Source organism: Leguminivora glycinivorella, chromosome 11, assembly GCF_023078275.1.
Source record: "Leguminivora glycinivorella isolate SPB_JAAS2020 chromosome 11, LegGlyc_1.1, whole genome shotgun sequence".
NCBI classification, from domain to species: domain Eukaryota; kingdom Metazoa; phylum Arthropoda; class Insecta; order Lepidoptera; family Tortricidae; genus Leguminivora; species Leguminivora glycinivorella.
The window spans coordinates 13,547,673-13,672,954 of NC_062981.1; the positions used below are offsets into that span (position 1 = coordinate 13,547,673).

Here is a 125,282-nt window from a genome sequence, read left to right on the forward strand (position 1 = left end):
GGCTGAGATAGATGAGCGCCATAATGTGAAATTTACCTACATATTTTATTTATTTTTTGCGTAAATCAGCAAACTGTAGAAATTAAAACACACCTAGCTCTCTATCTTTAGTTCTATGACTAGAATCTTGCAATCAGATAGTGAGCTGTTGATATAAGACAGTTAGTAGTAGTGATTAGTTAGCTGTTAGGCATAAGGAGAAGTTTTTCTGACAACACCTTTACCTTGGAAATGGATGGTAAAGAGGATGGCTTGTGTAGAGTGGAACGTGAGACAACATCATTGGATATGATGACGGTTATAGGGCCATACAGCGTTGTCATATTATCCGATCCGATATCGGATGTAGGAAGGATGTCAAAGGCAAAAATCAAAGATGGCGCCTTGAATGATTTCGAGAATGTATAGGAGTCGGTCCTTCGCTCGATCGGATCGGATACTCATCTTATCTTAAATCTGCGGGGTACCTTCCGGATACACTTCGACCCATCGGGATCTTTTGTGCAATTACCCCCTTCGATCTTAAGATCCTTCAGCTATTCAGGAGCTTCTCGACCATCTCCACGTATCGGATGATGAGGCTCATGGGTAGCTCTCTGATGTCCTTTGGTACTAGGTAGCCTGCTCCAAAGTTCTTCATTCTTTGTCTGGCGAGGGCGTGACATTCACACATTAGATGTCTGACGGTCTCTTCCTCTTCGCCGCACATGCGACAGTCAGTGTAGTCAGCGTGTCCCATCTTGGCCAAAATGCCTTTGATCCCGTAATGGCCTGTGAACACCCCCGTTATAATTTGGAGTTATCTTTTGCCTAGCTTTCCTAGCTTTTTGCTCCATCCAGATTCTACCCTCCGCATAAAGAGCTTTGAATGCTTCAGACCTACCAGGGCATCCCACTCTTTTTGTTGATTAGCCTTTGTTTGGTCTTTCATAGCCGTTTTAATGGTTCCTTGTGAAAGGCCCACAAAAGGTCCGGTGCAACCTATGAAGTTGTCTTCAGATCTGGCCTTGGCAAGTTCATCAGCATTTTCATTGCCAATGAAGCCTTCGTGCCCCGGTATCCATACCAGTTGCACCTTGTTTTGCCTTCCAAGCTTGTTAAGAGCTTGGATGCCGTTTAATACCAGTCTAGAGTCAACTCTGGGCGATGTGAAGGCTTTCTTTCCTTGGGTTTGTCTAACTATATTCTTATGTACACAGCTAATTATTGCGTATGTCTCGGCTTGGAAGACAGTGCCATAATTGCCCATGCTGATACTACCACTGTAGTCACTAGTCATTTGCATAAATGCCTACGCCCGTACCAGATGCCATCTTGGACCGGATCGGATACTTAATATAAAAAGTTGAAAACTCTTTTCGTAGGATCTAAACAAATGCGTCCTGGTTAGGGTCTTAGAACAGGAATGAGCAACGATATAGGTTCAAAACAGAATAACCAAAAAATGAGAAGACCAATTAGTCGAAGACACTTCCTATCCAGGTGTGGATCATTTTAGACCTTAGTTGCACAGTGGCTGGTACCAAAGTACCAATGGAAGGGGAGAGGTGATAAATAAGTAAGTAAGTAAATTCTTTATTGTACCACCAACATAAAATATACAAGACATAAAATTTAAAAGAATGAAGAAGGAGGAGGTACAAAGGCGAACTTATTTAAATATTCAAATCCAAAACGCCTCAAATTGCTCGGCAGCGATTTGATGGGTTTTAGTTTCCAAGCTGATCAGTAGATCGACTAAGATTTCAAAGTATAAGTAGTAATTAGACCTATTTTAGTGTATGCATGTAACTGAGGACTTAAAAGGAAAATGCCCTATATTTCTTAGTGAAGTGGGGGGAATTCTGGCGTACTAAATTGCCATGGAACTGATAACAACTAAATTCGGAGTGAGGCGCTAAATTTCAATTTCAAAAAAACAAGGAACTAGGAAATCTAGGTATAAATCTCCCTTATTAAGTATGGTTTTACAGATAACTTCACGTTAGCTATTAGCAGTAATGAAAGTAGTAACGTTTTCATATAAAAAAATAATACTTGAACGTTTTTCTGTTTTTTTTTAATCATCCAATTAATCGAATATTTGATAAGAACTGAGTGCGTGGGGTGAGGCATTCTGCTTACTTCTTTGTCCACGAATGCTTTTTTTGTTTTGTAAATATGTATTAGTTTGATTTTTAAGATAAATAGGTGTTAACTTGTTAGCAATAACATTATCCGCATTAAGAATTGATCGAAGTTGGTTTCAGTGACGTCTATCTATTAAATATATTACTTATAAATAAAAAATAATGTTTATAGAAATTATCCGTTTATCCGGATAGTTTCACTTGGATTATTCGAATATTTTCGGATAAAAATATTGGCGGATATTCGAATAATTCGGATATTCGAATATCCGGATTGCAAACCCTAATTACGGTGCGCGAGCCCGACTCGCACTTGGCCGGTTTTTTCCTTATGCACTTACGAGTACCTTCACTGGTTAGTCAGAGTCTATGCTCGTTTATATAGTTTGCAGTAGGAATACACGTCTAGAATAAATAAGACAGATAACGCGGCCAGTGGTGAAGGTACTTTGGCTGATTCGATCGCTGTTCTCGAAAACAGAACACAAATATAATTAAGAAGTGTTTAAATTTTAATTGCGTGTAGTGTGATTGATAAGTGAGTTAGCAACACGACAATATCTTAAAGTTCTTAGACCTAATTTAGGTATGTTACCTACAGTCAGTGCCGGCCCGTGCACTCGATCAGGGTAGAGCGAGTTTGAGTTTGGGCGCCCTTGAGAGGAAGTTTTACTACGTAGAAATAAAAATCGCGAGCGTAGCGAGCGCGAAATTTTTTTTATAGTAATGCCATAATGTGAAGATTAGCGCAATGCAAAATTTATGGATTTCATCATACAGAGTAGGAAAGGGACAAAGGGTTGAACAGTCTCAGCCACACCCTAGTATAATTGCGTGGGGCTGAATGTGGATATCATGTACATTAAATAACAAATAAAATGGAGTACTATAGTGACCAAGTCGGGAAAGCAGACTTGAAATGAAAACGCGAGCGCCGCGAGCGGGCAATTTTTCCTAAGTAGATACCTAGAAGATAACTGATATAAATAGCAAGTGCGAGCGAAGCGAGCGCGAAATTTTATCTTATTGACGAAATTTATTAAGACTCAACCCGCTAGCGGGGAAGGAGCGACTTTTGATCTCCTGCAGAGCTGCGGTCTTTGGTATTTTGACTTCACAGGGCGCCTATGTTCCCGACGTTTAGGCCTTATATTTCGCCATCAGTTATAGTTTAATTTATTAGTTCATACTACGAGATAATTAAGATACTTAGTACTTACTGCGGACTCGATCGTCACCATCGGGATGCCCATTTCGGTATTTTGCCACTAAGTGCCCTTCGGGATCCTGGTGCTTTAAAGTTCGCTCATCATCTCCTGTGACTCGTACAAAATTGCGCCTATCTGAGACGTTTTGCGCCTTTGGCTTTATGAGGAACTCCGCTTTGGACTGTCAGATAGACTCATATTTTTGCATTTGGATATTTAACGGCGTAACTCTGTCGTTCGGGCGTGAAGTGGTTCCTCCTTTTACGGCGCCCTAGCAATAGCGCCCTTATGAATTTTGGTATATTATGTTGGCATTGTGGTGCAATTTTCCAATTAATCTAAATTACAAAGCTAGATTTTCAATAGGTAGTTGAATTCATTCAAGACCTTTCTCCTCTCGCCATTTTGTGATATTATGTGCGCGGCTGCGCGCCCACGCAATGTATATTTTTTTTGTAAGTATGGATTTTTCCACATTCTCGATTTTGGCGCCCCCCTACCATGTGGCGCCTAGAGCGGTCGCTCCACTCGCTCTACCCTTAATCCGGCCCTGCCTACAGTCAAAGAGGATCGAGTATTATAGAGAGTTACTGTCGAAGTAAAATGTGTACCTAATCAGAATCACAGTGCATAGACTGCCATCTCTTGACACAGGCTTAAAACTTTTGAACCTCAGTTTTGACAATTTGGCCCATATTCTTAGCTTGATATGTGTTAAAACGTCAAATATTAATATTAGCGCCATCTAGCTGAGCGTACCCCAAAGGTGTAATGCCACCGTAATTACCTTTCTCTGTATGGTACTGAGGTACGTTTTTTTCTTAGACTTTATCTGTCTATACGGGGTTATATATGTCTTTGCCTACAGTGAAATAGATTTTGTAGTTCATTCAACTAATTTATCTACAGGTAGGCCAAATTCATATATTCAGTGATGTACGGTCGTGTTATAGAAGAAACAAATTCATATATTTGTATAGGGGCCGAGCGTGTCAAATTTTGTACTGAAGTTGATTCTTGCCTGTAATTTTAAATATGTCTCAGGCTCTTGATTGTTCATAATTTTTGTGTTGTTGCAATTGAATATCACGTAACGAGGCATTTTTTATGTTTTGGTTGACTTCAACTTACAAAAATTGACGCCCGAAAGCTGCAAGCTGCGAGTAAAGACGGACAACTCAGTGGATTTCACTGAGTTCATTTGACACGCTAAGTAGATACGTTTGCTTGATCTATGGTATATATGACATCTGTGGTCGTGTTCATAAACATCTTCAAAAGCCAACGTGGCAAAAATAAATATACGTGTCTAAGACAATGCAAATAAGGTCGTGTATACTGTATACATATATTTAGAATGTTTGTGAACTCGACTGTAACCTACCTAGTACGTAACAATTCAAATTAGAGTGCGATAACGATAACGTATATCAAGCAAAAGTTCAGACCTATTAGTTGTAGATACTTGCTAGGTATTTGATAGTACAGTCAACAGCACAGCTGTGGATACAGACAAAGTGTTAAAACTATGTATACACATTACACACACCTTAGTGTACGGGCACACCTTGGACACTGGCAATCAAATATATATGAAAAAAATACGCGTTCCTAGCACACAGTTTAAGCTCGTGTATGTGAACGCGTACTATGCTTGTATGAGTGAAATATGGTCGACTGTTCGCGTTTTTGACAGGCGGTAACTGTGAGGTAGCCGAGAGGGAGTGAGCGGCTCAGCGGGGAGCGGGAGTGGCCATACTGTACGATAGTATTACTCTTTATTAATATACTGTGGTACGGGCAATAAAGTTCTGTACTTACATCACTCTAAGACCAAATTTAATTATTTCATAGGAAATATTTTAATTTGTGTTTTTTAGTAGACATACTACTATTATTTTAACTATAAACTGAAATAAAAATTTCAGTTTCTGTATACACATTTTTGGCACTATGTCTGCATTCACAGCTGTGTTGTTGACTGTACGTCATTATTCCCTTACTAGTAGATATTTATTAGTATTAACCTCGGTTTTCTTCCACGCTAAGGCTGCATCGCCTGACGTCAATGATGTGAAATTGAGCAAAATAAGCGTCGCAAATTGACCTACTTTAGAAATTACGCTGATCTTATATTTCTATCTACTTGCGTCGGTAAGTTATTAGATAGGCCTGCTCATGTTCATGGGAACTTTATTTGGAAGAGGTCAACAAAATTCGTTTTTCCTCTATAACATTTCTTTATCCTTAAATATTACTATTAGGTAGGTATAGGTACATACTTGCATAGGAAACTAGTGGTAGCTACGGTTACGCTCGGAAGGAAATTCTAGGTGTCGTTTGTCCTCCGGAGTCATGTCATGGAATTCAAAAATTCTGTACCTATTCTGATTTTACTTATGATATAATTTGGTAAATCGAGTAGAATAGAATATCGGCGATGACTAGCGTGAAAGGGCATACACCTATATTAAATTTTAGAGGACGGATTTCAAAGCATGTTTTTTACGTATGTTTATCTTGGTCCGATTTGGCTGGCTTTAGTTTAATTAACAGAATATATAATAGTTTAGCTTTGAAATTCACCATACTTTTGGTCATGGTTACTTTCGCTATTCCTAACGGGTAAGTATTGTGAGTAACTAAGTCATAACGAGTAGGTATAATTTGCGTTACAAAGAAACGACAAAGATTTTCGCGCATGTAAAACTAAAATACACATTAGAATAATAATGCTCGTTCCTCTTTCTCAAAGAGTATAATAGCAATACAGGGCAAAGGCCGGGCCTGTACGCTTCACTGGATCGATAAGTTTAAGGCAAAGAGGATCGAGTATTATAGAGTTACTGTCGAAGTAAACTGTGTAATCACAGTGCATAGACTGCCATCTCTTGACACAGGCTTAAAACTTTTGAACCTCAGTTTTGACAATTTGGCCCATATTCTTAGCTTGATATGTGTTAAAACGTCAAATATTAATATTAGCGCTATCTAGCTGAGCGTACCCCAAAGGTGTAATGTTATCTAGGCCACCATGTACCTTTCTCTGTATGGTACTGAGGTACGTTTTTTTCTTAGACTATATCTGAGTTATATATGTCTTTACGGAGTTATATGTCTTTGGTTTAAGGTGACTACTCGTCTAACCCCAGATTCGTAGTTATACTTGGAAAGTATTCAGGGTGGCTAGCCGAATGGCACAATCGCTCAAGAAACGCTCACGAAACGAAGCGCTAGTAGATATCTATCTCTATCGCGCTTGCGTATTGGCGCGACAGAGCCAGCGGCGTATCGCTTTCGTTTGGCGTCGGAGAAATGCCATTCGGCTACGGGGCCAGTTGTTCGTTTTCCTCTAGTTTTACATTGTTGCGCGGATTTTATCTCTGCACGTAACAGAAAATCACGAGTTCGCAATAATAATTACAGATATAGTGCGAAAAGGGTTTCCTTCGGAAACGTTCGTACTTGTCATGCTAGTTCAGTCAATGTCAGTACATCTTGTACTGACGCTGACTAAATAGCATGACACGTTCGTACGTTTCCGTAACAATACGAAGGCAAATCTTTTCGCACTACATCTTGTACTGACCTTTTATGTGTCCGTTTTACGTATAGTTGTCATTGTCATTTGAAATAGGCATTGGTTCTCTGGAGCCTATATCTATAATTATAAAGCTTTGTGTTGGCATTCCTTTAAAGTATAGCAGGATGCATGTAAAGAGCAGGTTAGGTGTACACTTATATCAATTTCTCCAGACAAAAAAGCATACCACTACCAGTTTAACCCCCTTATTCATAGACGTACATTAAACTTATCAAGCCGATAAAGTTCGTTTGCCCCTTTCCGACGCATTGGTGTGATAGAAAGGGATAAACGAACTTTATCGGCTTAATAACTTTAGTGGTTTACGAATAAGGGGGTTAGCCTTTAGTCGGAGTACTGCGAAATTTTCATCTCTAAGGAAAAACATACCTACAGCTCCGACTGAACTCGAACCTATGGAACATCGGTCTGCCAACTGAGCCACGGCGGCCTGCCACATGTGTGCGAGTTTATCCAATGGATACTTCACTTAAAACACCATAAAATCGCTCAGTAGTTTCTGCTTGATAAACTAACCCAACCACAAAATTAAAATTTTGAAAAAAACGTCCGACATATTGGACCGATTATCATGAAACATGGCTAAGAACACTCCCGTCTAATTCAAACTAATAAAACTAATTCGACTAATTCAGCTTTCAAACAACCTAAATCTAAATCGGTTCATCCGTTCGGGAGCTACGATGCCACAGACAGACACACACACAGACAGACACGTCAAACTTATAACACCCCGTCGTTTTTGCGTCGGGGGTTAAAAATACTTCCATAAACCAAATGGTACCAACATAGATTAGTGAAGACGGAGCAGGGATCCTGTACTAAACAAGGATTCCAAAGAAACGGCAACTACACCCGCAAGAACTGTTTCGTGATTTTAATATATGTATTTTATGTTATCATTATCAGCACATATTTACAATAAATGATTTTGGTACGATCACATAGATTAGTAGGTGGGTAACTTTTGAATAACTTATATAAACTTATATAAATGAAAATCAGTACTGCAAGGTGTATCATTTCATAAACATATATTTATTTGTACACTTAAATTCTAAACATCATCATTTGATTGGGTGTCATTCTCGTCACCTTCAATAATTACAATAGAATAAATTTCATGAGGTATAGACAAATGGTACGGGTAAAAGTTCGGTACTTAAAAGCAACACTAAAATATCGCTTATCACATTTATCATATTAAGTACCTGGTGCTGCTGAGTCCATTATCAAAACAGCGAAAAAATAAATGCTGAACTATAAAAAATATACAATAAGTTGCTGGCTTGAGAGAGGCAAATACGTATTTGGTAATAAACTTTCTGGCACTGTTTTGTACGCTGAATTAAGATTAGTTGAAGTTAGTACTATTTTACGGAGTATTCTCGTTGAAACGTTATTACTTAACCAGTCTACACTAAAATAAATAACGATATAAATAATGGTTGAAATGAACACTACTACGCGCGGCGGTCAATGAATACTGTTTTTTCTCAGTCAGCACCCGTGAGGAGATAACCTGCAACACAAACAAAAACTTTATAAATGAGTGCAAAATTAGCATGGTTACATCAGAGAGGCGTTTATAAATCCCCTGGCTTGCCTAATACGTAAACATTCAAATTAGGTCGCTAACACACAATACGCTACTAGGAGAAACGTATTTTTACTGAACGTATCGGTAAAACAAAAAAAAAACGTGAGATTGGCTGCAGTTCTTTGAAATTTCTTTGGGAACCTAAAACCATGTATGTAGGTTTTTGCCCAAAATTAATTACAATTCGTTTCATTCTATAAAGTATCTATCATCTCTATAAAGTAGGTAACATACCTATATAGTCTGTTAACATTATTTCATAAATACTTTTGTAATTTAAATTGTATTTTCTTATTTAATGCATATTCATTTGAAAACAAGTCGCTCGCATATACCCTTCAGTTGAAGGATCAACTGAAGGGGGACTTAAATCGTCTCGAGATTGAGACATAGGCTTAGAACGCCGCATACATATGTATACGTAGAATCTTATTCCTTCATGAATATGGGGGCATCAGAAATTTAGGAAAATAGTATCATATAGTATAGTATATAGTATCATATAGTATATGTTTACTATTCGGTTACTTGCCAAACAATAACATAATTGTTTACATATAACATAATATATAATAAAATAATAAATATAATATAATAAAATTTTAGACGTAAACTCAATGTATCAATTGTATGTCTCGGTGAGAACTGATGTGGAGGTAAATGCATGTTTACCATATAATTTAGTTTTTATACAAAAGTATGTACATTTAACTCTGTTTGTTCTCCTAATAAATAAATAAATAAATATCATTTTGCAATGAAGTTTAAAGATAGTTCTCCTTGTCTTACGATACCTATTGTTTGTCAGTCTAAACAAACAAACAAAATTTTACATGAATGTTATTGTTTTAATATTCGGTCAGATAAGGCGACGTAAAATCATGATTTAACATATAATTGAGTTTAGAATATTTTATTGCTGCACGTCAGACAGTTGATTAAATTAACTCGAAAAATCATGGAAATGAATTAGGTTAGGTTGGATAGTTTAGATACCTAGTCAAATAATGTTTTAAAAAAATAGTTTGTAAAACCAAAGACATATATAACTCCGTATAGACAGATAAAGTCTAGGAAAAAAACGTACCTCAGTACCATACAGAGAAGGTACGGTGGCCTAGATGGCATTACACCTTAATTTGGGGTACGCTCAGCTAGATGGCACTAATATCAATATTTGACATTTTAAAACATATCAAGCTAAGAATATGGGCCAAATTGTTAAAACTGAGGTTCAAAAGTTTTAAGCCTGTGTCAAGAGATGGCAGTCTATGCACTGTGATTACACATTTTACTTCGACAGTAACTCTCTGTAATACTCGATCCTCTTTGTTGAAACGAAAACTGCCGGCGTATCATGCTTCCAATTTTATCACTTATCCACGTGGATAAGACAACGGTCACTCTCACACTGACATACTTGCCAAAGCGTGACAGATGCTTTATCCACGTGGACAAGTGATAAAATTTGAAGCATAATACGCCGGATGAATTAATTTTGTGTCTCCGCCTTCGTCTTTACCATCAGATTAGCTGTTTCATGTTCTGTATCATTATATTGTCGCCCAAATTACATCGCCAAATATTCAAATCCAGCACATTTAAGAAACGAGTTAATCATTTTAAAAGGCTTCTTAAAGAGCCTACAGGGTACCAATACCAGTTCGTCTGACTATATACTAGTGATGCACCGAATATACGGTTAGTATTCGGTATCCGGCCTATTCGGCCCTTATTTTAATATTCAGCCGGATACCGGATAGTGACGTACTATCCGGCCGGACCCCGGATGTGTTATTTTTGATTGAAATATTTTGGAGTAAACAAATTAAATGTGAAAAAAAAAACAGTTACGGTTATAATACTTATAATCATAGCCCTTTATTATTAAAAAAAAATAAACATTTAAACAAAAACGGACTCCGCGCGAAGTTCACTACGAAACAAGTCAAAACCTGCACGACGCGCCCGCTCCCTGCTTAAATTGTAGGTATTGTAGGTAAAATTCTGCTGTCCGAATATTTGGCGGCCGGATACCGAATATTCGGCCGATGGTTAGGCCGAATATTCGGTATCCAGTATCCGGCCAAACAACTATTCGTTGCATCTCTACTATATACTATATCGTCCTGTCACAGTAATTCACAAAAAGTGACAGTTCTTAAAAACTGTCAGGCCGTTATCGTCGGGCGAACGTGTAATATGTGGGGCCTATACACATAAGTATATCAGCAATTTAAATGCTCCAAACACGAGGTTATCAAAATCTCTATAGTAGTCAATTTATTTGTTATAACAACAATTACCGTTGTCTGGGTACATGTTCCGGCTACCTTACTTTTGTAAACATTTTTATCATTTTAAATGATAATAGTGAAATCTTTGTTACGCATGTCAGTAGTAGGGATCGTTGGCACAAATTTCTATGAAACTTGTAAACATATGTCTGACACACAAATATTTCTTGGAATAAATGTTATTGATTAAAAAGTTGTTTGTTTTTGGTGACAAACATCATAATTTGCGTCACAGTCAAACCACTCTCATATTTACTGATTTAACAACACAAGTAATGAAAGGTGTGAACACGTGTACAAAAAAGCAAAATCAATATTAATTGCTTTGTAGAGATAGCGATAATCTTATTTCATGACTTCTATATTAAAGCTGGTTTTTAATTTCACAAATACCTGCATATTTTATGTTTAGATTAGACAAGAGTCAGATATCGCTCTAAGAAAAACAACTCATTTATGTGGTACCGATTATCTGTGTTTTTTTAGTTATACACGTATAACGGAATTGACAACGTTTCAAAATTTTCAATGTCCCTAAATCGAAAACCATTTCGAGATATACGCTTGTAGATCACATAAATCATTTTTTTAATTTTTTTTCCGCATTTTTAGCATAAAAAATCTTAAAAATAGTTTAAGGGGAAGTGACGTCAAATAGCTGATTTACAGCTGCCACTATATCAAAAAAATCTTCCAGTTGGGATGTCACTTGAGTTTGACAGTGAAATTTATCACAGTTTGTAGCAAAGATATTTAAAAAAATCATGGCTTAGTCTATGATTCGTAGTCATTCACTAGTGGTTGACAGTGACACTTGACAGTCAGACATACCGGACTGTACTGTAAAAACTTTTTTTTAGGAATGATTTTGTCGTTTCCTTAGGTGTATGAAACAACACATGTGACGTCACGAAGCTGTGTCTTGACATTTGTAACTTAGTAACTTACGCTCTTTCTGCTCGAAGCAGTAATAAAAAGGGAATTTCTCATTAAAATAGCAGTTTTTGGAAAAATAAAAAAATACGTGTATCTTTTAGTATTGAGTTCTTTCAAACCAAACAATAAAAAGTAGTACTCAAAAATATGAAATGTTGTCAATTGACAACTATTAACGTAATTTTTTTTTCATGACACAGATTTTTTTTGTGGATTTAGTTATTTCATCAGTGATGAACACATTATCCACTTACTCCTTACCTGTTACACAAAATAAAGCAATGGCGGGCCAGCCGTAACTCGATTTGACGAATCGATGTTGCGACGAATGCTGGATGGCTGCGTATACGTAGGTATACACATCTATAGCATTGTCTCGTTCGCACTAAGATAGAGTGCAGATGCGTATCAGTGCGATAACCGCGATAGTCAAACAAACGGAACTCCTACGCCGAAATTAAGCTAGTAGACCTAATCAACGGCGGTCGCCGCGTCTGTTTTTGCTAGTGTGTGCTTGCGCCAGTGCTGTTCGACTGGAAGCTTCGTCTGTTAGGGATCGAACTCACCTAATATTAACCTAGTAGGTCCTAATGACCGGCGGCACGGTCTTGCACTCGCCCTGGTCGAGCGTTTTGTCGATGACGGGCCGGTACGACAGTTTGGTCGCGCCGGTCGCCGCGTCTGTTTCTGCTAGTGTGTGCTTGCGCCAGTGCTGTTCGAATGGTAGCTTCGTCTGTTAAGGAAAATAATACAGGTGAATTAATGTTGGCATAAATATTTCTCTTGCCCACAGAAAACCGCCCAATACGCTTTTTACATGTTGCTATATTTTTGATCAGTAGTTTGAAATGGATATGTAATTTACTAATTAGACTCAATGAAATGTGAAGAATAGATACTCCAACAAAGTTGTTTAGATTTATTCTAGATAGAAATCGTCAGGTGACAAATAAAACTCACTACACAAACGGGGTTAAATTGGCAGGCTGTGCAGCGGTCTCTGTTATATTATAGGTCAGAAGGAGGCTAGGAGCGCACCTTCTGATCTGCAGGGAGTTGAGCAGGTTCTGCAGTGCCAGAGTCTATACCATGTAGCTGAGACACTCACCTGTCCCTCCAGAGGCTTGGAGTAGTCGTACTCGTCACGCCTGGTCTTGAAGTCCTCACGCGCGTGTGCCCCACGAGACTCCTCCCTCACTAGCGCCCCCTCCACGATTTGCACGGAGTTGATGAGCAGGTTCTGCAGCTCCAGGGTCTCGATCAGGTCGCTGTTCCAGATCAGCGAGCGGTCAGAGACTTTGACGTCCTTGATCTGCTTGTAGATCTCGTGGATTTGCTTGTGGCCTGAAACAATAGGTGGGTTGAGTGGAACGTCTTTATGTTAGTAAAACATGGGCAGCTTGTACGCTTGTACGTTTGATAAAGTTGCATTTGAAAAAGAATCTGTAGTCCTCCATTTTACCTTTATGTATACCTTTGCTAGGTTAGGTAAACCCTTCCTTAAAAAGGTTCTTATTATTCGGATTTGTAAGTCTTAGAAAACTATGTTTCAGTTACATCCTAATCAGGCATTCTAGTGCTTTCGAAACGCCATTATAATTTGAAACCCCAGATTACTTTTTCCTCCAGAGAAACAAAAATGTAATTTATGTAAATTTGTAATACCTACCTAAAATCAAATGTACCTATGTATTATATTGCACAGCTTGCTTACATAAATCAATGCTATCAGCTTATGCAATATTTTACGGTCGACATTGGAATGCCTGTAAAAAATCATATAAAACACACATAAATATTGCACTTGCGACACGTTTCTATCGATGACGTTTGTCGTTTTATGTTTATTATCAATAAAGAAAATTTTATATTTGTGCATTGAAATTGTAGATTCCGTGCACAGACCATAGAATTTGATGACTTCACTTTAGAGCTGTTTATTTATGATATGCTTAGGATAGAATTTACTTCTTCATGATGTCTCCTGCCGATCGAAAGTGCAATATTACATCAAGATTTCATCAATTCTAAAATGTGAACACGACATAGACTTGTCATTGTTTATTTGTGTATGTTATTATCAATTTTAATTAAAATATTTAAGATAAGATAATCAAATCCTAAAGCAGCAAAAAAAGCAAACAAACATTTGATTTACCTACCTATATAGATAATCATTCCATTATGAAGAGTTTTTAAAATACCTGCGATGCGTCAACATTTTCTGCATTTAAAAACGTCTTATCTCTATGAATTTAAATTACACGTGTAAAGTATGCAAACAATATTGTTGTAACAGACGCCAGCTACTTTAACCGTGAAACTCTATATTTAACTTTAAACAACGTAGTTGAGCATTGATGCCCTTAATTTAGGACGCGACCTTCATCGAAATTGAATACGCTTACGCATACACGCACTTTGATATGAACCATATTTTATAATAGAATACACGTTTTCCCACATGTGTTTATGTACAGACCGAAGAAAAACAACTTTTTTTGTTATTAGTGCGTATTATTTATGTAGATAATATTTATTTACAAAAAGATAGTTACAAATATTACAAATACGTATCAAAGCATCAACAAAACAGGGAAAATTATGAAGTGGAGGAAGGATTGGGTAGGGCTGCGCCATCATTTAAGCCAAAGAAGTTTTTGAACGTGTTAAATTTGTATCGCGTACCCCGGATACACATGCTTGTAGCACGGATTATTAAAATTAGTGCGTATTATGAATGTACTTAGTACTTACATTCATTATTTTTATTTTATTATAATAATATCAAAGGCATAATATCACTACATAGTATAAAACAAAGTCGCTTTCTCTGTCCCTATGTCCCTATGTATGCTTAAATCTTTAAAACTACGCAACGGATTTTGATGCGTTTTTTTTAATAGATAGAGTGATTCTAGAGGAAGGTTTACATGTAGGTATAGTACCCGTGCGAAGCCGGGGCGGGTCGCTAGTTAGTCATAAAATACGTACCACATAAATAGTATGTGTCATAAGAAATTTATGTATAAAAAAAAAATCTGTCGAATTGAGAACCTCCTCCTTTTTTTGAAGTCGGTTAAAAAATACACACGTGTAGAATAATTTACCAAGAACCGAACCGCAAATGAGCAAAATTTGCAAGACGAAATCTTTACATAAAATTGTACAACAGGTTCAAGCAAGTAACAGCGCATTCCAAAGCCTTACTTTGGCACAATGGGACTCATTGTTCCAAGGGATCATCATAAAAAAAAGGTTAAACCATTTATGTCAGAAACAATTGAAACATTTAAGTTCGTCTCTGGCCACACGCTGCCGACCAAAAAACTCGTTCTTTTCTGTCATGTGTTTTTTGTGGATAACTACCAGATTTTGTAGCAAAAAATTCAAGGGTACCAACGGACGGTCTAATTTTTATGCACATGTTTTAGCTATAACCTTTCTATAGTGGTAGTTTGAATAATGCATCGATTTTTAAAACACAACTTGCGACTGTTAGGATTTTGACAGAGAGTCTACTTTCGATTGAATATTTGGGGCGCGTGGTATTTCTATACATGGAGGATCCCCGGGTGTATTCACTGTTTCACATGTGCGTGTTCTTGATTTATGACAAGTAGCCATTATTAGGGCGCCTTTGGATATAAATTCCAATGGGCATTGGCCGTTGTCTTTAGTTAGGCCGTCAAATTGAAAGATATTTAAAGAATACGCTTTCGATTTTCTTGTGGTCTGTATGTATATGTATACATACAGACCACAAGAAAATCGAAAGCGTATTCTTACGAATTCTTACTTAGAGACCTTTAAAACTACGCAACGGATTCTAATGCTATTTTTTTTTTGTAGTAGATAGAGTGTTTTTTTTATGTATAATAGAGCAATAAGAAGAAGAAGCAAGAGGAAAATTATTATGTATAATACTCATGCGAAGCCGAGGGTCGCTAGTACTTTAATAAGCACCGTGTGCTAAAATGCAACAACTTTTTATTTACATTAGTACATCGTTGTTTTGAGTGCGGGAATGATTTTATGTACTTATTTATAACTTTGTTGATAGTAATTTACCATCATTATCCTCCTTGCGTTATCCCGGCATTTGCCACGGCTCATGAGAGCCTGGGGTCCGCTTTGACAACTAATCCCAAGATTTGGCGTAGGCACAAGTTTTATAGTAACTTATTTACCAAATTATGAATTTAAAATATGTAATTGGCTCCATATGTATATTACTTGCTTAGAAATATCGCCACGACTCATCGGAGCCTGGGGTACACTTTGACAAAGGAAATATTAAAATAATGTGTGTATTTACCATGTTACACAGTTAGTGACAGTTTTAACGTATTTTTTGCTTAGTGTAGACTAATTATCCCGCACCAAAACTTTGATGTATGTTCATTTGACATTCAAGAGCCATACATTGAGGAAAACTTTTCCCGCACAATTTGTATGAAAATTAAAACGTTTTTTATCACGTGCAATCTTATCCTTTATCAATAGTTTTTAGGGCTCAACTTACAGTGACGTACGAAAACTCCACGAATCAATGAAAGCATCCATACTTATATTATAAATGGGAAAGTGTGTGTGTCTGTTTGTTTGTCCGTCTTTCACGGCAAAACGGAGCGACAAATTGACGTGATTTTTTAAGTGGAGATAGTTGAAGGGATGGAGAGTGACATAGGCTACTTTTTGTCTCTTTCTAACGCGAGCGAAGCCGCGGGCAAACGCTAGTTTTCTATAAAATCATGTTTCTTAGCATTCTAGCATTACCTGCTAATGTAACAACTTAACACTTCATATATGTGACGTTATCTGAGTAAAGGGACCTTATTGTCGGTGGCGCTTACGTCCCGCGGCGTCGTATTTGTACACGAACATCGCCCATAACGCCGTAAGCGCCATCGAGAATAAGGTACCGATAGAAATAAAGTCTCTTTCATCCATTAAATTCTTCAATCGTAAAAAAAAATATCTTATCGAGCTGTGTACATAGTCTTAAAGAGTACTTTCAGATTGTAAAATAAAATAAAATGTATTGCATGCTAGTTTTACTTTTGTAAACATTGTTTAAATAAGAGTTTTGAATGATTCACGGTTATTTTCATTAGACTTATATTGAAGGTTGGAGCCGAGGGCATGCTGGGACACTCTGTCTATAGGAAACCGACGCATACAGATCGTTACTTGCATGCGAGCTCACACCATCATCCCAGACAGTTAAACTCGGTCGTAACATCATTAACCAATCGAGCACACGCTTTGTGTGACTCCTCTCATCTTGTACAGGAGTTGAACCATGTTCAGAGAGTCCTGAGGAGAAATGGTTACCGAGTTAACGTTAATAAACGGGATGCAAAACCCAAGCACCTCACTCATCGCGTAGAGAGACAACCAGCGTTTATGCCGTACGTAAAGGGAGTGACAGATAAGATCTCTAAAATACTAAACAATTACTCTGTAAAAACTATCTTCACCCCACACAGGAAAATTGCACAGTTCTTGCGGTCACCTAAGGACAATTTTCCTCTGGAAAAACCTGGTGTGTACAAAGTTGAGTGCAGTTGTGGCAGTTCTTACATAGGGCAGACCAAGCGCACTATTGCCTGCAGAATTAAAGAACACATTGCTGCAGTCAAAAAGAACGATACTCGCAAGTCTGCTATTGCTCAACATCTCATTGAGTCGGGTGCAAATCATTGGATCGAGTTGCATAGTCCTAAGGTAATTTCGACGGAACGCCACTACATACCGAGATTGGTAAGAGAAGCCATTGAGATTCACAAATATAAAAATTTCAATCGTGAGGATGGCTTCAAACTATCTAATGTATGGAATCCAGTGATTTGTTTGTGTAAAAAACCGGTGAAGTCAGAATTGAACAAACGTAGTGACACTGTGAGTGTAGTGTGTTTGGACAGACCATCGAGTGTGAACGCGACCAGTGGTAACGCTGAAAGTGAACGCAGCCGACGCGCGCGAAGGAGGGTAGATCGCGCGCTGTCTATACAACTTTAACATCCACCCGCCTTCGTCAGTTTTCCGTGATCATGATGCATGCAACTGCGTCGAAATATCGGGAGCTCGACAAAAATCAAAAAGGTAATCACGGTCTATATCCCGGTCAATATAAGTCTAATTGTTTAAATAATGCTACTTATCTGGTAAAATTGTATTGAAACTTATTAAACATGTACCATCTTATGTAAACATACAATTTAAGGCAAATAAATTAATTGAAATGAGGTCCCTTTACCCAGATAATGCCACATATACGCGATTCATGTCATCACCCCTATTGATCGACTAACTAACGTCACTCAGCACTTCATCAGTGTTATATTCATCTCCTCCAGAACTAGATGGTGTACAATTTAAAAGTGGAAAAATTACTGCCTTGGGTTAGACTTGAATTCACGTTATCTGGATCGATAACGCTCTGCCAAATGAGAAACGAAAGCCTCATCCTTTACCAGCAAATATTTCCACCATTTGGGACCCCTAGCGACATCTACCGCAAGAGCATTGCACTTCCTAAATAGCTACCGGAGTTCACTAGAAAATTTGCCGGACGACGACAGCATTCTTTTGCATTCTCAAGAGATGCTGCCGTCTGGTCTACGTAAAGTATTTCGTTCTGTCAGCATTGAATATACTGTGCCAGCGCAGGGTTCAAATACATATAAAGACGTGTCCAATATAGTTGGCGCTTTATCATATGCGTAGCATAGTATGTTCGATGCTGACTGTCCAAGTTACCGCATCACTAGTCTGTAGTTGTAGTCGGTACTCACCCTCCTCGAGAGTGCTCTTCTGTCTGAAGACAGCCGCGTTCTTCTGCATACACTTCTGCATCCTCAGGCGCAGGTCTGCGGTGGAAATGCTGCCGTCTGCGTAGCGAATCTTGTCCAAGTTGGCGACGCTGGCTTCACCAGTTGTCTGTAAAACATGTGCGTTGTAATACTTGTTTCGATAAGCGGCATCTTTTATCTTTGAGCTTTTGACTAAAGTCCTGCTGTTCCACTATAGGTAAAAAAATGACTATTGAGTCTACTCATTTTACAATTGAAATCAGTAATTTTAACAAATATTTTTGCAAAAACGCAACTGGTGCGTGTTGGAAACCACTTTAGTTACACATCACAACGTTTATCTGTGCAATCCGTTCTATAATTTTCCTATTTTTACTGAGCACGGGACGCTCGGCTAGATAGCGCTAATGTTAATATTTGACATTTTTACACATATCGAGCTAAGAATAACGACCAAATTGTCAAAATTGAGGTTCAAAAGTTTTAAGCCTGTGTCGAGATATGGCAGTCTATGCACTGTGATTACACATATAATACTCGATCATCTTTGTGTTTACTTACGTCTTTGAGCACCATGCCGCAAGGACATGAGATCTCGGTGATATGCCCTGCACATCACAAAATCGACCTGCGAGTTGGCGCCGTGAACTGCCTCTCACGACTTTTCTCAAGTCTCCTACAGACCGGACACTATCTGGTTGTGTCAAATATGTATCGCTCACGTCTTTAAGCGGCGCTTGTGTGGCGCCAGAACAGGAAGTCTCAGAGATGGTGACAGCGCAAGCCCAACTGAACACCACGATATCTAGCACAGAGTTGTCGCCGCAATACTTCCACTGCTCTTCTCCGGTCGCCTACAGACCGGGCACTATCTGGTATTGCCAAATATGTATATCTTAGTTACTTACGTCTTTGAGCGGCGCCTGCGTGTCACCAGGGCGAGAGGTCTCTGAGATGATGATAGCACAATGATAGGACAAGCCCAGTCGAACACCACGATATCTAGCAGAGTTAGCGCCGAGATACGCCTCGCACTGCTCTTCTTTGGTCGCCTACACACCGGTCACTAACTTATCTTGCCCTAAGAGTACGTGTTAGTTACTCACGTCTTTAAGCGGCGCCCGCGTGTCGCCAGGGCGCGAGGTCTCAGAGATGGTAATAGCGCAAGCTCGGTCGAATGCCACGATGAGTTGAAAGTGAGTCTGCACTAGGGTTGCCAACCGTACTATATAATATAGTACTGTACTATATTTTGGCCCAGCGTACTATATTCTAAATGAAACATATATAGTACGCAAAAGTACTATATTTTTGGGGTCCATGCCAGTGGCGAATTTACACTAGGGTCAAACCGCCAGGAGCGGCGTTATGATAATGAAAAAAATTTCGCGCTCGCTCCGCTCGCGCTTTTATTCATACTTAACTTTCACTGTACATTTAATTATTTCGTTCTGACCTGCAAATATTGCAGTTACGTAGGTATAAAGCCACTGTTGTTTGAAAACATTTGTATTTTTTCCATGATATATTAAATAACGACATTTCTTATGGGGATTCTCTACTCCGATGAGCTTCGATTTGAATCCATTGGTATTATGAATATTACGATAGTTTCTAAAGCATATCATATTAAGAGGATACGGTAGCGAAAATGCTAAAATGGAAAGGAGCCCCCCTTTCAACTTTTTAATTTTAGTTAAATATACAAGTGTTATTAACTAGATTTATCGAAAAATAATTGTCCATTAAGAACAACTCAGTCAAAAGATATTTCAAAAAAAAATTTTAAATCGAGGTTCCGCTCTCGACTCTTTCCTCCTTCAAAACTTAATCAATCGGAACGAAATTTGAGAATCTGAATAACAATGAAATAATCTATGTCGGACCGTTTAGCTTTTTTGGTTAATTGTTACCAATCTTGAGTATCACACCTTTTTTTGCGCCACAATGAAAAAGGCCGTTTTTGGAGATTTTTGATTGGCTCTAGAATCTTTAAAAAGCAGAATATCAAAAAAATCAAAATGGTCCGACACAGATAAAAATAATAACAATCTGTGTTGAAAAAATCATTGCTCTATCTTCAAAAACCAGGGAGGAAATAGTCGAGAGCGTTTGTATGGAGAATTGACCCCTACCGTATCGTCTTAAAAGCATCGTCTTTAAACAAACTAGCATCCCATAATTAGGTACCTACTTCACAGCTCATTGATTCTGTGATATTTAGCATCAAAGTTGAACTATTTTAGAACCGAAACTGGTTCTTTGGTTATAATTTTTGCCTTAATTAGTTTAAAATTAAAATCGCTTTTGCATTTTTATAAAAGTCTAGATTTCATTTAAATAAAATGTTTTTAAAACAATGTCAAATTACATAAAAAATATAAGTACTTATAATATGGGTATTCTTTTTTTTTATATGAGTCTTGTAAAAAAGTAAGTAGGTAACTATTGAAATTAAAAGAATATTAATAGGTACGTAAGTAAAAATTGCATACCTGTCAATAAATTTACAAAGTGATAGAAGACTCATTATTGCATATTTTTCGAAATACGCCATATATATTGTTGGTGTTCAATAAAACATTTGGGAAATTACATACAATAAACAACTAGTTACATATTACGCTAAGTAAAACATTAAACAACATGAAAGTTTGCTTTTTAAAAAAAGGCCAAATGTGAGCTTGGCAAATAAAACAATAAGTTGGGAAATGAACATTCGGCGGAATAAAATTCCCTGAAACGTGAGTTGGGAAGTGATATTCGGCCATACAACTTTCGACGATACTTAAATAAGAGAACCAATGCAACACAAAACTTGTTAAAAATCGATGAAAACCGAATGGAGCCACTTTGAGTGGACAGAAAGAACGATCTCTACGACTTGGTTATCGATTATGTGTACCGTACTATATTTTATTTCGGTGTACTATATTTTTTAGATGGAATTTTCGAAAATACTATATTTCCCTAAAAAAAAGTTGGCAACCCTAGTCTGCACCGAGGCAGTTGGCACAGTCCATGGACTTGTTACTCACGTCTTTAAGCGGCGCCTGCGTGTCGCCAGGGCGCGAGGTCTCGGAGATGGTGAGGGCGCAGGCGCGGCCGAACACCACGATGTCGAGCAGCGAGTTGGCGCCGAGGCGGTTGGCGCCGTGCACGGACGCGCACGACGCCTCGCCCGCCGCGAACAGCCCGGGGACCACCTTGTCTTGCCCGTTGTAGTGGGTGATCACCTGGAGAACAAATTTATGTAAGGAATAACATCGACAGCCAAAAACAGGTGCCCCGTTAACTGGCTCGTTTTTGGAGTTAACACTGAAGGGGAGTCGCACCCTCAGTTGAAAGATGAAAAATAAAATATGCAATTGACTTCAACGTTTTAACCGTGGCTTTATGATTTGACGTAGCCCGCTTCAGAACTAACAGACCACCGACCAAATTTAACATTACACAAAATAACGAGCTAGCGAAAATCAAAGAGGTACCTACCAGTGGCGGCTGGTGAAAATTTCTGCTAGGCAACACTGAGCAAAAAGAAACCTACCTTAACATTAGGTACTTTACTAGTAATCAATTTCAGGCAAATCGGCCGGTGGGAATCGATTTATATGGACGAGCCGCTGCTAGTACCTACTATTTATATCTCTACGCTCTTATAAACGTCGATAAATGCTACAGAAAGTCACTAAAATTATGCGTAACGGCTCAGCCACGACATTGGGCTAAGCGCGACAGCGGTGAGCGGCGGCCATACATTGGAGCGAGACACAGCGATGGGAATTTTCATTCGCACGTATGGCTGCCGCTCACCGCTGTCGCGCTTAGACCAATGTCGTGGCTGGGCCGTAAGCTACGCACGTCGGTAGACAGGACAGGTATGAGTGTCGTAGATTTGAGCGTTTCAGGGATAGGTGTGATGGCTTACCTCTCCGCGGAAGTTGGTAGGCGTGCCTCCCATGTTGTAGTGCACGGTGGGCAGCACGGGGATGGGCTCCTTGGTGACGTCGACTCCCGCGAAGATCATGGCAGTCTCAGAGGCCTGCAGACGCTACAGTTGGTTAGCAGATGTGACGACAGAGTACAGACCTCTCCCCGGAAGTTGGTAGGCGTGCCTCCCATGTTGTAGTGGACCGTGGGCAGCACGGGGATGGGCTCCTTGGTGACGTCGACTCCCGCGAAGATCATGGCAGTCTCAGAGGCCTGCAGACGCTACAGTTGGTTAGCAGATGTGACGACAGAGTACAGACCTCTCCCCGGAAGTTGGTAGGCGTGCCTCCCATGTTGTAGTGGACCGTGGGCAGCACGGGGATGGGCTCCTTGGTGACGTCGACTCCCGCGAAGATCATGGCGGTCTCGGAGATGCCGGGCAGGCGCTGCTTGAGCTGGTCGGGCGGCAGGTGGTGCAGCTGCAAGTGCACGTGATCCTTCTCCGGCCCGCAGCCGCGACCTGAACACATTATAGGAAGTATGACAGAAAAGCCAACAATAGGCTACTTGACCCTTTTTTAAAGTCTATCTTATATTATTAATTACTGTCCAATTAACCGAAAAAAATACTACCATATTTTATTACGACTTGAAAATCGCAAAAAAAACATAAACTACACTTTCACTTAATCAGACAAAAGCATCATTAGCCATGTTAATCTATAGATTGTCTGCGCATGACGTAAATCGAATTGAGCACAAAATTTTCTGACATTTAAGTTATGAGGCATAAAGTTCATCATGTCAGTGATTGACTCGTCATGAAGTTAAGTTAGGCTCTATGACGTCACTACACGCTGGCGTCTGACAGCGTTTTCGGTGGCCAAAGTTAAAAAAAATATTACACACATTTTTAATCGAAAATACGTAGCCACCATACACTTTTAATACCCAAAATCTATAGACATTGGTTTCTTATGTCATTTACTACAGGAAACAATCATTTCTTGTGCCAAATTCGATAAGAGTCTAGTAGCCTAATATTGCCTATGTAGCGCCGGTTTAAACCGATTATATTCAGAGAGGATTTCTTAAGCATCGCTCGCGGGTTACGCATAGGTCATGCGGACGCGGTAGGCCTGAGAAGCGCTGGCTGGACGTCGTGACGGCGGATATGGAAAAGAACAATCACACCTCAAGATGCCGAAGACCGCGCAAAGTGGAGAAGACTGAGCGAGAAAGCGGACCCTGGCGCTTAGGCCGTGAAAACGCTAAGTTGAAAAAGACGGATTGCTCCTTTCAGAGTCAGATTTGATCATTTCGTGTGATACTGGTGTCCCAAAGCTTGCAGCTTACAGCTTAGTTTATTGGTCAATCAGTGATGTGCACATCGGATATTCTGCAATCTAATGTCCTGAATTAAAAAAATTAGGGGCCCACGAATGACCAGTTCGTCGGACGATATCCGCCGGTCAGGTTTTCGTAAAATATGACACGATTAGCCACTTGTCTTGACAATCTTGACATAATGAACTGGATCTTACCTTCCATGATCTCAACAGTCATGGCACGAGACACGACGTCGCGACTGGCCAGGTCCTTGGCGACGGGCGCGTAACGCTCCATGAAGCGCTCGCCCTTGGCGTTCACGAGGAAACCTCCCTCACCGCGGCAACCCTCGGTCATCAAGCAGCCGGCGCCGTAGATTCCTGCAAATTGAAAGCGGTCCTATTTACTTACAAATTTCTACTTTTAAAAATAATACACCAATGGATATTTTGACTCATATCTCTTTATAATCAATTGTTAAAAACTTTTTCAGTACAGATGGTGTTTTTTTTACGCACTAGTGCGAAAAGTGGTTCATTATATGCTAGGTCGAAACTTTGGAGGCTCATCTGTACTGAAAAACGTCGTTCGATACACGTGCGAAAAGGGAATTCGTAACTCGTGTCGATTTAAATTTATTGCCACTCGTTTCGAACTTCCTCTTTTTCGCACTTGTATCGAGATGTACTATTTCAGTACAGATGGTGTTTTTTTTACGCACTAGTGCGACAAGTGGTTCATTATATGCCAGGTCGAAATTTCGGAGGGCCATCTGTACTCCAAAAATAAGATTTGCAATGCATAAGGAACAGCAGTGCAATTTCAACTGGGGGGCAAATGCAACTGATCCATTTTCTTCCATGTTTTACAATGTTTGCATTATTATTAATTAGAGTGTCCACTGGTTAATATATGGCACGCGTGTTCAGTGGTAATGGAAAAAATGGATGGTTACTCAAAAGTTACATTCACAAACGTACGGTCTTACGCTTAGTACAAAAATCTTACGCTTAGCGTCTGGCACTGTAATTAGTGTAAGTCAGACCTACTGACCTGATACCTGTGTGGTGACGGGTTAAGAATTTCACCACCCCCTTTCTTCCCGTGGGTGTCGTAGAAGGCGACTATGGGATATGGGTTAAATTGTGGCGTAGGCGAGAGGCTGGCAACCTGTCACTGCAATGCCACAGTTTCGTTTTCTTTCAACCCCTTATTTGCCAAGAGTGGCACTGAAGCTGTAGTAGTTTCATGTGTTCTGCCTACCCCTTTATGAGATACAGGCGTGATTGTATGTATGTATGTCAGACCTACTATGCCGCCACAGTAGAGGTACAGTCACCATCAGATATAGGAGCGGTCAAGATATCACAGATATCTGAACTGAGCATGCCTCTGTTGTCAAGGTGTTAGGGCGCGTTCAGATATTTTTGAACGTCCCAGCCGCTCCGATATGTCTGATGGTGACTGTACTTGAAAGTGATGGTATTAACTGTGGGGTGGAACTGCACGAACTTAATGTCCTCGTTCTGTAGTCCAGCTCGGGCCGCTATGGCGGTGCCGTCGCCGGTGCAATGTGCAGCTGTATAAATACACACTGCACCTGTAGGGAGCTGTGTGCGAGGGGCTATATACACACGACACCTGTAGGGAGCTGTGTGCGAGGGGCTATATACACACGGCACCTGTAGGGAGCTGTGTGCGAGGGGTTGTATACAAACGGTACCTGTGGGGTGGAACTGCACGAACTCCATGTCCTCGTTCTGTATACCGGCTCGGGCCGCCATGGCGGTGCCGTCGTCGGTGCAGGTGTGCGCAGCTGTATATATGGGTGAATCAACTTTTTCTTGTTTGTTATTGCCATGGTTACGGTCCCCTGGGTCACCCTGGTTATATGCAAAATAATGCTATTTAAACTATGCAAACATGCAGTTTTCTGGTGCCACCAACCCCTTTATTTAAATTGCCACTACTCTACATGCAGGATTGCATAGTTTAAGTACCATAATTTTGCATAAAACCAGGGTGACCCAGGGGACCGTAACCATGGCAATAACAAACAAGAAAAAGTTGATTCACCCATATACACACGACACCTGCAGGGAGCTGTGTGCAAGGGGTTGTATACACACGGTACATGTGGGGTGGAACTGCACGAACTCCATGTCCTCGTTATGTAGACCGGCTCGGGCCGCCATGGCGGTGCCGTCGCCGGTGCAGTGTGTGCAGCTGTATAAATACACACTGCACCTATAGGGAGCTGAGTGCGAGGGGCTATATACACACGACACCTGTAGGGAGCTGTGTGCGAGGGGCTGTATACACACGGTACCTGTGGGGTGGAACTGCACGAACTCCATGTCCTCGTTCTGTATACCGGCTCGGGCCGCCATGGCGGTGCCGTCGCCGGTGCAGGTGTGCGCGGACGTGCAGCTGAAGTACGAGCGGCCCGTGCCGCCGGTCGCCAGGATCGTGTTCTTGGCTTGAAACCTGAAACACATGTGAAACATACTCGTAGTAATAATTATTCCCATTTTTAACCCCGACGCAAAAACGACGGGATGTTATAAGTTTGACGTGTCTGTCTGTGTGTGTGTCTGTCTGTGGCATCGTAGCTCCCGAACGGATGAACCGATTTAGATTTAGTTTTTTTGTCTGAAAGCTGAGTTAGTCGGGAGTGTTCTTAGCCATGTTTCATGTAAATCGGTCTGCTAAACCGCGGTCGGGGGTTTTTCAAAATTTTAATTTTGTGGTTAGTTTATTTTTTCACTTTTTAAATTGAAAACACCTGACGTCACGGCTTCTGGATCACTATTCCAGTGCTTTGCCATCTGAGTTACCAAGTTTTCATCCATAACTAGCGAAACTTTCTATTATAAAGGGCCTGTCCTATAGGTAGGCTCTAGCGACATCTACTGTAAATGTTATAAAGCTTGCTAGGCCTTAAGCCCCCTCCCATTCACGGTACGATATATCTATCCGTCGCAACAGATTAATCGAAACGACCGATCGACAGTGTATGTCAACATCGTTAACGATTTACCTGATCGCATACGATATCGCAAATCGCAACAAAATCCCGTGCGATCGAAAGGTGTGGCCCCTTGCGACCATCGATACTATTTTTATCTCATACTTAACTACTTATTTTATTATTCCGTCTCGTGCGAGTAACGGGGGCGGGGGGGATCGTTTACGATATCGTAAACGATCGATCGTCTCGTGTGTGGCTGGCGCTTTCAATGCGACCGATCGTCACGATATCTGTCCAATCGATCGAAGCGATGAATCGTACCGTGAGTGGGGCTTTATACTGTACCAATTTAAACTCATCATCGATCTTCAAAAGCCTGGCCTTCTACCTCTCCGTTCTTCTCTCTGCCGCTCTTTTTTTTATCCTCCTCTAAATTATTGACATTATATTCGTATAGTGCCTTATCAGGTGCTCCAGCTCTTGAAATAGGAGCATTGAGCAAATCTAAAGAGGTTTTAATAATAATGATATCTAAATTCTACAAATTATAAGTATGTACTTTATCAAAATGTGCGTTTTTCATGACCTAGCAATGCATACCTGTGCAGTGTGCCGTCTTCGAGGTTGATGGCGATGCAGCCCTTGCAGACGCCGTCCTCCATCAGCAGGTCCAGTGCGAAGTACTCGATGAAGTACTCGCAGTCGTAGCGGAGGGATTGCCCGTAGAGTGTATGCAGCAGGGAATGCCCAGTTCTGTAGACAGAATAAATAAAATTTTGAGTATAATTTAGTAACCAGACTGGTGCTATGCAGGTTTGTTCTTAAAGGTTCTGTGATAGCTATCATTACACCGTCATATTTTAGTGGGGAATATACAGACTGATATTTTTAGTCATACTCTGCGTAGCAACTTTAGAGATCATAAATTGATCAACTTCTAGTATGAAACCAATGTCGAAATCGCGAATGAAAAAAATATAGCTATTGCATGGAAATAAACGGAAAGTATGAAAACTTAAAAATAAAAGCAATATTTATTCCAAGATTTCACCATTGGTCCCCTAACAAAATCTGTATATTACCTTTCAGCTTCCCACCGAATGCGCGCTGGTAGATACGACTCTCGGGTGTGCTTGAAAAAGGTGTGCCGTAGTTGTCTAGTACCTATAGTATCTTATCATAGACACTAGATATAGGGTATATTACCTGTCCGCGACAGCGCAGCAGCGATGCGCCTGGCCGCCCTTGCCGAACTTGAGCGACTGGCCGCCGAACGCGCGCTGGTAGATGCGGCCCTCGGGTGTGCGGGAGAATGGCATACCGTAGTTGTCGAGTTCGATGACGGCGTGAGGAGCTTCGCGGGTCATGTAGTGGATGGCGTCCTGGTGAAATAAAATTCTTTGATAGATCGGCTTTGGAAAGAGGTTGGGGTTTCGTTAATTTCATACGCTTTAGCAACGAAATCGAACTTTTCGAATTGCATAAAATGACTCTCACTGACGTCTAAAGACTCTAAAGCTTTTACTACGGGACCTATGTCGAGGAGACGCCTCGAAACACATTAATTTTAATAAATCATAGAATGTTTCGTTTTTAATGACTTTGTATTGTATCTGCATTGTTTACAAAGTATAACTAATCTCTGATACTTGATAAAGTCTGTTAGGCGATGTGAAGTAGGTATGTCATTAAAAAATAAGCCTAAAAAATCATAAAGGAACTTATTCATTCATTCAATGAGAACTGGTCATCTATTATAGAATGGACACACGTGACATCAACTACATAAAGCTATATGATCCTAAAAGGTGCGGCATTTTCACACATATACATAGGAAAATAACTAAAGCTGTATAAACTCCAAACGACCTTGCCTCAAACAATACAAACAAAAGCAAGTCTCTATGTCGTTGCGGTCATTGGTAACAAACATAATCACTACTTATATCTACTTAGTTCCGCAAATTACACCACTTTGCATGTCGAATGAAGAACGAGTTGCATGCATTGAAGGGGTGAATCCACGTAAAGAAAAAAAAAAAAAGACATTCTTACACAGATTGACTGAGGCCCACGGTAAGCTCAAGAAGGCTTGTGTTGTGGGTACTCAGACAACGATATATATAATATATAAATACTTATATACATAGAAAACATCCATGACTCAGGAACAAATATCTGTGCTCATCACACTAATAAATGCCCTTACCGGGATTTGAACCCGGGACCGCGGCGTAGCAGGCAGGGTCACTACCGACTGCGCCAGAAAGGTAACGTGAGTCACGACTTCATTGAGTGTTTATTTGAACTACAGCTACAAATGAAAGGATCTATGCATATATCGGGAAAAAACACTTATTTAGAAATAGATTATCACTTGAACTTGCATAGTGAATAAATGGAACATGTCATAATCGTGACTTACGTTACTCCTGCCGCGGATTGACCCGAAGCCGTTTTAAAACGTGAATGACTTTACAAGGAATTTTTTTACACGTTTACGGAGGTAATGGAAATATTGATTTTATTTATATGACGTAAATTCGTTACGGATGGTATGGCGTAAGAGGTAAAAAAACAATACAAGATAATAGTAAAACCATAAAAATTTCCTTTAATATAAATTCTTAAGAAGTATCATAGGCCCATTGATTCAGTCATTATGGTTGATTAAGAGTTAAAATGCTTAATTTCAGTATCCAATACATAGCTAATTTACCTTAATCTACTTATCAAGTGTTGATATCTACATAGGGTATAGGGTCCCTATAGGGTAAATTAATGTGTTTCATTGTCGATTATATTAACTTTATTTTTAACCTATCTGTATAATTGTTGCCTTATTTAAAATTTAACCCATTCAATGTAATTGTTCATTTGTTATATATTTAATTATTTTAAGTTATTTTGAATACAATTTACCTGATCTCCAAGCCAATCTGAGCCCTTTACTGTGTCATACATATGCCAGAGCCAGCTATCTTCCTCCATATTACCTTGAAAATAATAAAATGAAATTGATCTAAAAAGAAAGATATGAAAATGGCAAATTCTTCTGAAATACTTTGGACATAATAACATAAGCACCACCTCAGACCAGCATCTTTTGAAAGTCTGCATCTAGTCAGTGCTATGGAAAAGGCATAGCTGTATGTGATGTATCTGTAGCTATCATAAAGTTTTCTAGATGCCTACACTCAAGAGATACCAGTGCAGGTGGCTCCAAGAAAATGTTTATGATTGGAAATATTTAAAAATCTACAAACTCTCAGCACTCTAAAATACATATGTTAAAAGAAAAATGTACAAAAATGACTATTCAATATGGAGAAGATTTTGTTTTACTTTTTAAACTTTAATGATGAAATTTTCAAACATTATGAAATATATTTTTAAACCTTTACTTTCATATACTCTTGAAAAGGGACTAAAATGGTTATTTATAGCAATTTAGACTTCTACTTGAAATTGATATGAAGCTAGTAACCAATAAACAATACTTACTTATACAGTGTGGAAAAATCGAATGCCACATCAATGGCAACTACCTTAAATATTGTAAATAGCACATTTTGTGTAAGGGAGACTTTCCTTTGTTTTTTAAAACAATAAATTCTGCATTTAAGGATTTATGAAAAATCACTTGCCTCAGTCGGGACTCGAACCGGTCAAATGTGACAAAAAATAACGAGAAGAAAGTGTTTCTTACTGTACAAAATTACAACCAACCATACCTAAGGCAGCATTGATCCCACCCTGGGCTGCAACAGTGTGAGATCTTGTAGGGAACAGCTTAGTAACTACGGCAGTTTTGAACCCCTCCTGCACCAGACCGAAAGCCGCACGCAACCCTGCGCCTCCGGCTCCAATGACCAAGGCATCGTGCTTGTGGTCTACCACAGTATAGGCCTTGGTCATGTTTGTGTTTGATGAGCCACCATCTTTAGCAGCACCTCCAGCAGTCAAGTGGAGTCTTCGGTATAAATATGATGCCTGGAAAAAGAAAAATACCTATGTGACTGTTTACTCTATAGGTGTGTTTACTGTACTCAAGTGAGAGTAGTAAGACAATTCATGAATATAATAACTTTTGAATAGAAAGGCAATCTCACCGCTGTAAATATAAGGAGGTTTGTATTTATTTACAAATATATTTTCTTACAACATTTGGAAATTTAGAAATATTCGGGAAACAGTGGGGATACCCTGGACAAAATCCGGATGTTAAATTTTACCTATGGGGTTTTTAATAGTAGGGAAATAATTATAGTAAATAACAATTTTTAATTAGTTGCGCAACATATAAGTACAAAATAATGAAGGTGGCCGATCAAAACATCTCCAGAGAATGTATTACATAACTTGTTTTCTTTTATAAGAAACTTCTGTGGTGACTTACCAATGATGCAGGGCTTCGGGAAACGGCGGCTTTCATAATTGAACTCATGATGGAACTCTCTGTTCGCACCCTGAGGTCAAATTCAATAAAAATACACTAACGATCGAAGTTTTCGTGGAGATTGCACTGTCAAACGTAGCTATCACATTGCGTGACAATTTTTGACGTGATAACGTCTAATAACTCGTTACTACGGGCAGCATGCACGAAAAAGATGACGTCATTGTCCCGTTTCGCAATATAGTTTTTGCGCCATCTATTGGCGCGCGTTGGAACTAAGCGGCTGATCGATGCGCTCGGTATGGTTATAGCGTGTGGCCTGAGTAAAGCACCATAGCTGGGACAGATGGCGCGCCCGTGTGTTGTTCTCGTTAAGCAAGTTATTGCTGCAAGTTTTGAGACGCAACTATAGGTAAGAGTGAGTGGCAAATATCTGCATCTCTTTCTAGCATATACTTCTGTCTCAAAACTTGCAGCAGCGCCGCAGAGATGGGCAAATCGTAATCGATTCCGGATTACACGATTACTTGATTTTACTTTGTAATCCACTACTGGGTGTCAGATTACTTGTAATGTAATCAAGTGAAACGGTAAATTACCATTACATATAAAGGAATCACTAATCATCTATACAATAATTACTATTACCAATAATTCGGAATCATAGTCGATTTAAAATAACTGAAATTATTGACTTGATTACTTTCAGATTACAAATATGTAGTACCTCAGATTGCTGACTGTCACTTTGACACAAAAGTCATCATGGGTGTCGTAAAATAGGTTTTAGGGGTGCTGATTCCAAAATTAATGACCAATTTGGAATCTGACATTGCTGACTGTCACTTTGACACAAAAGTCGTCATGGGTGTCGTAAAATAGGTTTTAGGGGGTGCTGATTCCAAAATGAATGACCAATGTGGAATCTGACATTGCTGACTGTCACTTTGACACAAAAGTCGTCATGGGTGTCGTAAAATAGGTTTTAGGGAGTTCTGATTCCAAAATTAATGAACAATGTGGAATCTGACATTGCTGACTGTCACTTTGACACAAAAGTCGTCATGGGTGTCGTAAAATAGGTTTTAGGGGGTGCTGATTCCAAAATTAATGACCAATTTGGAATCTGACATTGCTGACTGTCACTTTGACACAAAAGTCGTCATGGGTATCGTAAAATAGGTTTTAGGGGGTGCTGATTCCAAAATGAATGACCAATGTGGAATCTGACATTGCTGACTGTCACTTTGACACAAAAGTCGTCATGGGTGTCGTAAAATAGGTTTTAGGGAGTGCTGATTCCAAAATTAATGAACAATGTGGAATCTGACATTGCTGACTGTCACTTTGACACAAAAGTCGTCATGGGTGTCGTAAAATAGGTTTTAGGGGGTGCTGATTACAAAATTAATGACCAATGTGGAATCTGACATTGCTGACTGTCACTTTGACACAAAAGTCGTCATGGGTGTCGTAAAATAGGTTTTAGGGAGTGCTGATTCCAAAATTAATGAACAATGTGGAATCTGACATTGCTGACTGTCACTTTGACACAAAAGTCGTCATGGGTGTCGTAAAATAGGTTTTAGGGGGTGCTGATTCCAAAATGAATAACCAATTTGGAATCTGACATTGCTGACTGTCACTTTGACACAAAAGTCGTCACGGGTATCGTAAAATGGGTTTTAGAGGGTGCTGATTCCAAAATTAATGAACAATGTGGAATCTGACATTGCTGACTGTCACTTTGACACAAAAGGCATCATGGGTGTCGTAAAATAGGTTTTAGGGGGTGCTGATTCCAAAATTAATGACCAATGTGGAATCTGACATTGCTGACTGTCACTTTGACACAAAAGTCGGTATGGTTGTAGCGTGTGGCCTGAGTAAAGCACCACAGCTGCGACAGATGGCCCGCCCGTGTTTATTATTTTTGAGTGTTTGTAATTTAAAAACATGAAAGATTGCATTAAAATAAGCATCTTTTATAGAATGAAGTTGTTTGAAAAACCTACTTATTTAGAAGTTAGAGCAGTACGAAGTTGCGAATTTTCCCATAGTATTTACTAAGGCGCCAGAGATTTTTTTTACCAATATAACCAATTTAAATAAGGATGTTTTGTTATATAAACTTTTTCTTCTCCATTAATATTTACTGAGATATTAGGGTTCTAAGATTAGTAAATGGCACTAGCACTTTAATAAAATTGACGCGTGTCTCGCAAACGGTCTAGGATACAAAATGACGACTTTTATATAGGTATAGGTTAGGTTCGTTAGGTATCTTCAAACGGACGAAGGCTCCTATTCTGTGCAGTTTCTGTAATAAGCGGGGCTCCGTCGATATCGCTTTCTGTCTCTGGCGCCTTAGTAATGCTACGGGAAAATTTTGCAACTTTGCACCACTCTAACTCCTAAATTAGTAGGTTTTAAAAAAAAACTTTAATTTATAAAAGATGCTTATTTTAATGCATTCTTTCTAATAAGAACAAAACACTATGCTAGAAAGAGTGCAGAGGAAGTTCTGTAGGCACATTTACAAACGACTGTACGGATATTACCCATGTATGTATCCATCTCTATTCGTAACAGGAATGGTTGGTCTTCAAACTCTAGAAACCAGACGGAAACTGCTGCATATTATGCATTACCGCCAACTGTTTCACCATAGAGTAGATGACGCATCCGTGCTTGAGAGAATGGGGCTGCAAGTGCCAAGAGCGAATGTGGTGGTTGGCATGCCGGGCGCGGTGCCGGCGCGGCGGCGGCGGCGCCTGTTCGCGGCGGCCGGCGCACCGCTCGAGCCCGAGCTGCTCTTAACCGCATCATGTTGGAGACAGACGATATTGACATATTTGCTGATAGTGTTGGTGTGTTTTACAGAAAACTCTTAAGGTTCATAGACTCTACACTCCTTAGGTTATTAATGTAATAACCATAGTTTAACTTTTAAGTGTGTTTGCTTTTATTTATGTCAATTTAACATGTACATAATTATATTACCACATAAGTGCTTTGGTGAAATACTGTTAACTTTTGTGTATTTTTAATAAATAAATAAAAATAAAATAAATAAATAAAATAATCTTTATTGCCACATCTTAATACTAAGTATACAAAACATTACATTATACAGTTTAAAGGAAAGAATAACAAACAAAGTAAGATAACAAACAAAACAAACTTAAACTTATTAACTTAACGTAAGAACTATTATAAATAAAAAAACGTGAAAAAAGTCCCAGAATCGGGCCCCTTTTGCTATACTCTGACCGCCCCTGTCTATACTACTGTAATGTTTGACGTTATCACGTTAAACTACCGTCCGTAAACCGACTTTACAGACAAACAATTTTTTTTTATATTGACTCGGATTCTTGTTTTTCGGACTACTTACACTTAAAAATGTTGCAAATATTTCCTTATGGCCCCTGTACACATATGGCCAACGGTTTCACCAACCCCCTTGGCCAAGCGTGTAGAGGGCTACTTGGTCGTAAGTTGGCAGTTGGCGCTTGCGCTTGCCGGCCAACCGATTGGTGTCGGTTTTTTGTCCACACATCAAAGGATCTTGGCGCCAATGGCCAACTGCGTTTACACGTTGGCGCTTCATTCAGTTGGTCGTCAGCCGTCAGAGAGGACAGTAGTGAAATATTTACGAAAATAATAAGTTTATCTATTATCTATGCCAATAATAGTGTAGATTTTAGGAAATAAAATAACCTTGCAAATGTTTAATGTATTTCCTAAAAAAAGATAAATGTTCTTATCAGAATATTCAAAAAATTGTTAATATATCAAATAATTTAATTTTACTACGGGGCTATTATTTTTTAATCAAATTTTGCTGACAACGTAAAAGACCTAGAATTTCCTAGCCTTTTCCATTCCACGTCCATCTTTCATGAAGAGCCAATGCCAAATGATTGGTTCGCCAATGTGTAAACAGCGGCTCTTATCTTGGCCAAGGGGTTTCACAAAGGGTTGGTGGAACCGTTGGCCATATGTATACAGCGGCCATAACGTGTAGCACGTATGTCTGAAATTCATTTGATTTAATATCATAGGCGTGGATAGGCCACACCAAGGCCACACATTATAGAAAAAAGCTTGAGTTGCATCAAGAATTTCTAGAGTTTTTTGCAGATCACTCTTTTAACAGTAAAATACACTTCAGTTACGTCAGCTGTCAAACTGGGAGTTGATGGATGTCACTGTCAGAGATCAGCGAAGTATTTTTTTTTGTATTGCTCGTACTGCTCTCTTGGTTCTGGGGTTTATTTTCAATTACGAAATTTACTAAAAAATCTAGGTTCCACTAGAAATATACTGATTTAAATCGAATATTCATCATGGCAGACAATCCTAGTGGTGATTCACTATCGGACGCTGATAGGTTGAGAGGTAAAACCTTGAAAATTCTCGTCACATTTAACACTTGTTTATAAAGGTTTATTTTGTTGATAAAAAACGCAGTTAGGGCTTGTGAAATACATATAAATAAATGCACAATCCTGTTACTGAGTTCTGCATACATACAGATTACATAAACAATTTTGTTGTAGATATCTAATGCATGAAAGGTACTTTACTACTTATTATTATTTCTTAACTACATACTTTGATTGTTATAGAGGATGAGCTAGCTCGAGAGCTGGAGCACAGTGACACCGATGAAGAAAATTCTCAAGAAATATCTCTAGAAATTGAGGAGAAGCTGCTCAAAGATGAACCTGAATGTAAGACTGAGAACTCATTTTTTAGTATTTTCACAATTATACTTAAGAGTTTTTGAAATTTACACAATTTGCAGGCTTATGTGGACCCTAGTTGAGACATCATTTCAATTCTTCTTGTACATATGTTCTTCACCAGAATAAACTTAACAGTAGTTAAAAAATATAGTTCAGTAATTTTATTGTACATAAAAATATAAATGAATACAACAGATAGTTATATAGATCATTCCTATTACAGATACAACATTGGTGAATTATGAAGAGAACATACAAAGCACAAATAAACCAGACAATGAAATAGTTGAAACATATTCTGACAACTCACAAAATGTGGAAACCATCCACAAAGCTGATGAACTGGGCAACATCTACCTGGACAACTCGGAAACCTTTATAAACTCACAAATTGATGACAGTATAACAGACCCCGCTGGGAACTATGATTCATACATGTCAGAATATAAGTTTGACAATGAAAATCAAACACTTGATAATACCTCATTGGAAACAAATGAAGCTAGGAATGAGACAAGTGAACAAGACGAGTTAAAAGATAGCATAGTGATGCCAGATATGAATGAGTTCCAGCAGAGTGAAGGAAATTATGACTCACAAACTGCTGAGGACATGCTCATGAGTGAGCGAGAAAGGGAGAAGAAAAGTAAGAAGGAGTTAGAAGAGGAAGAAAGAGAAAAAATGCAGTAAGTGGCACAATAAATTAGTTTTATTTTTTAGCCTGTTCATTACCTTCTATTAAGTTAATCAGGTCTGGAAAACTTTTGAATAATGTAAATAGAACTAAATGCAATATTTTTGTATTTTTGAAGAGTTATTCACTTAACCTTGGTTTTTTACCTAAAATTCCATACCATAGAAATCTTTTTGAAGAAGATCAATTCAGTCACTGAGTGACAAAACCCCTTCTTTTTGTAATAATAAAGATTAAAAAACAGGGTGTCCACTACTAAACCCAAAAAAAATTCCCTGACTTTTCCCTGACTTTCCATGACCATTAAATAAAATTTCCCTGACCAAATTTTCATTATTTGATGACATTTTTACAATTTTTTCTCAGGGTCGCAGAAAAACGTTTTTTTTTGTCTTGAAAAAAAAAACTTGAAAAAAAGGAGTTTTTTTAGGGTTTTGTACCTCAAAAAGGAAAAACGAAACCCTTATAGGATCACTCGTGCGTCTGTCTGTCCGTCTGTCAAAGTCAATTTTTTTCTGGAATATGTTTGTTTTCTAAAGTACGAACTATTAAAATTACTTTTGTACCTACGGTTATTTACCTTTATGTTAGTTATTACACTTTAATTTCTGGTTTTATAAAACTAACATTAACGAAATCTATAGTTGGTAGTTATAGCCATTTACTTTTGGCTGTACCAGTGCCGGTCTGTGCACTCTAACAGGGACATCAGGGTAGAGCAAGTTTGAGTTTCGGCGTCCTTGGACGTACTACGCTGGAAAAAAATATCACGAGCGCAGCGAGCGCGAAAATTTTTCCCCTTTTTAGGGTTCCGTACCTCAAAAGGAAAAAACGGAACACTTATAGGATCACTTTGTTGTCCGTCTGTCCGTCCGTCCGTCCGTCCGTCTGTCAAGACCCTTTTTCTCAGGAACGCGTGGAGGTATGAAGCTGAAATTTATATCAATTACTCAGGTCTACTGTCCCTTGAAGCTGTGAAAAAATCAAACTTCTAAGCCAACGCAATCAAAAGAAAAGATACAGCCGTTTATGCCGCAAATTTTCGACACTTGCAAGGGAATCAAAACCTACAGGGTGCTTCCCGTGAACTCAGAATCTTGAAATTTGGTACGAAGCAACGTCTTATAGCATAGATAAAGGAAAAATTACGAAAACCATAAATTTTTAGTTACATCACATAATATATTTTTTTTTTAATAATTTTAACCTTACTACCCATTTCCTCATAAACGCGTAGAGGTATTAAATTGAAATTCATACCAAATACTCAGGTCTATAATACCTTTAAGCTGTAACAAAATCAAACTTCTATGTCAACGCAATCAAAAGAAACAGCAATTTAAGCTGCATATTTTGAAACTCGCAAGTACTCGCAAGGGAATCAAAACCTAAAGGGTACTTCCAGTCGACCTAGAATCTTGAAATTTGGCATGAAGCAACGTTTTATAGCACACATAAAGGAAAAATTCCGAAAACCTTAGGTTTGTACGGAACCCTCGGTGCGCGAGTCCGACTCGCACTTGGCCGGTTTTTTATACGTCCCTGGGACTGGTAGTAGTTATTATTTGTGCCGTTTGTATATCCGAGGTCTTTATAGAGAGAGTACGTCGTAGACGTCGCATCGGACCGATAGATGGCGCCATCGTTCGTTGTAAGTCGCTCCGGCGTCACACCGCCGCGATGTTGGTAGTCCCGTTTTCCCCACCTGCAACATAAGGCTCCTCGCGCCCCGACCCGCCACCAGCCACCCTCATTGTTTCGTCGAACGCCGAAGTGACCGGTTGTCGCGTATTCCGTTCGAACATTTTTCCAGCATGGTGTCTCGAAATTAATCTTTTAGTTTCTATTTCCTTGTTACTTCTGGTCAAACCAGAGTTATTCGTGTTTTTATTTAAAAAGTGGCTTATAACATTTCGGAATTATGAAATTTTTTTTAATTTCATCCGTCAATTCTTTCTTCCCTTTTAATTTACGCTCGTTCGTCTTGAATAATGAGATATATTATGCCTCGCTAGCGATCATTATTCGTCTTTCGGGGTTCTCACGATAGAAATGAACGAGCGGTGCTTTATGATTCTACCCACTTTTTTTGTAAGAAAGTTCCATGCTGCAAAAATCGTTACCGTTAATCAGTTTTCTTTTTAAAATTCGCATTTCCGAGACTAAAGTAGGAAGTGTTATCCGCGTATTAAAAGTTTCGCGCGAGAATATAAGCGGTAACGTAGGTAAGTTGCTCCGCCGGGGACCACGTGCTCCGGGGACCACGTGCTTCGCGACCGCGGGCTGCGCGACCTGCGGGCTGCGGCGGCGGAGGGCGCGGTAAAGGAATACCGCGCTCCAAGGAGGTTTGAATTTCTCCGACGAATGGGTGAGCAGCTTCATATTATTTTAGAAAGAACATGTTCGGTTTCCGATTCGGTGCGGAGGACGGCGGACACGTGTCGGCGCCGAAACTTACTGTAGCGCTGCGATAGCGCCACTTACTTAGTGTTGTCCGCCACGTCGGCGCCGCCGAAGTTGCGTAGAAGTTGCTTCCTCGTTAACGACCTCTGCGGTGCCGCTGAACAACGTTGTGGCCGCCGCATAGGCGTCGCGTGCGACGCTGTAAGTATATCTGCCCGACGCGAGCGCTGCGCCGTTAGTGATCAGTCGTCAATACGCAGGCTACCAGCGCGGCCACCTACGCCGCGAGCCTGCTGAAGCTGTCCACCAAAATCACTGGCCGCCACGCTTACGCTGGCGCCTCGATGGTGATGCAGAGCGTTCGTCTGCCGTGACAACGCCGCGATCCTGCTGAAGCTGTCCACCAGTATCGCTGGCCGCCACGCTTATGCTGGCGCCTCGATGGTGATGCAGAGCGTGCGTCTGCCGTGACAACGCCGCGATCCTGCTGAAGCTGTCCACTAGTATCGCTGGCCGCCACGCTTATGCTGGCGCCTCGATGGTGATGCAGAGCGTTCGTCTGCCGTGACAACGCCGCGATCCTGCTGAAGCTGTCCACCAGTATCGCTGGCCGCCACGCTTATGCTGGCGCCTCGATGGTGATGCAGAGCGTTCGTCTGCCGTGACAACGCCGCGATCCCGCTGAAGCTGTCCACCAGTATCGCTGGCCGCCACGCTTATGCTGGCGCCTCGATGGTGATCGCCGCGATCCCGCTGAAGCTGTCCACCAGTATCGCTGGCCGCCACGCTTATGCTGGCGCCTCGATGGTGATGCAGAGCGTTCGTCTGCCGTGACAACGCCGCGATCCCGCCGAAGCTGGCTGCCACGCTTATGCTGGCGCCTCGATGGTAATGCAGAACGTGCGTCTGCCCTGACAACGCCGCGATCCTGTTGTAGCTGTCCACCAGTATCGCTGGCCGCCACGCTTATGCTGGCGCCTCGATGGTGATGCAGCGAGCTCATCTGCCGTGACAACGCCGCGATCCTGCTGTAGCTGTCCACCAGTATCGCTGGCCGCCACGCTTATTCTGGCGCCTCGATGGTGATGTAGAGCGTTCATCTGCCGTGACTACGCCGCGAGCCTGCCGAAGCTGTCCACCAGTATTGCTGGCCGCCACGCTTATGCTGGCGCCTCAGTGTTGATGCGGAGCGTAATACTGTTAACCGCTGCACAGGCGTCGCAATCCTTCTGCTGCGTCTGCCGTGACAACGCCGCAAGCTACTTGATGTTTTCCACTGGTATCGTCGGCCGCCACGCTGATGCTGGCGCCTTGATGTCGCCTCGATCGCACGAGGTAAGATTGCAGACGCGGCGACCTTCATCGCGCCACCGAGCGCAATACTGCGGCTGCCGCGAAGGCGTCGCTAATTTTCCTGCCGCGTTTGCCGTGACGACGCCGCGAACTCTGTCGATGCTGTTCACCGATGTAGCTGACTGCCACGCTGGCGCCGGTGCCTCCCGCGCTGACGGCGGCGACCTCGAGAGGGCCACCGAGCACGATACTGCGTGACGCGACAGGGTCATCGAAGACGCCTTTCGAGCTGATGACGGTCGTCTCAATCTCACCGCCGAACGTAACACCGTCTGCTGCAGTAACAAGCTGGTAAGATTGCTGATGTGCTCCCTTGGTGTCGCTGGCCGCCACGCCGACGTCGGCGGCTGCCGTCGCGCCTAAGATGTCACGCTCACCGCGCACACTGCCTTCCGCTACAATGGTGCCACGACCACGACTATCCAGGCCCCGTCTGCTACGGTATCGTTGCAGACTCTGTTGCTGACCGTGACCAGGCTGATACTACCCTCCAATGTGACGCTGGGCGCCGCTATCAGCTGACATCCCGTACACTATGGTATCCACTCTTCTCTTTCCAGTCTATTTTGACCAAGGACTCCTCCGTCGCCGAAGTGAGAACAGATAAATTCTAAAGATGCTACGTCCTAACGTGGCTTGGCCACCCATAGTTGAACGAGGTAAGACGTCAATAACCGGACGAGGAGCCGCACTGCTGCGAGGGTGTCCTGACGATGTTCGCGAGCTATCTAATCGGAGAGGCGCCTCGCGAGACGACCCTGTGATTCCTGTACATCGCTCATTGTGTAGGTCAAAGACATCGTAAAGGTTTGCGGAATTAAAAAAAAAGATCTCTTTCAGAATGTTTAGATCTGAATTCGAGCCAGCGTCCTGCGTCCTGAGCGTGCGTCTGTTTACCGGGCGGACACCAAAACCGATCGGTAATCTGGCTGCGGGGGTTCCAAGTACACGAGGATTTCCCGGAGGCTTGTGGCGCCCCCTGTCCATTCGAGAGATGAGCTTATTCGCCGAGCCTCTAATAAACAAATTGGGAAAAATAAACCCGCTTCGCCTTAGTGAACTTGAGATTCCAGCTCAAAGCGAATGGGGCCAGGAACTCAGGAGGACTTCAGTAGTTATCATCTGGCTCGACTATACTGAATTAATAGTGCTTGATTCGATCGTAGACCCTGATTTCATCAATTTCACAACTTTCGTAGTCTACAGAGGAAGGTTGCACCGCTGCAGTTTCCAGCATTACCTCGTACAGCTGCCGATAGCTGTAGGCCAATCGCTCCTGTTTTGCTTGCATCTGCAGCCCGATAAGACCTTCAATAATCGTAACATTGTACGAAGTAAAGCTCTTCTGATGGAAAAAATCTTCAACAGGCGGTGGCGCTGGCGACTGAAGTGACATGCAGCCGGATTAAGGTTCGCATAGCACTATATGCTATGCACAGTTCGGTTGTATGTTATGTTATGCTGTACGATGGCAGGACTACATCTCTTCTGTTACGAGTAACTACGACAGTAACTGCTGACTCCAACAGACTGTCGTACGAGGTCAGTATGCACCCCCTGGGAGCCAAGTGATCTTCGATGACCTCGCCTTCTTCTGCTTCGCCCGTCATCGTACCTCTTCGTCTGCGAGAGCCCTGCATTACGCCGTACAACGGTACGTATTAAGCCTCCGCCACACATAAAGCGCATTCCGCTTCGCTAACGCTACGCTATCAGCGCGCTAAATGCGCGCGCATTCCGCTCGCGTCCCGCGCGCGTTGCGCTCGCAATCCGCGCTCGTTAGTTCCCGCTAGCGCCCACTGGGCGCAACGCCAGCGTTTGTGCGGTGCACCGCCATTATTGCGCTCCGCCTACGCTCTCAAAGCGCGCATGTGTGGCGGTGTTTTAATTCACCCCTTGACCTGCTATCACGACGTGTTCAGCAACCACCAGCGATGCGACACGGACGTCACCTCTCAGTCTACGCTGTCGACCTTCATTGCACGAAGTAGAAATCCGTCGCATCGGGTTTTGGATTAGGTAATGGATTACCCTAAGTGTCAATGACTGACTTGAAGAAATCGACTGATACCTCCGTCCAGTGTAGTAGCAATCGACAGCGCTCGTAACTTTCATCTTCTAGGCTAGTTTTACCGAGCGATCAGTATCCTCAAATGCCCTCACTAAAAAGAGTTCAGAGTTCAGGAGTCTCGCTTGCAACCGCGCTCGCTTGACGCGAAATAGTCTGATCGAAAATACCAATATTGTAACAAATAGCCCTTGGGCGCGTGAGTGATGACCTTTTTCTGTGTTTGATATGGACGTAAGACGTTGGACTTTAAATAGTCATATCAAAGCTAATATTGAAATTTTGATAATTTTTACGAAGGGTTGACAAAAGCAGTATCAATTACGTTACCCTGCTACAGTACAGATAGTTACACTACTTTTACAGTTAATTTCCACACTTTGTGTCTGAAATTGGGTTTATAACCTGATAAAATAACGTCTCTGTTAATAATAATAGTGTATCTAAAGTTTTTGTATCTTGTTCAAGTCAGCCTCGCCTACATCTTTTTTGGTTTTGATCTGCGATGTATAATGTCATTTCTCTAACTATTCGCTGACTAAAGCTAAACGTCATCACGAAAATCTCTTTAGGCGTTTCTGGCACCGAGATATTCGCGGATCGAAGGCGATTTCGACTGATACATCTGTCAAATCGGTTCAACAACTGATTCACTTATTCTTCTATGCTATGCCAATAGGGCTACCAAAGGCTCGCGCGCCAGCTGACTCGCCACCAGGAGATAATAAACAGGTCTCTATAAAGACCTCGGATATACAAACGGCACAAATAATATAAAAATTTTACCTTCCAATAAAATTATTATTATTTTGCCTGGTATATCCGAGGTCTGAGTGATGCCTTCCTGGTAGGCTTAATATACCATCGGCACTTCTCCTCAACAATGAGGGTGGCTGGTGGCGGGTCGGGGCGCGAGGAGCCTTATGTTGCAGGTGGGGAAAACGGGACTACCAACATCGCGGCGGTGTGACGCCGGAGCGACTTACAACGAACGATGGCGCCATCTATCGGTCCGATGCGACGTCTACGACGTACTCTCTCTATAAAGACCTCGGATATACCAGGCAAAATAATAATAATTTTATTGGAAGGTAAAATTTTTATATTATGTACAAACAAAATGGAGTACCTAGTCTATCAGAGCAGAGACAGGAAAGCAGGCTTGAAATGAAAACAAGATTTCGAGCGTAGTGAGCGCGAAGTATTGAGTAAGTAACTAAAATATACTAACTATCACGTAGAAATAGTAAACGCGAGCGAAGCGAGCGCGAAATTTTTTCTCTGTTGTCAGTGTCGGGATGCCCATTTAGGTGTTTTTCCAATACATGCCTTTAAGTTTGTCTTTATCGTTTTCAAGTGGCCCTGGCAAAAGCACATAATACCTTATGAATGTTGTACCTACACTACATGGTAACATTGTGGTGCAACTTTCCAGTTAATAAGAACCACAATAACTGAATTTATTCCTGACCCCCTCGCCATTTTGGAATATGAGGGTGGGGCATGCAATGTAAATAGAAAAACCTGGATTTTCCGCAATTACAATTTTGGGCCGGATAAATTAAGGTCAGCTAGAGCATGAAGATATCCCTCATTAGCAATCACTGGGATGGAGGCTACTATACTTGTCATAAAAAGTCCATCTTTGCTGTCATGGATGTGGTCAACCCAAGAAATCATATTATTATTTCAATACTTTTTAATTTTTTTCTTGGTGCCAAATTTTTCCCTGACCTCCAAATAATTTCCCTGACTTTCCCTGACTTTCCATGACCACTATGAGCTTCCCTGACTTTTCCCTGACTTTCCCTGACTTTCTAGAAAGTGGACACCCTGAAAAAAAAAAGAAGATCAAAAAGATTTCTATGGTAGCTGGTATAAATCTTCAAAAAACAGAAAAAAATAGTTCAAATAGACTTTGCAAGCTGTGCAGGTCAAAGCCAGCTAAACATCTATTTTAACTGGGAATGCATCAAGTGCGATGGATACCTTTTGCACCTGAGAGTTCCCGAGACAAGTTTTAGAGTTTAGTGTTAATAGAGTAGTATGTTAATTAGTATTTTTTGTCTTTTATGCCTTGAATTTATATTTTTGCTAATTTTAACTTAGTTACAAATAATGTTCACTTTCAGGGTACTAGTCTCAAACTTCACTGAAGAGCAACTGGACCGGTATGAGATGTACAGAAGAGCCGCCTTCCCCAAAGCTGCAGTCAAGCGCTTAATGCAGACCATCACGGGCTGCTCAGTCGGCCAGAATGTTGTCATTGCTATGTCTGGTATAGCTAAAGTATTTGTGGGAGAGGTTGTTGAAGAAGGTTAGTATTATCATCCAAATATTCTTTTGTCAGCACCCTTTTCAATGAACTCACGATTTTTTCGAACACTTATATTTTTTGCCAAATAAATTATTGTTTTACTTTTTCTATGCACACCTGCAAATCAGGCAAGAGAATCTTCTGAACAATTCGTGCCTACTTTAATTTGTCAGTTTTTGTATTGCCCGATTTTTAATTAGTACATCACAATGCAGCTAAGGCAGGATCTGACAAATCAGAAATGATAGTCTTGATTAGGCATAGTGCGTAACCAAACACAATTTTATCATCATCATCATCATCATTTCAGCCGTTTATCGCCCACTGCTCAGCATAGGCCTCCTTTCGTGTACGCCACTTCCCTCAGTCCTGGACTAGTCTCTAAAATCGTTTAGCTAATTCTTATTTTTAAATTCCTTAGCCCTGGAAGTATTGGAGAAGTCCGGAGAAGCCGGCCCGCTGCAGCCCAAGCACTTGCGGGAGGCGCTGCGCCGACTACGCATGCGCGGAGCCATTCCCTCGCGGAAGATACACCGAAGTATGTTCAAGTCGTAATATTATTGTGTACCTTTTCCCTAAGACATACAGACGGACTACAATCCTACTTCAACTTGTGTGGGAACTGTATGCCAAATTAAATAATAATCGGTATGCAGTTACCATCCAAGGTGCCGCTGGCAGGACGTCCGTATAGGACCTTATAAACAATAAGTATTTATGTAGAAAAAGTTGCAAACTATCCAAATGGAAAATAGAGAGTACAAGAGCTGTCACGTATCAAAAGAGCTCTAGTAAAAAACAGTAACCGGCCCGGCCATAAATAATGCACATCGGTTTTTCGTCTTCGTAAAGCGTTGTCTCTTTCTTGCTTATGTGATTGTGACGTTAATTGTCTCTTTCCAAAGACCAATATGCATTCTTTATGGCCGTTTACTGGATGATTATGTACACTAGGGATATAATATTTTTAAGTACAGTTAATTATGTTTTTGTGAGTTAAACAAAAGGACACCACTAGTCACAACATGAGAGAGGTAGCTTGGTAGGTATAGTGGGGACCGTCGACCAGAGCTGCTTATACTCTTCTGATAAGAAAACTTAATCATATTATTTAGATTGTGCTCGTTATAATGGTCTCTCGAGATTCAATTCTGAAAATTAAATTGGGTACCTAAACAAGGTTTAACACCAGCCACTGAAAACCTCAGATATTCATACATTTCGGTTGTGTGATCTTGACATGGATACTGGTATTACTAATTTACCTTTGACATATGCCTATGGGTGCCTGAGATTTTCAGTTGCTGCTGTAACACCCTGTAGTTTGTATATCGTTAGACTAACTGTTTTTTTCATAAAGACGTAAAATGACGCAATAACGTTTTTGTACATACTAATAAGCTTAAATAAATAAGTAATAATGCTTAATTTGTTAAATTTTATAATAAAAAATGATATCTTAGTAAAGTTCATGTTTTCTTTGATAAAGTTATTGCTGAACTTCACTACCACAACTTAATTAATTGGTCCTAATTGGCATGCTATTTCTAATTAAGGGTTAACTCCCAAAATTTAAGAAAATAAAACAAATAAGATTTATTGAAATGTTAATTTATTACATGATAAATTGTTATTTTATTAAAACATAATATACAACAGTAACTAAGGATTATTCATAGTCCGAAAACTTTGAAAATAAAATCAGTCTTGTTAAAATGGCCAACTATGTTGTAGTCTGTAGACATTAGTGGAAATCCTTAGAAGGGCATTCACAATAATAATAAAAAAATAAAATAGCGTTGGCTAACAATCGCAAACATAAAAATGCACACAAAAAAATTCCATTCAAAATCCAAGGATGAAATTGGTACTTAAAATTAAGATTTTCCATGCGCGGAAGAGAACCGAGTTACCAAATTAGTTTCCGCATATCACAGACATTTTGCATTCCAAAGCTTCGACTGGATGTTTTGGCATTTGTTGGAATAAAAAAACTTCAACTAAAATAACGGAAATATCAACAGAACAGTAACGTATCGAACAATATATTATTAATTTATATTTAATCTAGCTACATGGGAAGGCACAAATTAGTTTAGGAATTTGGTAACAAACATTTAAAAAGAAAAATAGTACCTACTGAATACAAAATTGTTATCCTTCATTAAAAAATTTAAGGCTAAAATATTTTTTGGTCCTGTTAAATTGTAAAAATTAACAATATTTTCTCCATTTCATTTGTATTACATAATTATTTTATTAGACCTTATTACATTATTTCAGATCTCATGATTTCCAATACTACCAGATTCGTAAGATAGCGTCAATAATGATAAGTTATGTAAATTACATAGCTCCGTGCATTTCACGATTGCACTAGCAATCTTCAGAGGGTCAATTTCGCGAGACATCAAAACATGTCTTCGAAACGACAAAATAATGTACAATATAAAGCAAATTCTGCTCATCGATGCACAGTTATATCAATACCGGCAGTATTTCGTCAGCCCGAGCAAAATGAGCACAACCGGAACCTTAAAAACGAAAAAGCCGCTCGCAGTGTAGACTACAAAACGCAAAGCTTATCACACCCGGCTACTACTAAAGACTAGATGACGTCCGGCGCGGTACACGCGTTTCACTTCACACTACTCCGCGTGACGTCGCGTCGCGCGGCACACACGCGTTTCACTTCACTATGTTCACACAACCGAACCGACGGGCTAGAGCTAGACGGCGAGCCGCTTGACGCCGCACTCGATGCAGAACTTGGCGGTGTCGACGGGGAAGCGGCTGCCGCACTCGTGGCAGAAGCGCGACAGCCGCTGCGGCGCCTTGTGCAGCGACACCTCCGAGCTGCTCGAGCTCAGCTCGGCGCGCGGCCGCCACGACCCGCGCCGAGACGACGCGCGAGAGCTTACTCGCTTCTCTGAAATACACACACAAACTTTAAACCGTCGTTTTAAGGGATTGATATCACTAATTTTATAGGCTTTTAAATGGCTTACCGTGTACTTGGTTTTCGACTTCTTTGTACGGCGGATGTTCCGGCGGCGGTATCGGCTCGTCCAGTTCGGCCGACCGCTCCATCGCTAAGAACTCCTCGCTGGAGATGGACCGTATTTCGTCCTTCGGACTCCCGCTCGAGTCCGAGCCCGCCGGTATTCGCTCCAACGACGACGGACCGTTCAACTCTTTCGGACATACCGTTAGTTTCGAAGGAGATATTCTATTTAAGCTGAAAATAGACAACGGCGTTAATGTTAACGGCTTATGATGAAATTTGTTTTTTAAGCTGTTTCTCCAACATTACCTTCGATATGAAGAATGCGCATGCATTAGATAATTTACGCTTCGTCAGGCGGATGATTTTCGTCACAAAAAAATTACAGTACCTGACTAACCTGCTATAAGCTGAGTCGTTGCTGGATTTCCCGTTTGGCGTATAATTCCCGTTGGAATTGCTCTCGGATTTCCCACTTCTCCGCTGCGCTTTGCTCCGCGATTCCTTTTCCGTCCCATTGTGTACGTGCGCATTGTAATTCATGATATCTTTGTTCGAATGGTTCTTCTCGGATTCGTAGAACTTGTCGAACTCTTTCAAGGATTGCATAATGTCTTGTTCGAGTTGTTCGGATTTGTGTCTCGTGGTCCCGTTTTCCGTTTTCGTGACCTTCTTGTGGATGGAGTCGAGGAGGGAAGTGGAACGTTTGACGGAGGATGGGAACAGGTTTTCGCTCACGATATTGTTACTGCTAAAATTGAAAGACTTGTTGGTAACTGGGGTGAGACTGAGACCGTTACTACTGGGGTTTACTTGTTTAGGGGTGGAGCTAACGCTACTAAATGCTGAAGTCCTATTGCTACCGTTGAGCTCAGACTGCCTCACAACCCTAGTGGTGGAGCTGCAAGTTCTTTTGTTTTCAGATTTCCTTTTATGAATCTCTTCGTCAAAAGTAGTCATGAATTCTTCGAGGTCAAACTCCTCGAAGACAGACTCCTCATCCCTAGCTAACGTTTTAGATGCAATACTTTCTTCCAAAGAAGACATAATTTTATCGTATTGGGCACTTAAATTGTCTACCGGGGCGGTAACTAGCTTATTAGTATCAGTGTTGTTGTTGACTTTGTCTTTGTCCGCTTTGATTTGTGAATCAATATTACCGTTTAATTCATAATTAGGAATATGTGTTTTGCTGAAAGAATCAAATTTAGAAGGCAAGTTTTCTGTAGTAAGGAGAGACTCCATACTACTAATAATGTCGGGATTGTTCAAAATAGTGTTTACATTAATGGGCAAGTTATCATTTTCATTGATAAGTCTGGGATCGATGTAATTACTGTCGGTCATGGAAGAATTATCGTCTGCAAGGATTGCATCTAGATTTACGAAATTTTTCTTTTCTTCATTTCTCTTTATTTTGTCAAGTTTTACAGGCTGTTTTATTGTTCGCGTGAAGCTATGGTACATGGAGGTGGCAATTTTCGGGATTTTGTCTTTCGGTTTTGGCGTGCTGTAGTTGGAAGTCGTGTAGCTTGAGAATGACCTATTAAGGCTGCTATTGCGGTTGAAGTTTGTTTTGTCTGTCATGCTAATATTTTCTTTACTTGATTTAGTAAAGGTTGTGTTAAGTTTAGGACTAGGCTTTTTATCATTTCTGTTAAGTCTAAAAGAGCTGCATCGACCCCCGAAAGTGCTAGTGTTTGTGTTATTGTCGTTGTTTGTGCTTCCAAAAGATTTCATTCTTTGCAAAGTAGGAGTTTTTTGGTACGTTTTGTTAAGAGTGTCTTTTATCAATTTGGAGTTTTCAGTGCGAAGTTGGGATAATGGAGCTTTATCCCTGGCAGGGCGGAGGATGGGAAGAGTGCGGGTGAGGTCTTTGGAAGAGTTGTGCATCTTTTTAGGGATATCAGTATCTGAAGACAGGAGCTCTTTCATTTGCCTAGCGGCTGATACAAATGGATCGTAACCGTCGTCCAGTCTGAAATAAAAGTATTAAGCCTAGTAAATAGTATTCGCCAATTACTATTACATGTAATTTAGAAATATTGTTTATAACACAGACCTTGTAAACAAATAGCCAATCTGAAATAGGAATTAATCATTATAAGGTAGGATAGGAATTGGATTTTAAAACTTAACCTTGCGCTTTCTATCCTTGGCAACTTTAATGGTGGCGCCTCAGTGGATATGGATTGGTCGTCGCTATCGCGAACGTTTTCTGCAACTATGAATGTTCTGTTGTCCGCGTTGTCTCGACTTTGCTCACGTAAAAGTATATTTTTTCTATTTGATTTAAAGATTTTCTGCATCCTTTTCTTTGTACAAGCTATTTTGGGTTCAGGTTTATTCGTCACATTTATAGAGGGCAATTTCAATGTAGAATCCTCTTCGTCGCTACTGATTCTTGTATTTGGTGGCCGTTCATAGTGTTTTAAACCATAAACTGTGATATGTTCCATGTCAGAAACAGCTTTGTTATCATTTGTATCAGATTGTCGGTCAGTTTGTTTTGCAGAATTTTTGACGGTGTCGCCGGCTTTTTGTAATAATTGTTTTAAATCAAGTTTTAAGTCTTCAAAAGTGTCAGAAAATGGTTTCTTATTATCTGTGTTATCTGCATTTTCCACATTTTTATCGTTCAGGGTTTCCAGCGAAACAGTTTTTGGCGTATGTAAATTATCGATATGTTTTTCCAAATCGAGTTCCATTTGATTTTGGGAACTAATTATTTCATCAGTTAAATGCATAAATTCATCTAAATCTCCTGGATTTCCTGTGAACTTTGTGTATGTATCGCCACTGCCATGCCTTCGCCCAGATTGGTTATTATCGGTACTATTCTCTTCTTCATATTTAGTTTCATCGGAATTATTGCCACTGGCATCATGATCAAAGCTATCTTCAAAATGGTCACCAGCTCGATCATGCATGTCTTTTCCGTTGTCATCATCCTCTAAAACTTTGAATGAATCGATTGGTTCTGATTTAGAAATATATTTAGCTGAAATATTATTGTTACTGTCATCAACTTCGTCATTATCTTTTTTACATGTGTCGTTCGAAATTTCTGGCGTACAATTATCAGATTTATAAATTGTCGTTGTTGTCGAACTAGTTGTACCTTGCGTGTTATACGAGCTATCAATTGTCGAATTTTTATACAGGAGTTCTACTGTGCTATCAGTTGTATTCATTTTTGTTTTTCGGGCACTAACTTGCGCACTTTCAACAAGCGATATTCTATTTTTATTATTAGAGGTGTGTGGCTTTATATCAACATTTTCGTGTATAACACATGGAACACAAAACAGTTCCGTGTTGATACCGACAGTTTGACAAAATTTAGTATTTCCTGCAGAATTTATAGTAACACAGTCATCTAAACTATCAACACTCATGCTGTTCTCTTTGGGTAGTTGCACTGTTTCTCTCCTTGTTTTGGTTTTAGTATTTTTTTCTTTACTTTTGACTTGCTGCGTTATTTCCGTTGACTTGGCAGTCGATTTAGCTGTAGCGTTAGGTTTCCTTACAGGTTTCTGTGTTACTTTGGAAGGCTCTGGGTTTACAGCAGGCTCAACTGCTATTTCCTCTTTAGGTTTTACATTTTTGTTGGCGACCCTTTTCAGGACCGGTATTTGCCTCTTATCTTTCCGTTTTTTCTTCTCTTCTTCTTTTTCTTCGGCAGCTTTTGCTTGTCGTTCATTATATTTATTTGCGATTTCTTCCAATTTCTTTAACTGTTGCTCTTTTTTAACATTCCGAGGCTGTTTTGCTTTATCTTGCGCTTTTTTTGGATTAGGATCAGCAATTTCTTGTTGGATATTAGGAGGATTTGGTTCTTTGGCGTTTCTACGGAAGGGGAAAGGAAGGTAGTATAGATATTGATTTAATTTAGCGAACAAACAAGGAGACAGGAACGAAAATGTACAAAAAAAATTTAAACAAAAATAACCACCGCTTCCTTTCCCCTTATTTGCTAACTAAAACAAACGAATGCCCCTCAGAATTGACTCACCTGGAGCTGCTGAGATCTCTGGCCAATCTAGCCTGCCTCGCCTTAACATTGGCATCGCCTGAAGAATTATTTTGGGAAGTTCTAGGGTTTCTAATAACTGGCACATGTGGGGACGGTTCGTCATTACAATCATTGCTGGACATTGATTCTGGAAGACAAAAAAATAACAGATTTTACACGTCTTCAAACTGTACAGTGAGTGTATTTCAATGTCACGAAAATGCGGAATATGCGATACAGTTCAAAAAAGGCCTACTAAATTCGTTTATCATCTATACATTGTTGCCTGGGGACGGCTAGGCATTTCCTGACTAGGTATCTAGACGGTATACACAATGCTTGTTTCAAACATTCAACAGAAAGTAGTAAAAGATACCTGAAGCCCTGGCGCGCCGGCGGCCGTCGCCGCAGTCGCGCGGCGGCGGCGGCGACACGCGCGCCGACTCCACGGAGGCCGAGCGGCTGTTCGACGACTTATCGCGGCTCTGGGATGATCTGGAATTACCATTAACATCGTTAAATATAGGCAACTACATAATCACCTCATTTATACATCACGATATTAAATTAAATAGCTCGAAACGCATTCTAAACTCTAATAATTAATTTACGGCCAGTATTGAAGCAGAGTGGTACGCTTTGGGTTTAGCCACAGAATATATAATAGTACAAGTACAGAAGGCCCACTGCTTTGATGTTCACGAAATGCCGCCTTTTAAATGCCTACAACATTCTAACAAAGAAACCCGCACGTGCGCAGCGTCGGACGATAGGGTTGCCTGTGGACTAAAACGAATTAATACTCAGATGAAATGTTATGCTATTATATTCCAGTCTTGGGTACTTTCTAGGTATATATACAGTATTTATATATTTTTGTTTAAGTCCCAACATCACAAACCTTATTGAACTTTTCCGTGGGACTTAATCACTAGTAGATCTGTGTAAGATTGTCCTATTTTATTCATCATGTCTATTTAACTAAGCACCATTAGCCATTCACACGCGGACATCGCATATAAAACTTAAAAAAAAACTCTAGACGTAAAGTAACAATAGAAAGTGCGAACGTGCGTTCCGTGAGAACGCGCGCCACCCCTGATTAGGCCGCGAACTCGCGGCCGCCAGCATGTACTTGTAGCGCGGCGATAGAATCGCGGAGTGAGCCGCCCCTGGTTTAGCGTCTTATGAGTTCCTTCTGCTAAAAGTATGTAAGAGCTGTTTTGTCGCTAGCTGATGTCTATTGTACTGGCGCAGTCGGTAGGATTTGAATTAAAATATTAAAATACACTTACTACATCTATACAAAAAAAAGCAGGTGTTGTACAGCCCTAGCGGGCAAGATCTTAACTTTATCAACGCATAGCTCCCTCTATGTATAAGTCTTTTAGGCGAGTCATAAGAAGCAAACAACAGTTTAAACAACGAACCGTCTGCCTCTCACGAGCGGTGCCTTATACTTTGTGCGAGCATTGAGCCTCTGCTTCGCGTCAGTAATGTGCGTCGGTTGCGCAGGCGCGGCGGGTAGTATCTTGGCTTTGTCGGCGCACCACTCCACGTGCCGCTCGAAGGCACGCATGCCGAACGCGCGGTTGCAGTGCGGGCATTTTTGGAGGTCGGCTGCCGGCTGGAAATAGTAACAGACTTCGTTATTTTACACTAGTCACCAACAAAACATCCTTTGAATGCCTGATCGAAATGTATACAAAATAGACAGACGAACACAGTCGCACCATAAGGGTTCCTTTTAAACCTTTTTAGTACGGAACCCTAAAAATGGTAATGGGCTGTAATCGTGTGCTTTAAATGACGTCAAGGGGTTAGCATGACAAACCCCTACATCATCAGTAGCGATAGCGGCTTTAGCCGTAGGTGCTAGTTGGGTAGCCCGGAGACTGAAATAGATAAGTCGGTGGGAGTAGATTCCCTTGAACATCCCGCTACTGCTTATTTATTTATAATATTTAGTATGTTTTAATATTCAGTACCTATAATTATAACGTATACGTACAAGCATCAATATTATTAATTAAAAAAAAAAATGGCTGCTTTACGAAGTTAACGAAGGCTCCTAATCATTATCTTGTAAAGGACCTAAATTTTTGAACCAGGATGCGGGATTCCAAAATAAACTTATTGACGATTCTAAGCACACATAACTAAGCAAAATTTCAATAATAATGCGCGTGTTATTTAAAACTTAAATGTTCTTCCTAACTATTTACGAGCGATTCTCTCTAATGCCACAGCCGTTCATTCAAGTATGTAAATTATGGCAGTTACACTATGTGGAATATTAATTTTCCTCGAGGTTGTTTTTACTAGCATACTTTACTTGGTACACAATACCTACCTACATTAGAAATGGTAATGAGTTATAATTAACATCACAGTATGGTAGCAGCATATGACCGTCGGTACGCAGTTCGTTGTGTCAAGTTATAAAAATTGCGACATGTGCTTATTACAATACTGCAATATGTGACATGTCAAAGCTCCTTATCTGACAGCTCTGCCTCTGTGTTGAGATATTGTGCAATGGTGTTGAGTGAAAATTCATGCTATAACACTGCATCAGAATTTTCCATATCAAAAAGTAAATGAAACGGAAGTAAATCCCCGCGGCAGCTCCGTACCGAGGTATTCTCGATGAACTACAGTATGGGGTTCTTCAAAAAAGGAGTGTACAAGTTTCTAATGGGTCGGCAACGAGCATGCGACACCCCCCTGAGTTGCAGGCGTCCATAGGTTACGGTGACCGCTTTCCATCAGGCTTGGTATAAAAAAAGTAAATAATTGACTTCTAAAGGCTCGCATAGACGCCCATGAATGAACTTACATTTAACGAAATAGGCATGCGACTTTCATCGCCAAAAGGAAACTTAAAGCTGTATTTAATATGAAAGTTATGATGAATAATGATTTTTTTCGGAACTCATAGTTTGAGAAGAGAACTTTACAAGATCAACGACTTTTCGATATTACAAGAACTAAAAGCGCAATTTCAGTGAAGCTAACGTGAGTGTATTGTACAATAGGTGACTGTATATCTTCAGATTCATCTGAGCAAGTATAATAGTAGGTTTTTTGTGTAGCGTCGCCGAAATATTCTATTGATTTTTTTTTTCATCATCAATCTTGGACGTTGGATAGTCATTCAATCCGACCTGTCCGTTAGTCTGTCAGTTTTTTTTGCGAAGTATTTGTTTTCAGATTGCCATTAAAATATGATATCGTGTTATTTGTTTCAAGTTTTATGCGAATTGGCAATATATTTAAAATATTAAAGATATTATTTACAATTTTGTGAATAGTTTCATAGGTATTATACTTCATAGATTTTTATGATAGGTACTCATGTATTCTTTTCAAATTCGATTTGAATACAAACATGCCAGCTGTGGAGTGATTTATATCATAACCGTAATTATCTATATTTGTCACCCACGACTTAGAATAATAATGAGCCAATTTTGCCCCCAAGTTTCTTTGCTACAATCTAACGACACCAAGTTGGTACGGAATTTGATAGCCGGTGCATGTTATTTTAAACGCAAAACTTCAATGAAAGTATAACCCTTCCTTAACCCTTGCACAGGCGGGGCTAACAAACTAGTTTCCAACTTAGCTCTGTCTAACCCTAGTAACCACTTTTAATACTAACCTTCATGACAGTAGTCCTCACAGACTGCGGTTTTGGCTTGGGCGCCGCTTTGGCAGTGTTCGGCGGACTCTTCTCCAAAAACGGACTGTTCTCCGGCAACCCAAAGTTCTTTGGCAAGTACTGCTCCAAATCCGTACCTGGAATTATTATTAAGGTAAACATAATCTTTGTTACTTTGACAACATAGTCTAGTAGTAGTAGTAGTAAAACACTTTATTGTACCAGAAAATAATACAACACACAAGAAAAAGAGCTTATCACTAGTACAAAGGCGAACTTATCCCTTTAAGGGATCTCTTCCAGTTAACCTTTTAGCAATTGAAGGAGAATTGGAGATGGTAGGCATACAGTACAAACGGCGCACTCTATTGTATCATTCAGCTTAAATATAGAAGAGATGACGCATTCCTATATATGATCTACATAGACATAGATAAATTCGCATTCGTATTCACAATCTCAAGTAAACATTAGACAAAAGCATGCTTTTCTACAGAAACTCACACATTTGTGCAACAAACATTATATGTTAAATGCGAAATGAAATGACGAAATGCTATGTTTGAAACTAAGGATTTTCCTGACATTTTGGCTTAGTGCAGGCGTCAGAGATAACGTCAAATGTATGGCTATTCGCACGTAATGTAATTGGTAATGTAATGTAAGGCGACTCCCTCTGAACTTTGTGATTCTGATTATATCGTCATTCATTCACTATAGCTTTTCAAAGTAATACCTACGTACTACAAAGTCTTTCAAATTATCAAAACATGACGCGTCGCCGACAGAGTCCCTAGACTTTTTAAAAACAGTTATTATTGTTAAACACGTCGAAATCATTCAGTCTCAGTGGGAACCTTTGATGTTATCAAAGTCATATTTAATTGATGTACATAAACTTAAACTTTTAAGAAAACATCAATAAACAAACTTTAATATTAATATCATAATCGAGTAGGTTTTAATAAAACGTTTGGTCGTAGGCGTCAGTTACCAAACACATTCCAAAATATCGTAAATAGCAATACCTATGCAAATAAGGGTGGAGAAACAAGCCGAGATAAGATAGAATGGGACCCGTGAGTTAGTAAGACGTACTCAATGTTCACAGGATTGAGGTTGCTGTTAAATTAGAGATGACAGATAATGACAGAGCCCCTACCATACATTTTGAAGTACATATTACAATAACTACGCTAATCGACTTATATTGACCGGAATATAGACCGTGATTACCTTTTTGATTTTTATTGAGGTCGAAAGCAATTAAGCCTCCGCCACACAAAACGTTTTGATAGCGTAGCGTTAGCGGAGCGGAATGCGCATTCCGCTCGTAAACCGCGTGCGTTAGTTCCCGCCGGCGTCCGCTGGTCGCAACGGCAGCGTCCGGCGCACCGCTATCATTGCGCTCGGCTAACGCTACGCTCTCAAAACGTGCATGTGTGGCCGAGCTTTTATGTAACGTTTCCGGGACGTTTACGCTTTCGAGTAACGTATCTAAATTGTCAAAAACACATGGTAGAGGCTTCGTTGACAGTTTATGGTTAACGCACCACCCACTCACCGGTATTAACACCATTCGCCGCTGGTAGCCCTTTACCCACAACAATAAGGCATAAGTCAATATACATAAAATAAATACATGCCCGAATAGGTATTTACTTAGATTATAATATAAATAAAATGGTAGTACTTTGGGAGTTCCGAAAAATTGCCATTATAAAATTTTATTACAAGCATTTTAATTATAAATCAATCTGACTTCTATTGGATTTGGATTGATCTGATATGTAGTTGATGATTGATTACATACCTAAACAAACAGGAAATTAAATAGATTGAATAAAAATTGGAAGACATTGCTTAGGTAACATTATTATGTTTTCGGAAAACCCCTAAAGGACCTTAAGGATATAAAACCGTCTAACTTTAAAAACAAAATGTAAAATTGAATTCAAAGGATGCAAATGATATACAGCAGCAATATTGTAATTAGTAACCCTTCCACCGCGTTTCATGAACAACAAAAGCGTGCATACCTTCGCGTCTCTGTCGGGAAGAGTCGAACGTCTTCCTTTTCTTGACGGCCGTCTTCTCGCATATTTTGACATGTTTGGCGAGGGACTCCGGCACGAAGGTCCTGCCGCATACCGCGCAGGGGATGAGCCGAACGGGGCCCGAGGGCTCCGGGGCCACAGGGGCTATGGGGCGAGTAGGGACCGGTGGGGACGGCGGTGGCCCCACGCGGGCCGGCGGCGGCGGCGTGCGCGGGATCGGCCGGAACGACTCGACGCTGCTCGGTGTGTGCGGCGTGGGCGGGTCCGGCGTCACCGAACGTGAAGACTTCGAAGAGTGGTGCCGCTTGCCTGGAAACAAGTCATTGACGTTAAACTTTACTGCAGAGCTGAGAGCAGAATCACCAAACAATTTGTCATTTCATTAGTCATCTTCCTGACAATATCTATATAACGACAAATGAGGAAACTAAATCATACCAAACACTGCTCACTTCAGTAAATACTGACTAACATCAAAACATCATTATTGACTTTTAGCGTATATCCGTGAAGGTCAAGTACAAAAAACTGGACGATTGAAACATTTGGAACACTAACCAACATCTTGAATCACTAGTAACGTTAACATTTTTCCTCGAGTCCCCCACGAGCAAAATACCAACAGGTGTGATACCGATGAACCCTGAATAAATTGTACTATCCCAATCGTGCTGGTATCAAATTCGTAGAAAAATGTAAAAAAGTTGACACCGCGAACAAATGCGACTATTCCATGACGCAAGCCGGCCACAACCTCCATATCGATTAGGTAAATTACAGCCTAGGTCACGCGATCTTAGCTCCTGTAATAATATCAGGCTAAAATAGCCGGCATAATAGCAGCTTTTATTCAGAGATGCTATTCAGATTGTGGTCAACAGTTGGCTGTAGGTAAGTATACTTTTTCATAATGTTCATTCGAAAGTAGCAGCTTACTAAGGAATTACCTTTTAAGAAATCAAGAGTGCTTATTTATAATATTAAAGGCGATGACAGAGCAAATCGTTAAATCCGATGAGAGACATTGACGAAAACACCGATCACTTATTAGAATCGACGCGGGGACTCTTAGCTAATTAATTCTAAGTGGCCAGTGTCGGACACCGCTTCCTTTTCATGCTCGCGTTCGTAAATGACACCTCATTCCGGTATACACACGGCTACAGCTGGTTTATACTTATGTAATATTTAAACGCGAATTCTTCACAAGGCAGTAGAACCAGAAATGCGACCTTGAATTCGCATAAATTATAAACAATTTGACAGTTTAATAGTGGTATTTATTTGAATATTGATCGTTTGTCGAAGGCTAAACAGAATCCAGACGTAAGATTACGTGGTCGTAAATCATATAGTTTATCAACAAACAGAGATGGCTGTGTACTTAAACTTATTTATAGAGATACTTAGCGCAGGCAAGTCGAACGCAAAGGTAAGCCAGTTTTACTGAGACCTTAATACGGAGTCATCAGCAACTGGGGGATAGAAGCGTAATCACAGAGTGGACTGATATTGGTGATACTAAACGTCAACCACATTTATCCATTTTTTTCTGTATTTCAGTGTCAAAGATAAAATAAGCATGGCAATTTAGTGGTTCACGTGCGACTGGACTGCTCTAGACATATCAGAGGTTAGAATACACTATTGAAGGTGGGTGAACTCCTGTATGCAGACGAAGACGCATAGGCACGGTAGCATACAAGACACATGCCGGACGAGTTGGCCGCACATGACCGGGTTGCTAATTCATCTTTGTCGGTAACACGGTCGCCTTTATATAGTAAGAAGAATATATGGTTTCCATTAAGATTCTAGATGCGCGATAAGGCGTTTTCTTTTAACTGTTCTGTGGAAACTGGCAAAAGAAATGCACATTGCAACGGTGCCGGCCACGGTGGCCCGAGGTGTCTCGAAGAAATAAGTTCGTTGTCTAAAGTACCTAAGTCTAAATTTCGTTGTCTAACTTAAGTGAGCACTTACGTGTAAAATATGAATCTATGGAATAAATATCAAATGATGAATTTATTTGTATGGATATAGAATCGTACGTTTAGGCACACATTCTGAGAATTCTTGCTCGTATTTAGGTATGATGACCTTTATTCTAGAACACACAGTTTAAGATTCATCACTTTTTACTCTAGCTTGACTGCAGACCAACTGGCATGATTAATTCAAAAGCATTGAATCTTTTATTCCGTCTATGTCCTACCCTACATCTTTCCGAGAACGAATTCGTGGTGTTAGCCCAGACTTTGATATGCGCCCGACGTTACAAGAGACGCGTGCCGCGAACGCAAATTGCTACAGGTTTTATCCGAGACCCCGGTGGCCGGTTGCTAACAAACGAGGCGCTGTCTGCCTCGGACATCATTGCTTATCGAAATGCTAGACGCAAGTTACAAGCGGATACATATTTGATTCCTTTTCCAGCGATTCTCTGTGATCTGACCTAACCTGACAAAGGAACGACCTATGAGACCTTCTTTGTTTTCTGACTATCGTGTACTCGGTCAGTACCACTTACATTTGCAGCCAAACTCATGTCACAAAACTACTTTGTTTCTAACCCGTAGGACAGCGACCTTGAAGTTAATGTAGTCTCAAATTTCTGGCTTTTAGCAGTGATTTGCAAATTGCAATACTGAATACCGGATATTATAACTCTTGGTCAAATGAGGGTACCTAAAGTTATACATATCTTATATATTTAATTCAAAGTTGTACTATAAATTGATACTAGATATAGGTAAGATTTAGTAAATTGCATGGAAAGTGACTAATGAAAGTAATTACAGGTGCAATTCATTATAAACGTTTTCATGTTATCAATGAAATTGTGCTTTCAACTCTAAACGTCTCCTCCGGCTCCAATCACCAAAGTTAGATCAACTGCTAAACGGCTCACATAACAGCACTAACACTTGTATTTATAACTAATGACTTGTATATTGCACATGTCCAAAAAAATAGGATGTGGCGTCTAGTCTTCAAGGCAAAAATCCTTTCCGCTTGCCTAAGGTATCTTGGTACGCAAGGCGTTTTTATAATTGTACCCAAGCCTGCCCTGAATATCTTCCACTCCGATGCTATCAGAGGAGGAACAAGCTGTGTTAATTGAACCGGATATTTAAGCTGATAAATCGTTTTAGTTTCAAAACATGATGAGATCAATACTTTACAAATTTCGAAAGTTCGTGATAGAAACCTACCGCTATGAAAGATTAGGGGGAATAGTAAAGGTAGCTAAAACGTGTCGAGGGGTGACACCGTAGGATGATAGTGCCTAGTACCACCTGGTACCGATAAGGAACATGGAAATTAGTATCCGTAAAGGGAAGAGTGACAACAATGCAACTCCTTAAGGCAATTTGCGCGAGCCATGGAAAATTTAAATTCCACGTCTAGCTGACTTCAAGGTTATGTGACTTGTATAACTACGGGTATGAGGAAAACATCTCTTGTTCAAAAGATTATAAACTAGGTGTGTGAGCATAGGTATGTTGTACCTATCAAAGACACAAATGGGTAGACAAGTATCAGAAATGGCTATGTGGTACAAGGAATAAACCACTGTTACGTTCATTGACCAGTTACAAATACCGATTGATTGAATTGAGCTTATTCATAGACTGTTACAATATAGGATTAAACCGGTTCGGTATGATTTGAAAGGCGTTAAAAGAAAAGAGCCATAATAAAATTAATATTCTAGTGGTTAAAAACAACGGAAGTCGTGTGTCGACGTTAAAAGAGCGACAATAAAAGTTTAAAACACCATTTCTTTAAAAGGATAATGCGATTCTAATATGGTTTCCAAGAAATCACTTTAGAAAGACATATCCCGAAGAGTTTTCAAAAAATATATAACGCAATAAACCTACAATCATAAGCAATTAGTGTGTAATGTAACGAATTTGACGACGGATAGTGCGGACCGACGAAGAAAGCGTATCAAGATGAAGTATAATTTCAGATTTGCGAAATAGTTACGAATTATGTATTATTGCGTGAAGAGCTCAATAAAGCACAAAATTACTTCCTTTGAGTAGTACCTATTTCCGATGAAGATTGCATGGTGGAGTAGTTTTTAGCTCGCGTCAGACGTGACGAGGTGTTTTGTGGTCAAAGCCGTTCGTGTGAAACGCGAAACGTAAAAAAATCACACGCGAGTTTACCTAATCAATCTTTGGAAATCTCAACTAACTATAAGAAACCATACTATAAATTACTCCAGTAGCTGTAAAGCTAAGGCATTAATGGGATAATGGATTAGAGTAGCCGCTAATCTAAATGCATTGCATATATTTTACATAATTGATTGGTAAGACATCGTAGGTAAACCTACAGAGTCTAGACTCTTCTTATCTAGCTCATGCTTTAATTACCTGACATCGTGCCATGATGTAGGGAAGGGAGGTCCCCTTTTTAGATAAGTACAATAACGTATCCATGTTTTAGGTTTTTTCACATTAACTAGGTAACGAAGGTAACTTTTATATTGGAGACGAAGGACTTCTTGGAGTAAACGCGTCAATTTTATACGTGGACAGTTGGACACTAGACCAGGAAAAATAGCTTGACCTGGACATAATTCGATAACCGTAATTTTCTTTTTCTGTCGTATAAAGTATCATTAGTGATAGTTAAAATACAAATTATTAATCAAATTAGGGTTCTGATTCAATTTAAAAAAAAATAAAAACGAACTTTGAATATTTTTTGATTTTATAACTAAAGTATTAAATGTAATCCGGAAAAAGTGCTTGTATTATGTTGTGACACCTGCATTTCATATAAAAACATCTAATTTTTATAAATAATTCATACAGAACTATCATTTATAAAGAAGGTTTAGTAAGTTACACATTTTCAGGCGTATTTCACTAGAAAATATTGTTAACCGTAATCCTGCAATTTATTATGAATATAATATTACGTGTGTTGATAAATTATTAAAACTTATACCAATACTTTTGGCGCTTGTTCAAAATCTTAAATATTGATAATTTTAGGAAAGGAAAAATACCTAACTAAATTGAAAGATGGTAAATTTTGCCGTTAATATATTCTTAGTACTATACGAAATCAATTAAACAACAAATATGTAAGATTCATTACTTAATTGATATTTTTCTTACTTGCGCTTTAATATGAACGTTATTACCTGCAGAATAAGGTCGTGCACAGAGTAGGTATAGCTAGTATAGTAGTAGCGGGAACGGGCGGCGAGTCGTCAACACGTGTTTCATATCAAGGGCGCCGCGTTTTCAAAACGCTTCGATAACAAATATTTCACCGTCCAGTATAAGAGAGCTCCCTTATTACAAGTGACAAAAGTCATACAAATCAATTAGTCCGATAGGTCACGTTAAACTGGTCAAGTCGTTAGCTCAATAATAGTACCTATCGAGCTTGACGAGATGCTTGGATCACAACAACGTAATATGTATGAAAGCTTGCGGCGCTTAAGACTGTATTCTTTCGAGTCGTGTGTAACGTATTTTGGCGAGGCAAATTTGAAGCACAGTGCGTGTCTGTCTCACTCACTCTTACGGTAAACCTAATGAACTGTTTCACTTTCAGAGGATTTTTGAAGTAATTTGGGTAATATGACATTGTCGCGGTGAGGTCTTTCCGGTACAAATTTATCGGTGGATCTTTTCGGATTTGTGGATGATGAGCCGATGCGATGTCGCTTCATTTTGAAGTGTCGACTCTCGCGAGGGAGTTCTTAGAGGACCGCGAGGAGCGCGTGTGACTGTTGAGTTTTTGAATGATTTGAAGTTTGTGAATGATTTTATTTTGTGTGTATTTGTGTGGGCATGAGGTGTTTGTGTTGCGAGAGTCAAATCAATAATATGAGTGGTACAAATTTTATTAGGGGGCCTCATGTGTGAGAAACTCAACACTCGAATGCTGCGTAACAATGCGAGCCGAAATCGCCTAATCGGAAGTGTCCGACTTGGTATCGACTAATCTATACACGTTGTAACATGAGAAACCAGAAATCAAAACCTGGTTTCTGGTATCTAGTACCCGGTAACCGGTAACCGGTAACCGATAACCGGTAACCGGTATCCGGTATCCTGTATCCTGTATCCTGTATCCGGTATCCGGTAACCGGTATCCGGTAACCGGTAACAGGTATCCGGTAACCGGTATCCGGTAACCGGTATCCGGTAACCGGTATCCGGTAACCGGTATCCGGTAACCGGTATCCGGTAACCGGTATCCGGTAACCGGTATCCGGTAACCGGTATCCGGTAACCGGTATCCGGTATCCGGTAACCGGTAACCGGTGACGGGTCTCCGGTATTCGGTGACCGGTAACCGGTAACCAGTAACCAATGACCGTTAACCGGTATCCGGTAAACGGTGACCGGTAACCGGTAGACGGTAACCGGTATCCGGTAAACGGTAGACAGTAACCGGTAACCAGCATCCGATATACGGTATCCGATATCCGGTTTCCCGTGTTCGGTTTCCCGTTTCTGGTTTGGTTTTGGTTTTAGTTTTAGTTCTGTTAGTTTAAACAAAAACAAAACTGAAAACGAAAACGGAAACCGAAACGGGAATGGAAACGAAAACCGAAATCGAAACCGAAACCAAGACCAAAACCGAAACCGAAAAAAATATTTAAGTTCCTAGAAGTAAAGAGTGACAGAGATAGCACTATAATCATTTAAGTTCCTGGTAGTAAAGAGTGACAGAGATAGCACTCATGTTAGTCAAACTCGTGGTATGTGCACTTCCCGTACACAGTAAAGAGTGACAGAGATAGCACTATAATCATTTAAGTTCCTGGTAGTAAAGAGTGACAGAGATAGCACTGTAATAATAAAATTTATGTTCCTGGTAGTAAAGAGTCACAGAGATAGCACTATCATAATTAAAGTTCCTGGTAGTAAAGAGTGATAGAGATAGCACTCATGTTAGTCAAACTCGTGGTATGTGCACTTCCCGCACACAGTAAAGAGTGACAGAGATAGCACTATAATAATTTAAGGTCCTGGTAGTAAAGAGTGACAGAGATAGCACTATAACAATTTAAGTTCCTGATAGTAAAGAGTGACAGAGAATAGAGATAGCACTATAATAATTTAAGTTCCTGGTAGTAAAGAGTGACAGAGATAGCATTTTTGTTATTTAAATTTCTGTTAGTAAAGAGTGACAGAGATAGCACTATTGTTATTTAAATTTCTGTTAGTAAAGACGTAAAGAGTGACAGAGATATCACTCACGTTGGTCAAAGACGTGGTTTATGGACTACTATTTGGACCCCCCAATGTCACGCTTTTTTAATCCTTTAACATGGATTGTCACATTTAGTATGACGTAATATATGAATGACGCCTAAAGATTGAGAGAGACAGCAATATTGTTCTTCAAATTCGTGGTAGTGAGAACAGGGTGCGTAGCCGAATGGCACAAACGCTCACGAAACGAAACGCTAGTAGATATCTATCTCTATCGCTCTTTCGTATTGGCGCGACAGAGCCAGACTGCGTTTCGTTTTCGTTTCGCGTCGGAGAAATGGCATTCGGCTACGGGGCCTGAACAGAGACAGCACTATGTATCGCGCGGCCGCCGACTACGCAAGTCGCCGCGTAATTATAATAACCGTTCGGCTCCTTTTTAGATCGTGTACAGTCAACAACACAGCTGGCAAGACAAAGTGCCAAAAATATGTATAGAGTATTTTATTTCCTGCACAAGTGTTGGTACTTGGTACATTAAGGTATGTGTATACATATATTTGGCACTTTATCTTTATTCACAGCTGAGTTGCTGACTGTACCAATAACGATCAACTATGAACTTTTGTGGTTTGTTTTAAATAGTTCTATGCAGATATAGATTAGAATACCTATTCTATCGGTACTTTTTGTATAGGTTATTATAATAACTGGACAAAATAATTATAATCAGTGCCGGCGCACTCCGCGATCACGATTCTTTCGCCGAGCTACAAGGCCTTGATATATAGGATGTATTATTTTATCAGCAACAAAAATATGTGATGATATTGAATTAAGGCAAAACAAGACATATAAACGCTCTCCATTATTTCCTCCCTGGTTTATGAAGCTAGAACAATGATTTTTAACACATACGAAATTCGTACACTGAAATAAAGTGATGATACTATAAATATACTCGACATTCAAAGTCGATAATCTAGTGACGTGAGAAGTTATTGATATAACAGAATTTTGCACAAAATTTTGCAGAATTTTGCCCTTTGATGTTGAAAATGCCGCCACTCTATAAAACAAACAGACCGCACACGAGCAGCCGACATTAAATTCTATTGCACGGCGCGAAGGTCGAAAGCCGCGCCCGCACCTGGGCGTAGGTAGCGAGATCGGGTGCACGTGCGCTTACCTTTGAAATCGCCGACACACAGGTGTCGCCGTTCGCCCTCTCTTTTCATTTATGTTTCTGTTTCAATCGGTTAGCCGTATGCCGGCCGGCAATAAAGGTTGTTTTTTTAACCGACTTCAAAAAAAGTAGGAGGTTCTCAATTCGACTGAATGTTTTTTAGGGTTCCGTAGTCAACTAGGAATCCTTATAGTTTCCCCTGTCTGTCTGTCTGTCCGTCCGTCCGCGGATAATCTCAGTAACCGTAAGCACTAGAAAGCTGAAATTTGGTACCAATGTATCAATCACGCCAACAAAGTGCAAAAATAAAAAATGGAAAAAAATGTTTTATTAGGGTACCCCCTACATGTAAAGTGGGGGCTGATTTTTTTTTTCATTCCAACCCCAACGTATGATATATTGTTGGATAGGTATTTAAAAATGAATAAGGGTTTACTAAGATCGTTTTTTGATAATATTAATATTTTCGGAAATAATCGCTCCTAAAGAAAAAAAAAAAAGTGCGTCCCCACCCCTCTAACTTTTGAACCATATGTTTAAAAAATATGAAAAAAATCACAAAAGTAGAACTTTATAAAGACTTTCTAGGAAAATTGTTTTGAACTTGATAGGTTCAGTAGTTTTTGAGAAAAATACTGAAAACTACGGAACCCTACACTGAGCGTGGCCCGACACGCTCTTGGCCGGTTTTTGATCATATTAATATTTTCGGAAATAATCGCTCCTAAAGGAAAAAAAAGTGCGTCCCCCCCCCCTCTATATTTTGAACCTTATGTTTAAAAAAATATGAAAAAAGATCAAAAAAGTAGAACTTTATAAAGACTTTCTAGGAAAATTGTTTTGAGAAAAATACGATAAACTACGGAACCCTACACTGAGCGTGGACCGACACGCTCTTGGTCGGTTTTTTTGTTACTCGATATCTCCGAGAATCGTGGACCGATTTTCAAATTATTTTTTTAATCGAACGGGTATAACCCCGAGATGGTCCTATTGGCACCAAGTCCCAGCGGCGCGGCGCGCGCCACGCCGCCGCCACGCCGCCTGGGGCGCGTCTTACGTCCTTCCTATACAAAATGTACTGAGGAGACGATTTTTGAATTACACTCAGGTGGCGTGGCGCGGACGTCCGTCCGCGCCCCGAGACACGCGACGCTCTGGTGTGGCCGGTACCTTACGTCCCTAACCTATTAACCGATCCGCCGCGGTGACGCGGCCGGTGCGCGGCGCGCTCTCCCAGGCCCGCGCCCCGCGCGCTCCCCCGCCCCGCGACAGCCGCTCTACGACAACTTTGCACCCTTTTAAATTACTGACATTTACAGTTTCTTAAGCGCGACCTTCACAGTATTAATTTTGATAAAATCATGATTATAGTACACAAAAACCTGGTCTTAAGCAAAAAAATCTCAGTTACAATTTATACCTACTGAGAAATTCATGTTTATTTAAGCGTTAAAAATATATGTTTAAGATCGGTGTTAAATGTCTATATATACTTAATACAATGCAAATTGATATATATATCATGGTCACCATTTTTACCTACCTAGATATTCACATTAAATGAAAACGGTAAAAAAAAGTACACAATCAGATTTATTTTCTGTGTAATATCGCTAATAACTGATCGCATCTGAGTGCACCACAAAGTTAATCTAACAAAGTTTTCGGTTAAGAGCGCTATGACAAAAAAAGGCGATATATTGTAAAATGCACAATATTTATCGACAAAATTGTACACTTTACTCATACTAAAAGACAGTGAAAGTACTTGTTTCAGTTAGAACATCTTATTAACTGTCGGTTAATTAAAAAACATATGGAAAAAAAAGCTTTTTCAATTAGTAATGATTGTTTTCCTGATGCTCCGTTTAGGAAAAACCGCGTGAAGCACAGAATTCGGAGCTCTTATTATCAACAATTTGATAAGCTCACTCTCATAAATGAGGTAAATTTAAGTTCCAAATATCTTGTACTTAAGGCCCATTAAACAATATTTATCATTTAATCCTCTGAAATTGAGAAATTGAAAGTAAAACGAACTCAATTTTGTCTTGAAAATACATTGAAACAAGTGATCATTTCTCCGAAAATCTACATGTTATCGAAGTTATTTTAGTATATAAATAATCTGTACAATCTGCTTAAATTGCTGTTATCCATTTGTCGTTATAATATTATATAATGATTTTTTGCCAATTTTTTGAAAATTAGCCTTCCTGTCGCTATTTGACCGGCGACGGACGCCTGCGATTTCAGTGCCGCGCCGGAGCTCGTATAGGTGAGACGTATGTCACTTCGCTCTCCGAGTTCTGATCGCAAACGTCGAAAATATTTATCGTTGTGTGGGTCGGACGCCTTGTTTATACACGGGCTATCCTCGCATTGTGTGTGTGTAAACAGCGACCAACGAATTTGATCCTAGATCCGTAAATATTTGCTTTTGTAATATTTTGTTATGTTTGAATGTTAAAGTATTACAACGTTATGATGATAAATATGTAAAAATTACAATACGGTCAAGATGATAAGACATATCAAGATGGTACTCGGGATCTGATGATGGAGCCAGAAGGTGGTCACCAGTACCAGTGAACCATGTAAGTAAACGACTTCGTGTTTAGGCTCGTTGGGTTCGTCTCAACAAGACCTTTGACAAGAGGTGGTACTCAGGGTCTGATGATGGAGCCAGATGGTGGTCACCAGTACCAATGAACTATATAACTAAACCCAGAGATGGGGAAATCGTAATCGATTCCGGATTACACGATTACTTGATTTTACTTTGTAATCCACTACTGGGTGTCAGATTACTTGTAATGTAATCAAGTGAAACGGTAAATTACCATTACATGTAAAGGAATCACTAATCATCTATACAATAATTACTATTACCAATAATTCGGAATCATAGTCGATTCAAAATAACTGAAATTATTGACTTGATTACTTTCAGATTACAAATATGTAGTACCTCAGATTGCTGACTGTCACTTTGACACAAAAGTCATCATGGGTGTCGTAAAATAGGTTTTAGGGGTGCTGATTCCAAAATTAATGACCAATGTGGAATCTGACATTGCTGACTGTCACTTTGACACAAAAGTCGTCATGGGTGTCGTAAAATAGGTTTTAGGGGGTGCTGATTCCAAAATTAATGACCAATGTTCAATCTGACGTTGCTGACTGTCACTCTGACACAAAAGTCGTCATGGGTGTCGTAGAATAGGTTTTAGGGTGTGCTGATTCCAAAATTAATGACCAATTTGGAATCTAACATTGCTGACTGTCACTTTGACACAAAAGTCGTCATGGGTGTCGTAAAATAGGTTTTAGGGGGTGCTGATTCCAAAATTAATGACCAATGTGGAATCTGACATTGCTGACTGTCACTTTGACACAAAAGTCGTCATGGGTGTCGTAAAATAGGTTTTAGGGGGTGCTGATTCCAAAATTAATGACCAATGTGGAATCTGACATTGCTGACTGTCACTTTGACACAAAAGTCGTCATGGGTGTCGTAAAATAGGTTTTAGGGGGTGCTGATATCAAAATTAATGACCAATGTTCAATCTGACGTTGCTGACTGTCACTCTGACACAAAAGTCGTCATGGGTGTCGTAAAATAGGTTTTAGGGGTGCTGATTCCAAAATTAATGACCAATTTGGAATCTGACATTGCTGACTGTCACTTTGACACAAAAGTCGTCATGGGTGTCGTAAAATAGGTTTTAGGGGGTGCTGATTCCAAAATTAATGACCAATGTGGAATCTGACATTGCTGACTGTCACTTTGACACAAAAGTTGTCATGGGTGTCGTAAAATAGGTTTTCATGGGTACTGATCTCAATATTAATGATCAATTTGGAATCTGATATTGCTGACTGTCACTTTGACATAAAAGTCGTTATGGGTGTTGTCAAATAGGTTTCCAGGGGTACTGTGCAATGTCAGGTTCCAAATCGGTCATGACTTTTTAAATCATTTCATTAATTTTGGAATCAGTACCCCCTAAAACTATTTGACTACACCCATGATTCCTTTTGTGTCAAAATGACAATTAGCACTGTGAGATTCCAAAATAGTTATTAATTTTGGAATCAGCACCCCGGAAACCTTTTTGACGACACCTATGACGACTTTTGTGTCAAAGTGACAGTCAGCAATGTCAAGATTCCAAATCGGTCATTAATTTTCAAATCAGCACCTCCGGAAACCTATTTGACGACACCCATGACGACTTTTGTGTCAAAGTGACAGTCAGAAATGTTAGATTCCACATTGGTCATTATTTTTGGAATCAGCACTCCCTAAAACCTATTTTACGACACCCATGATGACTTTTGTGTCAAAGTGGCAGTCGGCAATGTTAGATTCCATATTGGTCATTAATTTTGGAATCAGCACCCCCTAAAACCAATTTTACGACACCCATGACGACTTTTGTGTCAAAGTGACAGTCAGCAATGTCAGATTCCACATTGTTCATTAATTTTGGAATCAGCGCCCCTGCAAACCTATTTGACGACATCCATGACGACTTTTGTGTCAAAGTGACAGTCAGCAATGTCAGATTTCACATTGGTCATTAATTTTGGAATCAGCACCCCCTAAAACCTATTTTACGACACCCATGACGACTTTTGTGTCAAAGTGACAGTCAGCAATGACAGATTCCAAATCGGTCATTAATTTTTAAATCAGCACACCCGAAAACCTATACTCGTGGTATATGCACTTGAAATGTGAAAGTGAAAATGCTAGAATGACATGTAAACCAAAAACAATTTGAGTGACATAAAGAAGTAAAGTAATAAGCCTGGAATCGAAGTAAAGTGGGATTCAAAATACTTAAGTACTTGATTACCGAGGAATCCATATTACAGGAATCTATATTATACCGATTCCAAAGGAATGGATTACAGAGGTAATCATAATACAGCATTACAGTAATTTTCATATAACAAAAGCAAATATTTGGGATGGGATCTACTTTTATAATTAATTTTTTAAATAAATTTTAACATAATTGATATTATTTTGCGCTACATTCTAGTATTTTCGTACAAAATAATGTTTATTAGAAATCAAAAGTTTATATCGAGATAGTAGATTGTGGTTGTTATCAAAATTCCATAGAAAGGATCAAGATTGTTTTGTCCATTATCGTAGTGCGAGACGTGCTAGAAAGGGTCGGCATATTGGGCTCGCGCGGCGGGTAAAATACCTAATTTCGCTCGACGCCGAAATGTTATAACGCTCTTAACTATTTTGCTGTTAGCGAAAAGTGGGATAATGTACTTTATCTCATGATTTTTATAAGATATGAATACGATCGTCTTTTTTTTTATCTATGTACATAATTACTATTTGATGCTTAATAATAATACCCAATAAAATATCAAAAAGGACGAGTTATTGAATTATGTCCAGGGTACCTTACTTTTACTCCACTACACGGACAGTTTCGTGGGATCATGGGTTAAAACTTGGAAATACTAAATATGTTAACGTCTTCAAGTGAATCGAAACAATAGTATGTTTATTGTGAACAGTATGTCAACTTTAAGCGTATTAGGTGGTAAGCAACAAGAGCCAGGTTCACGAAAGCACATCCATATGCCTGACTCGTAACGGATTTGTCAAATTCAAAACTGTTTTAACGGTACCAGAGCCGGCCGAATCAAAGTATGTTTTTCTATAATGTGTTTAAAATGTATTTAAAATTTATTATTTATTAGTAAATTCATCATTCTCCATTTCTCCTCGCTCATGTTGTAAGTTTTGTTGTACGCCCTCCATCGTACATCCGACAGTGTTTTTCGACACATTCTTAGTTTTAGTCCTATCAAGGACTATCTTTTTTTAAATATTTTGGTGGCTTATGGTTGGTGTCATTTAAATGAATGAATTTCTTAGACACTCCATCCTATTCCGGTTAATAGGTGAATACTATGAGACTTCGTTAAATTAAGTTTTTTACCCGATTTGAAGAGCGTTGGCTTTAGCAGGCTGCTGGCTTCATAGCTGTGGTGGATGATATCCAGCTATTGTCAGAATAAAGTTGAAAGATCATATTATTAAATAAAATCTGCGAACAGCTTCGTTCAGCAGTTTTTGTTGTAGATTTTTTATCGAAAAGTGGTTACTTTGCTTTAAATGCTTAGTAACGGACACTGCATCGACTGAATTCCTAGTAAAGTGGATATTTGGAGACTCATCTACATTATCATTGTTTCATAGGAATCGTAAAGAAATTGCCTTTCAGATAAGGTATAATGTTGGTTGCCTGGTAGTGTTGAAAATGATTTAAATGCAAGTTTCGTCAACAGGAATCAAGTTTTTGACAGCAATTTGTCGCCGAATTATTTTCAGCGATCACTTTAATTTTATCTATCTAGTTAGTTGAGAATTGCTTTTAAACATGATTCTAACATAATAATTTTGTGAATCTGGCAATTTGAATGGTGTAATGTATATATAAAGTAAGCTAGAAATTATACAAGAAAAAGCACTCTGAATTTGACAAATCCGTTACGAATCAGGCCTTAGGTCTGAATAAAGTTTTGAGGATGTATGTATTTGTATTTGTGTCAAATGGTGATACGGTACGGAATAGTAAACGCTGAAGCAGGTCTTTTAAATTGGGTATTATTACATAGGTGTCACCATAAAATAGAGATTCTACCGATGGTAATGTGAAGTTAGGATACTGTTCCCGGTGGTTATTGTGGTTTTCGGCCGTGAGAACTAGAGTCTAACATATGCAAACAAGTTGTGCCGAGATATGCGAGAGTTTGCCCCGCTCGTTCACGCCTCTTACGTAAATAAAGGTCAACTTATCGAGCAACATTCCAACTTTTCTGTTGCACTTTACGCTAGACTGACAATTATTTTAAGTTAGAAATTATGTAATGTGTAGTTTCCTAGTTTCTAAAGGCATTAATATAAGTACACCTTTAATATCATGTAGCCGAATCATAGTGGCTGTAAGTCACCGTGTGATGATACCGTGCGTTTATAAAAAAAGAGTTTGTTAACAGCAATTAAAATATGCAATCGGTTGACTTGACTTCTGACACTACACGATACCCATTACCCACGACTTTTAAAATAAATCGTTCCATCCTTGTCAACACTCTCTTGTTACCATTTTTAATTAGGGTTATTGCCAGCTTTGACCCCTTTTATACTACGTCGGTGGCAAACAAGCATACGGTTCGCCTGATGGAAAGCGGTCACCGTAACCTATAGACGCCTGCCACTCAAGGAGTGTCACGTGCGTTGCCAACCCATTAGAAACTTGTACACTCCCTTTTGCTGTGTTAAGTATCTACACAGCAATAAGGATTGTACAAGTTCCAAGGAGGGCTCGGCTTGCTGACGACTCAAAGGACAATAGACGGAACAAATTAGTTCTGTAGTAGATCCTTCCGTCACTAGCACACCGCACACTCGTTGAGCTCTGGCAGCCGTACTCACCGGCAGGAACACAATTTACTTTATGCAGTAAATTATAAACATAAACAATATGTTTTTAGATTAGATAGTTCCTTACAGTCCGACAAATTTATTAATTATTAGTGATTGCAAAATGGCAAGACTAGCAAAACTGTACCGCCGTCCACATTACAGTGTTGCCACTTTTTTATTTCTACAATTTCTTGCCAGACTAGTGTGCATAAAGACGGTTCCCAGCTCTGCCTGTTTGTCATTTCCAAAAAATGTGCCGAGTTTTGCGGGAGACATATTAAAAGTAAGGCTAGTCGTTAGTAGCGTAAAATTATACATGGCCGAGTTTTTGACAGAGTCAAAGGCCTCAAGGCGACTCCCGTCCGAATGCTGTAAACACTGTAGGCCTGGAATACGGACACGTTTTTAAACGTATTTTGAGTCATATTTCAAACCGTTGCGCCACTAAATCAATAGTAATCTCATACATCTTCACGCTCGCCGCCATTGGCCGGTTTCCGTATTCTGACGTCTGTGAAAACCAATATTATCGGCTCGGGTATCGCGGAGAGTTCGAAATCTCTATACCTAGGTAATATAATACCCTCTACTGTTCCACGGTACCGTGAACAAAAATATCAATTAATAGACAGATAGTCAATTTTCTATCGATTAAACTGAACAATATTTTTTCACACAGGTCACACTTGCTCACATAAAGGATTTATACTTTTAAATTCATTCGCTATTATTATTATTAGATTGATCCTACTTACTATAAATATTCAATCTAGTAAATTAACTACCCCCAGTTAAAAGTAAATTAACTTAAAACATGTTTTCGTGCCCGTAACAGAAGGGAAAGAGGGCACGTAGATAAGAACACAGTTAGTACAGTTATGTCAGTTATCCTTAAAAACTTTTACCGATAGGTAGGTACACATAATACTTCAAGATATGTGTACATTCCGTTTGGAGAAATCATTTTCAGTAATCATTATTCATTGAATGTTAATTTTTTGCGCAAGTGTCATTACATGTGGGCAGCGCAATTTTTAACAATACGACACTCATTTCAATTGTGAGTAATGTTAACGCTGATGAACTCCTTTCTGAGTTCAATATAATCAGGTTAACGACAATTTAGAGTTTGAAAGTAATACATTTTAGGTTTAGACTGTTAACAGACCGTATTTTGATACATTCGCGGAAGTGTAAAACAATAGACTGACGTCATAAAGTGACATTTAACCCGCATGCGACTCGGAGACAAAAAAGGATAATGACAGAGGAGTCACGGCAAGGTGATCATAAACAGGTTAACTGCACCGCCGGCACGATGATCCTAAACAGTGGGGTTAAAGATTAAGTTAAACTTAATAAATATTTTTATGGATTTATTTTTATTTGAGGTTGAATGTGTTCTGGCTGTCATGACAAGACAATTCTGATGGATGGTGAGCCTCGTGTGCTATCAAAACTCACGTAAAGAAAGATTTAGGGATAATAGTTATCTTTAAATCTGATCCAAACAATAACTCTCCAAGCTAGCACGGCGTTCCGAAGAGCTGTATAGGGTTGAAAGTTCAACAAGTCTTGGCAATTGGCTAATTGCAGCTAGTCAGCTACCACAATACAAAGAAATAGACATGAGCTCGATATAATCTTATTACTGCGTGTACAGACAGTGCAAGCACGACTCCGAATGTTCCCACGACCACACACGGAAATGAGAGACAAAGACGCGATGTCGAAATTGTGCAAAATGAGACGTCCCGACTGGCAGGTGTCAGACTCAAAATGATCGATGTTGCAACATTGCGAGGATTATCAGAAACACAGAACTATATTTAGATAGAAGAAACAAGTTCATCTATTTGTATAGGGGCCGAGCGTGTCAAATTTTGTACTGAAGTTGTTTCTTGCCTGTAATTTTAAATAAATATGTCTCAGGCTCTTGATTGTTCATAATTTTTGTGTTGTTGCAATTGAATATCACGTAACGAGGCATTTTTTATGTTTTGATTGACTTCAACTTACAAAAATTGACGCCCGAAAGCTGCAGCTGCGATTAAAGACGGACAACTCAGTGGATTTCACTGAGTTCATTTGACACGCTAAGTAGATACGTTTGCTTGATCTATGGTATATATGACATCTGTGATCAGAAACAAAAGTTAATTAAGCCATACTCGCTCGAATGAATCTCACGAATTTTAACATCATTAAAGTAATGAAAGGTGAATTGATGATCGCTTTAACCATGTGAAGATTTTGACTTATGTTGACATTGTGATTACGGCGAGAGCTAACGGGGTCAAACTTAATAGATAAGGAGACAATTTATTGTGACCTTAACTGGTTTATCGTAGGAAAAAGTATGATATGTTGATTACTTATGTTGTAAATTGAGATAATTGTGTTCATATTTCATAAACCGGCTAAGTACCGACAGACTGATGATTTCACTACTGGTTTTGTGTGCCTGGAAAAAATAGTAAGTAGGTAAAGTAGGTACATATAACTGTTGGAGTACCTATCTGACTATAACTATAGCTGTGTCAAATTTGCAATCACACAATCAATAACCATTCAGTTTAATGATCATTTATAAAATGTTTACTGATGCTTCAACTTGTAACTGTTGACCTACAAATGCCATTAACTTTAGAGATAATTTACTGAATGGTTGAGCATATCAGAATAGATTGTATTTCATTTCCAATTACCTTTTCTCCAGCGAAATTTCAGTCCACACGGCATTTTCACAAACACAAACTCACTGGAACATGTAGCCTTCTTTACAGTATCTTTAGCACTGAACAAAACAATTGTCGTAAGCAGAGTTAGTACTTAGCGAGTCATATACATATGGCAATGTAAATGTATATACATGCGGTACACCACGTGCTTATCAGTTCGTAAAACTCAACTGTTACCTTCGCAAATACTACAGTGCAAAGAATAATGTAATGTGTACTCAACTAAACATAAGTCATGTAAGAAATGAGTCAATTATCTGATACCGAATACCGAATAAATTAAAGCGGGTATTTTAAAAAGTTGGAGTAACAAAAAAAAGGAGCAACGATTAAATAATTTAGAGTCAATGGCACTTGGGTTAATTGAGTTTTACTCTAATTCCACTAAAAGTCGGACAGAGCGACACGACCACGACCAAATTGAATCAATTGTCGCCAAAAGATGCCAAGTTGTTGTTGGTTTTAGGACTGACCGGTACGACATTGACGTAAATGATTGATAGTAAATAATTAATTTTACATTTTAAACAGGATCTTCTTTAAAAAATATTAGTATAACTTCCGTGTTCAACGATCATAAATATAAAACTCATTTAAATTTGATTCAATCGGAATTATAACATTAGAATATCGTCAATAACGTGCTTATTCCATAGCAAGATAATAAAATAACGTATATTGACACCTTGCGACCTTGACATTTTTCTGTTTGGCGCTTTGGTTGACTGGTAGAAAACGCAATAAGGCAATAAGTACCTTTTTTAACCGACTTCAAAAAAGGAGGAGGTTCTCAATTCGACTGAATGTTTTTTTTTTTTATTTATTATTATTTTTTTCAATTTTTTTTGTATGTATGTTACTTGATATCTCCGAGAATCGTGGACCGATTTTCAAAATTTTTTTTTGATCGAACCGGTATAACCCCGAGATGGTCCCATTGGCACCAAGTCAGGGTCTGATGATGGGATCCTGGAGAAATCGAGGGAACTCTTCAAATGTTATAGGCACATGTAATGTTTTTAGTCTATTTTTCAAAGGTACACCAGTATTTACGTCTGATGGTAATAATTTTATGTGGCTGAGCTGATGATGGAAGGTCAACTCCTCAATGGTTAGGAGTTAAAGGATAATTCTTTCACTACTGTACATGTATTCGGACTGATACATATAATATCACTAGGAACCACTAAAAATCAACAAATAAATAAACTTTTTAACAAAAAATAAAACCGCCTTCAAAAATAAGCGCGTTACAAAACACGGAGAAACTAAAAAGCCAAAAATAATAAACCTTTCAATTCAGATTTCTTATCGTATTGCAATAAGCTAAACATCCAAATTATAAACAAATCAATTATTTTTGGAGTCGGTACCAGCCTGTGTATGGTTGGGTCACTGGGTGGGGCAAACAGGCGATAGCAAGGCGACGAACAGGTCTGGTACCGACTACAAAAATAATTGATTTGTTTATAATTTGGATGTTTAGCTTATTGCAATACGATAAGAAATCTGAATTGAAAGGTTTATTATTTTTGGCTTTTTAGTTTCTCCGTGTTTTGTAACGCGCTTATTTTTGAAGGCGGTTTTTTGTACAATAAAGTTTCAAATAAAATAAATAATACGTGCATAAGTAGATATATGTATCTAGGAACCGATTACCTCAAGATTGATAGATCAAGATGATTTTTTCTTTTCAAGTTTCCGAAGTAAATACTTCTCGACGCGCTTGCGCATCTCCCCGTTCAAGTGATTTAATGCACCTTTTTAAAGCGCCCTTAGACCGGCCGGCATGTTATTGTTAAAATTTACTAGCAGCTGTTCTACAACAGATCCGCATTCGTCACTATAAAAAGCAACTTTCGTCGATTTTCAATGAGCAGAGTTTGGGTTTTGGATCTCTTTGCATTAGGGTCGAGATTTCTTTTGAATTCTTGAGAGGAATCCTAAAAGTGTAGCAGCTGTCTCGACCGGCTGATCGCGTGAAGCAACGCATTAACACAGCGAATTAAAATTCTATAATTTACACTAGAAATGTTCAACGATCTAGCAATTATCGACGCAGAACATATCATTTGCAATTTCATCAAATACCAAAGATGTATTCGTTCTTGAAAACGTATAAGAAAATAGCTAACCAAAAAAGTTTAAAAATTGAACTAGCCGATTCAGCGTATGTTATAGTTGCGTTTTCTAAATCAAATGAGTAAATTAGCACTTCCTTAATAATGAAGAGTGAAGACGTAATTGAGATTATACATATATTTGATTAAATAATAATTAAAAATTGTGTAACTAAACCAATCCACATAATCCACCAGGAAACAAATATTGCCCTTTAATCAACAAGTTTTATGGTGGAAACGTGACAATTCCGCAAGACGCAATGTTTACAGAACAATTCACACTTCCTGACGAAGAAACACTTCATGCATTTTCTTTAAATTAAGGAACAGAAACTATGTATTTACCTTTCTTCGAGCCAAAAATCGCTTTGAGTGTCGATATCGTTCTTTTCTTCATTTTCCCCATTTGTTATAACACTGCACTAATTACACACAAGCAACTGTTATAGACATCGGATCACAACAGACTGAAATACACTACACCACGACCTCAAGTTTTTCAGTCAGGCGGTGCTTTTTGCTCCTTTTGCCGCTCTTATTTCCGTGGTACTAAAATAGGCCCGCCGCTACACTTGCACCGGCGCAGACGCAACAGGCATCAGTCATATGCCCGCTGATCAAACGGGAACCACACTCAATGTACATTAAAATAACTCAAGCAAACAAAATGCCACTACTTGTCCGCGCACCATAAATCAAGGGATCCACAAACACGTTCTATCTCTACGCTTGCAAATTTTTAACAAACATCGGCGCCTCAATTTGCGGCTTTAATGTTATCAAGACACCATGTTATCTTCATTTGTAAGCACGGACTGATAACGATGTGAAAACCGGGCAAAACGGCAATCCGCACAAGTTTACGTCAAACTGTTAAGTTGAATACTGAGGCATATATTACAATCGTAAACAAGCCGATACACGCGCACGTCACTAATCAAAAGGTCGGTGTGGCGAAGGTTTCATAACCCGCCGGCCGTTTGGCGTTTACGACCAACGAATTAATCCGACAGTAGTCCAGTAGGAAAGGGATCCATCGCAGCGGCTATTCTTGGGCGAGCAGCGAACGCAACTAAACACGCAGCGACGCGGGCGCAGCACGCGAGCATAATAGAGAGCTGACCGGTATATAAGGTATGACACAAAAATGGTCACAGAACGAACCCCTTCCTAACAAAGTTCAGCTTCCGTCCAAATCCAATCAAGCGGTGAAATGGGAGCATTCCATAAGGACCGTTTCAATGGCGCTGCGTTGACAACACCGAAGGCGACATCCGGCGAAACTTTTAAAATTGGAATTTAACGAACGGCACTTTCGGGGAACTTGCAGCAGGCTCGATCAAGACTGTGATGTGGGTTTGGTTTAGATTTGGACCGTACGTAAATCACAACCACAAGGGTGCGATCCGTGCGATGTGTTGCTTGCGAGAAGAATATAAAAGCTTAAGCAGGGAGAAAAGGGACGGCGTATAGCAAAAAATCTTAAGTGGCATTCCGATCGTCCGAAAAAAAATGGTGCAATCTGTAGCACAATATAAAGAAAAATAGATACACGTGGCAAGCATAATATTATTCAATGGTTTAATAACACACGGACATAATTGTTTTAAGTAATATAAATTCTAGTTTTGTACTATTCTATATATTACGAGTCAATTGCTCCAAGTAATTCCTAGACATCTTCCTATTAAGCTGTCTATTATAAACGATTTCTATTATAGTAACAAATCACACAACGGGACGTAAGAAACTCATTAGAGACAGCGCCTAATTTATATCCACTTTAGCCGCCGGGCTTCAAACGGAAATAATACGCATCCTCTATAGTTCAGCTCTAATTTAGTCCTGACGAAAATTGCTTCCTCGGATGTGACTTATGACGGCTGTTATTCTGTTGGTGTCTCTGTCTAACTGTCTTCTAAGTCATTAATATAAAAGATATCTTATGAGCAGTTTTATACAGGTAGTTATAGTTTTCACACATGCTTTAAATAATGAGAAACAGGCGTTAAATATGATTTTACGGTCCAGGTTTGTGTCATGTTTTTTACGGTATTAATCGTGCCCTTACCTCTTACTAAATTTTGGACTAAGTATTTAACGTCGCAATTGGAATCGTGGACATTACTAATAGTTAATTATCATTTTGTTTCTGAAATAGTTACCAATGTAACTCAGGATTCTCAGGAATTTAAATAAATAAAATATACATTTTATTAACTAAGGAAGAACAATTATATGCTGAAACTGCTGAACGCCAATAAACATGGAGTGAAATTGAAGGAGCATGCAGTTGGGTTACTTAACAATTTACTTAAGCCTCTTAAATACAATGCACGGTGCAGCGTTGCATAAGCTTCCAGACTACAATTACTAAATACAGCAGAAAACCCAGACAGAATCACAAATAAACCGAACAATGCAACGAAAAGCACAAAGAAATGCCCTAAAAGCGTGAACGACCGGTATTGTGAGAGGTGTAAGACAAAGTGTTAGTTTGTTATTGTTTAGTCTTACCATTAGATTGTTTGGATTTTCAAATACTTGGCTGGTACTGGTTTCGAAACGTGTATGTACACACGTGACATAGTGGCACTTATATGTGTGAAGGACAATTTAGCCAACACTTGTAAGTCCGTAACCTATGCAAAACTAAATAAATTTTCACGGCTTCTTGCATCGAAGTAGCTAAACAAGCTTTATTACTTTGTTTATAATGGTTGGCTATGTTTAGTTCATAATAAATCATTCTATATTATAATTTTTATCAAATATTGCATCAACTTTGTCACGACCCACTCGTAGTACACATATGTGTACCTAGCCTGTTGCATATGCAAAGTGCTGTCGCGAAACGTCAAGAGCTTTATGTTCACTTCAGTTAATTCAACGACTTGCGCCCACATCGCTAAACTAATCTACCGCCATGCTTCCAGTACGTTTAAGTCACTTTAAAATGTTACCATGTAATTAAAGTTCACATCTTGCAAAGAGAAAGAGGCGTTATTAACAAATTTGATCAAGTAATTTGTGCATAATGCAATAGTGCATGACGTACCGCTGCTTCACACTCGGCTGCACATCAATTTACTTTCAAAATCTCTTATTCCAGAACATCCATTTGCGGAGACATGAAATTACAACACTTGGAATAAGGGTGTGTTTAGATCTCGCCACGTGTGTTTAATTACGTGTTCGTTAAAGTGAATAGACAATATCCCCCCGGCGCAGCGGAGATACGGATGTAGGCAGCGAGATCGTAATATGATCAACCACATTTGGCACATCTATTCCCGTCCCGCCTAATAATAACGTACCTTTAATGAGAACTGTTATTGTCGACTAACCTAACCCGATGCGGTTTATGATTGACGTTAACATGGAAGACAATGACAGAAAGCCGCTAAAATCACCGCAGAGGAAAGTAGACGTATTAAAATTTATAGAACGTTAACAATGTGTGCTGGATTTGACATCCTCTAGGATCGGTCAATCGCGGCGGTTAGCTATAACGGCACAACAGGCCACGGTGACGGTGCAATGCTATAGATAAAAAAGTTGGTTACCAGTTCAACTGTACCTATCACGATTCACCTAGAATGTAAGTCCTAGATCGTGTTTCTATTTTTAATTTATTTAGTTATCTACTATCTCTTTTAAATTTTAATGCATCATTGTTTGTAATAAGTAGGCTAAGTAGCAGAAATAACTATCTTTGTCAACGATACTGAACCTAATCCAGCACTAAGACAAATGTTTATTAATTGAATTGTCATAAATTAGGGATCATCTACATATTACGTCACACCAAATTTCAGGTTTTTGGACCCCTCCCCCCCCTATGTCACGCTTTTTTGTATCCCTTTAACAGGGATTGTCACATTTAGTATGACCCCTCCCCCCCCCTTACACTGTGACGTAATATATGGATGACGCCAAATAGGCTGAGGAGTGTTATACCGGATACAATATTATGCTACTGATATGTGACACTGATAGGGCAAGTAACATCGATTCCTCACGAGTAGTAAGAACAAGATCCATAAACCGGTCCAGGTTGTCATTCTGTCATTCACCAGACGAGATTGACGTAACGAAGTCGAAAGCTGAAAACTTCCCGCAGATTAGGACAATGGATTCTGGTTTCACAATGGACCAGTCGCAGCCAAAACAAGCTCACGTGGCGTATAAAATCGAATGCGTATAAAATGGAGACCAAAATAAAGATTCGATAGAGAAATGCAAATCAATGACGAATCGACTCGTGTGAATGATGAGCATTTTATAACTTGAATCAATAATGGGTTCCAAATTGGCGTTTGTCGTAGTAATGTGAAAAATTAGAGGAAATATTTAAGTGGAATGCAATTTTACCTGGTTGATAGAAGGTAAGCTAATTTAACATGGACGACCGAGTTATAGCTTATAACTGGGTACCTACTGAAATTATATCACTGTATGCCGGTGTCCTATCGTTTGACCAAAACTTGTTTAGCAAATTGACACTTGACAACCAACTACTGGCAAAATTATATTTTGGCAAGTCTTCACTTTACAAAAACATTTTTGACAAATTATTCTCATAACCAAATATTTAACTTACAAAATAACATTTTATAAACGATATTTTTGACAAGTTCATATTTAACAAATATGTTGACCCATAAACCTACGATTAGCCTAAAAATGTTTGCTGTAATGTATTATTTGACAAGTGAATCTGTAATAGTAATTTATGATATGGGTCAAATGAAACACATAATAGCGAATCAAATCATATTAATGTTTCATAGAAAATCTTTACAATATTGTTTTACTCAGTCCCTGCTTTTTGGAAAGCTACTACAAAGTAGATTTGGTTAGAACTGTAAATCTCACAAAACCGAAGTAATACTAGAAGAGTGGGTTAGGTTAGGTTAGAACTGTGACCCTCCCAAAACCGGAGTAATACTAGAAAAGTGGGTTAGGTTAGGTTAGAACTGTGACCCTCCCAAAACCGAAGTAATACTAGAAAAGTGGGTTAGGTTAGGTTAGAACTGTGACCCTCACAAAACCGAAGTAATACTAGAAAAGTGGGTTAGGTTAGGTTAGGTTAGAACTGTGACCCTCCCAAAACCGGAGTAATACTAGAAAAGTGGGTTAGGTTAGGTTAGAACTGTGACCCTCACAAAACCGAAGTAATACTAGAAAAGTGGGTTAGGTTAGGTTAGAACTTTGACCCTCCCAAAACCGAAGTAATACTAGAAAAGTGGGTTAGGTTAGGTTAGAACTGTGACCCTCACAAAACCGAAGTAATAATAGAAAAGTGGGTTAGGTTAGGTTAGAACTGTGACCATCACAAACCAAACTGATCTAAAAAAGTGGGTCGATCAGTTTAGCCTAGGCTAAAAGAAAAGACTGTAACCCCTTTATAACAATTTATTACATGACATTTGGTAAATGTATCAATTTGTCAAACATACTATTAGGTAACATGAAAAATATACAATTGATAGTTTATTAAGTAACACATTGTACTAATGTATTAGTTACTAAATGATTATTTGTCAAGTAAGTTTTTGTAAAATGATACATATGCGGAATAACATATTTGCCAATTACTATATTGATGAAACGTTTTTTGTAAAATGAACATTTGCTAAAATTGTTTTGGTCAAACATTAGTAAACCCTGTATGCCACTATGTTCTAAAACGAAATCATTTAAAAACCTATTATTTACCTATCACAAAAATACTCATAAAGAAGAAAATTAATTAGAGCGACATGCAGGACGTCATAGGTAATTTACAGTCTTTACTATTCAATATCCTGAAACATCTACACTCTTTAATTAATGGACGTTAATTTAAATAACTATATAATTTAGTAAGCGTGATCCCACGACCATTAAACTAGCTCGGAGTAAGACTTGATTTAACTCCCAGCAATCAATTTATGCGTTATCTTGTAAACTTACGGGGATAAACAAGTAGAGAGTTTGAGAAACGATCGTTATAAATAACGACGGTACAAAGTAGGCTGGACGGCTGGAGTAAATCTTACTAATTATTTTCATACAAGTCATTTCTTAATTCTGACACAAATTGCTGGAGCATACCCTACTATCATTTCCCTGGAAATAGTGTCTTCAATGGACAACTTCAAAAAACTAAACCACAACTGATAGTGATAACCTATTCACACATTGCGTGAGCTTTCAAAATCGTCTACGGAGTTCAGATACGAGAACGAGACAAGTCAGAGTTTCCATTTTTACGATTACGTTCGATTTCACCCGAAAAAAGAAGGCCCAAAATCTCACGGGATGTAGCTTAATATTACTAAAACTTGGGGTTCCATGTTATTTGATCACCTTGAACCATGATGATCCTGGCAGGCAAGCACGGTCGCGCGATAAATGATAAAACATCAGGCCACTTACAAATAGTGCGATAGGGACGGCCTGATGTTTTATCATTTATCGCGCGACCATACTTGCCTGCCGGATCATAGACCGTTTTTTCGATATTATTCTAAGTTACATCCTTCACATAGGTGTCGTCATATCAACAGGTGTCCGCCGCAATTCGGACGTGTGGGGGCGGCCGCCTACGCCGATGGCAGTTATCGGCCCTTGGCCGATGTGACGAATTCCGAGATTAACTTATTGCTCGGTGGCATATTAAAAGATAAGTACAAATTGGATTGGAAGAGGTGCCACTTAAGTTTAAAAATATGTCATGATACTTTTATCATGAATTCATATTACATATATTCAGATCAGGTCGGATGTAACTTTTTATTTACATCTGAACATTCGTTTTAACAGCAATATTTGTACCATATCCAGACGCCATCGTTGCCGTGTGAACTTGTGAACAAGAACACAACTTATACTTCTCTATAGTACACTCACGGACTTTAATTGTTGAGCCATTTAGAGGCCACAATAATTTTGTCATTTCATAATTAAGCTATGAGTGCTATGACGTGTCCAGTATAAAATGGGCTAGGAGTGGATAAACTACTAAAGTCCGTGACCGTACAAGCATCGTAACTCTTTAAGTTAGGAGAACATAGCCTCACTTCAGCGTCTATCGAATATCGGATCGCCTCTATACCTTGTGGTCATCACTAACTTCTTCAAATACAAGTTATAAGCTTGTTAACCAGTGACAAGACTCACGCCTTTTGATGCTGAGTATCTCAATGTAAACTGAAATGATAATGCGTATCTCAACCTACTCGTACACATAGGTATTGATAAGTTGAAAAAGGTCACTCACAAAATTTAAGGAGTATCAGACTTTAACTATCAGATTGAGATATTGCGTACCTAAGCAACAATCGCCAGTCGGTTTATGGTTTGACAAAAAAAAACATTTCTCCAACTTTGGTCTGGTTAGCGAATTCTCCAGTTTTATTTACAAATTTCTATACCGAGACATTCCACAAACGATTCCACATATGTATGTGAATTGTAAGCGTTTCGTCTCAATACAAAGACAACGTATAAACAAACAGTAAATCCAAGTGCTAACATATTTACATACTATGCACGATGCGCTAGAAAATTGTTATGCTGCGGCAATTTACATACCTTGCGTCAACAAGACAAAAAAACCGGCCAAGAGCGTGTCGGGCCACGCTCAGTGTAGGGTTCCGTAGTTTTCCGTATTTTTCTCAAAAACTACGGAACCTATCAAGTTCAAAACAATTTTCCTAGAAAGTCTTTATAAAGTTCTACTTTTGCGATTTTTTTCATATTTTTTAAACATATGGTTCAAAAGTTAGAGGGGACGCACTTTTTTTTCCTTTAGGAGCGATTATTTCCGAAAATATTAATATTATCAAAAAACGATCTCAGTAAACACATTCATTTTTAAATACCTATCCAACAATATATCACACGTTGGGGTTGGAATGAAAAAAAAATATCAGCCCCCACTTTACAATGTAAAGTTTACATGTAGGGGGGGTACACTAATAAAACATTTTTTTCCATTTTTTATTTTTGCACTTTGTTGGCGTGATTGATATACACATTGGTACCAAATTTCAGCTTTCTAGTGCTTACGGTTACTGAGATTATCCGCGGACGGACGGACGGACAGACAGACATGGCGAAACTATAAGGGTTCCTAGTTGACTACGGAACCCTAAAAACGGCTTTCCAGTCCAGGCTATAAAATCAGTATACATTATTCCACATACGTCACACGTCCCATCATTATAAAGTGAAAAAAAAAAAATGAAACTTTATAGTACCAGAAAGTTCATTAGTACATGCCGAAGATGATACATTCTTGCCAAGTACAACATGCGTAAATAATTATTTCATAAAACTTACCGATACGGTTATCCACAAGCAATAAAACCAATTTGAAAGTAATCTAATACGACTACAGTATAAATATACAGTGAATGAAAACCCGATATAGGTCAAAAGAAGCGACTACGCTACATGATTGATGATGCCAATTTCCTATTGATCGGTAGTAGTACTAATATACTTTCATGCAGAGCTTTTTATTTGCGTAACGTTGATCAAACTTCAGCCTCACATTATTTCGTAATAAAGAGCTATTTTTTATGCGTACTATATAAGACATATTATTTAATTCAATCTATATTAATATTATAATACATTATATTACTAATGCGCTCTTCAGCTCTCAAGAAGAAATCTCATATGGAGATATATTGAGTCACAGGGCCTTCCCCTGATTCGAGGGATAATAGTTTTTATCTCAGAAATTTTGGAATTTTTATAGAAGTTATATATGAATATATTAATTCTTTGCAGACAAAGTCGGGGGATAAAGTCAGTAGACAAATGTCTACTCTATAAATAAGTGTCCGGATTACTCAATATTTACTTTACAGAGATGCTATCTTACATCTCACGAAGCATTTCGAGAGTCATTGCACTTTCTATTATGAATCGGGGGCACATTACGCGTACAATATGCGAAATGATCATTGACTCATTGGACACTTTGGACAGGGAGTCGTTGATCTAATCAACTGTAACAGAATCAAGTGACTGGTTTATGGTCATACTATCGTTCTGTTTTATGAAATGAAAGCATATTAGACAAATAGAAAATTATAAATTGTAAGCATTTAAATTTACAGGATGTTTTTGTTTTAAACTTAGGGCGAGTAAAGTTACTTTTTTATAAAATAATCTAAGGCCTACATGGCATCATAATACGTAAGTACGTAAGTACTTGAAGATGTTTTAAATATTTTAATCAATATGATGTCAACTTGATAAAAACACTAAATGTAGGCACACTTTGTACAGGTATTAATTTTATGTTTAGCCAAATATCGTAAAACCAAATAATCGTTATATCTTTGTCAATATTGACTACTAAACTGAAGTAACGTTTTAGAGCAAGTTCGATGAAAAGCAATGACAAGCTATTTTTTCTAAGCTCTAGAGCTTTTACACTATGTATACAATACCTCCACAGCCACATTTCAAAGTTTCACATTTGCACGCTATCAATTTGCAAAATAGCGATAAAATAAAGCTAACAACCGGTCATTACTTGCTGAATCAAATGGACAACAGACAGATGGGTATAATAGCCGTGGTTCTATTACAACAACATAGTACACTCGCTATCAAATACATGTGACCGGCCAAGGCGTTCACGAATATCGGATCGCCTCTATTGTCAAGGCGTTAGAGTCCTTCGTTTTTAACATGTAATGAAGTCTGTACCAATGTGTAATCAGTGTAAGTTACAACTATGATTAAACTGATTACAGGTGTTAAAGAGTTACACGTGACAGAATGCTGTAGTAATGAGACGCTGTACTGGACACGACTCTATTAATGCTTCTTTAGTACCTACGGCTATAAGGTTTTTATTACCCGTAGATTCCTGCTACGTATTAGGTATTACAGATAATATAAGTTTTGTTGGCTCTTATTCTACTATTTCTCTGACACAGACTGTAGTCTAAATAATATCTAAAATTGAAAACATATTTACCAAGAAGTTATGTTTATTCTAATCATTGACCGTATAAACGATTTCGAATTTATTTACGCTTACGCGATTCCGAGTAGGATGAGGACTAGGAGGATGGTCCCACGGCGGGCAAATATTCCGCAATTACTTGATCTATCGATTCTATCGACTCTTCTGACTCGGTATCGATTCTAATGGCTTGATGTCATTAATTTGTCCATAATCGTATCCATGACGGATTAGGATGGCTCACGGTATCGCCGGTATCGGTAGCACGATTTAGCTTTCACTTGGCTAATGTGATCTCTATACAATATACATACATACACAGATTTATCTTTGAACCATCCTGAAATAATATAATTAACTATTTCGTCGCGGTTCGTGAAATCTATTGGTTGTAATGTAAACGATTACGGATCTTAATTTAGTAGTAGTAGTAGTAAATTCTTTATTGTACAATTAATAACAAAAAACAGTAATTACAGTAAAGAAGAAGAAGAAAGTACAAAGGCGAACTTATCCCTTTGAGGGAAATTAACTTAACTTATTTAATTTGAACATTTTCGACTGGCCAAACACTTTCCCGATTTTCATAAAAAAAGAAATAACGAAGATGACGATCATGGCAATGTTTCTAAATGGCAACACGTCGAGTCGCGAAAGTCGCTATGGACAGACAAAGTCTGTCTGATCTCTTCACGCTTGAAGTACCTACTGAACCAATGTAAAATTTCATAGGTATGGAGATTGGAGATACCGATCCCGACCACTCACGAGCCTGGGGACTTATATTTTTTTCTCGAAACCATCGCTTATGGGTTATGGGAGTAAAAAGGGAGTGGATTTTATCATGATTGTGGTATAAAAGTAGCACTGAACAAAACTGTTCATAAAAGAGCAAAAGGCAAGATCCTTATCTAAGGCTTTAAACGCCGACGTGACGTAATACTTAAACTTTATTGTAAGAGTAGGCTTTAATATACATAATATTTAATTCCGGCACCGCATCAAACAATTCAAAATTGAAAGTTAACGTTCGCGTCGTGACTGGCGAAAATATAAAATTAGGTACCGAATATAAGTTTCCAAACAAATTCAGATTAACGATTAGACCCGAAGAATATTAACATTATTAAACGTAGAGATAGTGTTTTGTGTCGGACGTTCAAAAGCAATTACGTGGTAAGTGAAGCAAATAGGCTGCAATGTAGATTGGATAGAGATTACCGGAACATTATGGGGGGCCGTGACGGAGCAAATTACATAAAATATTAGTCAAACAAGTTTGTCGGTAACTCCATCAAACTGGCTGGTAAGAATAGCAGACTAATTTATATTATTAACTTGTTTTTGATTCTCTCTTGATACACACGTTTATAAGTACAGCGTGACATGATTAGAAAACGGCCAAGTGCGAGTCGGACTCGTCCACCGAGGGTTCCATACAAACCTTCAATAGTTGAATCATCAAATGTTGTTTTTCTCTACAGACTTGACTAAATCCCCAAGAGTAAATTTCCCACATAACAAGTAATATTTAATACACAAATTTTATTATTAAACAACGTCCAAAGGAAATCAAGCCAACTCGACTTCAATAGTTTACGTTACAACATTGTCGTCAGGACGCTCCTGATCCTAACCCGACCCCATTATATCAGGAAAAACGCGATGTAGGAAATGAGCGTTCAATGTACAGCGACATCTATCGTCAAATTAAGTAAACTAATGGGCGCGAGCTTAAAGTACGGAAGATGATTTTTATGGAATAATTACTTATTGCGTGAACCTATTTTAACCATTTTTCAGGTATTTTTATTGTTATTCTGTAAAAATTGCAGGTACAATAAACGCCCGCAAGGGTGGTGAAATTGAAAATATAAATCTGAAAGGTTTTTTATAAATGAATAAAAAGTTTTCAAGATACGTGTAAGATTTTATTTTTCCTGTAATATTTATTATAATAGCCATATTTGGTAAAAAATCAATCTCAATTCAATCAATCACACAGATGGACAGAGCGGCGCCATAAGGGTTCCTTTTGTACCTTTTTGGCACGGTACCATAAAAATGGCAAGACAGTGCCGTCACGTGTTCAAACCAATAAAGTACATTAGTAAGAAAACGAAACGACACTACAATATTGGCACTCTTTTTTGTCAGACTGCAAATAACTAAAAATAAAAAAGATTTATGAACATCTATAATTTTTTTCAATAAATTATTCTATTCTATTATATTAATTCGTTTGACGACTATTCCTAATGGATTTGGGTTTATGATAGCCTGAAACATTTGTGATTTTCTATAATGGAAACCCATCGTAACTTTTACCTTTCTTTGAAGAAAAGTTGAATGTTGCAAATTTTAATTTAAAGGCCTGTTCATTTTATCAAAATTGTCGAAAAACGGACTGATAAATCAACGAGCCACTTCTGCTATTCATATTTCAAACTAGATTCTAAAGCGGAATAAGGATTCCTTTACAAGAAAGCAAAAGGCGCAAAAGGGTTTTGAAGTATCTAAAGAACCAACGATTAAATTGTATAATACTAGTTTCCAAAGCCCAAACCCGCCAATGACTGGCCAAAACTACTGATTACTGAAGTTGTTCGCGGGTCATTAGTATCTCAGTCGTGAGCGACAGGCAGACCTTTGTATACCGACGTGCAACGATTGTATCTAATGAACACCACACAAAACGATATCTGATTACACTTTATTAAAGCAAAATTGTGCCAGACACAATGACAACCATGTTTTACTTAAAAAGAAAGTTTGAAAAGCGAAGTGTTCTCAATCGATTTAAATCTAAGAAAAAGTCCAAATAATGTTCAAATATGCTAATTATTTGATAGAAAGCTGCAAATGTTTAATTGACAAATGGGAATGTGAAGTGCATTATACTGGCTGGCCAAAACTAAAAGTCATTTGAAAGGAAAACTCGCAGTGAAATGACGACAAGTTACAACCATTTGATGGATAACATCTAAATTTCTTCGAGTGTTTACTTTGTCGGCTGTTTTGAATTTTAGACTGGACACATATCTGCTACTTATAATACAGAAGAAAATTCAGTTGTCGGCCGCTTTGACATGAAACGATAATAAGATTTTAAGTATATATCATTTTACTGTCACTAATCCAGTACAGTCAACAGAATTTGAAGTCATAGCTTGGTCAACGAACGATTCTAGATGGAATGGCCGAAAGCAGAAAGTTTCACTACGGGATGTTGTTAGGGGTAGTCAGGAGACATACATACTAAAAGACTTTGGACGTGAGCTCGAAGAGGGGGGGATGAAAAAAGGTCCCATTTTTTGGTTTTTTGCTCATATTTCAAAAACTATGCGTCATACGAAATTTTGGTTTACTACACCTTGAAAGCTTATAAAATTCTCTATAACTTTGATCTAAAAACTTTTTTTCTATTCTCAACCATTATCTAGGTATGAGCTCCTAAAAACTGTTAATAAATTAAAAATCGTTTTCCCCCCCACTTTTTGCTTCATACATTGCTCCATATCTTGAAAAATATTTATCTTAGACAAAAGTTTTCTTAAAAAATCTTGTAGATCATTCAAATACCTTTCATAATATGTGTACATATGCTTCTGGGTCATGTACCGTTGAATAATTATACGACTTTAAAACGAAATGAAACAACAAATGTATGTGATAAACGTGTAAAATATGTATTTCATGAACATTATTGTATTACGATGCTATACAGCATACAGCAATTCATTCACACAACAGGTAACAATACAATTAGCTGTACATAAAGGCCTTGTCATACCCACATCTACCACTACTACAATCTGTAGTGCACCGGCAAAATATTAACTTCAGTATTTCTTCCGGAGCAGCTGGTACTTTGGTTTGTACAGGAATCAGTAAGTTGCTTTCGTTCCGTGCCCATCCCCATTCATCATCCTCCTTGCGTTATCCCGGCATTTGCCACGGCTCATGGGAACCTGGGGTCCACTTTGACAACTAATCCCAAGATTTGGCGTAGGCACTAGTTTTACGAAAGCGACTGCCATCTGAATTTCCAACCCGAAGGGTAACTAGAACTCATTGGAATTAGTCCGGTTTCCTCACGATGTTTTCCTTCACCGAAAAGCGACTGGCAAATATCAAATGACATTTCGCACATAAGTTCAGAAAAAAGTCATTGGTACGAGCCGGGTTCGAACCCGCAACCTCCGGATCGAAAGTCAAACTCAACCCCCAGGATAGAGGAAGACACTGATGATAACGGCAGGGAGGATATTGTCTAAGATACAGTTGTCACATCTGATCCAGATGACATGGAAGAAACAGTTTCAATTTGTTTGATTTATTTGGGACAACAAACACAGTAACACACAAGGTTAGAGAATTGCAGTGTTGACAGTAGTAAGGTGTGAGACCGACAGCATTTCAAACAAACAAAGAAGACCGATTAGTATCATCCCGCCCAAAGAGGCAGCGTGTAAATTAAAACACGTGTAAGTTATATCCATACCTCCTAAGGATACTGAGGCAAGTGCAAACTCATGATTTTGCAGAGGAGAGCCGTTCAAAGGTACAAAGTAACATAACTAACATATTTGTTCACGTAATAACATAAAAATTCGGATTTGGTTTAACGAAATCAATGAGGTTATTTCTGTATTCATGAGAATCTCAAATTTATAACAGTTTATGATCTAAGAGTACTTGATCCAGTATACGAGTATTTTAGCGCACTTGGTCCAGTATTCGTCAAGTAAATAACTTTTTTTTTTACGTTAAAATTTGATTTAAAGTAGAATAGTAGTAGAAAACTTTTATGAGTTAGGACATAATTGTAACTTAAGCTGTTTTTACCTCCGAAACTAAGTTAGTTAGTTGTATTAGTATTCCACGCTTTTTTTACCTCCCTCGCTAATATACCAATGACTTTTTTCTGAACTTATGTGCGAAATGTCATTTGATATTTGCCAGTCGCTTTTCGGTGAAGGAAAACATCGTGAGGAAACCGGAATAATTCCAATAAGTCCTAGTTACCCTTCGGGTTGGAAAGTAAGAAGGCAGTCGCTTTCGTAAAACTAGTGCCTACGCCAAATCTTGGGATTAGTTGTCAAAGTGGACCCCAGGCTCCCATGAGCCGTGGCAAATGCCGGGATAACGCAAGGAGGATGATGAATGGGGATGGCACGGAACGAAAGCAACTTACTGATTCCAGTGCAAACCAAAGTACCAGCTGCTCCGGAAGAAATACTGAAGTCAATATTTTGCCGGTGCACCACAGATTGTAGTAGTGGTGGATGGTAGATGTGTACAGCTAATTGTATTGTTACCTGTTGTGTGAATGCATTTATACAGCATCATAATACAATCATGTTCATCAAATACATATTTTACACGTTTATCACATACATTCGTTGTTTCATTTCGTTTTAAAGTCGTATAATTATTCAACGGTACATGACCCAGAAGCATATGTACGCATATTATGAAAGGTATTTGAATGATCTACAAGATTTTTTAAGAAAACTTTTGTCTAAGATAAATATTTTTCAAGATAAGGAGCAATGTATGAAGCAAAAAGTGGGGGGGGAAACGATTTTTAATTTATTAACAGTTTTTAGGAGCTCATACCTAGATAATGGTTGAGAATAGAAAAAAAGTTTCTAGATCAAAGTTATAGAGAATTTTATAAGCTTTCAAGGTGTAGTATACCAAAATTTCGTATGACGCATAGTTTTTGAAATATGAGCAAAAAACCAAAAAATGGGACCTTTTTTCATCCCCCCCTCTTCGAGCTCACGTCCAAAGTCCGAAGACTTTTAGTATGTATGTCTCCTGACTACCCCTAACAACATCCCGTAGTGAAACTTTCTGCTTTCGGCCATTCCACCTAGACCCCCCTTTTGAGCATTCATTGACTGATCTATCAACAGAATCCTAGGCCACTGTAGAAATATTTATGGTATCAGTATCATCGACCTATAGAATGAAGCCATAGAAACTGTGACGTAGTTACAAAACCTAATAGTGGTTTGGGATTGATAAACTCGATGAGTTGATTGATGACTTTTCAGATCACTGCTTGACTTGTATAAAAATGATATTTTTGGCAAAAATTGAATTTAGAAGGTAGATGGCAGATTTTTTTAACATTGAGACTGCTTGTTATACTAGACTAAACATATAAGTGGAATTATAATCCAGTATGTTTATTCATGCACAGCTTTAGGTAAACTCAAGTTGTGAGCGTTCATCCGGATAACGCCGGGAGCATCGGCCTCAAAACTGGCACCGTCTAAGGTGACCTTCAGGATGTTTGCGGCAATTTTTACGCCTATTCAGTCTGGGTTGAAATCAATGAATATTTAAAAGGATGTTTTACAGACCGTATTTTGAATACAAACTGGACTGTTAGCAAAACGTAGGTATTCCTACAAAACCGCAACCATTAATTTAGTTTGGCTTAATTTTAACGACTGAATTATCATAGTAAGGTTCGTTTTATACAACATAAAAACAGACGAACAAACGCCTGATGATGACGTCTTCACCACTCATGCGTTGCCAACCTTTTAGGACCCCAAATATCTACTTCCTGAAGAAACGTAGGTTTAAGTTTCAGAAATTGGAAATATTGTAAGTTATTGACTGTACAATAAGCGTTGAATAGATAGATATTGATGCCCTACTTTGGCATTAATGCATATTTATTTATATTGAAGACAAGGACATTGGAACATGTACTTCCAATAAAACACATATCTGTTGACTACTTTTGGCCGACTCTGTGTAATTTAACGCTCCCTCCTGTCCCTCTCCTGTCTCCTGTCCCGATTCACTTTACTCAAATAATATGAAAGATTATATACGATACGATACGAGCATACGAGATAACCGGTATCTAGTTATAAATGTGATAAATGATAAGGTTCTGCCTACTTAGCCAGGTATAACGACAACCTAGGCAAACATTAAGCTAAAAGCGTGTCAGGGAAAACAAACAATCGTGACCAGATGACGTGTGATCGCGGCTTCGAATAAGATTGATAAGACAGGCGACCGTGATGACAAACTTTCCTAGTCCGTACATTTGCGAGTAAGTGCATTGTCTTGGCAAAATTGCGAAACTTACGACACCCCGATCTATCACGAATATTAGACGGATAGGGATCATGACTTTCTTAAAGAGCTACATTGGAAGAATGCAAATAGCTATGATGTCTGTAATTCGTTCTGTCATATAAATACTATGCCTAATTGGAATATCTTGGTCACAGGTCATAGGCGTCATCGTCACAGCATTATCCACGAATAACAAAGGTAAGGTAATCAATCGTATTGTCACTAGGTAACAACCGATTGTAGGCACTTAAGGTAACTGTACCATATTACGGGAACTTAAGACGTTTCCTACTTTGAGTGAGGATTGTAAAAAAAATGCGAAGTTTCTAGTCGTGTTAACTATTTTATTTTAAGGATAAGTCTTCTACGATCGATTTAAGACACTATTTTGCATCGTAACTTCCAATTTATAGAAATTACCATTGTTTTACTTAACCCTTAGTTTGCCCATTATTCCGGGATACAATTTTGGTATGGCTTCAATTCCGGGAGTCGTTGTACGTAATTACGGGATACCTTTAAAGTCCACGTTGTTGAAGCATAATGTAAAAAAACGAATCAAAAATATTGTTTACATAAATATATAATGCACAATTGCACATATCGTTTTGATAAATGCTTATACAGAGTGTATTTTTTATAATTGGCAATGTTTTGATGGGTTGGGGTGGCATGGGAAATATGATATTTTACGGTATGACGATTGTATGATATAATGACAGGGTGTTATAAGTTTTACTGTCTGTCTGTCTAAAGCATCGCTTTCGAATGGATGAACCGATTTAGATTGGTTTTTTACGTTTGAAAACTGAATTTTAGCCATGTTTGATGAAAATCGGTTAACAATATCGGGGGTTTTTTCAAAATTTAATTTCAATCTAGAAGCTATTGCCGGTTATAAAAATTGCATGGTACTCATGAAAATTTCAGTTTTTTGGTACTGGTGATCACTGAGCTACACCGTATACATTATGGGGTGATACGTTATTCAAGATATGTATATATACAAATAAATAGTACTCAATAAATAAATATTATAGGCCGTTCTTACACTGATTGACTGTCCAACGAATTTGTACTATTTTATATTTATATATGTCTATCCTATTATGTATGTCTTTCCCATCACGTAACAATGGTATTCCGGACCTTTGGGAGGCGTGCGCGGGGCCGAAGCCAACACGTAGAGGCCCTTTCGACACTTTAATGAAATGTAAGGGGTACACCGAGCGGATGTTGCCCTTGCCCGTATCATGGGACACACGCAGCGGCAACACCCGCCAGGGTGTAAGGACTATTATGTATTATTATTATGTAAATTTTAGCTTTTTAGTACTAATAATGATTGAGCTAAATCGTAGATGGACAGACTGACTGACGGACAAACCAATATGCGGTATAAAGATTTTTAGCTAACTAAGGAAGTTTAAAAACATAATAGCCGGGTCTCTATACCTTATTTTATGTGTTTTTATATCTTAATATACTTTATATAGGCATGCCGGAATAAGATACACTCATATAAAGTCGTGTATTAATTACGGCAGTCAACACAAAGGCTATATTAAAAAACAAACAGGATTTTTTTCTTAGTACATTGGAAGATTATATAACAATTATACTCAAAACATCGAAAGAAATAACCTTTGTGCTTTAATTTTATGAAATAAAACAAATTTAATGTCGATGCCACACTCCAATATTTCGCACGTATTACAACGAGTATACATTTCGTACTCAATTATGAGATTAAATTCTAAAAAATATATATACCGTAATTATGTCACTATAATCTGTAATCTTTACTCAATATATTTACATCAAATATATAAATATAGTTCACCACCAATAGTAATAAAACATAAAAACATTACGGACTGTGTTTCCGTTATTCCGTGATACTCCCGCAATTATGTACACCGCGTCAAAATGGTGTACATTATTCCGGGAGCGGGTATTTTAATTAAAATGTGCTTCAAATTAATTTGAAACGATGATATAAATGTCTTTTAATAACTATAACACAATTATGATACAAATTTCATATAAATAAACTTACCCGCATCACAGTAAACCCTTAAGAAGTTCCGCTGCCGCATTAAGCTTACCGTCAAACACGCCCATAGAAACCCCTGCGTGGTTGCGACTGACGCGTTTGGAAGTACCTCACGGCTTCAAAAGATATGATACATATTCGAAAATCGACTTTTTCGGTTCTATTTGATCTATAGTTAATGAAATACTGCATTAAATTAAGATTTTACTGATAGTTTCCTTATTTTGCGACAAAAACCAAGGTATCCCGGAATAATGTACGACATTTTACTATCCCGGAATAGTGTACAGATACCTTATGTGATTTATGTCTACGCTATAGCTGCTAGGTCATCCATGAATCCCACACAGGAAGGGCCTGCGGTAGCCCTGCCGGTTGTGGTAGGGGTTACCATTACTTCGTGGGCGACCCCAGAGAAGACATTATACATAATAATAATCTAATGTTGTCACTTGACGGAGTCTCAAGGATTCGACGAAATAAAACATGCATGATGGTGCTTTGACAAATGATGTGTTCATACAAAATGTACGAAAGCGACATGTTGTGTTACTCATGATTATTCTCAAATGTTCACGCTTTATAAGAACAGAAGGTTTATCACAAGCGTGGTTCCTTTCAAGAGTAGATAGAAGCTGAACTTCGAACATTAGTGTGATAGAACGAGACTTTTACGACGAGGCGCAAAGAGAAAAGGGCTTCAGTTCATGCTGCTCGAGTTTAGGTAATTTTATATTCGTTCCTACTTGTATGTCACAGCACGACACGCTAATCTTAAAGGTTTTTAAAATCTAGTAAAATAATTAGAACCAATAACAAAGCCTGATTGCTGGATCTGAGGTAGCAGAGTCGCAAATGGGAAGAAAATTAGGTATCTACATTTATTTCCTTTTTAGGATATCCCGTATATCTTACGCAGGCGCGCACTCTCATGTACCTAACAATTTATAAGTGGTAACAGGTAAGGTAAATGAGTTGGAAATGAGCGTTAGAACTTAGAATCGTAATTACATCACACGTTATTGTATTAAGTAGTTACGTTAAGAAACTGAAGATATAAGACAAAACAATCGTGAGGTCAACATGAACAGACATCTGGGTGGCTAGCCGAATGGCACAATCGCTCACGAAACGCTCACGAAACGAAGCGCTAGTAGATATCTATCTCTATCGCGCTTGCGTATTGGCGCAACAGAGCCAGCGGCGTATCGCTTTCGTTTGGCGTCGGAGAAATGCCATTCGGCTACGGGGCCTGAATAGATAGGATCATTCAAAGCAAAAGTAAAGGCGACAAGCACGAATAATTTCGTGCGTTGACCCATCTGTATCTAACTCTGTCGCTCACGTATATTTAGGTATAACGATGTCCTGCTTGCATGATGTCGATGACCGCCAGAAATAGGCATTATGGGTAATGGGTGGGACAGCAATATTAGGCCTGGGCGATAGAGCCAGAAACCGGCTGCTGCATTCTTCTTCTTCGTTCTGCAGCGTTCTTATTGTAGTATCGTTTTATTCAAATCTTACTAAGCGTAATTGGGATAAGTTTGTTTTTGTGGTGGCGGCGTGCACAGATCTCGTGAGCAAGGACTTCGCTAAGGATACGGGCGAGATTTGCTCAAATGCTCATGAGCTTACCTACCGCCACTAGTTTACCCTCAGTCGCCATATAGGACACCCACGGGACGAGATGGGGTGGTACGTTTCTTTTCTGATGCCGGCACCACATCACATGGCAGGGGGGGTCAGATTTGTTTTGGTTTCTGTAGTAACACTATTTGGTAAGGTGTCAGTAAGTGTTATGAACAGCCCCTGACAGAATGCCAAAGCTGCAAGCAGGAGTGGCAGAACAGATGAAAGCAATTAAGGACTAAACCGCCATTGTTTCCTAAGTACCTCACACACGAAACGACCTAAGTTTTCTGCTGTTCAATTTAATTTAGTCCTTAAAACAACGTGCCACCTTCGCGTGAATGACGTAATGTTACCTATTGCGCACCATTGCATATTTACTGCCCATAGAAACTAAGCGCGATAAAACATTGACTTGCGCCGTATTTGTTCACTTCTGCTTTAGGAATAGGTATCTTGATTGGTATGTCTGTCTGCCATTATTGTACCTAGGTAGGTAGGTACATGTGTTTGCAATGACATGGTATAAATTATAGGCTAGTAGAAGAATGGCCGTGGAAACTCGCGAAGTATTATGGGGACTGACGCCTAACTTAAATTGAGTAGGCGCAATGTCAAGCGTCTTGAACAAAAACAGTGTTATGCAATGTTTTGATTAGTGTCCTTGGGCACCTTCCTATGCTTAATAAATTGTTATTTATCACTGTAAAAGTTAGAACTAACTCTGTGTAAGTTGGTACAGTTTAAGAGTTACCGTAGCCATGGTATAAGTAATAAAATATTCGTAACCAAGTTGATCTATCACTACCTAATCATTAATCAAAAGGACTTGCGATAAGCTAAATCCAAGACAAAGATACGACTTAAAAGAGTTAAGTATATTTATTGGGTAACTTTGCCCACAAAAGCAAAATAATGATAATTTAAAATCAGTGCAATTTTGTACATTGTAGAGTCAAATATGCTTTTTTTTCTTTAAAGCTTTGAGTCATAGTAATTGGGAGAGTTGTAAATAAAATTTAGATTTGTTTTTCTTGCTGACTGATTATAATAACAAATGCAAAATAAATTCTGCCCAACAAAGGTCAACAATTATTATTGTTAATCCTTGATTCCTACCTGTCATTAACGAAATTTAGTCGTCAGGTGAACCTGTTCTTTGAAATGATATTTATACATTAACGGTCAAGTTTAAAATCACACTAATAAGCAACAAAATTCACCTAGTAATAAAATATTTTTCAAAACACTTACCTTCATAAGTCTCCATGTCGTTCCCGACCAAAAAAAAGAAAAGTTAATAAAATAATAAAGCGTTTCTATGACGACGCATGACAGCAATCAAACTCTTCCTTCAAAACTTATAGGATTCTCATTGGTTAATTTTTGACGTACCAGATATTGTCTATTATTTTTATTGTTTATGCCTAGACCATGGATACGTTTTGAAAGACTTGACTTTGTTCTTTTATTCCTATATAAACACAGTTTTATAACTTTCTCCGTTATCTGTTATCACTGAATCTATTTAGTTGATTGCATAAAATTTGTTCACATAAAATATCAAAGGAAAATTACTTGACTTTCTTTACATGTGCATCGATTATTTGTAGAAATCGCAAACGAAATCAGGGTAGCCAACACAAACAAGATGACGTGTCTGAAATGACAACACGCATAACCGTAAATAATAAAATGAACTCGGACATCACTAGTATAAAAATTAAGAAAATTGGAAATAAAGAAACGACGTGTATCATATATTCGAAGTGATCGGTTGTGTTGTAATAAGTTGTTGTATCCTCGCAGAAAACTTAATTAAGCAAGGAAATAGTAATTAAATAACTTTTACCATGGGTTTGACGATATCAAGTGTCTTTACAAAGCTTTTCGGCAAGAAACAAATGCGTATCCTTATGGGTAAGTTACAATTGACAGCTCATCGGTAGACGATAGCGTTGAATCGTGTTTCTTTTATGGTTCATTACCTTGTAATTAAAGACTGTAATAATATGTAACGGATATCATAATTCATACTTTTAACTTGGTTTACAGTGGGCCTCGACGCCGCCGGGAAGACCACTATACTTTACAAACTAAAATTGGGTGAAATAGTGACCACAATACCGACTATTGGATTCAATGTAGAAACAGTGGAGTACAAAAACATTAGCTTTACGGTGTGGGACGTCGGCGGTCAGGACAAGATCAGGCCACTGTGGCGTCATTACTACCAGAACACTCAGGGTCTCATATTTGTAGTGGACTCAAGTGATACCAAGAGAATAGCTGAAGCCGAGAATGAGCTTGCTAATATGGTAAAGATTCTGTAATATTTTTATGTATTAGTTAATTGTGATGTATATTTCATACTATGTTGCTATGTGATATGAAATAAACAGCAAATTTATATTTTATTGTAACATTATTCAAATTTGTTTATTGTTCTGTTTTAGCTAAAAGAAGATGAATTGAGAGACGCTGTAATTCTAGTATTTGCTAACAAACAGGATATGCCCAATGCAATGACTGCAGCAGAGTTGACCAATGCACTAAACTTAAACAACCTGAGAAACCGCCGTGTAAGTTACCATTTGGTTTAACATTATATTGGTCTAATTATCTGTTAGGCACTTACTATGAAACAATTTTTGTTCTGATTAAATTGAGATAATGCCACAGAGAACCTCCTATAGAGTACCAATATTGTTAATCGCGGAGCGTAGAGAACAAGCTGCGGGAGTTTGGACTGAGTTGGAACGAGGCCAAGGCGGTGGCTCAAGATAGAAAGGCATGGAAGGATCTTGCGGAGGCCCTATGCACCTATGGGGTGCCCTAAGACAATCAACAATAACATCAATCATTTTTTAAAGACACACACGGGTCGAACGCGATAAAATAACATTATTACCTTTTAAAAATGTGTACAAAATGCGAGAACTTAAAGTATTATGTTTGCAACCATTTTGACAGCCTTACTGGTTAAGATGCTATTTAAAATATTACATTTATTTAACCCTAGCAGAGGTTTGGCTATTGAAATTGTTAGCAACTTATGTTGGCTTTATTCTTATTGTATATTTTTGTTGATTGTGGTGTAATATACCTACAGTATAAACTTTGTTTGATTTTCAGTGGTACATCCAAGCTACCTGCGCAACACAAGGACAGGGCCTATATGAGGGCCTCGATTGGCTGTCGAATGAACTGGCGAAAAAGTGAGATTCAACACTCCTTGCAGTCTCCGGGAGTCAGCGAGTACATTCCCAAAATGGCTGAAAACTTCCGATTGTGAATGTTGTTCAATCTATATTGAATCCAAAAGACTTTTAAATTTGTATGTAACTAATTATACAAGGTCGTTTTAATACTTTTAAGGCTAAAACTTTGATTTGTTGGTGAATATTTATCATTTTGTTAGTCATTATTAAGATTTTTGTATTACATTTAAATTATTATCAAGACACCCTATTCAGTTGTTGAACAGAGATATTGTATATCACACCATGGTATATGCATTTACATTACAATTAACTATAGGCAGCACAATTGGAGTGGTAAAATACACATTGTTAATACGAAACTACGTTTAAATAATAAATAGAGACAATAACTGAATTTTACAATGGTCCGGAAACATATGGTTAATTTTATTAGACATTATTTATTGTGTGTAAGTTACTATTATATAACATTTATAACTGCTTTTGTACTGTGAAGTCCTGGGCATTTCTGTAACACTATCCAATGTAATCCAATGCCACAGATATTCAGCTTTCAATAATTCCAATGAGATAAAATGTATATAATGAAAATCTTTCGATAGGCCAAAATATCTTTCTATAATATTTGAGAAAGCTGTATTAAATCCTAGCATTGGAACTTTGCTAATGTATGCTAAATATATTTTAAAGTCTATAATAATAGTGGCAAATAAAATATAGGTGTAAATAAAACTGTCTTTTGCTGCTACACCTCTACCCTTTATTTTTCTGAGATGATAAAACAAGAAAACGTAAACAACTGAACTCCAAAACAAAGAGACGAAAAACTCTAGAGTAACACTGCGATTGTGGTGCTATGTTGCAGATTGCACAACTTGTGTGTGATGATGAAATTGATGAATGGTGACGTGGGTGATACTGATAGTGTAAGTTAGTCACCATACCTGCCATGTATAACAGGTATACCTGAAAAATTACATATGATTCGGTCAAACTGTGTTTTTTGAAAAAAAAAAATTAAATCCAATTAAAAAGAAATGCGGTTTGGTACCTTAGGGTAAGGTGCTTTGCGCACACTAGCGTCCCATCCCCCTCACCTGACGCAACCTCCCCTTTTACCCTGAAATATGTCCCAAAATTCAGTTTATTTTTATAGAAAGTATACATTTTAGAAACAAGTTGTCAATGAAAGAAATAATGCTCATGAAATTCCCAATAAAAAAAGTCATAATATTTTCTGATATCTTGCACTATTTTCATGTTATCTATAATATGTAAATATAAACGGCAAAGTCCTGAGTGACTAACTTAAACCAAGGCATAGCCCAAACCGCTAGTGCTAGACAATTCAAATTTGGCACGTAGGTTACTTATAAGGTCTACGGACGCACTAAGGAAGGATTTTTCAAAATTCATCCCCTAAGGGGGTGAAATGGGTGTCGAAAGTTTGTATGAGGATCTACCTTTATTTTGAGAATATGAGCTTGAAACTTCGCATAAAGACTATAAAGGTAATATTAAAATGGAAAGAAACTAATTTTAGCGTTTTTGGATGTTTAACCTTTAAGAGAGTTGGAATGAGGCTGGTTGAAGTTTGTATGGGGAACAAGATTTATTTCAAGCTACAGGCTTCAAACTTGGTAAAAAGGTACTTCAGAAGGGCGAAAACTAGTAGCTTGATAAATTTGGATGAAATTCGGAAATTACACCACTGATAAACATATTACTATTTCATTAAGCACGAAGTTATATCGAACTTCGACAAGCTAATGCACGAATATGGTAAGTGCTACAAACAAAACGCATATAACCTTTTTTGTTTAAAATTTAATAATAATCAATTCTTTCATAGACACTTTTTTCGTAACTCTGATACTTTTCTCAAAAATGCAGAAAAACCGTAAACCGGGACCTATTTCGTGCTTAACGCGGGTGTTGCGTCAGGGGGACGGTAGGGGACGCTAGTGTGCGCAAAGCACCTTACCCTAAAGTACCATACTACATTAAAATTTTGCTGGATTTAATTTTTTTTAATTTCCCATACATTCGAGCACAACTTGACCTAATCAATACAACTGGTGCTATTTTACTCCATGTGCTATAACCTCGTAGCGCCCACTATACAAAATTTTTGCTAGGAAATTTTGATTCTTATTGTACTTGAGATTTAATTCAATTTCATTTGTTCGAAAAAATTTAGAAACAAAAATTATATTTTATTTGTTTACATGAAAGTTAAAATTCCATTGAAACCATTATGTACTTTAGAAAGTACATTGGGCGCCACGAGGATAATAAGCAAATGACGTTATGTTCTCTTTTTCCAGTCACAAAAATAAACTTCTACTGGAAGTTGAGTATAAAACAGCAAGTGAAAAATAAGAACTTTAAATTTCATACAAGCTGTATGGGAAGCTTTTCTCGATTTGTGGCTTTTCTAGCCGGATATTTTTTGGTTCCATACAAGCTATTGATCCTGTATAGATACGGGAAGGTCATAAATTTATTATTTGGCCCCTTTATGAATTAAACCTGGAAATGCCAATCTACATTTATTTAAAACCTAGGGATGCTCTCCTAAGCACAAAGGCTGGTAGCTGCCCTCACTGACCCGCTATCAAAATACACCCTGTATAATTATTTCTGCCATGGCTACGTTCAAAAACAAATACACATACAATCCACGTCATATAGGTTCAAAGCGACTAGTACGATATATAATGGTAAGGGAGGATAAAATTCTTTTGATTTCATTTTCTGGATAATACGTACCGTGAAAAAGACAGATATCATGGATGTGACTTGAAGTAAAAACAAGAAAGGTTTTGAATATTTCCTTATTATATTAATTATGAACGTACCCCATACATAAGTGACAGTGACAAATATGACATTTCTCTGGGTGGTGAATTGGTGATGTTGGGTGATGTCACCGGGTCGAGTACTTCCGTGGGGTCGAGGTCGAGTGAGTCAGCCGGTGCACCAGTACCGCAGACAAACAAAACAGAAAAACAAGCTTCAGTGTGTGGGGAACTAGTACGTGACTCAGTTTTAAATACAAAGTATTCTGCGTCGGTCGCTAGAGGAACAATTTACGACAAAAGATGGCAAATTTCTTTTCAAATCTTTATGCCAAGATTTTCGGCAAATCACCGATTAGAATTTTAATTTGTAAGTATTCAATTTTCTCCTTAAAAATAGTTTTTGCAATATCTTTGAAAAAAAAAAATAGCTTTGTGTTTATTTATACACGTTTTATACGCCTCAAATCCATTTAATGTTTTGTTTTTGTATACTTATTTTCTACAATGCTTGTTTCTATAACTTGTGTGCAATTATAGTTACCAATAATGAACCTTTGTGCGAGAGTCTATATTTAGATTCTGAACAAATAGGTAATTCACGTACGGTCGTTAAGTTTTAATAAACAAGGGCAAATGAATAGCAGGTTGCAGACATAAAATAATACATTAAAAAAAAACCGGTCAAGTGCGAGTCAGACTCGCTCACCGAGGGTTCCGTACAAACTTTCAATAGTTGAATCATCAAAATGGTATTCATAGAACTCTACAGACTTGACTAAATCCCTCGAGACTCAATTTCCCACATAACAAGTAATATTTTAAATATACAATTTTATTGTTAGACATCGTCCAAATAAAATCAAGACTATTCGACTTCAATAGTTTCGACTTACGACATGTCGCAAGGACGCTCCTGAACCGACCTCATTATATCAGGAAAAACGCGATGTAGGAAATGAGCATTCAACATACAGCAACATCTTTCCTTCTTCTTTTCCTTCAAAAAACATTTTTTTTCCACAACCAAAAAATTATAAAAAATAGTTTTGCTATGTACAGTTTGACCTCTTTCTAACGATACCCCACTTGACCTAGTTACTTGAAATTTTCAGTTTGCCCCCCTTTCATTTTGGCCATTTTCTATAATTAATATTAATAAATCTAAAAAACGAATACTTTCAATTTGTAGAGGTTAACAATGTTCATAAGTATTCCAAATTTCAAAGCGATAGCATAAGTAGTTCTCGAGATATTTAATAATGTGACAGACAGACGGACAGAGCGGCGCCATAAGGGTTCCTTTTGTACCTTTTTGGTACGGAACCCTAAAAATCACAGTTTCAAAGCACTTCCAATTTGTGTTGACATTAATATTTGTGTATTATTATCCAGGAAAATACATTAAGAACATGTTGCAACACCACAGCAAATGGTGTAATACACTGAAACATGTGAAAAAATTAAAGTAATTGAATTTAAAAATTGTTTTTCAGTGGGTTTGAATGCAGGTGTGGGCAAAACAACTGTTTTATATAGGCTGAAAGATGGCACCACCGTTGACAGTACTCACACCAGTGGCTTCAACTTGGAAACAGTGGAACGTAACAATGTCAGATATGAAATGTGGGACATTGGCGGTGGAGACAAAATAACACCATTGTGGAATCAGTACTTTCAAAATACCAAGGCAATAATATTTGTAGTTGACTCAACGGATAAGGAGCGCTTGGATGTTGTAGAGCAGGAGTTGCAGAGACTGGTAATTATGTTTCACCCCGTTGCATAAACCATTCACTTGCAATAATATGTTAATTTTCAAAGGCGGTGAAACTGTATGACCTAATGAAAGAAAACTAAGGAAATGGTGAGCGTCAGGACCCCTGGACCACTACAGATATTTGATGTTTAGTACATACTAAAATTTAGTACCTATTTGATACTATTTGGTACCTGAGTACATATATTTGGTACCTCCACTGATATCGAAAAATCGAGCGAATAAAGTGGCCAGACATTCTGACGTCAGGATGTCTGGACCATTTTTGGTTTACATAGTTCTAGACAACACTACTAATTGATATCTTAGTCAATATTTACTACCTATTTGGTACCTGTCAATATATTTTATTCAATTTTTTTTGGCGTAGGTACCAGAAAAAAGTTATGACGGAATTTAAAGTTGTGAGCCCGGCCGTGCCGTTGAAGTATGTAGCGCCTGTCAAAAGTATAGAGGCAAATCCGCCTGCCCTCCTGCGCGCGTCAACTTAAATAGGAATTTAGTTTTAGGCACTCGCACATCATCTCTACTACTGACTAGTGGCATTAATATAGTCGAAATATAAAAGTAAGTGTAATTACACTAGTTTTCCATTTTCCTCCTGAGAGACCTACACGTGGCAACAGTTGGGCAAATTCTAGGGGGGAAATAGCATAAACTGTTATAATTAACAGCGTCATTGGTAATATTGGTATATAGGATGTATTTTGATGATGTGGACCAGTCTATGGTCCACGAGCTCCGTTATAGGGGTTTATCATATAAATAAACCACTGCTTTCGGTAACATTTGTTTTTTGCATCGATTAGTGTCAATTATGAATTAAGAATAAATACAAACATCAAATCAATCATCTACTATCAGTACATACAACCACAATGACGCCAAATCTGCCATACAGCTCTACAGCTGCTGAACAGTCGCAAAAATGACCGGCTGTCAGGGGTAAACTGATTTACAAATTTCTCCGCCAGGAGATGTCTCTCAGGGACATGACATGACATTAGACGTTATTGAGACTGTAGGAGGTTCTCTCAGGAGGAAAATGGAAAACTAGTGTAATTACACTAATTACTTTTATATTTCGATTATATTAATGCCACTAGTCAGTAGAGATGATGTGCGAGTGCCTAAAAATAAATTCCTATTTAAGTTGACGCGCAGGAGGGCAGGCGGATTTGCCTCTATTCTTTTGACAGGCGCTACATACTTCAACGCCACGGCTGGGCTCACAACTTTAAATTCCATCATAACTTTTTTCTGGTACGCCAAAAAAATTTGAAAAAAATATATTGACAGGTACCAAATAGGTAGTAAATATTGACTAAGATGTCAATTAGTAGTGTTGTCTAGAACTATGTAAACCAAAAATGGTCCAGACATCCTGACGTCAGAATGTCTGGCCACTTTATTTGCTCGATTTTTCGATATCAGTGGAGGTACCAAATATATGTACTCAGGTACCAAATAGTATCAAATAGGTACTAAATTTTAGTATGTACTAAACATCAAATATCTGTAGTGGTCCAGGGGTCCTGACGCTCACAGGAAATGAATCGTGTATAATGAATTTACAATTAAAAAAAATGAATTGAATGGGGATGAATTGTAAATTCATCATACGTGATATAATCCGTTTCCTTAGTTTTATTTCATGAGTAACTATTGCGGTAACCGAAGACAATATTATGTATGACAGACTCTTATGGCTGTTTAAATAAGATGGTTAATTATTTTACGACCTTCGTGTATCAAATTCATAAACAGTTTATTAACTAATGTTGCCTAATGAATACCCTCTTGCTTGACACATAACATATCTAGGAAGCTGAGGAGAAATCATTTATTTTTATTTCAGCTAACTGAAAAGGAGCTTGAACATTGTCCAATCCTGATACTGGCCAACAAGCAGGACTTGCCAGATGCCATTAGTGTTGATGAGCTGAAGAAAACATTAAAGTTGGAGCAATGGAAGAACCGGGCAGTAAGTATAATCTTCTTCTTCTTTGCATCCTGTTACCCTCTGCTGGGGTGTGTCTTGGGCAGTTTGGGTAACCTCCTCCCACCCCATGCCTAGCACCCTGAGCTCCTGCTGAACCGAGCGACGCCAGGTCGATTTAGGGCGGCATGGTTTGAGCTTTCCCGGTATATTCCAGGTGAGAGCCATTTTGGATAGGTGGGTCTCAGGTTTTCTGAGGATGTGTCCAATCCAATACCAGTAAGTATAATAATAACTAAAATTGTTTTATTCATAATCATCCTTCTAGCCTTAAATAATGACCGTTTTACTTTTTTTTTTTGCTAAATAAGGGGACATCTCTTTAGATAGTCACAAGCCAAACAAAGATCTACAGTAGTATAGACATATGTGTGGTATAATCAAGCAAGACCTTAATTATATGATCAGTAGGTCAAGTATCCCTTCAAAATCAAGATCACTATTCTTTAGGACTAGATACAATTAAGTTGTTTTTAGTACAGCGTTGCGAGGGTTTCGAGGCACGAAGGTTAAACAAACTTTGCCACCGAGTGAAACACAAAATTTTTCACCTCACCAACACGAACAAAATACTGAATATATAACATGAAAGTAAATCAAATCCATCAATTTATTCAATATTTATGATTCAAAATCCTTTTTCCTTTGATAACATCAAAGGAAACTTTCTAAGTAATCTTCGATTCGCCGATGACTTGGTCCTTTTTTCGGAGTCTGCACCACAATTAGAAAAAATGATATGCGAGCTAAATGCAGTCAGTAAGAATATAGGTTTGGAACTAAATACAGCTAAAACGAAAGTAATGACTAATGCTTCAAAAACACCCATTTGTGTAAATAATACTCAACTTGAATATGTAGATAAATACATCTACTTAGGTAAACAAATAGGTTTCAGCAAGTCCAGACACGAAGATGAAATAAATAGAAGAATAACCTTAACCTGGAACAAGTTTTGGAGTTACAAAGAAGTACTTAAGTCAGACCTCCCAGTAAAGCTCAAGAAAAAAGTTCTAGATTCATGTATACTTCCATGCCTTTCATATGGCAGCCAAACATGGATTTACAATAATTACACAACAAATAAAATACAGACATGTCAAAGAGCCATGGAACGAAGTATACTAAAAATAAGCAGAAGAGACAGACATCGTAATACAGACATAAGAAGGAAAACAAACGTAATAGACGCTCTACAACACTGTAAAAAGCTAAAATGGAAGTGGGCAGGCCATGTGGCACGAATGAACCAGGACAAATGGGCGTATAAAGTAACTACGTGGCCAGGACCACTCGGTACACGATCTCAAGGAAAACCGAAAGGACGATGGGCTGACGAGATAGTTAGAGCAGCTGGAAATAACTGGATTCTAAGGGCAATGGATAGAGACAATTGGAACGATATGGAGGAGGCCTTCACTCGTAGAGAGGTCCTTAAATAAATATTTTACAAAATAATAATACAGATATAAATTAATAATTATGTACAAATTAAATTAAATTAAATATTATTATCAATTAAATTAATTATTATTAATGAAATAATATCTAAATTTTAATTGTAATGTTATATTTAAAAGCATGACAAGGAATGTTAATTTAAAAATTTATATTTAATTATTTAATTATGGAATGATTATTTAAACTATGCTAGTTTTTTTAAGGAATAAAGAGGCTTTATTATTATTATTATTATTATTTATGATTCAAAATCATAATTTTTAGGTAAATTCTACCTGCCCGCTTAAGACATCAAGTTAAAATTTGTATGAAATTACTTTGCACTCTTGTGGATAAAATGCAATTTTGCTATCCGTTTTCGAATAGCAAAGAATGCCTTTATTAGTTGGTGTGGTGAAAAACAAATTAGTAGATTATTAGTAGTGGTATATTATTATTAATGTCTAGCAGGTTACAGATGCAGTGTGAAATGTTTTTCCTTCCTTCCACCTTCGTATTTTCACGAAAACTCATGAAGAAGTCATACTATTTTTAGTCAGACTCAGTACCAGCCGCGTAGCGTCTATGATTGCCGCCCGGGGCCAATCACCAATTTTGCCGATATGCCGCCCCTCTTATGATCAACATATCTAGATTATTTGGTCATTATAAGTGCGAGTTGTGCTATCGTTGTAAGGGCTCCGTACACCACAAGAAGGGGCTTCGTTTTTTGAAGGCACTTAAATCATTTTTGAGAATAATTTAGGTAGATTTCAAGAGATTTGGTAACTCCTTTCAGCGGCAGAGAGTGAAATTTGAGTTTTCTTTCTTTTAAGTCCGACTTACGCTTGACTGTAGATTTATAATAGGCTTTCCTGTGTAATCCATAGATTGAAGGCTTTCTCGTGTATTTTTTCTGTGAATTTTTTACCTATTTTCTTTAATTACTTAAAAATTACTTAACTTATAATTATTTAAGAAAATATTTTTGAAATACTTATAAAAAGCTTTTTCATTTGATATGTAACACAATAGAGTTTAAAAAACTTTAATTTTTAATTTTCATTTTTACCAACCAAAAGTGACCCCTACAATTAAATTTTCTTAATTTAAATTGCTTGTCCGTCCTTGGGTCACACGACATATGTGTGCCAAATTTCAAGTTAATCGGTTCAGTAGTTTTGGAGAAAATTGGCTGTGACAGACGGACAGATAGACGCACGAGTGATCCTATAGGGATCCGTTTTTCCTTTTTGAGGTAATCCAAACCAATAGCTTTTGTCTTTTGTTCCTACTAAAGAAGACGATCAACCAAATCTTGGTACTAAAAAAACGGCAAATTTAAAAATAGACGGCTCAGCGGCTAGTTGATTTCTTGAAACGCGTGCCTTCCTAAATCTTGGCGTTGGCGGAATCATCGACGAACCATATTCTAAAACTTCAAAAAAATATTGAAAATATAGGGGCGAAGGTTAAATTCTCATAGAAAATTTAAATTTCGCGCCTTTTTAGGGTTCCTTACCAAAAAGGTACAAATAAAAGGCCCTTATATGGTGCGACTCTGTCCGTCTGTCTGTCTGTCTGTCACACTATTTAATATCTCGAGAACTACTTATGCTATCGCTTTGAAATATGCAATACTTATGAACATCATTAATCTCTACAAATTGAAAGTATATTTTTTTAAATGTATTAATATTAATTACAGAAAATGGCCAAATTAAAAGGGAGGAAAACTATAAATTTCAAATTTACTCGAGCAAGTGCGTTAGAAAAAACTCAAACTATATTTATCAAAACTATTTTTTTCATAATTTTTTGTTGTGAAAAAAAATGTTTTTGAAAAAAAATGAACTTTTTTTACTTTATAAAAAATCCTTCCAGATTTACATTTTCAATTTGAACACTCTTGCGGGTGTTTATTTATTGTACCTGTATTTTTTACAGAATAAAAATGAAAGTTTTTGCTTTCAAAGAGAGGAAAAATGGTTAAAATCGGTTCACACACTAAACAATTTATCCCATAAAAATCATCCTCCATACTAGCTCGCACACATTAGTTTACTTAATTTGCCGAAAGATATCGCTGTACGTTGAACGCTCATTTCCTACATCGCATTTATCCTGATATAATGAGGTCGCTTCAGGAGCGTCCTTACATGTCGTAAACTATTGAAGTCGAGTTGTGATTTTCTTTGGACGTTGTCTAACAATAAAATTGTATATATTCAAATATTACTTATGTGGGAATTGAGTCTTGAGGGATTTAGTCAAGTTTGTAGAGTTATATGAATAACATTTGATGATTCAACTATTGAAAGTTTGTACGGAACCCGCGGTGGGCGAGTCCGATTCGCACTTGGCCGGTTTTTTAACCGACTTCAAAAAAGGAGGAGGTTCTCAATTCGACTGAATGTTTTTTTTTTTATATTTTTAGGGTTCCGTACCTCAAAGAGGAAAAACGGAACCCTTATAGGATCACTCGTGTGTCTGTCTGTCCCTCTGTTACAGCCGATTTCTCCGAAACTACTGGACCGATTTACTTGAAATTTGGTACACATATGTAAACCTGTGGCCCAAAGACGGACATGTAATTTAATTAAATGAAATTTAATCATAGGGGTCACTTTTGGGGGGTAAACTTGAAAATTAAAAATCAAAGTTATTAAAACTATATTGTGTTATATATCAAATGAAAGAGCATTTTATGAGCATTTGAAATATATATTTTTTTAATTTTTAATTTTGGTACTTTAGAAGTAATTTAAGAAAATAGACAAAAAATGACCATTCCCCCCCTTATCTCCGAAACTACTTAGCGTAAAATTTTCAAAAAAATACACGAGATAGCCCTCTACCTGTAGATTACAGGAAAACCTATTAGAAATCTACAGTCAAGCGTAAGTCGGACTTACGAGAAAAAAAACTCAAATTAAGATTTTCACTCACTGACGCTGCAAGCAGTTACTAAACGTCTTAAAATTTTGTAAGCGTGATGGACAGGTAGAAAGAAATTCATTTCTGTCTTTTTCTTTTTAGAAATTGTTCAATTTTTTTTTTCATTTGCCAAACTGACTTAAGTTCCTACTAAAAAGGAGGCGCTTAAGCCCGTTTGTAAGTGGACTGAGCAAAATTTTGTTCAAATCGGTCCAAAAAAGGTCTCTGTTGACGAAAACACAGAATTTGTGCCAACGACAGCCCAAATCTGAAGTCCATTTTGCTCTATCTCTTATCGTTTCCGAGATATATACGTAAAGTCTTGAAAGTGCGAAAAGTTAACTTTGCCATCACAGTCGTTCAGGCGCTCATGAGTTCTTTGTATGGAAAAGTCGAAAACCGACTCGCACTTGACCAATGTTCATAGAACGTGTTGTGGTTTTTTACGCGGGTCCGCGACTAACGACGTTCGAATGTTTTGTTCGGAAATGTTTGAGGGTGGTTTCTTTGAAACGTCGCCGGCGGCGGGTGGTTCGACGGGCGAAGGTCACACGCCGCACGCGACGGTCTGTATTCGTTTTGTACAATAGCAACGGACGGCGGGTGGCGTCTTGATATGGAAAATGACTGACTTCACTAAAGATAATGATGAACTCATTGAGGTAATACTAGAGAGGACACTGTGAGCAAAACCTTTGCGCTACAAACATAAGTCCATTGGACTTATGTTTCTGCCTGCACACAAATAAAATGTAAAAATGCCTTCCTGCGCAACAAGATGCTGTTTAAGCCATACGAGAAAATCGAATAAAACTGACGTGTCACATTTAATCGGTTAGTATACACGCTATGTTAATCGATCTTTATTTAAGTAATTATTTCAATGAAGGGACGCGCTCCTCAAACGCGAAGCTATCGCTGCCATTTTGTTGAACGAAATCATAGATTAATCGCATCATAATCGCACAGACTTGACATGTAGGTAAAATGAAGTATAGTAATTGTGATTATATTCTGTTTGTAATATATAAAAGAGAAATGTTAAATTTATTTCACGTTATACTTAAGAATACTACACAGTTCTAACACGAGTTGTAATCGATATTTTCATACAATAATAACTTATGATTTTTTTCAAGGGCAATTAAAGTAGGTATTCGCACCCGCGACCGACAGCGTGTGGCACAGCGGCACATGCGGCTCACATCCAAACGCCGCCGGGCGCGTGTGACGGGCCAGAGAAACCAGGGCCTTAGGGCTAGGTGATTATCGCCGCGCCGCAGAGGACGCGCTGAGGGGGGGGCGGTGCCTACAGCAGTTGTAGTTGTATGCATACCTAGCTCACGCATACAGACGCGTCCGCCAGGGGCGGCTCACTCCGCTATCCTATCGCCGCGCTACAAGTATATCCTGGCGGCCGCGAGCTGTGGCCGCGAGTTCGCGGCCTACTCAGGGGTGGCGCACATTCTTACGGAATGCACGTTCGCACTTTCTATTGTTACTTTACGTCGCGAGGTTTTTTAAGCGATGTCCGCGGGTGGAATGGCTAATAATCTTATACTTTTAAACGAGCAATTCTTGTATATTTATTTATTTATTTATATATATATTTATTTACACTGACGATCTCGGAAACCGCTCTAACGATTTCGCAGAAATTTGTTATGTGGGGGTTTTTGGGGGTGAAAAATCGGTCTAACTTATCCTTAGGTCCCGGAAAACGCGAATTTTCGAGTTTTCATGTGTTTTTCTTCGCGCGCCATCTCGTGTGCAGTAGTTGTACTGTTAAGACAGAATTCTTTCGGTCGATGTAAGTACTATTTATTGCAAACACTAGATGGCGACACAGGTCAAGGCTAAAACGAATAGAAAATACACTATTTGAGTTTTTGTGGCGAAATGCGCGCCATCTCGTGTGGAGTAGTTGTGTTGTTAAGGCTGAGAATTCTTTCGCTCGATGTAGGTACTATTCATTTTTGAACTAGATGGCGACACATGTCAAGGATACGAAACAGAACCGAGCGAAGCTCGGTTGCCCAGATATTACTTAATTAAATAGACATATTGAATAAAATAAATACCAAAAGATATTCTTATACAGATCTACTACTGATTAAGTCCCACGGAAAAGTTCAATAAGGCTTGTGATGTTGGAACCTTGAACAAAAATATATAAATACAGCGGTAATACCTAGAAAGTACTCAAGACTTGAATATAATAATATAACATTTAATGTGAGTATTAATTCGTTTGGATCCATTGGTAACCCTATCACCGGACCGCGCACGTGCGGCTTGTTTCTTTGTAAGAATGTTGTAGGTATTTAAAAAGGCGGCATTTCGGAAACATCAAAGCAGTGGGCCTTCTTTACTTGTGCTATTATATATTCTGTGGCGCCGCGCCGGTGGCCACGTGCGCTCTCTGCAGTTTGCGCTGCCGCTGCCATGAAACGTTTACCTACTCCGTGTAATACTGATAAAAGAAAGTATTGACATGAATTTACACGTTTCGGAAATGACTGTAGGTATTTTAATGTTTTTTGCCTCTTATTGCCTAATTATACAATATATACATACCTACTATGGCAACTCTATCACAGCGCAGAATATGCAGAAGCCACATGGTGGTCTGCGACAGAAACTCAATAGACATTTTTAGAGTTTTTAAAATAAGTACCTACCTAAGTAGGTACGTGAAGTAACATGGTAAATTAAAAAAATATCATTAGATACTTATTGCGAAGGTATAAACAATATCCTTCGTTTTGCCACATATCAATGATTACCTATCTATATTAAATTCATTAATCCGTATACATTACATTTTTACAGTACGGTAATACTCACCCCGTTATTCATAAACGTACACTAAGTTATCAAGCCGATAAAGTTCGGTTGCCTTTCCGACGTATTGGTGTGACAGAAAGGGACAAACGAACTTTATCGGCTGAATAACTTTAGTGTATGTTTATGAATAAAGGTGTTAAAATTTATAGCTACAAAATTTTACATAAAACACCTTCTTTAAAATAAAATAAAAAATGTTGAATTTGGTTAACATTATAAAAGACCTCACGCAAGCTGTGCTAATTAGTTCGCGAATTCGTCGAGAGGTGGCGCTAAACACAATTATGCTCATTAGAGAACCTATACTTCTAGCCTAGCCCAGTCTTTAGACTTATGTGAGTAACGTAAAAGTACCTAATAGTTTTGTAGGTACGGAACCCTCGGTGGGCGAGTCCGACTCGCACTTGGCCGGTTTTTTTTTGTATGTATGTTACTCGATATCTCCGAGAATCGTGGACCGATTTTCAAAATTTTTTTTTTATCGAACCGGTATAACCCCGAGATGGTCCCATTGGCACCAAGTCAGGGTCTGATGATGGGATCCTGGAGAAATCGAGGGAACTCTTCAAATGTTATAGGCACATGTAATGTTTTTAGTCTATTTTTCAAAGGTACACCAGTATTTACGTCTGATGGTAATATTTTTATGTGGCTGAGCTGATGATGGAAGGTCAACTCCTCAATGGTTAGGAGTTAAAGGATAATTCTTTCACTACTGTACATGTATTCGGACTAATACATATAATATCACTAGGAACCACTAAAAATCAACTGAGCTGATGATGGAAGGTCAACTCCTCAATGGTTAGGAGTTAAAGGATAATTCTTTCACTACTGTACATGTATTCGGACTGATACATATAATATCACTAGGAACCACTAAAAATCAACAAATAAATAAACTTTTTAACAAAAAATAAAACCGCCTTCAAAAATAAGCGCGTTACAAAACACGGAGAAACTAAAAAGCCAAAAATAATAAACCTTTCAATTCAGATTTCTTATCGTATTGCAATAAGCTAAACATCCAAATTATAAACAAATCAATTATTTTTGGAGTCGGTACCAGCCTGTGTATGGTTGGGTGGGGCAAACAGGCAATAGCAAGGCGACGAACAGGTCTGGTACCGACTACAAAAATAATTGATTTGTTTATAATTTGGATGTTTAGCTTATTGCAATACGATAAGAAATCTGAATTGAAAGGTTTATTATTTTTGGCTTTTTAGTTTCTCCGTGTTTTGTAACGCGCTTATTTTTGAAGGCGGTTTTATTTTTTGTTAAAAAGTTTATTTAGTGCTAAAATTTGGTTGACAGTCTAATATTACTCGGTGGCCTTAGCACAAAGCTAAAGTATATTATTGTTTACTTACGCACATAACATAAGAGAAATATTTCAAACTTGGAACAAAACTATTCAACATTCAATTCAAATTCAAAAATACTTAAAATAGACACTTACCCAATTTGACAATAAGTGAATTGAATATCAATCCACAAATCAAATGTAATATTTTCCTATTATAATTATTAAACTTAGCACTAATTGCAGTTTTTAAAATCGAAACTTCGGAACAAAATGACGAATTTTGTTTGCTCAACTCAAGTATTCATCTGTCGTAAGTACAAAAATGTAAAACTCCATTCATTACAAAGTAAGGCTTAACAGTATGACGATAAGGTGTTTTATCGTGTAATATAGCTGCCATAGTTTTTCGAACATTCGCCTATAGTTCGTGGAAGCTCGGCGGCTGCTCGGCAGCGTGCGGCCGCTCGCGCCCCCGCCCCGCGTCCCTCGCAGCCGTGGTGCATTCGGCGCCAGCACAAAACAGAGAATTGGCGCGTTTCTCAGCGCGATTTGAAAAATGTTGGTCTCATAATTAACAATTTTATTTATTAGGTTCCGTAACAAAAAGGTACAAAGGAACACTTATGGTGCGACTCTGTCTCTATGTATGTTATAATTTTTAATTGCCGATTTTGCCGCCCCCTGTCATGTGCCGCCCGGGGCCATGGCCCCCCCGGCCCCCCCCTCGCTACGCCACTGCTCAGTACAAGTACAAACTAATGTTGACCATAGTAATTCCGTAGGTAGGGCAAAAATACGTTGCCTGCGTCACTTTATTCTTTTTTTTTCAGATCCATGTACAATCTGCCGTTGCCAAACAGGGGACTGGAGTGACAGAAGGATTTGATTGGCTGTGCAGTAAACTTGCAAAGGTGGAGAAATAGATCTTAAGTTTAATTGCATTGATCTGAATGCCCTTGGCTTGGTAAAATAGTACATTACTTACAGTACAAGCGTCGAAAAGGGGAAGTTGCGATAAATTTAAACACGACCGAAAGGAGTACTCTTATTGAAATCATAATTATAAGGTTCCCTTAAAAGTGTTATTAATAATTAGTAGTGTATACATATATTGTAAAAATCCTAACCTGGAAAATGAAAACGAACAAAAAAGAGAAATAATATATCTATTTTACCAAGGGTATTTCTGTATTTACATTTAATATAAGTGGTAATAATCAGCACTTATTTTTTATTCTTGTCGAAATTTTGTTATATCTTTGTCTGCAGAGTGACTGAATAGCAAGCAGTAGGTACAAACTGCTGACAGCTGACTGTGAATTTAATAGACTGAGAGAGACTTGTAGTCAAGCACAGCTAACTTTTATGTTGATGTTTATTAAGCTTTTCGGATATTTTTAAGTTTTATTGAATAAAACCATTGGCTAACATTTCGTGTTTCTCTTGAATCTTGTTTTGAAAAATTAGATAATTATATATTGGGGAATCCATTTAACACTTTCACAGTCCAGTGCCTCATATTTGGATCAGGACAAGCTATTAGCTCCACAAGTCCATGTCCCGTAATTATATATTTACTAATGGTCCTTATATTTCCTGACGCGGCCGTTTTAGTTATTTGTATTTTGTATGGGGACTGTTAAGGTGTTAAGCTAACTCCACGGATTAAAACGATCGATCGTTTCGTCTACTTAGAACGGCGCAATGACGTACGGGTCGCGATGACACGGACAGACCCGCAACATATGAATGAAATGAGACCTACGAGTATTACGTACCAGTACGAGAAAAAGTTTATTGGTCGTGTTTTCCTTAATGTTCTCTGGGTTGTCCTATATGAGTCATAATAGTTAAAGAAGGAAAAATCATCACTCGTGTACGATACGACTATAAATGAATGCCCTAATATTTACTTACCTAAGTTAGAACAAAGACATATATAACTATGACTATCCTCTTTGGTTAGAAATACGTGCGGAAAGGGCAATTTAAGGTTAAATTACCTAGCTGATATTATGCTTTTCTACTTCGGCCCACATACGGCGCGGCGTACCTACTACATATTATTATAATTTCAAACAAACCAACCAACAAATGTTTGAAAATTGCCTACATACTATTAGGGTCTCGAAAACCTTAGATAGGCAAATACCTACACATTGGCAAAGGTAGTGAGCGACAAGAAACACTTTCATTGCTAGGCCAAAATCAAAGTCCTTCGCTGAATGCTGGCGTAAATAACAAACATATATATAAGACTCCCCCGTGGAGTCCGATCGCAGTGATCGCACACACTCAACGAACTCAATGAATAAACAACGCCGCACGCTGAGTACTCCGCTGTGGAGTTCATTTATTTCTATGCCGTATGCTAGCGACTCCTCTAGGGAGTCCAGGGCTGTCACAAAGGACAAAATTCGCCATGCATGCATTTAGTTTGCAAAGTGAACATAAATAATTTTTAAGAAAAAAAAAACCGTCGCCTTTCGGGTTCTGGTGAAAGCTACTTGCGAATGTTGGATTATGTAGAAATGTGTAAGTATTTTTGAAAACTGCTTTTAATGCTTTAATTATTAGATGGCAACACAAATGAATATACGTATAACGTTAAGGTTTGAGGAGTTTCCTCAAGAATCCGATTATATTATAAGAAATCGAAGTTTGACAAACTTTGACTTCAAAACTCAATATGCTTAACAAACATAACTAAATAAATGTCACTGTTCTGAACTTAAATGCATGCTTTTCTTACAAAAATACCAAAGTTACTATTAAAATTAAAATTCGTTTATTTCAGACCAAATGATCCATAATTTTGTTAGTAAAATATACTAGACTTACGGACTATGTTAGTATGTACTTATATCTATATACATATAACAAATAATACAAAATAACTATATTTACATACTTAAAATTAGTGAGAGGAGACAACACCGAGCCAGGCTATTTGTCTGCGCCTATCACCACCTCTACCCAGTATTTTGTGAGGCGGCAATCTAGGCGTTCAGACAACACCCTCAGGAGGCTGTTGCTACTGCCACGCACGCGCTTTAGCAGGGACGCTATTCTTTTACGCCTAATGGCATAAAAGTCATCTATGCGTAACTCTGCAAACATGCCCGAGGCACTACAATACTTTGGCAGTTTCATCAGCATCCTCAGGATGTTGTTGTACTGAACTCTCAGAGTATTGTAGGCCCTCTGCGTAAATGTTGCCCACAGACTGCACGTGTAGAAGGTTTGACAATATGCCCTGAAGAGTGTTAACTTTACTTGTGTGTTACAACGTGCAAATCTGCGGGCAACCATATTGCCCCTCACTGCCAAAGCCCTCCTCTCCCGTTCCATATCCGCATCATCCTTCAGATCTCTGGTAAGCACATGCCCCAGATATCTGAAGCTCTCCACCACTTTGAGGGGCACTCCATCCAGCACAATCCTAGGCACACTCACTTCTGAATTATACTTAGGAGCCTTGAAAATAAGTACTTCACTTTTAGCTGAGTTGTACCTAAGACCATGCTGCCCAGCGTACTCCTCACATATGGCTATCAGCTTTTTTAACGCACCCACTGAGGGGCCCAGCAACGCCATGTCGTCCGCGTAACTTATATTGTTAAAACATGTTCCCAACACATAGCATCCGACACGCTCGCCGCTGAGTCTCCCAATGAGCTCGTTGACATACAGGTTAAATAGGGTGGGAGATGTCAGCCCCCCCTGTCTCACGCCACACTTCAATTTATACTCCTCCGAGTACTCCCCATCCCATCTCACCTGATTGACCTGGCTGTTATACCAATACTTTAACAGATCTATACATTCCCTGGGTATTCCAGATTTGGCTAGCTTGTCCCACAGTATGCGGTAAACAACAAGGTCGAAAGCCTTTGACAGGTCCAGGAAACACGCGTACACAGGCGTGTTCCTATCTCTGTAATACCTGACAGCTTGCTTAAGGCACAATATTGCGGTTTCAGTTGACAGTCCAGGCCTAAAACCGAACTGCGCATCGTGCAACTTTACATGGCTCTGAAGTTGTGCATTGAGCAAGCTGTCAAGAACTTTAGCCATTATGGTAGCAAGTGAGATGGGTCGGTAATTTGTGAGACTAGAAAGATCGCCTGTTCTGTTTTTCGCGAGCGGTACCACAACGGTGCGTGTGAGCTGGTTAGGAAGATACGCGTGTCTTAAACATAGCGTATAAAACATTGCTAACACGCGCGGTACGTGTTCACCACCATACCTAAGGTGCTCAATACTGAGACCATCATGTCCTGGAGATTTGCCCCTCTGCATGCTTTTTATGATGGCTTTGACATCTTTAGCCATGAAGGTCACAGTAGGGGGTCCCATGACGGCCTCAGCACCAAGCACCTCCGGCGGGTCTATAATAAGTGGACTTACCGCAAACGCCTGTTTAAAATTGTTAGCAATCTCTTTTTTATCGCACTTTCCTTCCACGCACACAGGGACACTCGGCCTGGTACTAAATTTACTCGTGTTTTTCCAAAAGGATTTAAAGTCTTTATGTGTTTGATTTGACGCCAGGATGTCGCTTTTTATCTGCTCCTGCCTATCCTGGCACCATTTCAGCCGTGACTTGAAAATCCTCCTAGTTTCGCACATTTCGCTATAGATTGGTCCCGAAGATGGTCTGTTAGCACCTACCCATACTAAGAACTTAGCCCGAGCGTCCCTGTGAGCGTCAGCAACATATTTATTCCAGCCTGCAATATGCCTACTCGATCCACCCCTACCGTGCCTACTCGACCTCCTAGCCGCCTCCGTCATTGTACTGGTAATGTAATTATACATATTGTCTAAAATGTGTTTATGTTTTAGTTCATTACATACCTTATCCGCACAAGACGTTAACTCTGCCGGGAAAACATGCAGTCTCAATTTCTCGTGGCAGATTGAGTGATAACGTTCGATTTGCTCTGCCTGTCTCTCACCCCACACCACACCGTCGTGACGCGGCTTGCCGGGATTAGATGTAATTTGTACCTTATCAAGATCACATTCAACAATAAGGGGCAGGTGATCGGACCAATACACTTCACAGTTTATACACTTCACACCTCAAACCTGAACGGCACACTATGAGTGTGCCGTTCAGGTTTGAGGAGTTTGGTTCTGATTATCATCAGCAGTTCCACTGCACCAAATGTCACTGTTCTGGACGTAAGTGCATGCTGTTCTTATAAAAATACCAAAGTCACTATAAGCGTGCCGTTTAGATTTGAGGAGTTCGGTTCTGACCATCATCAGCAGTTCCACTGTACCAAATGTCACTGTTCTAGACGTAAGTGCATGCTGTTCTTATAAAAATACCAAAGTCACTTTAAGCGTGCCGTTCAGATTTGAGGAGTTCGGTTCTGACCATCATCAGAAATTCCACTGCACCAAATGTCACTGTTCTGGACAAAAGTGCATGCTGTTCGTATAAAAATACCAAAGTCACTATAAGCGTGCCGTTCAGATTTGAAGAGTTCTGTTCTGGCCATCATCAGCAGTTCCACTGCACCAAATGTCACTGTTCCGTACCTAAATGCATGCTGTTCCTTTAAAAACACAAAAATCACCATAAGTATGTATGCCTTTCAGATTTGAGGAGTTCCCTACGTATAAACATCCATCCGTTTCATAAAGTTACAATTTACAATGTCACTGTTTGCTTCTCTTTCTATCCAATGTGTTAGATAGAGAAGGAAACAGCGAAATTGCAAATTATAACTTTATAAAACGCGACCCTGTACGTACATTCAGTTAGGTCTCCCCTGCCGACCTCTGGCGGTCGGTTTGTTTGTTCAGATGTTTTAGTACCTAATAAATATTCTTTTCCCCTCACTAGCTCGAAAACACGTGTTTTGTCCTTTAATACCAGCGGGTAAAAACGCATTTTATCCACTAGTGGGTAAAGTAATTTGACCTTGAATATAGTAAAATTAACTGCTTTAAAATTGATAAAAGTAGGTGAATCTAGTAATAAAGATGATTTACCACCTCTGGAACTACTGGAAGCAGTGATAAACGCATTTTTTGCGTTGTAGTTTCCTCGCTATAGTGAGGGGAAAAGTTTTGTGTTACACTCGGGTGCAAGTGTATTTTACTTCTCGTGTGTTAAAAAACTCGCAAGTTCAGGATTCTATTCTCGAACCACTCGCTTTGCTCGTGGTTCAACTATAGAATCCTTTCACTTGCTCGTTTTTCAATTCCACACTCGACGTTAAAATACAACTTTGCCCCCTTGTATAACAAATAACTATTGTAAACCATTTGTAGTCTTCGCTTTCAACAGCCGGGTTCAAAAATGTTGTTATAACTAATAATTATTGGCATAAAGACCACATGTATCTAGACGAGGCAAATAAAATAACGAGAATGAAACAAAGAAATTTAGCTTTGGTGGTATCCTGTAGGTAAGTTTGCTAGGTCCCAACTCCCATACATGTAAGGTCGAAAGTCCTTTGTAAAAAAAACTACTTAGAATCATAATAAAACACTTAAGGTCTCTTCTCGCTCCGTACAAGACAATAGAAAACTGATAACACGAGCTCAATGGTTTTATTACCCTGGTCGTCGCTTTGTTTGATGTCGAGTATAGTCGCCGTAAGTCGTATAGGTAAAGTGACAGCCCTGGGTGCGTAGCCGAATGGCACAAACGCTCACGAAACGAAACGCTAGTAGATATCTATCCCTATCGCTCTTGCGTATTGGCGCGACAGAGCCAGACTACGTTTCGTTTTCGTTTGGCGTCGGAGAAATGCCATTCGGCTACGGGGCCTGAAATATCGTAAGTTTCGTAAGAACTCGCTAGAGGAGTCGGATAGCATGGCGTTTAGTCATCTATAATTATATAGTACGAACTCCTCTCGGGAGTCGTGTCGCATGTGGACATAGTTTAAGAGAACGGTGGAGTTCTTAGCAATGAAAGTGTTAATTCATACCATACCTACATAGTTTGGAATTTACGTAGTGAATCCGTGCTGGGCCCATAACCTACTGAACACCAGACCTAAGACCTTAATATCAGTCTGATTTGACTTTCTATGAACACTCTTTAACACAGAGAATATACATATAAGTACTATGTAAATGTTATCCCTGATTATTATTCCAGTTACAAAAATGTTTCGTTCTTAATCTATGCAAATAAACAAGATCCACCAACCGCGATGAGTTACCTACTGACTAAGCGATTTAAATTGGATGATTGCGTCTAAAAGACTCATATGGTGATATATCGAGTTGATGCGTAACATCTTCCTAGTTGTTTTGTGGTGAGTTGGAATAATATTGTTAAGCTCCACGTAGCTTGTATGACGAAACTCAATTGCAACAAAATTACGATATTTTCTGTGATTCAAGCCGCTTGCGAGTTGGCAGGTTAATGCATGATGAAACCACAGCGAAACTCCCACTGTGACTCACAGAGAAACTGTATTTTTTTACCGCTGACGATTCCGCGCGTAAAAGGAATTATTTTCATTTGTTTGAAAACAAGTTTTTGTGACTTTCGTTCTTGTTACCTTTAGAGTAGGCCTTGAAAGTCACAAGTCAAGGAACTTAGGTTTGTGTATGCATTCACTTAGTACAGATGTAGTGTGAAAAGGGTTTCCTTCGTATTTCTCCGGAAACGTTCGTATTTGTCATGCTAGTTCAATCAATGTCAGTACATGTTGTACTGAGACTAACTGAAATAGCATGACGCGTTTCACACGTTCGTACGTTTCCGCAACAATACGAAGGCAATTCTTTTCGCACAACATCTGTATCTAAGTAGGTATTTCTTTTCTGTCTTTGTGAAATGTAAGCATACTCATCAGTTAAATAGATACACTTTTACAAAACAATGTAAAAACCCAACCTAGAATGCCTCC

The 125,282-nt window shown here is 38.6% G+C and overlaps 5 protein-coding genes across 10 annotated transcripts; 3 read left to right on the forward strand and 2 right to left on the reverse strand.

Annotated features, from left to right (window-relative positions):
* Positions 1–7,949: 7,949 nt before the first annotated feature.
* On the reverse strand, positions 7,950–31,379 carry LOC125231098 (succinate dehydrogenase [ubiquinone] flavoprotein subunit, mitochondrial). 2 transcript variants are annotated; one of them, XM_048136444.1, is made up of 14 exons: positions 31,222–31,379; positions 30,557–30,815; positions 29,745–29,818; positions 28,029–28,204; positions 27,423–27,575; positions 26,181–26,338; positions 24,067–24,231; positions 22,912–23,042; positions 22,682–22,750; positions 21,631–21,828; positions 18,575–18,719; positions 12,883–13,118; positions 12,341–12,507; positions 7,950–8,463 (listed from the first exon to the last, which is right to left on the reverse strand). In XM_048136444.1, exons 1-13 carry the CDS (start codon positions 31,267–31,269, stop codon positions 12,352–12,354), a joined length of 1,968 nt encoding a protein of 655 aa, XP_047992401.1. In that variant the 5' UTR covers positions 31,270–31,379; the 3' UTR covers positions 7,950–8,463; positions 12,341–12,351. The 2 variants fall into 2 exon arrangements, with proteins under 2 accessions (XP_047992401.1, XP_047992399.1); XM_048136442.1 differs by lacking the exon at positions 22,682–22,750 and having other exon boundaries at positions 22,843–23,042.
* Positions 31,380–35,430: 4,051 nt separating this feature from the next.
* LOC125230989 (transcription initiation factor TFIID subunit 11) lies at positions 35,431–46,271 on the forward strand. The gene is made up of 5 exons (XM_048136309.1): positions 35,431–35,625; positions 35,856–35,960; positions 36,199–36,661; positions 44,626–44,810; positions 45,232–46,271. Exons 1-5 carry the CDS (start codon positions 35,574–35,576, stop codon positions 45,363–45,365), a joined length of 939 nt encoding a protein of 312 aa, XP_047992266.1. The 5' UTR covers positions 35,431–35,573; the 3' UTR covers positions 45,366–46,271.
* Positions 46,272–46,411: 140 nt separating this feature from the next.
* On the reverse strand, positions 46,412–100,416 carry LOC125231012 (hybrid signal transduction histidine kinase L-like). Of its 5 annotated transcripts, none has more exons than XM_048136347.1 (9): positions 100,311–100,416; positions 57,533–57,859; positions 55,494–55,630; positions 53,260–53,456; positions 52,206–52,324; positions 51,830–51,977; positions 48,206–49,792; positions 47,819–48,048; positions 46,412–47,739 (listed from the first exon to the last, which is right to left on the reverse strand). In XM_048136347.1, exons 1-9 carry the CDS (start codon positions 100,324–100,326, stop codon positions 47,540–47,542), a joined length of 2,961 nt encoding a protein of 986 aa, XP_047992304.1. In that variant the 5' UTR covers positions 100,327–100,416; the 3' UTR covers positions 46,412–47,539. The 5 variants fall into 5 exon arrangements, with proteins under 5 accessions (XP_047992304.1, XP_047992305.1, XP_047992301.1 ...); XM_048136348.1 differs by lacking the exon at positions 100,311–100,416 and adding an exon at positions 78,622–79,320 and having other exon boundaries at positions 48,206–48,565; XM_048136344.1 differs by lacking the exon at positions 100,311–100,416 and adding an exon at positions 78,622–79,320.
* A 360-nt stretch (positions 100,417–100,776) lies between these two features.
* Positions 100,777–103,012, forward strand: LOC125231190 (ADP-ribosylation factor 2). The gene is made up of 4 exons (XM_048136560.1): positions 100,777–100,976; positions 101,112–101,374; positions 101,513–101,638; positions 102,192–103,012. The coding sequence occupies exons 1-4, from the start codon at positions 100,910–100,912 to the stop codon at positions 102,276–102,278; spliced, it is 543 nt and encodes a 180-aa protein (XP_047992517.1). The 5' UTR covers positions 100,777–100,909; the 3' UTR covers positions 102,279–103,012.
* A 2,270-nt stretch (positions 103,013–105,282) lies between these two features.
* Positions 105,283–118,823, forward strand: LOC125231214 (ADP-ribosylation factor 4-like). The gene is made up of 4 exons (XM_048136592.1): positions 105,283–105,451; positions 106,578–106,843; positions 108,720–108,845; positions 118,224–118,823. The coding sequence occupies exons 1-4, from the start codon at positions 105,385–105,387 to the stop codon at positions 118,314–118,316; spliced, it is 552 nt and encodes a 183-aa protein (XP_047992549.1). The 5' UTR covers positions 105,283–105,384; the 3' UTR covers positions 118,317–118,823.
* The last annotated feature ends 6,459 nt before the right edge of the window (positions 118,824–125,282 follow it).

Excerpts from the sequence above, each read along its gene's own strand:
- LOC125231214 (XM_048136592.1), top strand. The coding sequence starts at position 105,385 with ATGGCAAATTTCTTTTCAAATCTTTATGCCAAGATTTTCGGCAAATCA. Across the intron at positions 105,452-106,577 it reads ACCGATTAGAATTTTAATTT|TGGGTTTGAATGCAGGTGTG; the intron begins GTAAGTATTCAA and ends ATTGTTTTTCAG. Across the intron at positions 108,846-118,223 it reads AGCAATGGAAGAACCGGGCA|ATCCATGTACAATCTGCCGT; the intron begins GTAAGTATAATC and ends TTTTTTTTTCAG.
- LOC125231012 (XM_048136344.1), bottom strand. The coding sequence starts at position 78,682 with ATGGGGAAAATGAAGAAAAGAACGATATCGACACTCAAAGCGATTTTT. Across the intron at positions 55,631-57,532 it reads TTCCCGACAGAGACGCGAAG|GTACGGATTTGGAGCAGTAC; the intron begins GTATGCACGCTT and ends TAATAATTCCAG. Across the intron at positions 48,049-48,205 it reads GCTTATAGCAGGTTAGTCAG|CTTAAATAGAATATCTCCTT; the intron begins GTACTGTAATTT and ends GTCTATTTTCAG.
- LOC125231190 (XM_048136560.1), top strand. The coding sequence starts at position 100,910 with ATGGGTTTGACGATATCAAGTGTCTTTACAAAGCTTTTCGGCAAGAAA. Across the intron at positions 100,977-101,111 it reads ACAAATGCGTATCCTTATGG|TGGGCCTCGACGCCGCCGGG; the intron begins GTAAGTTACAAT and ends CTTGGTTTACAG. Across the intron at positions 101,375-101,512 it reads AGAATGAGCTTGCTAATATG|CTAAAAGAAGATGAATTGAG; the intron begins GTAAAGATTCTG and ends GTTCTGTTTTAG.
- LOC125230989 (XM_048136309.1), top strand. The coding sequence starts at position 35,574 with ATGGCAGACAATCCTAGTGGTGATTCACTATCGGACGCTGATAGGTTG. Across the intron at positions 35,626-35,855 it reads GGACGCTGATAGGTTGAGAG|AGGATGAGCTAGCTCGAGAG; the intron begins GTAAAACCTTGA and ends TGATTGTTATAG. Across the intron at positions 44,811-45,231 it reads GGGAGAGGTTGTTGAAGAAG|CCCTGGAAGTATTGGAGAAG; the intron begins GTTAGTATTATC and ends TAAATTCCTTAG.
- LOC125231098 (XM_048136444.1), bottom strand. The coding sequence starts at position 31,269 with ATGAGTTCAATTATGAAAGCCGCCGTTTCCCGAAGCCCTGCATCATTG. Across the intron at positions 28,205-29,744 it reads CAGATTGGCTTGGAGATCAG|GACGCCATCCACTACATGAC; the intron begins GTAAATTGTATT and ends TTATTTCACCAG. Across the intron at positions 27,576-28,028 it reads TGCTGCGCTGTCGCGGACAG|AACTGGGCATTCCCTGCTGC; the intron begins GTAATATACCCT and ends TTCTGTCTACAG.